The sequence below is a fragment of the Castor canadensis genome, chromosome 4 (genome assembly GCF_047511655.1).
Source record: "Castor canadensis chromosome 4, mCasCan1.hap1v2, whole genome shotgun sequence".
In the NCBI taxonomy this organism is placed as follows: Eukaryota; Metazoa; Chordata; class Mammalia; order Rodentia; family Castoridae; genus Castor; species Castor canadensis.
This window is the reverse complement of record NC_133389.1, coordinates 29574975-29718345: the sequence shown is the minus strand read 5'-3', so window position 1 is coordinate 29718345 and position 143371 is coordinate 29574975. Positions and strand designations below refer to the sequence as shown.

Here is a 143371-nt window from a genome sequence, read left to right as displayed (position 1 = left end):
TCCCAGCCTTGCCATGCTTTTTATTTTTTAAGTAGGAATCACATGGAATAGAATTTATCAGGTTTTGTTTGTTCAAATCTAGCTGGTCTGAATAAGAAAACTTGAAACTCCCTAAAATCTTACATCATATACAAAAGAAACTGATGACAGTTTCCCAAGTTTAACAACTAACCATGATAAAAACCAAATTTGAATCAACCATGTTAGAAGAAAGAGTCAAATACCTACCTTCTCTTTTGAAAAAAAGAGCTACAAAATGTCAAAGCATATGCAGTCAAAAAAAAAAAAGTTGGAAGGGCTGGTGGAGTGGCTCAAATGGTAGAGTGCTTGCCTAGCCAGCATGAGGCCCTGAGTTCAAACCCCAGTACTGCAAAAAAAGAAAAAAAAAATGGAGGGAAAGTATAAAGTTTATGTGTGTACTAATTTTACATTTGATATTTTATTGTTTTCTTACAGAGGTCCCTTTCCACACATGCACCTGCATACACCATATAGGCTTCAGGCCTCTTTGTCCTTGCCCTTGGACTTTCATGCCTTTCCTCCCAATCAGGGATGGAGTCCTGACCTTCCATCAGACCCTCTTGCAGGGAAAATTAAAGAGATTAGTAGGTCATCCCCCACACCCGTAAAGGCAAAGCACAGCACATGGCATTTATGACTTCATTTGATCCTCACTGCAAACCCTTAGGAAAAAACTACTTTTCATTGTGACAGTTTTCTAACGTACAGCCCATGTTGCAATCTGGGCTTGGTGAGGCCTGTGGCCTGGAGCATGGCAGTGGAGAGCCAGAAGTCAAATCCCTGCAGTCCTGATCCTTTGTGCCCACTGCCCTCTCTCTTCTTGGCACTTGGGATGTTTGTGTGGTCGCATCTACACTTTTTTATCTGACTTAGAAATGGACAGAACCCCTGATCCTCCGGGTTGGGGACTGGAAACCAGCAGCAGGCTGGGGGCTGTCCCCATGAGCTGACATAAAGAGAGATAGATAAGCAATTTCTCTCTGGGCCTGAGGGACACAGGTCTGTGCGTGGCAGACCTGGGTGGTGGGAATAGCATCAGAATCAGTTGGTGAGCTCTTATCTATATGGGCTGTACACCTTACCCCTACAAGCAGGGGTGGGGAGAAGACAGGTGCATTCTGGAAAGTTTCCCAAGCAAATCTGATACCCACCCACTATCAAGATGAGAACCACGGCTCAGGGGACTCATGGGGAGAACTGGTAAGCCCTTGGGGACCTTGATGTGCTCAGAGATGAATGGAGCCACATGCTTTAGAGGATCATGGAGCCGGGGCCAGGGGCCAGACTGCCCAGGTAAGTCCCTCACCCACCCCTCACAAGCCATTTGACCATGGTCCAACCACTCAATCCTGCTTATCTATAAAATGAACATAATGGAAAGCCTCACCTTGAATGAGATAATGCACTGAGCACAGAATCAGACATACACCATTCAAGGATGTTAGCCACTGCTGCTGTTTCCTACACTAACATCAGACAAGGGAGAAGAGGAAGGGATACTCCCCCGAAGCTGTGGCCACTCTCCCTAGTCTACTCAATGCCAGAGGCTCCTCTTGAAAGCCAGCCCAGCCAGATCTCCTTTCAGCCGGAGCTGGGACCACCCTCCTTTGTCTGGCGTGGGGAGACCGGTTTGGGGAACCGGAGAGTCTCTGGTGTCACCTATGCCTTTCTCTTCTGGGGGCTGCCCCCAGTGTGGTCTTTCCTTTTCACCATGAACAGGTGGGAAGCCTGGAACCAGAGCAGGCATTTGGGTAGGGGTCAGAGGACTGGCGCCAGTTGGAATGGGGGCAGTTTCTACAGGCTTCTTGGTCTCCCTTTTCCAACTTGAAGCAGCCAGGGGACTTGGGCACTCCCACTATTAGGGGTACAGGTGTTCAACAAACTCATCAGGGTGCTGAGGACCACGTGCATTTGCATTTAGGTTATCAAGTGGCAGCAGAGCCCTTTCTTCCCAAGGGCTCAGGCTGGAGAGAGCCTGGAGGCTTGACACATTTTGTGCCACACGTGCAGCAGCCCCAAGGCACCTCTGTGGGCTTCTGGGGCAGTACAGCATCCAGCCAAGGAGAGGACTGTGTGCATGCATGCTGGGGGTGGTGGTTGTCTTCTTCTGTCTTCTCCAGCCACTCCCGCCTCATCACTATCCCACTCCCTGCACACCACAGCCCTCCCAGTCCTGGAGCCAATGAGGGTGGTTTAAACTCAGAACTCTATTCCCCAGTTTCTTCTGGGCCCTGGGTAGTGGCAGGGGGGACTAAACAGGAGACCCCCCACCCCCTTAGCCACTGGTCTGGAAACAGCCCACCCTCCTCCCAGCTCAGGATGCTTGATGTGGGCCATCCCCTCCCTACCCCAAACCTGGGATCTACATCCTTTTCTGGAATCTTCCTGCTCCCTCATCCTGGTAGCTTGGGGAGAGGGACAAAAATGAAGTTTTTGATATTGTTTTTTGTTTTGAGACATGGTTTCCCATGTAGCCATTCTGGCCTCAAACTTTCAATCCTCCTGCCTGTATCTCCTGAGGGCTGGAATTACAGGTGTGCACCACCACTCCCAGCAAAAGTGAGTATCGAACCCCAACACTGCCTCTTGGGCCAGGCACAGGTATACAGAGAGACACTTTGGAAGCAGTGTCCTCAGAGCCAGCTGAGCTTATGAGAGGAACTGCTACCCCATATTATCCCTCTGTCCCTGCCTTCACTTCTGCCTGTTTCCTGAAATGCCCTCTGGACATCCCTCAATCTCTACTATGCCCCACTACCCCCACCCCGAGGAAGGCCAATGTCTTGGAAGCTGATCCAGCCAGGCTGAGGGCAGCCACAGCTTCCATTCTCAAGGAAGCTGTAGCCTCCATTCTGTTAGTGGGACCAACGAGCTAGCTGGGGAGGGAGAAGAGCCAACGTTTTAGGGCCTGGTCTCTGCCTTTGCAGACAGCTCAGCTTCCATAGCCTCACATGTCCTGTGCTGGACACCAGTGTTAGGATAAACAAAAAGAAGCTACATTAGGATTGGACCCCCACCCTTGCAGGAAGGACCACATCTAGCCTCAAGGAAATGACAAGCCACCGCCTCACCAGGGGGTCCAGAGCTGAGCAATTTATCTACCTAATTCCTACCTATCTCCTCCACCTTCCCAGAGCAACTTATCTACCTAGTTACCACTTATCTCCTCTAGCATCTCCTAGTGATGATTGCCTCCACTTTGGAAAAATTTTCCCACCCAGCCAGGTTTTCCCTCCAGACCGCTCCCCTATAGCTACTCCAAGTCTGTAAGGCTTGTAAGACTCCAGTGTGGAGTCTGTGGGCTCCAGCTCTTACCGGGGACCCCTCCACAGGGCTCCTTCCTGAACAATAAACTCTGTGCTGGCATTTGAGCGGTCTCTCTGCCTCTTTCGTTTCTAACAACCAGCTTCCCTGTTCTGTTCTTCTGTGATGACAAAGCCAGTGTCCTTTTGTAAGAGACATTTAAACTGCTTTTGCTGAAAATCGCTGACCTCTTACTTGGATCCACAAATCAAAAGCAGGAGAAAAGCATGGCATCTGTCCTTCATCTTGTATCCGTCTCTGCTCTAAGCCATTCTCTTTGCAGTCACTTTGCAATCACCTAGGGTTCCAGGAAAGACTGGACTGACAACATCTTCACGATGAGGGACTGGAAACTATCTCCAACAGGATCACCTCCTCAGGATAGACCACCTGCCAAGTGATGATGTCTCTGGATAACAGCCTTTCCAGAACTCCGAAGAATAAGGCCACACCAGAGACTGCGACTGTTGAACTATGCATACCTTTGTCCCTTGTCCCCAGTCCTTTGTCTGTTTAAACTTATAGCTCATGTTTGTACCCTGAAGATGGGCTGAGTACTTATTTTGCCTCCTCCCTCAGCGTGTCCTGAGCCTTGTAATAAATCTTTCTCTCCCTTCACCACATCTCTTTATTTGGTGTACAGGGATGAGTGGCTGGACCTGGCATGTGGGATCCCAGGAGTTTGGGCCTGAGGTTCAAAACTCCAGTTTTACTTCCTCCCCAGACATACACATGTAGCAGTCAGTGTTAAGGTGAACATAAGGCAGCCAGTCACATTGGGACCAGACCCCATCTCCTTCACAGGTGACTTACTAGAACCACCCCCCCCCAAGTCCCAAAGAATAACAGTCCTCTGCCTTTAGCAGATTGGCTTCAAAGAATGATAAAACCTCACCACCACTTACCCTCCTGAACTAGCCACAAGAGAATTTTCCCACCCAGCGACCTTTCTGGGACTTCTCCACCAACTCCCATATCAACCCCAAGTTTGTAAGCAGCTGTGGGCTCTAGCGTCTGCTGGAAACACCCTCCTCAGGTTCCTTCTCCTAATAAAACCTGTGCTGACAGTGAGCTGAGCCATCTCCTCACCCGCTTTCAGCCTAACATCGCCATCTCCTATCTCTCTGTGCTTTTCAGTCTAACAGTCGGAAGTAACGGATTTGATGTACACACAGCCACATGGAAGAGCTTAACAGAGAAAAAGACTGAGGGGGATCCATAACCCAGCCCATTTATGGTAATTAAAATTATGTGTACCCTAAATAAGAATGTACAAATACAAAAATATGAAACTTAGAAAGGCGCTGAAGGAAGGAAAGGAAGGGAGGAAGGAGTGGGTTAGAGAGCAGAGAACAAAAACAGGGGAGGGAAAAAGGAAGCTCTTTACAAACCATCTCAATGTTTTGTTCTAGGAATTACATTTGGATTCATTTAACATGTGAATATATGTATGTGTCTAGATATATACCTAAAATCTATATAGTTTTCAGTTTGTAGTTGGGCTTAGTGATCCATGGCTATAATCCCAGCATGTCGGAAGCTGAGCAGCAGGATCTCGAGATGGAGGCCAGCCTGGGAGAAACTGTCTCAAGAAAAAGGAAACAGACTTTTATTTTCCTTTTGTGTGAAGGCCATTTCATGGCTTGCAACATAAAAGACAGATACAATGTTCTCTCTCTCTCTCTCTCTCTCTCTCTCTCTCTCTCTCTCTCTCTCTCAGATTAGCAAAGGTTTATTTAGTAAAGGATAAAGTAGGGAGAAATGGAAAGGGAAAGGAGCACCCCATGTCACACAGCCTAGCAAAGCACAAAGCCCTGGGTTCAAACCCCAGTACTGAAAAAAAGAAAAAAAATCTAAAATATGATAGACACGGAAAAATAAGTGCCTCCTGGGAGGGAGGGAGGGAGGGAGGGAAGGAGGAAAAGGGCACTGGGAGCCAATCTCACATGAATGACCATGGCCACATGATCCCCAAGTTAATGCCATCCAAATTACTACTAGTGAGATCCTATTGTATTGTCACTCTTCTGCCTGTCTGAACTGTGACCACTCCAGGCTCAGGATACATAGTACCCATGATAAAAAAAGTGATATGTCCCTAAAATATAAAGAATATTTAGGGCCGAAGAAAAAAAAAAGGTTTTGAATTCTATATACAAAAGAGTGCAAAAGAAAGGAGCCGGGCGCCAGTGGCTCATGCCTGTGGTCCTAGCTACTTGGGAAGCTGAAATTGGGAAGGTTGCAGTTCAAGTACAATCTGGGCAAACAGTTCACAAGACCCTATCTCCAAAAAAATCCAGAGCAAAATGGACTGGAGATGTGGCTTAGGCAATAGAGTGCTCTGTAAGCGTGAATCCCAGAGTTCAAACCCTAGTCCAAAAAAATAAATAAATAAAAAAGGAACAGACAATTCACAAACACGAAAATGGTATAAAGGAAAAGATGCTGAAATCTGTTCATATTGAGAGACATGCTACCTAAAAGTACACTGAGAGCCAGGCACCGGTGGTTGACGCCTATAATCCTAGCTACTCAGGAGGCAGAGATTGGAGATCATGGTTCAAAGCTAGCCTGGGGAACTAGTTCATGACACCCTATCTCACTCAAAAAAACCCATCACAAAAAAAGGGCTGGTGGAGTGGCTCAAGGTGAAGGCCATGAGTTCAAACCCCAGTACTGTAAAAAAAAAAAAAAAAAAAAACCCTGAGATACCATTTCTCATCAGATTGGTCAAAATCCAATAGCTGTCAATCCACTCAGTTGCCAAGGTTTTGGGGACCGTTCCTTTCAGACACTGCTGGTGGAAATGCAAAATGACCCAATCCCACAGAGGAGAATTTCTCAAATGTTAAGAAAATCATATTTGCATTTACCACTTGTTACGTGTCGGGGTGGAGAGTCCTTGCCGTCACAGGCCAGGGAACTGGCTCGTGAGGCCGCTGAGTGAGGATCCAAAGCCAGTATATAAAGTAGGATTTATTAGAGAGAAAGGAAAGGCCACAGCTAGAGAAGCGCAGTGGAGCCCGGAAGCCGGCAGCTCGCTGCTCAGGTGAAGGCTGAGGTTTTTATGGACGCTTTAACTCAGGATTAGGGGGGTTTTTCTCATTGGCCATGGATTCGCAGGCTTTCTCAGGTGAACTGGTTTGGTTTGCACCTTTATTGGGGGAGGGGAAACAATCTTGGGAGCATTTTGTGGCAGCTCTATCAGACTCTGTATCTCTCCTTTAGGATGCAGGAATGCAGTTTACAACTCCCTCTCAGGGTGCAGGAATGCAGGCCTCTAACTCGTCAGGATATAAGAATGACATTGCTCTCCAGGGCGGGTGGGCCACTCGCTCACCTGCCTTAGGTCTCCTGACCCAACAAATTCAACCGTTACCCCATTTCTCAGGATTTACCCCGAAGATACACATCAGTGATACAAATACACAAGTCCACACGGTGTGTGGCAGGATTATTTGTAATTGCAAAATATAAGATCTACCTACACACGAAGCCTAAGACAGTAGTTGAATAAGCAGGGGTTATCCACATCGGGGGTGGAGGGCAGGTAGCCGTAAAGACAAATGAACAAGCACTCGCTCAACAGACAGGGAGTGATTTTAGGATATGTTAATTGAGAAAACAAAATGCAAGGAGGAATAAGGGAAATAAGAAAACATGCATGTATTTGAGGCAGGCTCAAATTAGGGAAAGTTTGGGACTCATAGAAAAAACATTACATCTTACATTAACCACGCTTTGGCTCAGGAACCCCCTCACCTGGCGGGAAACCACCCATGCGCCTCCCCACTCATTGACTATTGGATGAGAATCACCTGGTTCCTCCCCATAGGTTAGCATAGGTTTTAAAAGCACCCGAGGCGCTGAAACCTGCTCTCCCGGCTGGCGGCCACCACCTGGGCCTACCATACTCCCGACTTTTAATAAACTGCCTTTACACCCATGTGTCCCGCCATGGATCCTTCAGCACTGGACACAAAGAATTTAGAAGTGTTCCGATCACAGACTGCACCAGCGCCATTAACATATTTGCCTTCTAAAATTGTTTTTTTCTTTTCTTTTTTTTCCCCCAAAAAGCAGCACAAGGAAGGATAAAGTGGAAACCAATGAAACGTGTCATCTTCAAAGGGTGGGGGAGGGGCAAAGATAAGAGAGGATTTATGAAGGTGACACTTCTCTGACAACACCTTTTGATGTAGTTTTCCCTTTGAGAATTATGTTAATATTCTCTATATTAAAATCGACAGCCAGAGTAGTGGTGCTTTTCTGTAATTCCAGCACTCATAAGGCTGAGGCAGGAGAAGCTCAAGTTCATGGCTAGCATAGGCTACATAAGAGACCATCTCTCAAAAAACCCAAATCAAACAAAACGCACCAAGGCTATAGGGAACTCTAAAATTGAGTTCAAAAGGAAATGAACAGAAAGAAACAACTATATTTCTAATGAATAAAATAACCACAATGAAGAAAAAGAAAAAACTAGTAACCCAAATAACTCTTTTTTTTCAATTCGCAATAATCGAGCCTTGGATAAACCTCACTGGCTACGATACTGTCACTGTGCAAAGCTCCAAATAGTTTTTTGAACACAGTACTTTGACCATATACCCTCAGTCTTTCACACGGAAAGAACCAGAAGTAAGTTTTAGTTTCTTCTTGGTTGGCTTTCTTTTTGTAGAGGCAGAAGAGCACTAGTGTAACAACTGAAAAAGTTTTATTGTTTTGTTTTTTGCAGTACCGGAGGACTTGAACTCAGGTCCTACACCTTGAGTCACTCCACCAGCCCTTTTTGTGTTAGGTATGTTCGAGATAGGGGCTCTAGAACTATTTTCTCAGGCTGGCTTCAAACCATGATCCTCCTGATCTCTGCCTCCTGAGTAGCTAGGATCACAGGCTTGAGCCAAGGGTGTCTGATTTGGAATGTGGATTTTAGATGAGAAAAAAAAAAAATTGTAAGAGTTGAGCATGGTGAGCACATGCCTGTAATCCCCACGCTTGGGAGGCTGAGGCAGGAGGATTGTGAGTACAAGGTCAGCCTGGGCAACAAAGCAAGATTCTATCTCAAAAAAATAAAGAAAGAAGGTCGGGGCCCCTGCGCTCTCATGCCTTTAATCCTAGCTACTCAGGAGATAGAGATCTGGAGACAGCCTAGGCAAAAAGTTCACGAAACCCCATCTCAACCAATAGCTGGGCCCAGCTACTGTGGAGAGCAAAAATAGGACAATCGTGGTCCAGGCCAGCCTGGGCAAAAAAGTGAGACCTTCTCAAAAAAAAAAAAAAAAACCACAGCAAAAAGGGCTGGAGGCAAGGCTCCAGGTGATAGATCAAATGCCTAGCAAGCACATGTTCTGAGTTCAAACCCAGTACCGCCCAAAAGAAAACAACAAAGAAAAGTGACAAATGTAAGTAATTTTAATGTTTTAAATCTCTCAAATTTGATAACTACATTGTGGTCGTTTAAAAGAAAAGTCTTGTTTTTAAGAAATACATGCTGATGTATTTGTGCAACTTTTTAAAGTAAGTTTGAAATTACTGCAAAATAAAAAGTTTATAAAAACCCTCACATAGGGCTGGGGGTGTAGCTCATGGTAGAGCATTGCCTAGCATGAATGAGGCCCTGGGTTCAATCCCCAGCAGTGAACAAAAAAAGCTCTGTGTGTTGTGCACTTACTATGCACTGGACATTGCTCCACTTTGCATGTTACATCATCTAATCCCCACAGTGCTCTGAAAAAACAGATTTCCTGTGGCCATTTTACTGATGAGGAAACTGAGTCAGTGAGGTGATGTTATTTGCCTCAAGTCATACTGCTGCTAATTTTTGGAGGTTATTTCAAGCCAGGTGTGCTTGACTCTAGAATCTTTGCTCCTTACCTACCACCTCTCCTCAGTGCTGAATGAATGAAGGACTCGGGGCTCCAGACAACTCTCTGTCATTTGTCGCTGGCTGTATCCTGGGTCCTTCTCTTCTCACTGAGAGACAGGTTAATGAGTTGACAGCAGCCTGCCAACCAGAACTGTTCTCATCATGCTTTGAGTTTAACAACTTGGCCAGGGATACCACAGACAGGGGCCTTCCAAGATGGTGGGGAGCAGAGCAGATGTCGCCTGCTGGCTTTCAGGAAAGCTGGGCTGAGCAGCTTCATTTGCCGGTGTGCATGCGAGGTGGGGAGGCTGGGGCGGGAGAGCACTGGAGAAGAGCCTGGGGTTGCTGTTGAGCTGGAGGAGCCATTCCTCACCATAACTCCTGGCTTCCACTGGCCGCCCCGCAGCGGGCATCAGCCTTGCCCTGTGAGAAATTGTCCTCGTGTGTCTTGATCATTCTGTTTCTTCCTGCAGTGGGAGAGGGCCTGAATTACTCAGCTCCCTCCTTGGCAGAATGAAATTGACAGGCGGAAGGATCCTTGCTGTTGAGTTTCCTTCCTGCCCTCCAAAGGGGTGGAAGGCCAGGAGAACCTGACATCCAGCACAGGGATGGTCACATGTTGCTGCAGAGTCTTGCTGGCAAAACCACAAAGGGGAGGTGCTCTGACTGTAGCAGGATCAGCCTGTGGCCCCAGCCCGGTGCGATGGGCTCTCGAACCCCCTCCACTCAGTCAGGACCTCAGCATGTAAAACCTCTTTGCCTCCCCTGCTGCCTTCCTAGTTTCCCTCCACAGCCTGAAGCTGCCTGGATTGTCAAGTCACTTGGTTTTCCACCATCAGACATTCACTCAGCTTGGTTTCCTCTCACCATTTGCAGGAGTAGAGTGTTTGGGTGTGCAGCCTAGCATTTGCCCTAACTCAGGGCCAAATGAGGCCTCCTCCCGGCAGGTGCCAGGAGACAACAGGGAGGGAAAGAGAGACCATCTGCAATGATCTAGGACCGGGGAAGAATATTTCTGGTCACCCTGAGATGGAGGGGGGACTGCCCCACTAACCAGAAGTGGATCCACACTCCAGACTTTTTGTGGGCCCCTCTGAGCAGCAGGGCCATGTCTTGCCTTCTGTTCTCTGTACAGGTGTACAGAGAAGCCAGGTGGGCAGCAACAGGGGGAGGATGACTCTGGGTGTGGCCTCTGAGTGACTGCCCACCCCTCCCATCCTAGCTTTACCTCTCCAGAGCACCTCCATTAGCTCTTTTAATCTCAATCTCCTCCCCTCCAAAGAAACCAACCTTGACTGAAACTAAGAAGATATTTACAAGGGTTTGCAAAAGGAAGCAGCCTCTGAGAGCGAGCTGGCCAGTCCAATGACAAAGAACACCAACATCAGGTAAGACTACTCTGTGACCACGCCAAACTAAGACAAGTAAGAGCGCTCTGCATGAGCACAGATGAAAATAAGAATTCTAGGGAAGTTGGGAGCAGTGGTGCATTTCTGCAATCCTAGCTACTTGAAAGGTGCAATAGGAACATCATAGTCCAAAGCCGGCCCAGACCTTATCTGAAAAATAGACTAAAAGCAAAAGGACCCAGGGTCAAGTGGCTCAGGCCTGTAATCCTAGCTACTCAGGAGGCAGAGAGCAAGAGGATTGCAGTTCAAAGCCAGCCTGGGCAAATAGTTCACAAGACCCCATCTTGAAAATATCCAGCACAAAACAGGGCTAGTAGAGTGGCTCAAGCGGTACAGCACCTGCCTAGCATGAAGTTCTGAGTTCAAACCCCAGTACCACCACCAAAAAAAAAAAAAAGCAAAAAGACTAGGGCATAGCTCTAGTGGTACAGAATTTGCCTATCAGGCATGAGACTCAATCCCCAGTACTTCAAAAAAGAATTCTAGAGAAACCACAGGAACATACAACACATTCTCCCCAGTCCGCCTTCCCCCTGGTAACAGGAAGTCAAGACAGGAATGACTGCTGCTGCATCACTTCGTTCTTGCATCGGAAGGTCAGGACCATGGAACCACCCAGTCTAGAGTGGCCCGTCTCCACATCTGCCCCTGGTGGAGAAAAAATTTCCACTTCCCCTGAACCCAAAGCCACCAAACTCAAAGCCAAACTCTATACCAGCTCCCTTCTGTCTTGCTCTGACTAGTATGCACTGCGCTCTGGGGTGCGGTCTCTCTTGTTAAAGCTGTGTCTGTAGCTCCAGCTCTGGTCCAGCACAGGGCTGTTCCCAGTGGCTCGTGGCTGTGGGCCTCAGCTGGTTGAAGGTGCCCATAATGAAGACAGAGTCTCTTTCTTTTAAGCGTCCTGTACTTGTCACACTTCTGCTACTCCATCATCAGCTGTTTTTAACACTTTTGAGATTGCAAATAGACTGTACTAATGACACTGAGGCAACAGGTGTAAACAAGGCTTCTCCGTAAAATGAGAGGAAAGGTTACCTGCCTCTCCAGAGACTCCGAGGTGCCCATGGGACTTGGTGGGTATAGCAGGATGAATGAGGGTCCTCAAAAAATAATCCTTGGGGCCTGGGAATATGATTTATTTGAACAAAAGGTCTTTACAGATGTGATCAAGTTAAAGACGAGATCAGTCTGAATTGGGCCCCGAATCTGCTAGTAAGTGTCTTCATGGAGATAGAAGACAGAGCTTCCAGAGACACAAGAAGCCATGCGGCCACTGAGGCAGAGTTTGCAGTGATGTGGCAATGAGGGATGGAATGGCTGGAGCCACCAGAAGCTGTAAGAGACGAGGAAGGACACTCTCCTGGATCTTTTGACAGGAGCACAATCTTATTGACATCTTGATTTTGGATTTCCAGCTTCCAGAACTGTGAGAGGATAAGCTTCTGCTGTTGTACGCAACAGGTGTGTGGTAGTAGTTCGCTATGGCAGTCCTGGGAAAGGAATATGGTGGGTCAGCAAGGCTTTAAGGCCATGCTCTCCATGCCCCGTCCCTCCCAGAGACTTTCTCTGTGACTGCATTGCTCAGTCCCAGCAGAAGTTACAACTCCTCCCTCATGGTCCCCTCCTGGGTTGCAGCCTAGTGCAGCGGGGGAGGTAGGGCTCCAGGACTGCATGTGTCTCCCATGCTTGCTGAGCCCAATCCCTGCCCTCACCCCAGCGGTGAGGAGGGAGCAGCTGTCTAAGTAACTGAGGATCTGGGGGATGGCTCCTGTGTGGTGGAGAAGGCAGCCTAATTCACTCTGGCTGGGAGGCATCTGGCCAGGCCCTGGCCCAGGATAGGGGAGGCTGTGGCAAGTTGGGTCAGCAGGACTGGCTAAGGCCAAAAAGATGGGGAGCGTGAGATGGTGAATTCAGATGGCCTGTAACCTCCCTTTTAAAAATTTTTTTTATTTTTATCTGTTTATTTTTTGATGGGACTGGGATTTGAACTTATGGCTTCAAGCTTGAGCCACATCTCCAGTCCATTTTGCTATGGTTATTTTGTCGACAGAGTCTCACAAACTATTTTCCCAGGCTGGGCTCAAACTATGATCCTCCCTATCTCAGCCTCCCAAGAAGCTAGGATTATAGGCACGAGCCACCAGTGCCCGCCTTATTTTTTATTTATTTATTTTGCAGTACTGGTGATCCAACCCAAGGCCGTACGCAATCTAGAAAAGCACTCTACCATTGAGTTACATCCCCAGCCTGGGATCTGGCTTTTTTAAGTTAACAAAATGCATTTGCAATTCTTCCATGTTGTGACCTAAATGTTAAGCAAATGTTGTGTCCTTTTTTTTTTTTTTTTTTGTAGTACTGGGTTTGAATTCGAGGCTTCACCTTTGCTAGGTAGGGGCCCCACCACTTGAGCCACTCCACCAGCCCAGTTTTGTGTTGGGTATGTTTGAAATTGGGTCTTGAGAACTATTTGCCCAGGGCTGGCTTCGAACCATGGTCCTCCTGATGTCTGCCTCCTGAGTAGCTAGGATTACAGGCGTGAGCCCTGGCATCCAGCTTGTGTCCTTTCTGTTACTGAACAGTATTCCCATGCATGATGGAATACTGTTTATTCATTCCCCAGTTGAAGGATATCTGGGTTACTCCCAGTTTTCAGTGATTATGGATAGAGCTGTTTTAAGCATTTGTGTACAGATTTTGTACGCATATACATTTTCATTTCTCTTGGATAGTACCTAGGAATGGGACTGCTGCCTCAGATGGTAAGTAAGTACTTAATTTCATAGGACACTGCTAGTGCCATTTTTCCTTCCCACTAGTTTGTTCTAGAAATTTGTTGAAAAGACTATTCCTTCTCCATGGCATTACCTTTGTACCCTTGTCAAAAATCAACTAGGAAGGTCAGGTAGCGATGGGATTACAGATGTGTGCTCTCGGGAGGCTGGGGTAGGGGGATTGTGAATCCTAGGCCAGCCCTGGACCACATGTGAGATCATATCTCAAAAAAAAAAATCGATAAATGTATTAGCATGGGTCTGTTTCTGTGTACTCTATGCAGGCTTGTTGATGTGTTTGTCTTCCCTTTTGTCAATTCCACACTGTGCTGATTACCGTAGATTAATAGTAAGTCTTAAGATCCAACTTTGTTCTTCTTTTTTCAAAGTTGTTTTGGCTACCCTAATTCCTTTGCCTTTCTATGGACATTTTACAGTCAATTTGTTTATTTAAAAAATCCTCCTAAGCTGGGCTCTGGTGGCTCATGCCTGTAATCCTAGCTACTAAGGAGGCAGAGAACAGGAGAATAGTGGTTCAAAGCCAGACCAGGCAAATAGTCTGTGAGACCCTATCTCAAAAAAAACCCATCACAAAAAAGGGCTGGTGGAGTGGTGCAAGGTGTAGACCCTGAGTTCAAATCCCAGTACTGTAAAAAAAAATCCTTCTGGGTTATTAATTGAGATTTTATTGAGTTTAGAGATCAATTTGGGGATTACTGACGTTTTAATAATGTTGAGTTTTCCTTCCCATGAACACGCCGTGTCTATCATTTATCTTTGATTTTTTTCAGTAGTATTTTATACTTTTTTGTTTTTAAATGAGCTCTCACTATGCTGCCCAGGCTAGCATAGTGAACTTCCTGCCTCTGTCTCCCAAGTCCTGGGATTACAGGTATGTACTACCATACCTGGTAGTATTTTATACTTTTGAGCAGACAAATCTTCACATATTCTAGTAGGTTTATGCTTAAGGATTTCATTGTTTGGTGCTATTTTAAGTAATACTGTAAATTAAATCACATTTTTCATAGCTGGATATAGAAATAGAATTGAGTTTTATAATTTTATCATGTATCTTGAAACATTGTTAAACTTACTTTTTAGTTCTAGGAGCCTTTTGTAGATTCTTTGGGTTTTTATACAGAGATAATCATGCTATCTGAGACTAGAGAAAGTTTTCTTTCTTTCCAGTCTAAATGCCTTTTATTTGTTTGCCTTGTCTTAAGGCATTGCGTAGAAATTTCACTACAGTGTGGAATAGGAGGGTGAGAGAGAACACCCTTCCCTTATTAACTGATCTTAGGGGGAAAGTATTCAGTATTTCATCATGAAGTATGCTTGGGGCTAGAAATGCAGCTCAAGTGGAGGAGCAGCTGCCTAGAAAGTGTGAGGCCCTGAGTTTCAGCCCCAGTACCACCAAAAAATAAATAAATAAAAAACAAAGCCATTACTAAGTATGCTTTCAGCTGTAGGGCTTTTTTTTTTTTTAATGTTGAATTTTATCAAACGCTTTTTCTTTTTACTCTGTCAATATGCCAAATTACATTGATTTTCAAGTGTTGAATCTGTCTTGCATACCTAGGACCAGCCTCCCTTGATCCTGGTGTATTATCTATTCTATACGTTTCTGGATTCAATCTGCTACTATTTTCTTAAGGATTTCTGCAGCTGCGTTCATGAGGGATAAATTTCCTTTTCTTATACTATCTTTGACTTAGTCGTTAGGCTAATGCTGGCCTTATAAAGTGAATTGGAAAGTGTTCCTTCCTCACATGTTTTTGGCAAACACTATGTAGAATTAATATTATTTCTTCCTTAAGTGTTTGGTAGAATGGGAAACTCTGGTGCTATCTCTATTGGGAGGCACTAAACTATGGATTAGTTTATTTATAGCAGAAATATTATTTATTTACAGGACTATTTGGTTTTTCTTTTTTAGCAAATTTGGTGATTTGTGTAAGAAATCACCTAAGTTTCTCCCCCCTCCCTCCCTTCCTTTTTTCCCTCCCTTCCTTTTTTCCCTCCCTTCCTTTTTCCCCTCCTTCCCTTCTTCCTTCCTTCCTTCCTCCCTCTTTTTTGTTTTCATCCTTTCTTTTTTGCTTTTGTCCTTTCTTTTTCTCTCTATCTGTCTTTCTCTCTTTCTTTTTTTTCTTTTTCCCTTTCTTCCTTTCTCTCTCTCTTGGTACTAGGGGTTGAATTCAGGGCCTTGCATTTGCTAGGTCACCTTCTATCACTTGAGCCATGCTCTCATCCACCTAAATTTCTTTATTATCCTTTTAATCTGCAGTGCTTTCTCGTCTTTTTTTTTTTTTTTTTTTTTGCAGTGCTGGAGTTTGAACTCAGGGCCTATACCTTGAGCCACTCTACTAATCCTTTTTTTGATGAGTTTTCTCGAGATAGGGTCTCACAAACTGTTTGCCTGGACTGGCTTCAAACCATGATCCTCCTGATCTCTGCCTTCTGAGTACTAGGATTACAGGTGAGAACCACTGGTACCTGCCTTTCTGTCTTTTTTTTTTTTCTGGCTAATGGCTTAGCAATTTTATCAGTTTTTCTCAAAGAACGAGCTTTTAATTCCATTGATTTTATCTATTATTTTTCTGTTTTTATTGATTTCTGTTCTTTATATGTGTCTTCTGCTTCTTTGGGTTAATTTGCTTTTCTTTTTCTAGTTTATTAAGGTGGAAGCTTAAATTACTAATTTGAGATTTCTTTTTTCAAAAGAAAAGCATTCAATATAATAAACTTCCCTCAAAGCACTACTTTAGTTGCCTTATACAAACTTTGATATGCTAGGAAAAACCCATTTAAATAGCAATAGAATATTTAAATGGTAGCTAGAGGTGGGAAATAGAAAATAAAAGGCAGAGACACAGTGAGGAGACACCAAGAGGTTGCATGGGAGCTGAGACCATGAGCAGTTGAGATTGGACAGGCAAGGCTTCATGAATGAAGTGAGATTTGAACAGAGATGGCATGGCAGAGACTGCAGGGCAGCTGTTCAACGTGCTTTTCATCTTCTTCCTTAGTAACAGAACCCTGAGCATAGTGCCAGGCTGAGAAAACTGCATGTCTTGTCCTCCCTCACATTTGGGGCCATAAGCCTGGGGTTCTATCAACCAGATATAGCAGAGATGGTGTTTAGAACTGCGAAGTCTCTTTAAAAACTCACAGAGCCATAGCCAGGTGCTGGTGGATCATTTCTGTAATCCTAGCTACTTGGGAGGCTGAGATAAGGAGGATGGCGGTTTGAGACCAGCCTGGGCAAATAGTTCAAGAGATCCCATCTCCAAAATAACCAGAGCAAAATGGACTGGAGGTTGGCTCGAGGGGTACAGTGCCTGCTTTGCAAGTGCGAAGTCCTGAGTTCAAACTCCAGTCCCACCAAGAACAAAAACAAAAATAAAACTTCATAAGCCTTCTTTCTGTTTCTTGATTAACATCTTGGTCTGTGAGACAACCTTGGGTACGGACTGCCTATAGTGAGGATGGCAGAGCAGCAAGGCAGAAGGAGCCTGGGTCCCTGATAGCTTATTTGAGTCATTATACTAGCCCTGGGTTGCTTAACTCCAGATTGACTTTACCCAGGTAGAATCCCCCCTTGGTGTTTGAGTCACTCTTACTGAGAGAAGAGGGGTTCCATTACTTGCAGCTGAGGCCAATCTTGACACCAAAGAGGATTTGGAAAATAGAGAGGAGGAGACAAGACATTTATTAGAAGAATGGGGACCAATGCTGAGAAAAGCCTAGAAAAGTGTGGAGGATTGTTTGTGTGTGTCAGGGAGTGAGTAGTGGGAGGAAGGTTTGGCGGAAGCCAGACTGTCAGAGGTCAATGTCACTAGCCTGGTGGCAACCTGTGGTAAGTTTGCACCTCTTTCCTGGCCTGCTTCCTCATCCATAAAACCAGGAGATTTACTTGGATCAGAAGTTTTTAATCTGAAGTTCATAGACAGATTTCATTGGGACCTAACTCATGTACATTTTGCATCTATGAGCAGTTTGTTTTTATAGACTCCTACAAAGTTCATCAGATTCCCCAGGGTTTATAGCCTACACAGTTAAAAATCTCTCCCCTGCAGCACAACAGATCTTTCCCTGACTTTATTATGTGGGTAGAAGGAGCCTTTGGTATTTTTTATGGACAGGAATGTGAGCACAGTAATATGAAGGTTTTAGATACTGGGGAAAAATGCAATCTGATAACAAATACCTATAGAAAATGTGTTTTAAAAAGTCAAAATGGGAGCTCGGTGCTGGTGGCTCATGCCTGTAATCCTAGCTACGCAGAAGGCAGAGATCAGGAGGATTTCAGTTCAAAGCCAGCCTGGGCAAAATAGTTCTTGAGAGCCTATCTAGGAAAAAACCCATCACAAAAAAGAACTGGCAGAGTGGCTCAAGGTATAGGCCCTGAGTTCAAACCCTAGTTCCACACAATAAATAAATAAACAACAAAAAATTCAAAATGGGACTGATGGAGTGGCTCAAGTTGTAGAGCGCCTGCCTAGCAAGCGCTCAAACCCCAATACCGCAAAAAACAAAAAACAAGCAAAAAAAACCAGCTAAGAAGCCAAAATGCACAACAAAGAAAATTAAAACTTTTCCATAATCACTCCACCCTGTGAACATCATGGTAGTGAGATACAGCTTGCATATATATATGCATACACTCAAAATAAAATTTGGGTCAGGCGCAGGTGCCTCATGCCTGTAATCCTAGCTACTCAGGAGGCAGAGATCAGAACCGAGGTTCAAAGCCAGCCCAGGCAAATAATTGGCAAGACCCCATCTTGAAAAAAACCCATCACAAAAAAAGAACTGGTGGAGTGGCTCAAGGTGTAGGCCCTGAGTTCAAACCCCAGTACCTCAAAAAACAAAACAAAACAAAAAAACTTGGAACATATAAACCTACTGCTCTGTAGCCTGCCATTTTCACTCACTCTATAATGAACACTTGCTCATGCTATGAAGTATTTTTCTGTTTTCACGGCTGCAGAGTCTCATCCTTGGGAATTTCCAGATGCTTTTCCTATGGGAGGCAAAGGATTTGAGAGAAGGTGCAGTGTGGACACCAAGTTGCTGAGAATCTGAGTGCCAGGAGGCTGAAGTCTTTATTCCCAGGTAGCCAGGGAATCTGAGAGAGAAATGAGGACCACTTCCCATCGCCCCACACCTTGATCTAACTCCCCAGAATGAGATTTCAGAGTCCAGAATACAACGAGTAAACTGAAGGATCCGAAATAGGCACAGAAGTAAAAGCCAGAAGTAAACCCTAAAGACAATCACATGAAGAAAATGAAAATGTCTTCTGGAGGTGGCAGTGTTTGAAGGGACAGGTGGACTTCCTGTAGCATTGCGTGTTCCAGAGCTCTGTGAAGGGCTCTGGGCTCCGCTGCTCCCAGCCTCTCCCTATCCAGATCATTATGAGGAAAGCCCCACCACGACTTTACCCTGAGCAGAGATGCTGGAGAACACGTGGTTTTGCAGGCAGCACGTCAGGCACTCAGGTCTGCATCCATCTCCTAGCAGAAAAGTGGGGGCAAGGGGGGAAGGGGACAGCGCAGTCCCAGGAGGTCCTGGGCACTGTGCCTCTCACAGCAGTCTGGATTGGTATTATTCTTTGAATGAGGAAATGCAGGCCCTGAGAGGTTAGGTAACCTGCCAGGAATATCCAGCAAAAGCCTGGTGTGAAGGAACCCAAAGAAAGCAGGTTGCAGAGAGGCTCAAGGGGGAAGCTGGCAGCTGCACAAGCACCCCTGGGGAGGGCCACAAGGCTGGGGATGCGGAGTAGTCTGGCCCTGGGACAGTGAAAGGATGAGCAAGTGATCATCAGACTTTAGGTGGAGTGGTTTGAGCTGGGAGTTACTTATTGCTAAAAAGAGCCTGGGTCCAGAAGTCATTGCAGGGCCTAGAATGGGGGCCCCCCATCTTCTCTCAGCATGGGGCCTGCTTTCAAGTGCCTACGCCAGTGGAAGGTGACACAGTGTGTTTCTAGCGGGAGATTCAGCATGGGTAGGGGGAGGTGTGAGAGAGAGGCCTTATATGCCTCATGTAAGAGAAGAGTTCAAGTCTCCCACCTCACCCTTGCCCTGTTTGTTTGCCTCTGGGTCACAGGTGCAGACTGCTCCCATCCGTGGTGAAATTTCTTCCTTTGTTCTCTGGTAGACAGACAAGGAATCCCTGCAGCTCAACCAGGAGTGCAGAGGTCTCCCCTTCACCCTCCAGGCTCCCATCTCCTACCCCATTCCATCGTCCCCCAACCCAGGCCTAACTTCTTAATAGAGACTTGTCTCACAATACGTCCTCGCCACCCCTCCCACCCGTCTGGCAGTGAGAGGTTCCTGAAGGGCACCCGGAAATTAAGGGAGTAGCAGGCCAAGGGAGGGAGGACCTGGAAGGTCCTAGAAGCCAGAGTGAAGATAGGATGACAATGATGGGATAGCTAGGGACTGCTGCCTTTGCAGTCAGAGACTAGAGGGCTCCTGGAGCCATGCGTCTAAGCAGCAAGAGCCCCCCAACACATAAAAAAGTTGTTTCAAACCTCATACCTCTGATCGCTTACGGTTAGATAAGTCCTGATGGACTCTTGCAACCTGGGCACCTCACTTCTCCCACCTGCTGCCAGGCTGATTTTTCTAATAGGTAACCCATTATGGTGCCCCTGTCAGAGCTCTCCAGGACAGTGACAAACTCTCAGGCCTGGCTGTCAAGTCCTTTCTGCTAACTGGGTCTGCCTGTCCCTGTCCCGGCCTCAGCCCATACCTGCTTCCTCTTCCCCTATCTACCTTCAAGTCTGGTGTTGATTTGCCCCAAACCTGCGCCTTCCCAAGTCAGTGAGTTCCTGGAGGGCAAAGTGCATCATCTCATACTCCCTCTGCTTCTGCCCTGGGAGAAGGGAGCAGGGAGCCGTGCACACAGTGGCACTCAATAAATGGGAAGGAAGTAATGGTAGATAGAGCTTTGCTCCGCTCAGGACGTCTTTCTGACCCATGGAAGAATATCCAGCGGTGGAGCTGATATCACAGGGAAAAGATCCTGTTGGACTCTTTCTTTCTTTCTTTCTTTTTTTTTAAACTCAGGGCCTCACGCTTGCTAGGCACACTACCACTAGAGCCACGGCCCCAGCCCTTCTTGCTTTAGTTTGTGTAAGATAAGGTCTTGCATTTTTGCCCCAGATAAGTTTTGAGTCACAATCATTCCATCTCCACTTCCTGGTAGCTGGGATTATAGACATGCACTATCATGCCTGGTACTTTCTTGACTAAGTGGAGCCTGCATATCCATTGTCCTTCAATTTGGAAGCCCTTTGGAAATCATTTGCAAAGTACATGTACATCAATTGTTTATTCAATGAATACTTGAGCATCTACCCTGTAACAGGCTCTGGAAATCAAAACTGACACATGGTCCCAGTTGTTCTAACACTTACACATTGCTACTTAATCTCTTATAACACCTAATCCAGCCTTACTCTAATAATAGCCTTTGATGTAGATATGACTGAGGACAGAAAGCCCATTTCAGAGATAAGGAAACTGAGGCCCCTCCCGGTGCTGTTTTGTCTAAGCTACTTTACCATCATTGACAGAATAAGTGTCCACAGTAAGAGGTCCAGTACAAGTCTTCTCCAGCACTGTGTGTGTGGGAGGAGTCTTCTCAGAGGTGCTTCTTTGGCGGGGGTAGTCTTTCAAACCCTGGGTTATCTCCCATCCTGGAGACATCAAGGCTCCCACCCGTAGAGTCTCCAACCTCAGCCCTGGGTTCTCAGCCACTCAGTGACTGCAGGTGGGGAAAGAGGCTCCTTTGGGTGGAAGAGCCTGGGGTCTGGAGCTGGACTGGTCCATGGTGTGGTGTGGGACTGGGAAAGATGAGGAAGGGGCTAGAGACACCCCCTCTTCCACCAGGGAGCTTGGTCTTGGGGGATTTCCCTTCCCTTTCCTGGGGCTCTCCCCACTGTTCAGCCTCCCCTCCCCTTTTAGGGGCCTCTTTGCTACAGGAACTGCCCCTTCTTCCCCCTCCAGGCATAGTTGCTGTGCTGTGCTCTGCTAACAGGGACATTCCTGGGTGGGACCGGAGATCCCACAGCCCCCAGACCTGCGGGGTACATGAATGCCATTCTCTTGTCCTGGAAGCAGGGATTGCAGGCCATGCCAGGACATTGTGTAAGTTAGGGTTCCAGCTTCCTCTACCTGGGGGGAGCCTCTTCCTTGTCTCTAGACTCCAGGATCCTGGGTCTTCATGCCCTCTTGGCCCTCCTTCTGTCCTTTAGTGGAAGGGGGCTGGGATGTCTTTATAATAATGATAACGGACTGGATTGTTGTTTCCTGAGTTCATGACCTGATGCCATCATGAAAGAAGGTGCCAGAAAAGCAGATAAGAGTTAAAGCAAGTTCATGCCACAGATCAGGAGTTAAGAGTAAAGCAAGCACAAAGTTTATTGAAAAGAAAGAAAAGCATCCTGATGGGTGGGGCTTAGTGAAAGAACTAAGCCAAATGATGACTGAAGTCTAGGAGATGACACAGGGCATTGACTGGCTTAGGCCCGACTATATTTGGGATTGTCTGTCCCTCTCCTTATTGAACTGAGCATTCCAAGAAGGTCTGGTCCGCTCACCCTGACCTTGGGCCCACTCTTGTGGCTGCATTTTGTTATTTTCATTAGAGGCTTGATATTTTTGTGAGAAACCTGGTATATCTCACAGCCCTTTTATATATCTGTTTATATATCTCTCTCATCCTAAATGGAGTCACCTCTGTCATTGCTCCCCTTACAATAAAGCACCCAAGACTGAAGACCTCTTGCAGGTCCCACTGCAGGGCAGGATGGCTCAGTGGTTAAGTGTCTATCTCTGCAGTCAGCACATTTAGGATAACACCCAGCTCCTCTACATCCTAGTTCGGAGAACTTGCCTCAGTGTCTCCATCTGTGATACATAGTGATAGACTCAACCACAGGGTGAAAAAGGGTTGATGAGTTCATAGTGTTAAGTTCTCTGAACAGTGCCAGGCGTGTAGTGGATGCCCAGTAAACATTAATGACAATTATTCTTCACCCACATGACTATCTCTTGCCAATGACACTGAGTAGAAACAATGGGCCATTTCAAGATAAGAAGTGTTGGTTGTCGAGAAACAGGGTTCCTTCTCTCTGCTTCGCCTTGCTACCTGCCCAGAGGAGGCAGATTGGCAGGAGCTGAGGACCCTAACTTGCCAGGTGAGAAATGCTGCTTGCCTGCCAGCCAGGAACACCCATTATTTGTAAAGGAGAGATGTATTTTGAAAAATCTGTGGCTTATTTGTTACAGCAGCCAAGTCTTTAACTAATGTGGAAGAGGATGGGTGTTCAGGGAAGGCTTCATGGAGATGTTGATACTTGAGCAAGGTTTGAAGGATGAGTAGAAAACACAGCAGTGGCACTGGGGGTTGTGGGCGAAAGAGGAGCACAGAACTGAGCTGAATAGAAGAAAGAAAAGCAGCCGGGTGCCGGTGGCTCATGCCTGTAATCCTAGCTACTCAGCTCAGGCACATAGTTCATGAGACCTTATCTTGAAAGTACCCAACACAAAAAAAGGGCTGATGGAGTGGCTCAAGTGGTAGAGCTCCTGCTTAGCAAGCTTGAGGCCCTGAGTTCAAACCCCAGTACCACCAAAAAATAAATTAAAAAAAAAAAGAAGAAAGAATAGTGACAGTTGTGAAGCGTGAGTGCCTTGGCCTGGGAATTTATAAGCAGAGACTGTCAGAAATGTTACCCTGGGTAGCATGCTGGATTAGATGTCCTTTGAAGTGTCCCCTCAGCTCTAGGTCACTTCCAGCTTCCAGAAGGAAGGTTTCCCAGAGCATTTCACAGCTTTCTTCAGAGCTCTGGAACAAGGGTCCCCCACCCCCACCCTGTTAACTACCTGCAGTGACCATGTTAATTGGGTATACTGAGAAGCCACCTACAGTTCTCAACGTTGCCACCAGGCTGTGTTCCAGAAATCTCTATGTGAGCCAGTTTTTGGAACTCTGAATACATTTCCCCATAGAAACCAAGTTATAAATGGTGGCTGGTTTTTCAGGCCAGTCCACAAATTTCTATTTAACTCATAACGTTCCTGAAGTTTAGAGAGAACAGTGCAATGTTAACTGTACGTGGTCTCCATTTATAAGGGAGTTTATGTGTGAATTGCATTTCAGATTTCAATTTGTCATGTATCTCACTTCTACTGCATCACTTAGAAGTGGCACCTCAGGGAGGGTGGAGTAGGGAAAGTCGTTTTGGGTACTAGAAACTCCTTACCTGCTCCCTACTGTGGACAGAGGGTTCTGTACCCCAGAGGCTCTGAACTGGGAACAATGGACAAAGCCCTGTGATGAGGTGGGGCAGGGCTCCTCTTTGCTGATAAGATCCTCCCACATGTTGGCAGCTCTTGCTCTGGGGCTGTAGCTTATGTCTGTCTGAGGGACAGTATCACTCAATGAGTGGTCAATGCCGGTCATAAGAATCGCATTTCCTATGTCAGGATTGGCCCCAGGATTGGTATGACACCAGGGGATGAGATCGCCACTTGCTTGTGGCCCGTAGGATATGCATCTGGGTTGGGAATGTGTGTGGTGAAACTTCTGGGGAAGAATGTCCTTTCTGATAACAGTGACAGACACACAGAGAAGACTTGGAAATTATTGTGTGAGGGTATGATGCCCGAACTGGGTAGCAATCTTGCAACCATGAGACAAAAACCCAGAAAATTAAAGCCCATATACTGTGGTGACTGGAGTCAAAAGATGGAAAGCACAGGGAAACTCAACTGCTCTGTTGAGCTTCTGAACTCATCCTGCTATCATACCTATCCCCTCTGTGGACATGGCAAGCCAGCAGTACATGAACTTGTGGCTTAAGCCTCCATCACTAAGGTTTTCTGTTGATTACTGTTGAAGCAGCCTGACCATATTTCTGGTCTTAGGTTCTTTTGGTTTCTGGAAAAAAATCTGTGTCTCACTGGAGTTGAAGATAAACTAGCAATTTATTCACTTGATGTTTGCCAAGTGCCTACTCTGTGCTACACACTGAGTTAGGTCCTAGATTTGAAATCCAAAACCAAACTAGGAAGAGGTGGAAGGCAACAACTAGAACAAGACTAAGCAGGATTTGTCCCAGTGCTATCAATCTAGTCAACTGCATGGAGCACTTACCATTCTATCTACACGCCAACTCATTGTGCAGATGAAGAAACTGACACTCAGAGAATTTTTCCAAGGTAATGTAGCTAGTAAGCATTGGATCTCTGACCCCACACCTAACCCCTTCACAGGTAGACAGGTCATAGGTCACACCCCTTTTCCAGCTAAGAGCAAAAACAATAGATAGAACAGGGAGAGGTGCTGTGTTTGTTCGGTCAGTTGGTCAACTAGTTGAGGAGAGAGGGAGGGAGAAACTGATCAGCAACCAGCCAGACAACCAGGGATTCATTTGCTTATTTGTGGAGTCTGCACTCAGGTGGTCAGAGGCCAATGTGACTGGGCTGCTTTGCTCACACGCTCAGGGGGGTTCCAGAGCACAGATGGAGGTGACATTTCCCCAGCATTTAAAAACAAGACTCAAGAAAACAGGAGATTCCTCAAGAAGTTAAATGTGGAATTACCATGTGGCTCAGAAATTCCTCTCCTAGATATATATCCAATAGGCTGAGATTGGGAAGATCACAATTCGAGGCCAGCCCAGGCAAATAGTTCATTAGACTCTACCTCCAAATAACCAAAGCAAAATGGACTGGAGGTACGGCTCAAGTAGTAGAGTGCCTGCTTTGCAAATGCTGAAGCCCTGAGTTCAAATCCTGATCCCACCAAAAACAGACAAAAAAAGATGTAATGCCAAGGGAAATAAGTCAAAAGGAGAAATATTTTATGATTGTACATATACATGAGGAACCCAAAATAAGAAAATTCATAGAGACAGAAAGTAGATTCGAGGTTGGCAGAGGATGAAGAGAAAGGAGAAAGAATACCTACAGAGTTTCTCTCAGGGATGAAAAGTTTGGGGTGATGGTTATGCGACACTCTCAAAGGACTGAAAGTTGCTGGTGGCTCATGCCTGTAATCCTAGCTATTCAGGAAGCAGAGATCAGGAGGATTGTGGTTTGAAGCCAGCCCAGGCAAACAGTTCATGAGACCCTATCTTGAAAAAAACCCACCACAAAAAAGGGCTGGTGGAGTGGCTCAAGGTGAAGACCTTGAATTTAAAGCCCAGTACTGCAAAAACAAAACACAACAAAGGACAAAGGACTGAAAGTGAATGCACTTAATGCAAAATACACTTAAGATGGTTAAAAGAGTGCATATTACATTGTGTATGTTTTACCATTATCAATAAACAAAACAGAACCACGACATAAGGCTCTCAGATATCACCATGTTGAGAACAAGGTGCACCTCCCTCCAAGCATTGCAGGGCAACAGAAGTAGCAGGCACTGTAGTCCAGGCCCCAGGTATCAGGGTGGATGAGGGATTTAAGGACACATGCAAATCAGCAACCCAGATGGTTTAGCCAACTGCTGGGGGCCAGGGGAGGGCAAGGTCAGCGTGGGCAAGGGTCAGTGTGGACCTCAGAAGATCTCTTGGTAGAGGGTTGAACCAGGCAGGAAAGCAGAGTTCAAGGCCTTCAGGAGCAGGCAGGTAATGAAATGGGAGCCTCAGCCAGGAGTAAGACCCAGGGGCGTGGGGTCACTTTGGGGAAGAAGACGGGCTCCTGCTGCTACAGGAATACAGTGCTGTAACCAGCCAGGAAATGATCTCCTTTGACCCCCTGCCTGTGCAGGGAGTAGCACTCACTCTCACAGCTTTGTTAGGAGCATCTGAGATAAATGCACAACCCCCCTCCCCCCAACCCTTGACAAGGCACTTCACTTGCCCTTCAACCCTTACTGCTCTCTCCAGAAGCAGAGTGCTCTGGGTTTAAGAATCTGAGTGTCTCTGGGTGTGGTAGTGCATGCCTGTAATCCCAGCACTTAGGAGATCAAGGCTAGCCTGGGCTACATAGCAAGACCCTGTCTTAATAATAATAATAATAATAATCACCATCACCATCATCATCTGAGGGTCAGGTGTTGGCACCAGCAGGAATTCTGGTGCACGCTGGAATGAATCCCTGAATATACAAGTGGACCCAGAAAGGCAGCCAAGGGAAATAGGAAGCCCCTTGTCACCGAATGCCTTGAAGGCCAAGGGGTGAGGCCACTGTGAGGGATTCTCCTCCGGAGCTGGGGGTGGACTTTAACAGTCTCTTCTGGTTTTGGAGTCCCTGGTCCACGGCCCCCCACAAAGGTGCTCTCTCAGTGGATGGCAACTCATTTTCTCCTTCATTAAATTCAAGCACTCCCCATCTGGCTTTGGTTTGGAGCAGCTCTTGTTGGTAATCAGCCATCAATTCATCCCTAATGAGGCAACCTGAGCACATTGTGGGTGAAGTGAGACCACATCTGCTTGCAGGGTGACATCCCCGGAGGTCTGGCTGGGCTTTGCCCTTTTTCCACCTCCCTCTGCCCCCCCTGCCTAAAGCCTTTCCTTCCCTTCCCCAGTGTGTCCCCAGGACCAAGTCAGCACTGACCTTTCCTGGAACTCTGAGGGCTGCTTAGATCCACCCCCTTTGCTTGGCCCAAACCTGAAATTCTAGAGTCTGAAAGCTTCTGGTTTGACCTCAGGCCGGGTTACTCCCTAAAGAAGTGCAATCTCAGGTTTCACAGGAAGACAGGGGACCCAGGAGAGGCCAAGGGAGACAAAAGGCTCTGAGGTCAATTTAGCTGCCATGGTGACTAAGAGAGGCTGAGCTGACTGACCTCTCTGGTGGGAAGACTCTCTTCTAGAAAGTTGGTAGGTCAAAAGGGGGACCATGCAGAAGGCTTCTGCAATACTCACTGCTTTTTCACAGGGCACCTCCCCTCCCCTCCCCTCCCCTCCCCTCCCCTCCCCCCCCTCCCCTTTGCTCTCCTCCCCTCTTACCTCCCTCCCTCCTTCCCTTCCTTTCTTTCTTTTTTTTGTTTTGTTTTGAGACAGGTTCTTGCTATGTACCCCAGGCTGGCCTCAAACTCTCCATCCTCTTGCTTCTACCTCCCAAGTGCTGGAATTACAGTTGTGCTCCACCACGCCCAGTTTCCAGAGTCACATTTTTAAACCCAGAATGATGCCTGAACCCAATGAGTTAAGGGCTGGTGGCATTTTAAGGCACCATGTCTGATTTGGTGAGAATGTTGAGGAGATGGTGTCAAGTTCCACCTAAAGTGAGTCTGATACTCACAAGTGTGGGATGGCCAGCCTTGCTTCTAGGGTTGGGACAGAGAGCACCTCACACAATCAGCATGTGTCATGTAGTGGTGTGGCCATGGCTGGGAGGCCAGTCTGGGTGTGTAACCCAAGGTGACTCTTGCATCCTTGACTTGAATAAAGCATCCTAACCTCTCAGAGCCTCAGTCTCTTTACCTGTGAGAGGACAAGCAGAGCCATTGTGCAGGGGACACTGTGCAGAGGACAGGCAGAGAGAGGTACTGGGCACCTGGTGAGAGGGTTGAGGACACTGGAAAGAGCCACACTGATGTGAAGCACTGCAAACATCCCAGCTGCAGGTCTCAGGCCCCGACTTTGCTTCTTCCCCCAACACTTCGGGCCCTATTTCCAAAAAGATGACTCAACTCTCTAACACACAGAGTTCACCGTGGGCCACTTAAACGCAGGTGTGAAGTTTGAAAGTAGGCTAAACCACAACAGGATCAAAGGCTGGCCTGCGAGCCTGATTTTGTCAAAAAGAAAACCCTCAATTCCTGTTGGATTAGAACTTTTGTTTGTTCTCCATCTGCAGGTTCCTGGGCAGCAGAGCCAGGAAAAGTGGAGGCATTCTTCAGTTCACTCCAGCTCAGAGATGCACGAGGCTCTTGCCATGGACAGACATTGGAGAGTCCTCAGTGCCAGTGGTGTGCTGAGTGCTGGGTGCTGGGTGTTCAGTGCATAGCAAAGCAGGCACCAGGCAGTCTTGCCTTGGGCTGACAGGCTAGATCTCAGAGCTGTGGTTTTCTGAAAGGGACCCTGAAGCATCTGTGTGAAATTCACCTGGGAGGAGGTGGTGCCTGTTACATGCAGGTTCCTGGGTTCTGCCCTGGGTGTCATGAGTCAGAATCTCAGGGGCTGGGACTTGAGTCTCCATCTGATTCCTATGCACACTGCAGCGTGAGAACCTACCTTCTAAGGATGGTGCATCTGGGGATTGTCCTGTGTCTACTACCTCCATGCATTGCCACCCTCACCCACCAAACAGCCAAGGAGGAGGTGGCTGAAGAACAAAGATAAGGGCTGGTGGAGTGGCTCAAGTGGTAGAACACCTGCCTAGCAAGCGTGAGGCCCTGAGTTCAAGCCCCAGTTCCACTCCCCCCCCCACACACAAAAGAATAAAGATAAAATCACAATGTCCCCATTAACTGCAGGAAAAGTGTAAATCATCACATCCTGTCCCACCTAATCTTTTCAATATGCTCTTCGCATTCACTGAGTACATTTGCTGTCCCCTTCCTGGTGGCCTTTCCTCGTACATTAAAGAACTGTCTCTTTTTAGGAATTTACAACTTAATCATTTCCGTAAACCTGAACAAAGTCTGTGTCACAGTCAAAATATGTCATCTCTGTCTAGTGCCCACATGGGGAGGAATCAGTGGTCACGTGGTGATTTTATACCTTGCTGCAGGTGAGAGAAATCTGCAAAATACCAATGGCTTCCATGATACAGAAATTTCATTATTTCCTCTTTTAAAGAAATCATAGGGGGCTGGCAGTGTGGCTCAAGTGGTAGAGTGCCTGTCTAAGGAAGCATGAAGCCCTGAGTCCAAACCCCAGTACTGCCAAAAAACAAAACAAAACAAAAATCCCAGGAAATCACAGGGAGACTGTCTGGGGTTAGTGTGGCTTCATGAAATCATTCACTACCCAGAATCTTTAAAACCTGCCCCTTCACCATCTTCAGCCTACGCTTTCCATTTTATTGCTTTATATGACTGCTCCAACTCCGGCCCTCACATCCATCTTCCAGTTAGTACAAATGATAAAGAAAAAAGGCATAGCCCCTCACCTTGAAGAACACTTCCAAGGAAATTCAGCTTACATTCTGCTGGTCAGACTTAGTCACACAGCCACACCTGACTGCAGAGGAGTCTGGGAAATGTAGTTTTCATTACAGGTGGCCATGTATACGTTCAGTTAAAAGTCAGAAGTTGTGCTTTCAAAGAAGAAGGGAGGCAGAGATCAGGAGGATCATAGTTCGAAGCTAACCCCAGGCAAATAGTTCATGAGACCCTAGTTCGATAAAACCTATCATAAAAAAAGGGCTGACTGAGTGGCTTAAGTGGTAAGACTGCCTGCCCAGCAAGCATGAGGCCCTGTGTTCAAACCCCAGTGCTTGCTAAAAGTAAATAAATAAACAAAAGACAATAAAAGAAGAAAGTTTGCCTTTCAGAGAGGAATGCGTGAGATTCTTCAGAATGTCAGTTTGCATGTCAGTTTGCATGTAGGAGCAGATGGATTTGGAAACACCTTTAGAATATATACATATTTATTTATCTTTCGTGTGGTACTGGGGAATGAACCCAGGTCTTCACACGTCTTCACACGTGCTAGGCAGGCCCTCTACCACTTGAGTCATGCCTCCGGCCCTGGAATCATTTTGGAATCATTTCTTGTCATTGGAAAAACAGTGCCTGTAGGAATTGGAGTGTGGCTCAAGTGGTAAAGCACTGAGTTCAAAACCCCAGAACTGTCAAAAAAAAGAATTTCAGGTGTGTCTTCTGTCTTCTGTTCCTCCTTTACACCCCTGCACTTAGGATCAAAGCCTGACTTTCAACTGTACCTGATTGATTCCAGCCCAGAAGCAATCCACGGTCTCTCTCTTTCATTTTGTGCATGGATAGCAGATTATTTTTCCTGACAATTCACTCTAAAATGCTCTAACTTCCAGTGCTCCCCAGAGAACATAGCTTTTTGAGTGTCTGCAGAATGCAAGGATGGGTGATAACTGTCCTTTTTGGTTCTTTAATTTTACTTTTGAAAAATTTCAAACATAAATATAAGTATAAATAGAAAATATAATTAGAAAAAAATATCCAGGCACAAGTGGCTCACATCTGTAATCCTTGCTACTTGGGAGACTGAGATCAGGAGGATAGTGGTTTGAGGCCAGCCTGGGCAGATAGTTCATGAGACCCTATCTCCAAAATAACCAGAGCAAAATGGGCTGGAGGCATGGCTCAAGTGGCAGGGTACCTGCTTGGTACATGTGAAACTTTGAGTTCAAACCTCAGTCTCACCAAAAACAAACAAAAAAAGTAGGAAAAAAAAACCAACCCAACATAATGGACTTTCATGTATCTTTTGTCCCGTTCCCACAATTACCAAGTCAACGCTGATCTACAGGAGTATGCTTTCATCTATCCGTCCTCCTCAGAGAATGAAGAACCTTCTAGACATCATCTAATACCACCTAGAAAGCATCTGTAAATATAAGATGACATCATGACAACATTATCATCCCATCTAAAATAAGACGATGTCTTAGTAGCCTGGAGATTAGTAGCCTGGAGATTGAGGGAGTGTTTCCATTTCTTCAATTAACTTTATAGCTTATTTATTTGAATCACATTTCATAAAAGTCTAAGCATTGCACTTGGCTGACAGATATCTTATGACTCTGCAGGCTTCCCCTCCATCTCCTTCTTTCACCTGATAATTTAGTTTTTTGAAGAAAATGTTTGGCTTGTCCTGTTCAATTTGTATTGTACATATTTTCTAACTATATACCCCAAATGTCTTTTAATACATTTCTCTGTTTTCTGTGCTTCCTATGAATTGGTATTACCGAGAGGGTTGATGAGGTCCAGGTGTCACTTTCTGGAAAGACTTACGTCAAGGTAGTGGCAGATTTGATCAGGGAACACATCATGGTTTATTGCCTCTCTTTTGGTGATGGTAGAAACCATTGAAGGTCACTGCCAGGAAACATTACTTCATTAAGATGACATTCTCATTGTGTCGTTTCTTCTCCATTTATTAGCCAATACTTCTGTAAAGAAAAATTTCTCCTCATTAAATATCTTATTAACTTAACATAATGGAGTTTGTACAAGAAAGATAAAATTATGCTTGATTCTTTCTCTTTATTTATCAATTCCTAGCATCCTCGCAGGTGAAGTTTATATTCTAAGAAAGCCACCCTCCAAAACTTCTATTTCTATCCCTTTCCTCAGGATGTCAGCATTAGACCCGTCTCACTGCCAGGGGATCTGGGGTATCCAGCATTTCTCCTGGGAAGCTGGGTGTGCAGATAATTTTCCTATGATATCGGAGAGGGAGATTGTGAACCCTCGATACCTGGTCATGTCCTGTTGTCCCATACTTGTGTCCTGTGTGAGGGCTAAAATGCTTCACCCAGCTTGCATTCTTGGCACTTCCTGGTACACATGGGATGAAGAAGTAAATGGTCTAGCACTTTCTGCTCCTAACCATTCCATGTCTTAGGTCTCCAATTCAACCTGAGGACATTGAGGTACTTCCTACAGCTTACTCCAGCTTCCCCCCTCCTCATCTACCTTTCTTCCCCTCTCCTCCCCTTCCTCCCTCTCCCACTCCTCTTTCTTCTACTTTCACTTCTGGACCTTTTTGTTCATGTTTTGCTTCCTTGACCCAATGCCTCCCTCATTTTCTTAGCCTGTTCCAAATGGATGCAAATGGATGCACAGTTTAGCATCCTCATGTCATCCTGACTGAGCCATAGGATTTCTTGAGGATTCAAGCCCACTCTCACCTCTTCTGATTGCTCTTGTTTTCTTGTGTTTATGGCCTGACCCCCCACTGGACAGCCAGTGCCTGGGGCTGACCTTCTTTCCGTGCAGGCTGCCTCTAGTATCCCAGTCATGTTCAGCACAGGGCCATTGTGACACCAGTCACGGAGGGTTCATTGATTGAAGCACAGCTGGTTTGCACAGATTTTGAAAGCTGTCTCTACTGATGCCAATACAACATGGAGAAGAGCAGGAATTCTGTCATCAGGCTTGGAAAATTTTGATGTCTACATAGTTAATGTGATAGATTCGTTTTCATTTGTTGATTCAAGGGTAATCATCGTAGCCTGGATCTGATGTTGGGTTCTGTGGTAGCTTTTTGTTTCTGTGACAAAATACTTGAGAAAACCAATTTAAAAGAGGAAAGAGTTACTTTGGATCATTGTTTCAGTCCACCATTGGCTGTTCCATTGTTTTTGGGCCCAAGGTGAGCAAGAACCTCATGGTGGTGAGCTATTATGTGGTAGAGTGCAGGAGCCCAGCTGCTCACCTCATGGCAGTCAGGAAGCAGAGAGAGAGAAAGAGAGAGGCACAGAGAGAGAGAGAGAGAGAGAAAGAGAGAGAGAGAGAGATGAAATGGGGAGGGGGCGCGCGGACAAGATTTCCCCACCCAAAGTGATCTAATTCTTCCAACTAGATCCTACCTGCTAAGAGCCCGTTCAGCTATGGATTAATTCATTGATGAGGTTAGTGTCCTCATGATCCAGTCACCGCTCAATAGCACCACCAGATGCGGAACAAGCCTTCGACACATACATGTGCCTTTGGGGAACATTTTATATCCAAACCAAAACAGTCTTTAAAGGAATCACTCTCAAAACAGATACTTCTGATAATGGACCTTTCTGTAGATGACCGTGGTGGAGCCGGAAGAGAGTGAGGAGTCAAGTGTGAGGCAGGGACCAGTGTGCTACCTCTATCATAGGGTCATCTTCTCCTATTTTGGATCAGAAAGTATAGATTGACCTTCACCTTTCTTCAGTCTCACAGCTAAGCTTGCAAACATGTGCTAGGTATGGATTTCAGTGAGGGATGGAAAGAACATACAAAGGAAACCCTCCCCTCAAAGATTTCTACAAATCTTTCTCTTAGAAATCTGCTTTCTTTAATATCTATCGACTTTAATTAATGGGGGGTGGCGAGAGGAGAAAACAGTCATCCTAATGCAATGGAAAAAACCTGGGAGGTAGGTTACACCAGAAGAAATAAGGATTCTAGCTCTAACTCAGGTACATATGATTGTGACCTTGATCACAACGCTGTTTCTGAGCCTCACTTTCCTCATTCATAAAGTGATAATTGGTAAGATCATAATCTCGTCTTATTCTTGTAGACACCACTGTATTTATACTTCCAGAATTCTCCGTATCATTTACACTGTCACTATCTTCTCATTCGGTCCCTAAAATAAACCTATAAAGTAGATATGATGGGGGTATTTTTATTCCCATAAGAGAGATAGGTGTGTTGAGGATGAGGAGTTAGGTGCTTGTTCAAGGTTTCATTAAAAATAAAAGTCTTGGGCTGGTGGAGTGGCTCAAGTGGTAAGAGTGCCTGCCTAGCAAGTATGAGGCCATGTTCAAACTCCAGTGCCACCAAAATAAATAAATAAAAAGTCAAGATTTTCATTTCATCTCCAAGGGGCTGGGGATGTAGTTCAGTGACAGAGCAGTAGCCTAGCATGTTAAGGCCATGGGTTCAATCCCCAGCAGAGAGAGAGAGAGAGAGAGAGAGAGAGAGAGAGAGAATAAATAAACAACTCTTCCTCCTAATCCACAGCAATTCCTTCTTAGCAGAAGGCTTGTGCATGGGTAGATACTGGTATATTGGAGAATGTGGGCATCTGTCTGTTGGGTTTCTCTGATGTGTGAAAATAAAGAGTACAATTATTAGGTAGACTCATGATTTCCCTAGGTTTACATTGTTGGTCTGTTCTTTGATGACTGCTTTTTTCTCCTGGATGTTCTATGCTATGGGATAATTCACACTAACTGAATTAAGTAAGACAACCAGAAATGGTAACTGGAGGGAAAGAGGTGACAGGCCAGGAGAGATGGGCAAGTAAAGGGAAAAGAACTAAGAGCTAAATAGGCAGGCACTAGTCTATGTACTTTACCAGTATTAACCCATCTGGTTCTCCTGTTAATCCTAGGAGAAAGGTTGCTGTCATTATGCTTATTTTATAGATGTTGAAATCAAGAATTGAAGAACTCACCCAAGCTAGTCAATGTCAGAGCCAGGATGAGAAGCCAGGCAATCTGATTTTAGACTTTGCACTTTAACCACTCTCCTGTTGCGGTCAGATTGGGTAGTCATAAACTTTGATGAGCTGCTCAAATATAAAGTAAGATTTTTTAAAAAATGTCCATACAAAGCTACCAAGATTGCATTGGAACTGGCATACCAGAAAATAGTATTGACGATGGGATGCTTTTTTTTTTTTTTTTCAAAAAGCGGTATTTGCCAAGAGATATAAAGTTCTTCATACTTGATTTAGGAATGACAACCCTGGAAGTTTGTTCTAAACTCATAAATTTAACCAAAGCAAGAAGTTATTTGCATGAAGTTTATTGGATGATCTGTAATAATGGAAAATGGGGAGTAAACTAAGTACCCTTAGAATAAGGTATGATTAAGTAATTTCACAATACATTCATTGGTTGGATTATCATGAAAACATTTAAAATGGTAACTACAAAGACTATTTAAAAGGATAGGAAAATAGTCTCTATGTGAAGATTCAAAAGCAGGATAAAAATATGCAGATTATGAGGACAACTCTGATATATATGCATATTGGCAGAGCCTGAAATAGAGCAGGAAAAAAATATCTAGTAGGTGTTTGTTAAGTCTTTTCATTCTTTGATTTTTTTATTAGTGATGGATTATGTTTATTTAATAGACAATGAAAAAAGGAAAGAACTGGTGGCAGAGGAAGCTATTGTCTAAGAAAGGGACTGGGGACTATCAGTGGGTTTTCCCTTGGCTGCTTTCATCACTGAGTCCTCTGGGTTTCCTGTGAGGAAGACTGTGGTTTCGGCTGGGGATTGGGAGACCCAGGAGCTTGAGTGAGACAGGAAGGATCCTGCCCTGTCATTACTGCTACGACTACCATGGCTGACTAGGTCAAGGCAGGATATGAGTTTCCCTATGTCTTCACCTTTCCTCACCTTACTTTTCCCATTCTTGATTGGCCAAGTCTTAGAAGTCTTAGAGGACATTTTCTTGGGATCAACCCTAACTGCTCCTTCAACTCCCACCAACTGGGCTAGGTGCCTTTCTAAGGGAAAGTACCCAATGTTGCTGGCATCTCTGCACCCAGTGGGCTCCATGAAGATGACCTGGTGACATCACTGAGGCTCTCAAGGCAAGGATTGGGATCTCAAGCTTATCAGAATCTTCTCCCCTGCCCTGACTCAGGCACAGTAGGTACTGAACAATGATCCTCTTCTTCGTCTTCTTCTTCTTTTTTTTTTTTTTTTGGCAGTACTGGAGTTTGAACTCATGCTTGTACTTGAGCTAATCTGACAATCCTGTTTTGTGTTTATTTTCGAGATAGGGTCTCTTGAACTATTTGCCCCGGGCTGGCTTTGAACTGCAATCTGCCTGATCTCTGCCTCCTGAGTAGCTAGGATTACATGCATGAGCCACCAGGTTCCTCAACTGTTCCTCCACTTTATCTCTTAGATGGGGCAGGTTGGGTTCCATTCCTTGCACTCCATATACTATGACTTTTACCATCTAGTTTTTTTTTTCTTCCTTCCTTCCTTCTTCCCTCCCTCCCTCCCTCTCTCCCCCTTAAAAAAAAAACCAATTCATTAAATAAAGGGGCCACTGGGTTTTGCAGAGAATCCCCAGTATAGGAAATATCCTCTGTCTTTCTGCCAGTGGAACCGCCCCCCCACCACCCCAAAGCATTCTCAGGCCTTGGTGTGGACAGTGCGCCTGGTCTGAGGGCTGCACTGGGAGTTTCCATAGCAGATGGGCTGAGTGGTCACAAACATGGTGAAGACTCTTTGCTTCTGTCTTCTGAGTACCCCACGGCCACACGCGACATGGTAGCTGTACCTCCACGTGTAAATCTGCAGGAACCCTGATGTCACATATCTGCCTGTGACTGTGGAAGTGGGCGTGTCTGTGCACATGGCTGGGTGTGCCTGAATTTCTGGACAGTGTGCACACATCTCAGTGAACGAGTGGTTTTCAATTCGGCAAATTATTGGGAGCTTTGTGCTCTCCTAGAGCAAGACTGCGATGCGTCAAACAGGGAGACTGCGGTGTGCACGTCTTACCTGTCTCTGCATTGTGTCCTTTCTGTGTGTCTTTTGGAATGCGTTCTTGGCACGTGTCCTGCCTTAACAAGGCGTTTGTTCGGTGTGTGCATGTCTGTGCGGCAGTGCCTGGGTCCTGTCTGCGGCTGCTTGCTCGCTTTCCAGCTTCACTTGCGCCCGCAGTCAGGCTCTGCACGTGCGACAGCCTCCATGCGCACGTCCCTGAGTGACCCGTGCGCGGTGCGCAGGGACCTCCGGGTCGTGTGCACTTCGTGCGCTTATGCCCTGTCTCTCTGCACTAAGGAACGCACCTCCACATGTCTGGAGCACGTCCCTCTCCATATGTGCACGCTGTGTGTGCACGCCGCCCGTGTGAGAGTGTGTGTGTGTGTGTGTGTGTGTGTGTGTGCGCGCACGCGCGTGTTCAGGGGTGCTGCGCGCGCCCTCCGGCCCGCGGGCGGCCAGACACCCGCGTTGAGCTCCACGCGTCCCGCGGGGCTGACCCCTCCCCCCGCGCCCCGCAGCGGGCCGCGGCGATTGGTTGTCCGCTCCCTTCCAGCCGTCACCCCTCCCTCCCCCCCGCCACCCGCGTGCCCGCGGTCCCCGCTGTCCCCCGCGGTTCCGGCGAGGCCGCGCCGCGCTGCGCTCTGCTCCCATTGGCTGCGCGCGCCTTTGTGTGGCGGCAGCTGCGGCCCCAGCGCCTTTGAATGTCGAGAGGGGCCGGGAAGGGAGCTTTTCCATGGGCCATCTGTCTCCCCGCCAGCCGCCGCCCCACCGCCGCCCGCGCCCCGCGCTCCGCCTCCCGCCCCGGCGGCTCCCGCAGCCCCGCCACCGCCCGCGCCCGCGCCCCGGAGCCGCGCCACAAAGGGCCCGCGCGCAGCCGCCGCCGCCGCCGCCGCCGCGCGAGGAGCCAGGATGGTCCTGGTCCACGTCGGCTATCTCGTGCTTCCAGTGTTTGGCTCTGTGCGAAACAGAGGTATCGCTTTTTCCTTTCGGGGTCTGCTTCCGAGCGTGGATCGTCGCAGGCACCAGGGCGGGAGCGGGCGCGGCGGGCGGCCGGGGGCTCAGGGCACAACCGCGAGGTCGCAGGGTGAGAGGTGGCTGCTCCCCATCTCCTTTTGGGGAGATACCCCGAGTGTGGGGATAGCCGCCCTCGTGGGAGCTTTTGTAGTGAAGTTAGGGTTTGGCGAATTTGGGTCCCTCCCTCCACAGCCCCATTTTTTATTCTTTGCGGCGGACGTGGTTTCTTCCAAATCACAGCCCCTTCCCCTTTAACCTAGCCCCGTATGAGTGTGTGTGTGTGTGTGTGTGTGTGTGTGTGTGTGTGTGTGAGAGAGAGAGAGAGAGAGAGAGAGAGAGAGAGAATATGTATATGCATGTTTGGTTTTCTGTGATTTGCTTTTTTTATTAATATATGTGTGTTTTCTGTTAAATGTGCTTTGTATATTTTCATTTTTTGGTCCTTAATACCGATGGTATTAAGATTAGATGGGATTTGGGTATCTGCCCCATCCCGTGCCCCAGCCCCCACTCTCTCGTGGGCACTTGCACATTTTCCTGTACCTTCGTTTTCTCCCCTTTAACCCTTCTTTGTTATTGGCCTTATGCCATGGCCCTACTTACCTCCCCACCCCAATTGTCTTTTGTATGACAGTTGCATTTATGGGTTCAAGAAGCTTGTGTGTGTGTGTGTGTGTGTGCGTGCGTGCGTGTGGGTGCGCGCGCGCGTGTGTATGTGCATGTGTGTGTGCGCGCCTTGGAGATCAGATGCGCGCTGCCGTGCACCCCGGGCCGGCCGGAGCGGGTTGTGTGGCCCATGGGTGTTGCGCTGTGTGTGAGGGTGAGGTGGGAAGCTGCCCCCACGCCAGGCCTTTGCCCCTGGTAGCGTTTGACCAAGCAGCAGGCCAGCGCGGGCTTTGTTTTTAACTGTGATATATGGAGTGTGTTTGCACGGCCCCCTTTCCCCACATTCCCTTTCCCTTATATTCTGCTACAACAATAGCTTGATTTTCCCCCTCTTCTCCCCCCACCCCACATTTCTTCCATTTTCGTTTAATCAAAAATCCCACCTCCCAAAGCAAATCCGAGATGCATTTCAATTCATTTTTTCTTTTTTTTTCTTTTTGTATTCTGCCTTTGGACTCACATTTCTCTTGGAAATGTTTCTTCTCTCCCACTCCACGTCTGCTTAAACCCCTGCTGGCTAAGGCCCTCCTCCCTCAACCCCCTCCCTCTCACACAGAATGATGTCTTCCCTTTGCAGACCCGGCTCCTCCACGGAGTCAGGGTGGGGGGTGGGGTCGCAGGGCCAGCGCTTTAGTGCGCCCCAGGGGCCGGATTGGGCCTGGCAAGGAAAGACCAACCCTCCTTCCAGCCCAGCTGTCCCCAGCCCCGCCTTTCCCCAGAACCCCTCTAGGCCTGTTTGAAGCGCAGTTTTTCGTGTGATGATAGAATGATGACATTCTGCATTTATCAAATCTTTTTTTTTCTTCATTGTGTAGCTCAGTGAATGGTCAACTCGCTGCTGTGTGCGCTGTGACCCTTCTGCCTCCGCATTTAGCTGTATTGTGACACCCCTCTTAACCATTTCCTGTCTCCATCTGAGGAAGGCATTGCTATTTAAGCGGCAGTATCCCCTATCTCAGGCCAGCCTAGCGTGGGGGGGACAGTGAGGGAGAAGGGTGGGGGTGCTGTATCAGAGCTCCTTGAAATGCCACCCCTCCCCCAATACACAATTATCTCTTATTACTTGGCATTTCCTCTTAAAACGGGTGTGAAACATTTCACTAGGCAGAAATTCAAAAATGATTAAGAAGGATGTTGAGCCTGAAAGTATAATTATCCTGATTAAATCATTATCATCCTCATTAATACCACCAATCTCTAAATAGCATTGCAGCATGCCGGTTTCATGTTCTGAAATTCAAATTGTTCAGCTGCCTTTAAATTTTATCTCCAATATCACTCCCCTCCACCGACAAAAATCCAACTAAACCAATTCTGCCCGTCAGTCCAAGTTTACTTTCGTGGCAAAGGTGCCCACAGGAAATTTAAAGGCGGGGGGGGCGAGTTGGGCTATGGGTAAAATTTAGCACAGTGTGCTAAGAATTTATGACCTTCCGATAGAGGATACTAATGCTTAACTCAACAGGGTCCTAAACCACAATCTTCTTGTAAAACTAGTAGATAGTCTGCCAGCTTAAACCTGTTCTTTTTAGTTTCCATTGTAGTAGTGCAGGATGTAGGCCATTTCAAAATAGATGTAGAGAAATAACCATTTTTGTATCTTCATCTTGTTTAGCCAAATACATTGCACTGTAAATCCCTGTTAAGTGGATTCCTTTTGCCTTGACTTGGAGGCAGCAGCGCCCCATTTTCCACTTGTCTGGATGGCTATCATCTGGCCTGGCAGCACCCAGACGTAACTGGAGATGACATTCAGTTGGAGGCAAAAATTACTAGGTATATATATTTAAAAAGAAAATGTGAAAAGACAGTTGCTGCTATTACAGCCTCTGAAAATTTGGTATACCAAGGTCCCTGGCTTAAGGTGGAGCCATGGCCATAGGGTCTTAATTGTTTAATCGCACAATGTCAAGAACATCTTTGGACATCTGCCCTGGCCCTCAGAGCTGCCCCTTTAACAGCCGGCTCCCTTCTGCTGCCTGGCCAGCCAGACCTGCTTGAAAACTGAAACAAAACAGCAGCAATCATGAAAGAATAAGGCCCCTGCTTCGAGGGCCTTTCCAAAATAAAGTCCCAAATAGCCTCCCCAGACTGCCACTTGGCAATCTGAAAAGAAAAAAGAAAAAAGAAAAGAAAAAAAAATCTCAGCAAAATGGTTTTCCATTAAACAGGGGTAGCGTGTTCTGCTGTGCTGAATTACTTCCTGTTCTTATTTTGTGGGTAATTTTTTCTGTATCAAATATCCTTTTGGTTGTGTATCTTTTTCACCTTTTCTTGTACTAAAACTAAAGCATGATCTGTATTTTTTTACATCCCCCAGTTGACAATGTACAGCGCTCGGTTAGAAATGTTGCCCTGCTGAACTGTACTGTGGTCGTGTAGCCCCGACCATCTGCTCATTGTACGCTGCTTTTGTTCTGTTGCCCTTCCGAAGCATGGTGGGCCCAGCCTTTTTTTTTGTATTGTGTGCATGATGACATTGTTACACACAGAATCCACTAATACTAATATACAATCTCTCAATAAAGAACTAGTTTTCCTATATTAACCTAGTGTGCTTTTTCTCTTGCTGTTTTTCCATTTATTGTCGTATCCTGCTGTTAGATTTCCCCCTTGCTTTTCTATCCCCACCCTCACCCACCCACCACCCCCACCTCCCATTTGTAAGATTTGAGTGAATGCCTTTTCTTTTTACTTTCTTTCTTTTTTTCCTTTGTGGTCTAGATATGGTGGCTTTAATTTTATCTAGTCCATATCTTTTAACAATAGAAGTCTGGGGCCATGGGAGGGGTCAGTTGTCCTGTCACTGAAACACTTCAACTGCCTAGAGAACACCTATCTTTGACCACCTGGGTATTCAGTACCTTTCACATCTCATCTTAGTTCCCAAGTTACAAGGCACTGAGTGGGTTTATTTATGATGCTGGTGAAGGAAGGAGAAATAACACTTAGGTTGAGAAAAGGGATACTGTTCTTAACTAGCAATCTTATAGCATTTCAGACTCGCCTGAAAACCCATTTTGAGTTGTGTTTTAACTTTTCCGTTTACTGTCTCATTGATTTACTGTCCTTATAAATCATGCTGAAGGTGACATGTGACATGTAGTTAAAGCCATGATCTGAAACTCTAAAGAACCCTTTTCGATGTGTATATTTAAATTCTTGGGACCCGCAATGTAAGTTTGGCATTAGGATCTTGGATAAGGAAGTGTTTGAAACAGAAACCCACTGAGACCACCCTGACTCCAATCCAGGGCCAGCAGCCTGACCTGGTACTGTAGGAAGAAGAGGGTCTGTGCCCTCTGCTGGCTGTGCACCATTTAAAGCTGATTATAGCCTGCTTGCCTGACAGCTGTTTCATCTGTGGCCCTAGGGCCTCCCTTGGGAGAAAGCAAGCCAGATTTCAGCCATTGTCTAAGTGTGTCTTGTTGGGAAGGGGTGGGGAGGGAAGTCAAGACCTATGTCCAAATTGAATTGCAAGAAGAACCCTTAGAAGTGTTTTTTTTTTTTTCCTGTAATTGCGTTGGAGAAGCTAGTGAAGAGGTATTTCTGCCCCTTGTCCCCAAGCCAGAACCCAAATTCAAGCATTTGTCAATTACACCTATTCAATTTCAGCCCAGAGCAAGCCTTGCTAAATGAGGCGTTTTAGACACCCGAGGAAATCAGTTGATTAAAGAAATTCATGGTTCCTTCAAGGGGTCATCATTTTGAAGCTGTTTCTTTTGGCGGACATGCCTCATCCTTGCTCCTCCGGGCTGTCTCCCGGGTGCAACTCTGATTCTTCCCTGACAGGGAGGCAGGCAGGCAGGCAGCAGGGACAAGGCTCCCTGACCATTGTGCTTCCTTGTCTTTGTGGCCTCATGCAACTCCCCCCACAACCCCCAAGGCTGCCCTCTTTGCTCTGTCCCTTTGTTCTCCAGCTCTTCCCAGCCTGGGTGGGAAAGCTGAGCTGATTTACTGTGACACATGGACACACATGGATGTTCCTGGCTGAGGCTCATGCTGTAGTGTGTGCAAGAGGTCTGTGCACATCTATGAGGCCAGTCTGTTGAGGATTTTGTGTTTTCTTTTTGTTTGTTTGCATGAGACTTAATTTTGTTGCTAGTCTGAGAGAGCAAGTTCCCTCCCCATCCAACCTCAACAATAATAAAACTAAATTGAGCGACTGCTCTCGTTTTTGTCCTAAAGATTAGATCAATATTAGCCAATTCTAAGATTTTATTATTCTAAGTTAGTGTTAAGTATGTCAGAATTGTTTGACAATACACTTTGAGGATAGTTTAGTAACCTAGTAATAATACAGAAAGCTGTTGGGTTAATGAGAAATCAAGTTTTAGCAATTCATCAAGTGCACACTGGATTCGTCCTGGGTTGTCAGAACTAAACACTTGACATATGAAAAAGACTTCTCCCCTGACTGGATGATTCAACAACTCCAAAGCCGGTCAACCTTCTGACACATACCTGCTTTAATAACTTTCGATTTCGGGGATTGGACAATCTACCTGTTAAGTGGCTCCTATACCACAACCTTGGCGATAAATGGAGCACAGCTCTTGTTTTCATCTCTTCTTTCTCAACTTGATGACTTCTCCCTTGACTAGCAGCAGATAAGGGCCATTTAATTAATGAGTTTTCTTAAATAGTAATTTTCTATAAACCAGCAAGTACAATTAAACATTCAAGTTGAGGGAGGGTGCTGCCACTCATCTGCAGATGACCAAGACTGGGCCACCACTCTCTTGTGGTTTTCTCACCTCTGCTCTACCTTTTCCCATGTCCTTTCCATCTTTCAATAAGCATCCTGCAATGTTGCTTTGGAAACTTGGTGATTTCCTAGTCAAATGAAGCCACAGCTCTGTGCTGTATGCAAGTGCACAGTGACAGTGAGCCTTTCCTGGAGTGAAGGCCAGGGGACAACCGGCTCTAAACTCTGACCCAGGGTGTGACCTTGGTTCTCTCAATCCTACCTAACCATAGTTGTACAAATGGGCAGAACACTTTTGCCTGTGTTTCTCTGTGGCTCAAAAAAGCTTTCAAAAATTCATAGCTTCACATAGTGTGAATGCCAGTTAGTATGTGTTAGTTTGTCATATGGTTTAGCCACAGAGGAGCCATACTTTGCCATGAGAATTGAGGGGAGGGCTTACTTTGGAGAGACTCAGATTTTCAGGATAATTAAGGCTGAAAAGCAAACACGAGATCACAGCTGAAGCACTCGCAATGCCTGTACCTCATGTGTTCATCCATTCATTCGTTCATTCACCTGCTCCCTTGTTTGTTCATTTACTTAGTGTTCATTGAATACCTACTTGGGGACCAGGCACTGAGGGATACAGAAGAAAGGGGGCCTTCTGGGCCTTAGGCTGAGACAGAGAGGAGTGCTCCAGGGTGCCCAAATGCATGGGGGAATGCCCTGGCTGATGAAGTAGGCTTGGAGCAGTCCAGGGTTTGAGTCCTGGGCTGGTCTTGACCTGGAACGGTGGGTATGGGCTACTGCTCTGAGCATTATCCAATCAATGACCATAAAACCTACCTGATAGGATGTGTTTAAACTATTGGAGGGCCCCTGGCATGCTAGATGACTGCCCCTTCCCTGAACTACTGTAGATATTCACTGGTCTGAGTTTAAAATAAAGTCAGAGATGACTGTGCTAAGGAGAGGGTTGCTTGTACCTCAGGGTGATAAGCACACAGGAGGAGGAAGGGAGGAGACATGGGGCTGGAGGAGGGGGAACAAGTGAGATTTTACCAAGAACAAAACATGCACATGAGGAAGGAGGGGTGTGTGTGTGTGTGTGTGTGTGTGTGTGTGTGTGTGTGTGTGTGTGTGTGTGTAGCGGCACAGGTGCAGCTCTTTTGCCTTGCACAGTTATAGGGACAGGGTTATTGTCCTGCCTTTGAATGGCTCTTGCTAGAGCACAGTTCCAGGGTCACACAGCACGGGGTCTACAGTGAGACCTGGCTGGAAGATTTCAAAGGCAGTTTCTGAAGACTTCTTGCTCCTCTGGCCACTGGGAGCTCTCTTGAGAAGAGTGGTAGTTAGCTTGTTCTGCTGGCTGATGACAGAGGGCTGGGGCCTGCGAAGAAGAGGCATGGCAGCCTTGTAGGGGTGATGGGCCTGGGGAATGACGGGCCTCACTGAAAGGGAGGAGTGAGTAGGATCGAGTTCACGTGGAATGGGTGAGGGACAGGAGGCCTTGGGACCTTTGGGGTTTTGGAGATTGTAGGACCATGAAGACAAACAGGGAAGAGGGAGGAACAGTCAGTTTTGGGGAGCAGTGAGCCCCATGCACTGATAAACATGCAGAATTTGGCAGAGGGGGCTGATGGAGTGGCTCAAGGTGTAGAGCTCCTGCATAGCAAATGTGAGGCCCTAAGTTCAAACCCCAGTATGACCAAAAGAGAAAAAAAAAAAGAATTTGGCAAAGGGAAGGTGACTGGCAGTGTCTGGGGGTAGAGACTTCTAGTACTTAAAAAAAATTATTTTTTAAAGACAAGGTGTTACTATATAGCCCAGGCTAGCCTTGAACACAGGATCCTCCTGCCTCAGCCTCCTGAGTACTGGGATTACGGGCATGTACCATCAGGCTTGGCAGAGACTTCTAGTACTTTTATTTTTTTTCTTTTCAGTGGGACTGGGATTTGAACTCAGGGCTTTGTGCTTGCAAAGCAGGTGCTCTACCACTTGAGCCACACCTCTGGTCCATTTTGCTCTGGTTATTTTGGAGATAGGGTCTCTCAAACTATTTGCCCAGGCTGGCCCTTGAACTACAGTCCTCCTGATCTCAGCCTCCCGAGTAACTAGGATTACAACGTGAGCCACTAGTGCTGGGCTTTCAGTACTTTTCAATACAGTTGGAGGTCAGAAATGAACTTCAGTATCAACAGTTCTCCCTTATCTACCGACACTACTCCATCTCCGTGCCTGACGTCCTCTTACTGCGTTGTTTACGTGTGTCGTTAGCTGCTTGGCTTGCCCTCAGAGCAGCCTGTTTTAAAATGCTAGCCTCTCCTGTAGCTGTGCACTCTATGCTCCAATATCTCAGTTTGAACAAGTTTTATCAAATTTTGTCCTTCCTGAGAAGAGAGACTCCAGGGCAAGCAAGTGCCAGGATTTTTGTCTCCATGAGTTTGCAAAAAGTTCACCTCTACCCATGAAGAAGGGGGAGCTGGAGGGACCTCATTCCAGGTAGTAGAGAAGGGGACCAAAGGCAGAGTTGTGGTAAAGAGAACCAGACAGGGGTGATGGGTGGGCAATGGGCTCTGATTTTAGGGTTGGTCCTGTGTGCAGAGGGGATTTTCCCCAAATCAATGGTTTCATTTCCTCTCTGGCACAGCCAGTGAGGAGGTAATTGGGGACCAGAGGAAGAAACTGAGGCCCAAAGTGGGGAAAGCTTTTGCCACCTCACCCCTGTTAGTAGTGGGGAAATCAGGTGACTGTGTGTTTGGTGTTGGCCCCCCTGCCACTGCTCTCCATGGCTTGCAGACTGTCAGGTACCCCACAAGCAGGCTCTTTGTCTACATCAGAGATCTCTTTCCATCTTAAGCTACAAAGGGGTTTAGTACCCAACACTGGGACTACATGTGCCACAAGAGGACTCTGAGAGACTGGGATGGGGGCAGTTTGCCTGGAAGACCAGAAAAGTCCCTTTAGGAAATGAACAAGGGGCTAGGACCCTGGGAGGTGTGTCCTTTAACCTTTAGGCACTGCCTCAGAGGTGACCTGACCAACTCACTGGGGACACTTGAGGGAGGTGGGGTCTGTGTGCTGATTTCCTCAGAGATAATAAGTGTCACCTTCCCAAAGCTGTGTAAGCAGTGTATCCTTTCCTTTGATCATCTTGATGCCTTCACAAATTCTACCTGTGTGACATCATGGGACACAGAATCCCATGTTAAAAAGTTTAGAATATAAACCAAAGGAAGGAAGTCTTTTAGGAGTGTACTCCACGCCTCTGTGATCACATGAGTGAAATACCTGCCTTAGTTTTGCTTACACAGTTGGTGTGTATCCATTCTGTAAAGCTATAAACAATTTATGAACAATTTTGCAGTCTCCTTTTTTTTTTTTTTTTTTGCAGTACTGACCTCAGAGCCTCATGCTTTCTAGGCATGTGCTCTACCACCCCTTCCACCCACCCTCCCCACCCCTGGGCTGGCCTCAGACTGTGATTCTCCTACCTGTGGCCTCCCCATAGCTGGGATCACAAGCACACACCACAGGCTTATATTTTCCATATTTATTTTACTTAATGTCATAAGCATTTTCACATTTTGCTACATTGATTTTTACAATGATCACTTTTAATAGTTGCGTAATATTTCATTTGAATGGTGACTTGACAGGGCTGGTAGCTTCTGATGCATTTCAGGTGTCACAGGTCACAGGCCTCTCCATGCTGGTCCATACACTGCACCCCCAGAGGTTAGTGTAATGGGTTTGATAGGTGCCAAAACTCAGCTCTCCACCACCCCCTTCCACCCACAAGCCCAGTGAGGATGCAGGGAATGGGGGCCTGGAGGAGGAATAAGATTGTAATGAATTGTTATGACCTAGGTTCTGATCTTTGTTCTACCACAAACTTGCACTGTGGGGTTTTTTTGAGGGGGGCGGTAACTGGGGTTTGTATTCAGGGCCTCATGCCTGTTAGGCAAGGCGCTCTACCACTTGAGCCATTCTACCAGCCCATTTTTATATTGGGTATTTGTGAGATAGGGTCTCTCAAATATTTGCTTGGGTTGGCCTTGAACTGCCATCCTTCTGATCTCTGCCTCTCGAGTAGCTGGGATTATAGGCATGAGCCACCAGCACTTGGCTTCCACTATGATCTTGAACAAGTCAGTGTTTTCCTATTGGTTCTTAGTCACCCATCTGTCTGTCAAATGGTTAGGTCCATAGTGTGGGCTTCACAGGTCTTGTCACGTGAAATAATGCATATGAAATGAACTGAGATGCCAGCCAAAGTCAAGAGTAATCATGATGACTAGCATGACTTCGAGTCCTGCTCTGTCAGTAACCACCCATGTGATGTTGGCCAAGTCTGATTGCTCTGCGACTTCACTTCCTGTCTGCCAAGGGAGATGATTGGCCCTTTGTGCTTTAAAAAAGTGTGATTTCCTCCTGATGAGAAGAACCTCAGTTCTCACTGCCTTTTTTGCCTTTTCCTAGAGATGGCAGCCACACGGCACTCAATGGGCACGTGCCGTTCCGCTGGCCAGGTTACACTGTACCATGGGTAGGAAGGGAGCAGTCATGGGTCTTGTCTGGCTAGTGGCCCATGCAGGGCCTGACCCCAGTTAGGATTGGAGCTACCTGTGGCTCTAGTTCTTTAAACATGCCCTGAGGTGTGCCACCTCAGGCAGGAGCCCTCCAGGAAGTGTCCCCAGCCAGTGAGGGATGGTGAGGTCATTCACATGGTTGTTGGGCTGCAACAATGCCAACGTGATCTCCTAGCTCTCATGGGTGGCCTCTGTGAGCCAGAGGAAGTGGCAGAGCTGAGCCAGCACTGCCTGTTGTGTGGACGGGGACAGAGGAGCTCTCAGGGTGGAAGAAGTGAGAATTTGGCCAGCACCTGTCTTAAGGAAGGCAGGAGGCGCCAACAGCTGCCATGTTCCTTGGGGTTCAGAGGGGGAGTAATGGGTGACACACTCCATGTCACCACAGCCAGCTTACTTAACTCCAGCTCTCTTTCTTCAGCTGCCAGTGTTTCCCTAAGTCTTGAGACTCAGAGGTCCCTCTGGGCAGCCTGCTCCCAGGACCACCCACCTCTCAGAGCCACTGCGTCTGCTCTCAAGCTTTGTGCCCACTCTCACCCTGGCTGATGACGATGGCTTTCCTTAAGCAAAGGCTGCCTTCCTCTAGGCCTCAGCCTCTGTGGGCTCCTTTCCTGGAGGACAGGAGGCAGTTCTCTCCACCGACTCCCTCCAACAGCGAGGTGGGGCCTGCTGGCCAGAGCTGAAGACTGTTCTGGGGAAGGTGAGCAGTGACACGAGGAGGCCTAGGCCTGCACAGCTACCCCTTCTCAAGGGTCCCCTTGCTGCCAGGCACTTCCAGGGTATTCAGCCTAGAGGGTACCCTACTCCTGCTGAGGGCAACCTCAGGTCAGTGTTCACCACATCCCCTCATCCTGCCGGCAGATCATGGCTTTGGTTTCCCCTTTGGTGGGCAGAGGTGGAAGTCAGGTTGAGTCAGGAAGGAGGCTGGACCTATGAGACACTCCTGCCTGACTTCTCTGGCTGAGGTGATGCTGACACTGTGGGGACACAGGACTGTCACTTGTTCCGGGGGGATGGGCAGCAAGAGGTGAAGGCTGGGTCCACCTGAACCTGATGGACCCAGCCCTCTGTGCCAGGAAGAATGTGGAGAGGCCCAAGGGGAAGACAGGTCACTGGGATGAGGGGTTCACAGTTGGCCTGTCCCCCTCAGCTTGGTCCCCCCTGGACAGGTGATGGAGAGTGGGATCGAGAAGGTGGAAGTGGAACCAGGCACTATGTGGGGTGTTGGTTCATCCTGAGTGGTCCTTGGCAAGCCTACACTCTCCCAGGAGACAAGTGGGGGAGAGGAGGAGGAGTCTGGCTCTGGGATCACTGCCCCCCACAGGGCACACACACCTCCCATACACTCCCTAGGCCTGTGCTCCACACCTGCAGTTCCTGCAGGGAGTGGATGTCAGCCCTCTGGGAGCATCCAGACTGCAGGGAGTTTAGAAATGGGCTCCACAGACCATAGAATCTTGACTGGCAGGGCATAGAAGTTTACCCTTGACTATTTACCCTGGGCTTGCACAGGGTAAACACAGTACAGTTTGCAGTTTTGCCTCTCAACTTGGGGGAAAAGGCAGTTTTCCTTGAACACCCAAGCCCTAATGCCTCCAGTTGCAAGTTTGGAGTGAAAATATAGATCTTGGATGACATAGTCCAGGCCAGACCCTGCTGCCGGGCGTGGACTCCTCCCAAATGCAGGTGCTTCTGGGGGTGGGGGAGGAGACCCCAAGCCTCCTCTTCTCAGCACTGGAGACCCAAGCTGTCCAGTACTGGAATGGAGAGTGGCTCTCAAGAGTCCCAGTCAGGATCGGAACTGGTGGTCTTTTGATTCTGAGGGCCAGCAGGCTCCTTGGGTCTTGACTCAGGCCATTTGGAAGTGACATGAGCCCCAGGGCTGCAGCAGGGCAGTCACAGACTGCTTTGTGGGCTGCTGGCCTGGGTGAAGCTTGAGGGCAGCTTGGGTGTAAGTGGCAGAGAAGAAGGGAGATCAGGGCATGGAAATAAACCCATGCATAGGGCCGGGGGACACCTGAGGGGATGCCCAACTGGGGCTGGCCCAGCACACACACTAAGGATTTTATTTTTAAAATTTGCCATTTTAACCATTTGAAAGTGTACAGTTCATTTGCATTAAATACACTCTCACAGTGTTGTACCACGTCACTACTTTCTATTTCCAAAACTTTTTTTTTTATTACCCCAAACAAACTAAAGTTTCCCTTGGTTTTCCCTACATTTGGATCTGCTCCAAGACAAAGCCAGGGCTGTGCTTACTGGTTGTCCTCCAGGAAGGGCTGGAGGTATTGAAGCAGGGGGCTCAAGTGGCAGTAAAGAATTTGACTTCAGGCAATGTGGCTTTACCACCTATTAGCTGGGTGACTTCGGACTTCTCTGAACCTCAGTCTCTTCTGAAAGGAGATAATTGATATCAATACTGGTGTGATGGGAAGGTGAGGATGAAAAGGAGTTCGGATGCATCTCAAGTATGAGGAACACAGATCCTAGGAAATACTTAGCAAGGGATGGTCCCTTCCCAACTCCCACCCATGTACCCCTCTCCCTCTACAAACACGTACCTGCTTGTGCAGGCCAGAGACAGGCTAAGGGGTCTTTGGGGAGTGTGCCAGGGACCTGAGTGGACAGGAAAGGGCCAGGTGTATTTTAGGCTTAGTTGCCTAAGCCGTTACTGGGAATCTACTTTGGGCTGTGGATGGCTGAGTCACAGACAGCTCCTGGCCACAGCTAGCTGGGGAGACCCCAAACACTTCCACAGCAGGTAGAGATGCACAATCTGGCCATAGTGAGGGCCAAGTCAGTAGTCACGCTGGCCAGCAAGGGTGGCCTCATCAGCTGGAGGATGGGGAGAGGTCAGTAGAGGAGGCAGGACTGGGGCTCCGCAATAGTTAGGTCAGCCCTGCTCCCTGCCCCTCCCACAGAGGCTCAGATACCATCCAAGAGGTGAATGTCAAGAGTCCCACGGCTGTCACCCTCATCTGAATTTCCTTCTTCTTTTTTTTTTTTTCTTTTGGGAGCATCAGGCTTTCTCATTTCATTACCATCGCATCCATTCCAGCATTCCAGTCCCCTTTCTCCCTGCCTTTCCTGCTGGCCTGGCCATTTCTGCTGTGATTCTCTGCCTCCTCTCTTGCCCCTCTGCCTAGATGAACTGAGTGTTCCAGTGTGTCACTGCGCTGTCCTTGAAACAGTGCCATGTGGAGGGGTGAGGCTGCTCGAGGATCGGGGGCTCCAGAACTCCTGAAAGAGCAGCTCTCTGGGGGCACTGGTTCTGCTCTCTGATAGTGGGGTTTCTCATTCTTACCTGCCAGGCTAAGTGATGATTAATGACTGTTAGATATGCTGCCCACTAGGAGTTGCCACGTGCAGTTTCCTCCTGCTGTCTCCTAGGAGGCACCTTGAATGTGGCAAGGGAAAGAACTTCTCTGAGCTTCAGTCTTCTTATCTGTGAAATGGGAACAATCACAGCAATCCCCCTCAACAGGGTTATAAAAGAGGCTCAGATTGATTATGGGTTTGTTCAGCTCATGTAGCAGATGTGCTCTGAGCACAGGTGTCTGCACTTGCCCGGGCCCTGTGCCAGGCCCTGGGGACAGGAGGATGATGCCAAAATGAGAGCAGCAGCAGATGTTCATGTAGCACTCACTCTGTGCCAGGCTCTTCCCCAAGCCCCTTACCTGCCCTAAAGAAACTGAACCTCCTGTGAAACACACGCGTGGACGTCTGAAAGCACAATCCTGAGGAATGCTTTGAGTGCTTTCTCAGCCTGGGGACAGAGATGCTGAGGGAAGCAGTACCCAGAGGTGCTGTGCCTGCATGAGCCGAGCAGGAGAGGTGTAAGCTTCCAGGTCTGGGGGGGTGGGGCTAGCATAGCTGAGAAAGGGGTGAGCTGGGGCTCTGTCAGCCCTCACAGTCACTATAGCAATGTTACCTTCCTGCTCAGCGTTAAGGGAGACGGTGGCTTTTGTCAGGAATATTCCAAGCCCCTGGAATGTTCTTAAGCAAAGGACTGAGGGTAAAAGCTGGGTGCTGCCCTTGAAGATCTAGAAAACAAAGGGGGCCCCCATAGCCTCCCTGAAAGCAATGGTAGGCGATGCCCTTTGCAGTTATGGGGTTAGCAGGCTCTGTAATGGGAGGGTGGGGGTGTTGGAAGGAGAGAAGCAGAATGCTGCATGTATGGGACATGCCTGGAAGACACGGGTGGAAGTGACCTTGAAGTAGGGGCTTGGGGCAGCATTTCCCACACTGTCCAAGCAAACCCCGGCACCTGGCTGCTGCAAAAGTGTTTCTTGTTTCAACAACATGGAAATGCTGCTTACTACAGCTCTGTGTTGGAGAATCTCATTGCTTATTAGCAGATTAAAGGCTCTGCTAAGGTCTGCAGTAGAGAGCCCTTTGGTTTTGTGTCAGTAACATTTCCCCAAGCTGTCTGACCACAGAACTCTGTGTACACATACGTGCATGTACACATGTGTGTGTGACTTGTCAAAACCTCCCTCAAACCTGATTCCTAGAACCCAGTGTGGCAAGTGCTAGCCTGAGAAGTGGGTTGCCTAGCTACAGACTGGCCCAAAGCCGCTCCCTTACACTGGGGAGGGGGGAAGGGACACTGAGGGACAGCCACACAAAAAAAGTGGCTCATTGATGGGTGACTGCCTGTCTCTCAATTTCCCCTACACCCTGGTCTTCCTCCTGAGATTACCATCCTTAGCTAATGTCTTAGTTCAGGTTGTAATAATAAAATGCCAGAGGTCGGGTGACTCATAAACAACAGAAGTTTATTTCTCAATGTTCAGCAGGTATGTCTGGCGAGGGCCACCTTCCTAGATGGAGGTCCTTTTGCTGTGACTTCACATGGCAGAAGACGAGAGGGTCTGTCTTTTAAGGGCACTAATGATCTTTCTTTGGGCCCAGCACCCTCACACCTCTTGCTACTCGTATACATGCAGACATGCCTGTGCACATTATTCCCAGGAATTCAAGCTTAAGTGTCTCCAGATGGGGTCCCCGTCCTTCTTTTCTCTGACCTGTTGCCTGTGCTCTGATGAAGCCCTGCCCTGCCATCACTGAATTCTCACAATAAATATTCCGACAAGGAGTGGAGGCCGTCAGCCAGGACTCACCAGGAGATCTGAGCACACTCATACCACAGGTCAGCTTAGAGCCTGGATCCATGTACCATGAACTACTGTCCTTGGGGCTCGAATGGGCCAGTGGCCTGTGTGGGACAAGGAGGGGGCACAGCTGATTTGTGATGGTTAAAGCAGATATCACAAGGTTCCTCTGTGGTCTGGGACAGCTTCCAGGAGGAGGTGGATCTTTGAGCTGGGACAGCTACTGAGCTCCATGTCAGTGGCCAGTGAGAGGAAGGGGACACAAAGGTGTAGAGGCAATATGCAAGGTGTCAAGTGATAGTATCTGGTGGCCTCCAATCCGAAGATCCCCAGCTGTGATTATGGGGACAGTGAGCAGATGGGGGAATGAGAAGCAGCAGGGCCCAGAAGTGGCCAGCAGCCCTACTCTGCTGGCCTTTTCTCCATCTGCTTACTGTCATGCTGACTCAGACAGTGACCATGACCCCTGCTGAAGGGTCACTAATTGGGACACCCCTCAACTAACTCAGATCTGTCTCCCGGTGCTGGGAGAGACCGAGTGATATGAATATTGCCACTTGGTTTATAAAGTTTCTTAATGAACGGATGACCCGGTGCACTGGGTCTTATTTATGGCCACTGTTATTTCTCCAACATCCAGATTAATTTGATGATAGCTGTTCTTCTATCATCAGATACGCCTATTACCTGGGAGGGCTGGGTTTAATTTGTGAACAGGGTATCGAGTCCCTCTGCCTGTGAGTGTGTGAGACACAGCCATAAATCATGGCAGAGCTCCCTCTCTGTCGAGCCCCAGAACTCACTTGTGGGGAGGGGGAACTGGCAGGTGGACAGCAGAGTGGGGAGTGAGTAGGCAGAGCTGCACAGCCATCTATGCTGGGAGAGAGACCCTGGGAGGTCACAAAGCCTAGGAGCCTCACACTCAAGCACTCTACTACTTGTGCTATGCCTCCAGCACTTTTGTTTTCTTATTTTGTTTTTGGGATAGGGTCTTGGTAACTTCACCAGGGCGGCCTCAAACTCTTGATCTTCCTGCTTCTGCCTCCTGAGTAGCTGGGATTGCAGGTATATGCTACTATATCCAGCTAGCTTCTTACTCTTAAGGCCACACTATTTAAGAATTATCTGGAAGCTTGTTAAAGTACAGACTTCCTTCAGCCATATAGCGTCACCACCTCCAGGGACAGAGTTTGGGTTTCCTCCTCTTCTGTTGTTCCACCCTCCCTAGGGTGCATGATCCAGCATGGCTCATTCCAGATCCACTTTCCAAGTAGCAGGATGGAGGAAGAAAGGAAAGGGCAGGAAGAGTAGATACTGTCCACGGCATTCCCCCATTCCCTTCTCATTGACCAGAATTGGGTCACATGATCATACTTAGCTGAAATGGAGGCTGGGAAGTGTAGTCTTTATTCTGAAAGACCATGTGCCCAGCTAAATAGGGGTTTCCATCACCATAGAAGGAACAGATATTGGGAAGCAACTAGTTGTCTCTGCATCAGTTGGTTTTTAAGACCAACAGGTTCTTAAGATCACAGGCCTGGCTAAAGATTGTCCTGTGTTTGCCTGTCTTAGTTTAGTGGCAGGATAGGTGAGGCTTGCATGCCCTCTGTGGCTTCACCCAAATAGACAAAAACAGAGCCCCAAGGCAGGGTGTGAGAAGTCATCCTCCAAGTTACAAAGTCTCCTTGTCTTTGGTACTAGCTGCATTTTCCATCTTGTCAACAGCATACAGTAGAATATTAGAGCAAAACATGTATAGTTTCTGAAGTGCTCAGCCCAGGGTGTGATGTAAACAGACCCTCAATCAAAGCTGCACATTCTTGGGCAAGGCATTTGCCCTCTTGTGCCTCAGTTTTCTCATCTGAGAAATGGGAATGGAATCAAGACCTCCCCCTTGTTGAGAACATCCACTGAGAGTCCATGGAAAGCATCTGGTACAGTGTCTGGACTCTGGGTCAGGCTGCTGGGTGAGGGTTGAAAATTTGAGAATAAAATGGGATCCATGTGACTTTTAGCATGTCATAGGCACTTAATGAATGCTGGCTTGCTCACTGTCCTCTGCCCCACAGCCATTGATAAAAGATGTTATCTAAAAATCCCTTAGTTGCATCTCCTCTTGATGCAAGTGGAAGCATGGGGGAGGCTCTGACAGTCAGAGAACAGGAGTGATGGGCCAGGACGCAGCTGCTGGCAGGTGGAGGATCAGCACCCTGACTTCTTTAGGCAGGAATGTGCCCACCACCCCATGGCCCCTGCCTCCGCCCTCCCCCATTGAGGGAATGAGATGGCTCTCCAGAAGAGATAAACAGACACAGATAGCCTGTGGCGAGGGCCCAGAGACCTGGTGCTGGAAGCTAGTATAGCAAGGGCTCCAGGTAAGGTGACCTGGCTGGACCCCACGTAATTCTGTCTTAGTTTACCAAGACCCCACTGTCAGGGTTTTTATCCTGGAAGGGACCCCAGAGATACCTGGCCCACTACCTACCCCTCACTTTACAAGAGGGGCTTGGCCAAGGTTGCTCTGTTTCAGTCTCCAGTCTTTCTCCTGAGCCAGGAAGGAAGGTGCCACAGTCACCCTGCTCCCTGTTTCTTCTCTTCCTTCTGCCTGCAATTATGAATTCTTCTAATTGTACTCATGCTGTAGTCACTGAGTCCAGGAAAGGCCCAGAGAGGGTCACATATGTTAGCAGAGGCACCAGCAGTGGGGTGGAAGAACCTGAGGGCAGCTATGATGGGGCAGGATTTTCAGGGTTGAGAATCACAGGCCTGGGCTCAGATGCCACCTCCATGGCTCTCTGGTATGTGCAGAAGGGCAAGCGTGGGAAAAAAATCAAACACAGCTCTGGAGATTAGGGTGGAGATAAACTGATGTAAGTCTGTAAACTGTTAGCATTTAGGCTGTAAAGATGAGGTTCCTCACTGTGAGTGGTAACTTTCTCATCCTGTAAAATTATCTTAGAGAAGCAACTTAAGAAGGAAGGATTTATTTTGGTTCATGGTTTTAGTTCATGGTCAGCTGGTTCCATTGTTTCTGGATGAAGGTTAGGCAGAACATCATGGTGGGAAGTTGTGTAGTAGAGCAAAGTTGCCCAGCTCACGATGGCCAGAAAGCAAAGAGAAGGGGGAAGGGCAAGGTATACCCTTCAAAGACACACTCCCAGTGACCTACTTCCTCCAGCCCTACCCCACCTTCTAACAGACCATTCAGGTACGACCTTATCAATAGACTATTAATCCAGTGAAGTTAGTGTACTCATGATCACATTGCTTCTCAGTGGCACCACCAACTGGGGACCAAGCCGTCAACACATGAGCCTTTTGACACTTCATATCCAAACCATAGCACTCATGTACAAAGCACAGGCTTGGAGGATGGATGACCAGGGTCTGCTGTTGCCCAAACCCTCAGAGTTATTGACAAGATGGAGTGCTCTTCTCTCTTAGAGATCCAACCAGAGAAACCTTTCTAAAGAGAGTTGACAGTTAGAAGTGTCCCAGGGTCTCTACCTGATCCTCTTCAGGGTTTTCAAAGAACTCATCACTCCCATTACCCACGTATGATTCTATGATACACACACTTCAACAATTCATCCCTTGAAAATTGGAATGTGCTTTATCCATGGCAGTGTATCCTAGTTTAATTGTCCCCTAAAGATCTTTTGATGGTTCATAAAATGATGGTGCACCATGCAGTTGATGGCCTTGTGGGGTTGGTGCCATTTGGCATTCATCTTTTATAGGCTCCAATCATAAAGCTTTGGGGACCACAAATCCATGGAATCCTCAAAGGGAAGCATCATTGCCAAACTTGTGACTTATAAGACCCAAGCTTCTTTCTCACCCTCGTCATTCTTCATCATACTTTTGACATTTTTAACGTGACTCAAGGACTCAGGGATGAACACAGTGGAGTGGACCAGAAGTCAGAAAATTTGGAGATCAAAGTCCTGAGGTTTCTTTGATGAAAATGAGTCTGGTTTTCCTGTCTTGGGGTCTACGGCTTCTCACTGTCCAAGGATGAACATCCTCTTTCTGCTTTACTACCTAGTCCCTGGTGAGGGTCACAGGAAATACTTGGTGTCTAAAAAAATCTTGGAGAAGACAGAAGCACTCCAGTTAATATTCTAGAAAAACCACTAATTTTTTTAATCTTCCTTCTCTCCCAAACTAGCTGTCTGAGCTCCTTTCCTGTGCCTTTTTGAGAATCACCAATATCTTGGACTTTAAGGTGACCTTCAGAAATGCTAGTACCTCCTGTTGTTCCTCCAATAACCATGGTCTCCAAGCATCCTGAAATGTCCTTCAGGAATTCTGTTGTCCTCTGTGTTTCACTGCCTGATGGCCTTCTGGCAGGGCTCTGGGTCCCTGGCTTCCCTTCCATCTCTCCACCCTTCATGTGTTCAGCTCAAGACCTTTCCTGAACCCAGCTTTCCACACATGATCAAAGCCTTGCATGGTCTCACTGTGCCTGCAGGACACCTGCACCTAAATATCCAGTAATGGCCCTACCACACTGGGTGCACGAGCACCATGTTGGCAGTGATGACGATGATGATGCAGAAGGGCCCTTTGGTGGTTGGAGACATGGGATGATGGGGACCAGGCACTAGTTTGGTTCTCAGCAGGGTTCCCATGGCCCTAAACCAGGACAAGCCTGGCTCAATGCAGGCCCCTGGTCCAAATGTCCTCCCTTATTCTCTCTTTATTTACTACTTTAATATTTATTAAGGTTCTACTCTGGGCCAAAAACTATTGGAGAAGCTGAAAAATACATTGCCTTATTGTTTATTCATTCATTCCTTCACTTTTTCTGCTCTTATCCCTCACTGTTCTGGGCATGTTGTAGTGCTGAGGACACAGCAGTGAAGAACCTCCCAACTTTATGCTTTAGTGAGGAACCTTGACAGATATGATCTGTGCTACTGTGCAGAATGGCACAGGGGCCAGTGATGCTGGTAGGAAGGTGGAGAGGGGGGTGCTTGTCTGATGTTTGACACCCAGGCAAATCCTGTGCTTAATATGATGTTTATCACATCTTTTACGTTCAAGATAGAGAAGTGGGGGGCCCAGCAGACATCAGGTTTGAAAATGACCTCCCTTGTCGGAAGCCATGGTGTGGCTGCTTCCTGCTGCCTGACCTAGACATTCAGAGTACAGTATACTCTGTCCTCTATATCCACGGGTTCCACATGCATGGATTTCACCATCCACAGATGGAAAAGATTGGAAAACAAAATTGTTTCTGTACTGAACACACATTATTTCCTAAACAATGTAACACAGCATTTGTGCTTTATTAGATGTTATAAATAACCTTGAGATGATGTAAAGTACACAGGAAGATGTATGCAGGTTATATGCAGTTTCGATGCCATGTATACAAGGGACTTAAGCATCCTCAGATTTTGGAATCCACAGGGGATCCTGGAACAAATCCCCTGAGAATAGCAAGGGATGCGAGTGCTCACTTTGAACACACAGAGGGAGAATTAAGTGACCATTAAAGCCTCCATGAGTCCAGCCCAAGACACAGGCTTGGAAGGGCCTCCACTCCCTCTCCCTTGGCTCCGTGCCTCAGGCCCTTCTTGATCACATTGCCTTATGCTTTTCTCACAGTGTTGCTTCTTCTTCCCTGACTTCCTGCCTTTGGTCTAGACCTTGTTTTCATCCAAGTGCAGGTGACAGAGCTTTTACACTTGGGGAAAATAGAGACTCCAGAGAGTACAGAGGAGTCTTCCTGACCCAGAAGAGTCCTAGAGGAAGGGCAGCACTCTGTGCCCTGAGCTGCTATGGTGGGTTCAGGAGGGCACAGCTGATTTTGTCCAGTTTTCATGTCTGCCCAACATCAGGGTAACCTGGAACTTTGCAAAAATCCACTTCTCAGGCCACATCTCTGCTCTACCTCTCTGAGCTAAGAATCCATATTTTTATGATCTTGTGAATCTTTATATGAACTAGTTTTGTCATTAAAAATGAAAGAAATGCATATAGGAAGAATATAAGCAACATGGAAGACTCATCACTAAATAGTAACTTTCTCTTCTGCTATCCCCCTTCTCTATGCTCTGGGACCCTTTCTGAGAGGTGACAGTTGTCAATGCTGCTCACTTATTAAGTGTCCAGTGCTGTACTAGGTATATACTGTCGCAAACAGACCTGCCATAGCCCTTGGGTGGACTTACAGGCTAGTGGAGGCAACAGGATAAACACATGGTTTACAGATAACCGTGTCATTGTGAACTTATTTCAGCAAGGAGACCCAATTTGCGGGGGTTGTGCTGGAGGTGGTGGTGGTGGGCTGGATGAGGATTTCCTGACTGTCTTTCCAGAATACAGGAAATTGGGGGTCTTATGACCCTTGGTTAAACCACTAGTCCCTCTCCACTCACTTCTCACTGAGGGATGCTGGACTGAAGCCTGGGGCATGGGGTGAGGAGAGCAAGACCCCTTCCTGATGCTCAAGGTTCACTATCCATTTAGGAAGATGGGGTACCATCCTTGATAAGCACTCTCCTGGTTTCAGTAGCTTCTGCCACAAAACACCGTAAGTTGTGTGACTTAAGACAACAGAAATGTGCTCTTTCCAGTCCCAGGGGCTAAGAGCATGAACTCAAGGTGTTCTTAGGACAAGCTCCCTTTGAGGACACCAGGGGAGATGGCTTCTCTGCCCTCAAATCTTCTGGTGTTTGTTGATAGTCCTTGGGGTCCCTTGGCACATTGACATGACTCCAGTCTCTGTCTCTGTCATTATATGGTATTTTCTCTTCCAATCTGTGTTTCCACACAGACTTTATAATGACACTCATCAGTAAGGCTTCATCTTAACTTGATAACATCTGCAAAGACCCTATTTCCAAATAAGGTCTCATGCACAAAGTTGGGGCTGGGACTTCAACAGGTCGTTTCTGGGTGACACAACTCAACCCACACCAAGGGTGAATTGTGCAGGCCCTGGAGGTTGAGCAGCCTGTGAGGGCAGCAGGAACTGAGGAAAAGGGCCGTGGGTCCTTGCAGGCTGCTTCTGTGATCTTTCTCAGCTGCTTGAACTCTTTCAGGTATGGTAGCTGCAGAGGAAGAGGAGTGACTGTCACGGGGGCTTTTGGGATAAGCTGAGATGCTTCACCAAGCCCTGTGACTCTGGTCTTTGGCGACGGACAGTTCTTTTCGCTTTCTTGTCTCTATACTGATTAGCTTCTCTTCCCGTCTTTTCTCTTCTCATGTGCTCAGGGAGAAATGGTGGGTGGATAACTTATATCTTGTTTATCATGACATTCCTGGTACTTACAGAAGGGCTTGCTCAGAGCAGGCTCACAAGAAATTTGCCTTTGACTTAAAGGTCACAGTGAGAAGAGAACTCCATCATTCAGCCCTTCCCCCACCCCAAGAATCTTGTTCCTATACAACCCGTCTCCCACCCATGCATCAGTTTGCTTCCCAGAACTTACATGAGAGGAAAAGTGAACAGCTGTGAGAACCAGGATTGTGCAGCTCAGTTCAGGGCTACCATTGGAGCTTGTGCCCAGCAATTCGAGCATGACGTCAGGCCCAGGAGCCCAGGGTGGATGAGGCCAGCTGCTCCCTGCCTGCAGGGTGATGGTCAGTCTACTGTGAAAGATGATCTTATGTAAGGAGTTTACAAAATGACAAACACTACAAAAGGGGTATGTGGGCAGCTCTAGAAGGGCATGACTGGGGTTTCACCTGGTTTATGTGTCAGGAAATTGCTTCTTAAGGAGTTGGTTTGTGAGTGAGACCTGGCCAACGAAGAGGCCTTAATGGGCTAAGGGTGGGAGAAGAGTTCTCAGCAGAGCAAGTAGCATCTTGGAGGCTGGAGCTCCCTGCCTGTCTCAGTCATGGCTGGAAATGAGAGGAGTAGTGCCTGGAGCAAAGCAGATGTGAGAAGTGAGGCCAAAGATACCAGATGGACTCTAAAAGGCCATTGTATTAGCTAGCATTGGTTTACTTTTAGATCTACAGTTTATTTCTCTTATTTACCTAGGAAGACATCTGTAGGCAGCAGTCCAGGCTGTTGTGGTGTCTCACAGTGCACAGTGTCAGGGACCTGGCCTCCTTCTATTTACTGCTTGACTGCCATTCTCAAAGTCACTCATGGCCCGAATAGTTGCTAAAGCTCTAGATCTTGGATCTGTATCCCAGTAAATTCAAAGGAGGAAGGAAAAGGAAGGGCATACCTTTTGAACTTTCTAGAAATTGTGAGCACCATTTCCACTTCAACCTAATAGACAGATTTGAATCACATGGTCACACTTAGCTGCAAGGGAAGCTGGGAAAGGATCTTTATTCCAGATATTCATGTGCCAACTAAGAATGAGGGATTCTGGTACTATGACAAGAGGGGAAGAAGTATAGTGGGGGAAAAGCCAAGGCCTCTATCATAGTCAGTTATTTAGGATTTCAACTGATGAAGAGCAGTCTACATCCAGAATACATTGAGATACATCATGAGTCTATGTGCTGTCTCTATCGAGGGCCTCCAGCTTACTTCCAGACAGCTTTCTTCTCTTCCACTAGTGTGGTTCAGTCAGGGGCTATCCACCTCTTTCCCATGGGACCTGCATTCTCTACCGAGGGTGTTGGGGGTCTTCCCTCCTGCTTCTAGGATGACAGCAGGAGGGCCGATGGTGGGCAGCTATGGAGAAACATAGAGGATGGTCTCCACAGGGGTCTAAGTTGAAGGTTGGAGCCTGCTGGAAAAGTGCTCTTCCTACATCTGTGAGCTAACCTGGGAACATAGGGTTCCTAAGGAAAACAGAATTTGAATTCCAAACCCCCCAATCACAAGTAAGCCCTTGAGACCCAGGTTGTTTGTGCCTTTCCTTAAACATTTCTATGACAATGCCCACTTTTTAGCTTGTCCTCCTTTCCCTTCTTACCTCTCTTGGGGCCAATGCAGCAGGCAGCACCAAGAAAAGACTCCTGGACCCTTGTATTAGGAAAGTTGTTAGAGTGGCCCTGGGGGCAGAGGATAGGGGTTGCCGTGAAAAGCCCCTAGCCTAGGACTGCTTTGCCGCCTGCCTCCCACAGCTCCCCTGCCCTCCGTCTCCCCACACTCTGACACTTCTGGACCCAAGAGATAGGTGTAGAATTCTAACGTAGGGAGTCCAAGGCAGAGTCCAAGACCCACTCAGAGGAGGAGCTTATGGCTGTCCAGCTGTGGGCTGTTCCAGCTGTTCTCAGGACCCCTGGGACCCCAGAGCTATGGAGGAGGAGGGACCTAGCTCCAAAGAAGGTACCTTTCCTGTCACTTTCCAGGCAGGCTCCCATGGAACACTGCATGTGAAGGGAGCTTTTTGTGACTGGAAATGTTTAAGTCTGAGCTGCCCTCTCAGTAAGCAAGAGAAACAAAAGGGACATTTGCTGGGAGGAGGAGCCTGACTTGCCTAAGATTTTACCACTAGCTCGGGTGTGATGTTCAATGTAAGGGTTTTCTACCTGTCCACCCCATCACTTCTGGTTTAGCTTCCTGATGTCCTTAGAGAACTGGGCTGCTCCAAGCTGTGTTTACCCTGGATCAGATGGGAAAACGAAAAGAAAAACAGGGCTCTCAGCCTTGTTGTTCAGAGTGAAGCTTCAACTCAATCCCTGTAGCTTTGCTCTTCTAAAAGTGAAGGACAAATATTAACCACATATATTTATAATGATATAAAATCATTGTCTATGTATGTGTATATGTATTTGCGTATACGTAGGTTATATATATGTATATAAAGATTTTGCTAGGAATCTTTACAATAGCCAAAGATTACGCAGGGTACACTAGCCCAAAAGAAAGTGGGTGCACACATTGATAAGCAAAACTTCCTCCTCCCCGGTCTCAGGCACCCAGTTGCCCTCCGCAGTTTCTTATGGACCCTTCTAAAGATTGTTCTAATTTGGTCCTCTTGATCCCCATCGACATTATTGTCACTAAATACACATGATTATGGAAGAAGGATAAAGAGGGCTGGTGCCAAGGCTGCCCCTCCCCAGATAAGAGCCAGGGAAGAACACCCAGAGACGGCCTTTGCTGTCTGTGTGCTTCTGGGTGACGGAGTTTCTGGCCCTCCCCTGACCTTAGACTTCTGCTTTAGCAAATGAGGGGCTGGGTGATATGTCTCAAAGATTCTTTTTAGCTCAAATTTCCATGATTCTATTATCTACTTCATGCCCCGTTTCCCCACTTAAAGAAATTAAGAAATAGAGCAGCATTGAAGAGAATAGCTCATTTATGTCCCTGAAGTATTTCAAAGGCATTTCCAGATTACAAGCAAAATGGAGCTTGAATTCAGCTATGGCTGCCTGCTAAAGGGACCCCCTTACCTTGCCCTGAGACTTACTTATGAAAGGAGTGTCATGGGGAGGCCTCGGGCTCAGCTTGGAGTCAGGTTCAAGGTGACAAGCAGGCCAGGGGGCAGTAGCTTTCCCATCCAAGGCCAGTCTTCTCTCAAGCAGGCTATGAGCTGGGCCCAGCAGACTCTGGAAATGAGTTCTTGGGGAGGTCAGCTTTTCCTTCACTGTTGTTTGAGAAAGCTGGTTTCTATCTGAAAAATTTTTTTTTTTTTCTCAATTCTGGGGCTTGAACTCAGGGCCTTCACTTTGAGCCACTCCATCAACCCTATTTTTGTGAAGGGTTTTTTGTTTTGTTTTGTTTTTCCCAAGATAGGGTCTTGCAGAACTATTTGCCCAGGCTGGCTTTGAACCGTGATCCTTTTGATCTGTCTCCTGAGTAGCTAGGATTACAGGTGTGAACCACTGGTGCCTGGCTTCTACCTGAATTTTTCAGACCAGAGTTCACTGCCTTAGAGCCATCTAGGTGCTCGCTCAGGGCGCTCCTAAGACAAATAATAGATGTCTCCTAAGAGTGTTTGCCTAAGGGAGTATGTTAGGGGTTAGTGTGTGTGTGGAGGCCCAGTAGGCCACATGGGATTTAGCTGGCTCATTAGCAAAGCCTGAATTCCACCCTGGACGTACTCTCTGTGACCCCCAGGTTTCTGTTCTTAGAAACTGAAGAGCAGTACAGAAGCCTCCCCGCTAGAAGGCTGCTTATCCATGCCCCTCTTTTTGGATTAAGCAAAGCCTCAAAGCTTTGTTATTTGTAGACTTTGTAGACACAGGGTGTCTTGGCCTGTAAAACTGTAGGAGCCTGCATAAGAGAACAGATACCAGGGACTATGATGTCTACACCAAGTTCAATTGCACTTAATGTAGGTGAATTTACAGTGCTCAACAAGGTTTTCTTTCCCATAGTCCCCTCTGATCTTTTTCTTTAAATTATAGAAGCATAGCATCCTATAACCAAGAGGTCCTTACAGATGTGCTCACTCAGCGCTTCTGAAGGGGAAGAACCATAGGACAGGACAGTGGCAAAGGGCAAGTCAGACCCTAGGGCTCCTCTGTGGAGTCCACAGAGATTGTTCCATAGAAAGAGCTTGGAGTCATACAGAGGTGGCTTCATCTGCCACCAGAGCAGAAGCTTATATGGGTTTCGCCTTATTTGTCACTGCTATATGCCCAGCCCAGTCTCTGGCTCAGTGCTGGCACATGATAAACGGTCAACACTTGTAGTCTGAATGAGTGACTGTTACAACGCAGTCTAAATCATCAGCGTCTCAATCACCAGAGTGGCTTACTGTACGGAAGTCCAGAACATTCCCCCTTTTCTGGCTTTGGTTGTGGCCGTGAACATAAGTATTTATAATTCTTCTACCTCCTTTGGCTACAGAGGAAGTTGAGGTCACGTCTTTTGCCCCCCCCCCCCCCACAGAACAGACTGCTCTATTCTAGATGCTAAAAATAGTGAAAGGAACAAACTCCAATGCCCCGCTAACCTTGTGTTCTTTGGGGAGCCACCGTGCCATCAGGAGGATGCCACCTGGCAGCAGGTCTGACCTGGCTTCTCTTAGGGCCTCCACTCTCCTCCATTTGAGGCACCCGTGAGCCTGTGGTCTCTAGGTTCCAGACTGGGGCCTGCACACCTTCCTCCTGTGAGCTGGTTGATGTCTGTTTTTTGTGAAGCCCAGTCCTGGGTTGGGGTGGGGAGCAAGTGGTCACACCACCACACCCTGCACATGGGGGACACGGGGGCTAGTAGAGGAGTGAAGATTCCTTCTCATAGTGAGTGGGCTTTGTTCCCAGCCTAATTACAAACTCCTCCAGGGTAAGAAACATTCCTCTTGGGCTTGGCTCGCCTTGGACTTTCTGAAAGAAATTGTTAAGATCACATGAAATAGTGGGGACCCCTTTGAGAATGACCCTCTCAGAGGGCTCCAGGCTCTGCACTTGAATCTGTTCTCTAAGGACAAGAAGTCTTCCTGGATCTTCTTGCACTTCCCACCCCAACCTGTGCCCTTCTTCCCCCAGTGAAAGTTTGCTTGGGTTAAAATCCACAGTAGTTTATAGCATTAAACAAACATGTTTAGATGTGGTCTAGCACAAGATTAAATGAGAGACAGATCAAGGTACCCGGAGAGGGGCTCATTTCATGGGTTACCCAGGGAACCTTTTGTGATGCCTGTCTTGCACCTAAGTGGTATGATCCCCAGGCATGTGCCACTTCTAATTGCAAGAAGCCCCTCTCCATCTACTTCTTAATGCCTAGACTTTAGGTTTGGTTTGCAATTAATTGTCTTTTGTTTTTTTCAGTGGGGACCAAATGAGAGGCTGGTGGCATGTGGCATCTCTTTTGGTGACCTTATTAGGTTGCTTCGCCTAGCTCTGCCCTCCATCCCTTCTGGCAATGTGTTCTTGCAGGCTGGCTCAGGGGTGGATCCCCAAGAGCACAAAGCCCTTAACATCAGATCCAGTTGGTTCTTCTGAACTCCTCCTCTCTGTGCTGGAGGCTGGGGTCCTCAGCAAGGGGCTGACTAATGGGCAAGCTTTCCTGAAACTTCTGGATGGAAAAGCGTTCTGACCCAGAATTCAGGAGAGCTTGACCCTCTGATTCCAACTGCTCCTCTTCCCTGCTTTCTGGGGCCTGTTTCTCCCTCTGTGACATGAGAAGAGTGGGTGGGTTGGGGGGTCTCTGGGACTCCCTTTGCTTCGTATGTTCTCTGATCTCTGGTTCTCCTGACTTTCCTCTTTATTGCCTTTCCCTGATTCTGCCACATCCTCTCCAGGCAGCTTTCTGCCTTCTGTTGGAGATGGAGGAGTGTAATTGCTCTTTGGAACCAGACCTAGTGAGAAGAGGAGGGTGGGTATAAGTGGCAGAAGGAGGGACAGGTGGCACTGCTCAGGCCTTGAGACTCCCATGTGGGCTCTACAGAAACCCATGTCCCTTGTCAGTGCTACCCATCCACACCCCTGACTCAGGGTCACGCAGGGTCAAAGTCCAGAGGTTCTGTTTGGAGATGACAATGTATTTCTCTAGAAGTTTCTGGAAGAAGCTTTTCTATGCTAAGACAACAGATGCACCTATTTCTTCACAAGAATGTTGGTTCCAGATACATATGAAGGGCTCCACTGCCATTCTGAAACAAACTTAGTTAGGAAGCTGAGTGTTGTGCACAATGTTCCACTCTGGAAAATGACTCTATGTCATAGGATAATTCTCTCTATCATAGTTTTAATTTGAGGAAACATTCATTTATGTTCAGAAGTCTCTGTTATGCTGTATAAGTTTGAGATATGGCTGGAGTCCCTTGCATTTTGTAACCTTGATCACCTCAATTTACTTTGGGTTTCCACATCTTCATTCAGTAACGGGAGCTCCAGCTTTGTTGCTAGATTTGTCTGGGTGCTTGGAGACTGATTGCAAGGGGAGGTATGAATACTGGGGTTGTCCTGAAGGAAGGTCCTACCATTTGTGAAGGAAAGGTCACATCTTGTGAACAAACAATGGCAGACAGCACAAGTTGGGGACTAATTAAGAGAGAACTCCTAAGGAGAGATAAGGTGGGAATAGTGACAGTGACACCTCTCCATGGGCCCAGACCAGCCTCACCAAGAGACTTTCTGTTCTAGCCAGTGCCCATTCAGATGCCATAAAGGACTTGATGAGGGGTCAGGAGAGTTGTTCACTGGCTTCCTTCTCCCGTTGTAAATGAGAGAGTCCAGCAGTGTTCAAGGCTGATGGATTCCAGAACTTCACAGATCAGTGGCTTTTAAATGCAGGAGTCCTGGCTGAGAGGAATAATAGGATTTCTGAGAAGTTTCTAACCTGAGAGAAAGGCATTTCTTTCTGAGATGGCTTAGGTATAGCCCTGACTTGAGACTTTTCTCAACCCTTCTTGGTCTGGAGATTGGGTGAATTAATTTATTCACTCACTCATTCACTTATTCACTGAGCTCAGATTGTCCACTGTAAGTCAGGTGCTGTACTAGGCACTAGGAAAACAATAGCAAATACAGTCATCTCAGAGTGAGATCTAAGTCACTGTGTCCTCCTGAAGAGAAGGGGTCTTTCTAACATTGGCTTAAGGCCCAGTCCTCCTGTTGGGCTTCTGGGATTCACACCAAGAGGAAATTCATCATATTCTCAACTTCCAAGAAAAAGGAAATAAATGGCCAAGCAAAAGAACATTCTGGATCTTATAAAGCAAGGACAACAGGAAGACACTGAGACCAAGTGGATGAAAGGTTCCTGCAGGCTGCCTCTGGGGGATGTGGAATCTCTTCTTACAGTTGCAGAATCTGGGGGATTTGCCAAGAGCCTTGAGGGATATTTAGCTTCTTACGAATATGGTTCAATCCTGCTTCCTGTCTCATTCCTGGCTCTTATACCTGCTTCTCCAGATGTTGGGTAGACCGGATGACCCCTGAAGTTTTAATCTGAAATTCAATTCAGGGATTTTCAGGAGACTATAGGATCTGAGTTCAAGTTTGAGGGTTGCAGTAATGCTCAGCATGGGTGATGGAGGAGCATTTGTCCATTGTAGTGACATGGAAGGGAAGTGGGCTCTTGCTTAGAAGAGAAGCTATTTTGGTTCAGTTTATCTGTGGCCTAACATTCTGAGGCAGGGTGGAATTGGTTGTTGAGTGATAGGTGTGTCTATTGGACCTATGCCCTTGTCATCAGACAGCTTTAATGAAAAAGTGGACCTCCACCTAGGCCTTAAAACCCACATTGCCTAAGACTTCTAGCAGAGAGCCAGTGTGTTTTATGATCTTTGGTAACCTACTGTACCACACTGGGCTGAGTTATCCACCTGTCACCTCTGACCTTGGACTGTCAAGTCAGAGGCTGGTCCCCAAGCCTTCTACTCAATGCTTTTTTTTTTGCTGGGCTCCACTCCTTGACGGTCACTACAGCCAGCCTGGGGCGCGGGTAGCACCTGTGCTCTCTCTGTTACTTTGATGCCTGGTTAGGTTGAGATCTACCACCTGAGGTCAGTGGGTCTCCAAGTGATTCCCTAGGTAGCACCCTCACCTGGGGAGCTTGGGAAATAGATAGATTCTTGGACCTCTCCCTAGGGTTACGGGGCACTACAGTGGTAATTCTGATGCACAGTGGTGGTGGAGAACCTCTGCTCTAGACTTTGTCTGCTTCCTAGAATCTCCATGAACCCTTGTGTTTGAACAAAGAAAATTTTCCCAGTGTATTTATTGGAAATTCACTGTTTGTTCGTCTCTGGAGATATAGGTTTGGCCTGTCTTCCTACATCTATTGGCTGAGACTGGCTTAGGGTTTGGGGGACTAAACAGAGAATAAAATATGTTAAGACTTGATAAAGCATTCAACTCTTTCCCCACCTGCCTTCCTTTCTGTCCCCATTCTCTTCCTACATCACCACTCTTAACACCCAGGGCCACTGAGTGGGAAAGCAATATTTCCAAGACAAGGGCTGGTCATGGGATATGGAAGCAGGAAGAAGACCATGAGAAGCTTCCTGTGAACCATGGGGACCCAGGTCATCTCAGTCAAAGTCTGACCTGGGCTTTGTTCAAGGCTCCATTGGCCTTCTGGGAGAAATCATCTGGACCTGGTCCTGAGGCAACTCGGTTCTGTCCTTTTAGGACAACTCCATGGAGTTGAGTCTTGTTTGGGTTCATGGGGACTCATGAAGGGGTCATTCTACCAAAGCCTGGCCTTGAATAAAGAAGGGAGCTGGCATGTACTGAGAGTCTGGAATAATGGCTGAGATTATAGTGTAGAACTAGAAGGGAGGGTTCAAACCCCACCTCTGCCGTTCACCAGCTGTGTGACCTTGGGCAAATCATTTAACTTCTTTGAATCTCAATGTTCTTATGTTTAAAGTGGGATGACCGGAACAACCTTATAAGGTTGTTGGAAGAATTTGGATGAGTTAATACATGTAGAGTTTAGAACAGTGCGTGACATACGGCAAATGTTTGCTATATGCCAGGCACTGTGGCACTTGTTCAGATTGCTTGATGTCATTTGATCATGTGATTTAATGTTATTATACTGAGATTAAGAACCTATGGTTCAGAGAAATTAAGCTATCTGCCCAAACTCACACAACCGAATGGCAGGCCAGGATGATTTGAATTCAGGCTTCTGTGACCTAAAAGTTCATCTTTTTCTCCTTGTGTGGGTGCTGTATGGAAAATAAGAAAAGACGAAAAGTGAGTGTAAAACCAGTGTGTGATCTGTAGATACTTGTGAGCCAGTTGGGGTGTGATACAAGATGGCAGCATCCCAGGGGTCTGGACTGAGTCAGAGGCCACCTGTGCTGGGATTTGCTGGAGGAGTCAGAGGATGAGGCTGAGAAGAGGGTTTGTAGAAGGCTGGTGTGTGTTTGTGCACACATGCTCTAACGTGAGTGGGAGAGAACAGAACCAGGAGAAAGCTGTGTGTGGAAGGAGGTGTCAGGGGAGGTGACAGATGCCTCAGAAGCCTTTTGTAAACCCGGAGGTGCTGCTTTAGGTGTGCAGGGCAGGTTCCCCTCTGCCATTCCCAGCACACAATTCAGCTGGACACTTGGCCAGCAGACCTCTCCTTTTAGAGGTGGGGATGGTTTTCTAGTTGCCTCACTTTGACCTTTTCTTCTAATGCTCAAATGCTCAGATGCACTTTACAAGTGCATCTTCTCAAGAGACTGGGGATCCTTTGTTTGCTTTTCCTCCTCTTGGTGTTAGGGCGTGTCTCAGCACCCCTTGGGCCCATCTGTTACAGACAGATACCATGAAACCACGATATAAACACACTCAGACTCTGGACTTGGAGATGATTCTGATAGGACCTTGGGACAGAGGGGAGTTGGTACTGGGGTTCGAACTCAGGGCTTTCCACTTGCTAAGTAGGTGGTCTATGCTTGAGCCCTTTTTGCTGTGGTTATTTTGGAAATAACATCTTATTCTTTGCCTAGGGTGGCCTGGATTATGATGCTCTGAGTTTAAGCTTCCCACTGTCACTAGAATGACAGGCAAATGCCACTATGCCCAGTTTTTTTTTTCCATTGAGATTGGGATGGGGGAGTCTCACAAAATTTTTTGCCCAGGCTGCCTAGAAGAACCATCCTCCCAATCTTAGCCTCCAGTGTAGCTTGGGATGACAGGCGGGTTCCTCCTCACTCAGCTATTGGTTGATGGAGTCTCACGCACTTTTTGCCTGGGCTGGCAGAGCTGCTGCTGAGCCCCTCAGTAGGAAAGAGCTGAAAAATCCTGTTGCTTGTGCTCCTTGAGAGCATCTCTTTCCAGCATCATCTACCAAACGTGGGGTCCCACTTCCTCTCCTGCTCTGACAGAAGGAAGACATAAAACAATAAACCAAACCAATAATTACCATTCATGAAGATTTAATGGACCAGACTTGTCTTGTGCTAACGACTTTATAATATCCCTATGGGAAATCCCATTACTTCCATTTTACAGATTAGAAAACTAAGGCCCTGAAGGGCTAATAAGCAACTAATAAGATGCTAAACCAAAATTTGAATCAAGGAAATCAGCATCCAGAGCTCATGCCCCAGGCCAATTCTTCACACAGCCCTAATTTCATGAGCTGAGGTAGATGAAGGAGGGAGGTTGGGGAGCCCCTACTCCCCAGTCAGGTCCCTTGATGCATAGTAATGCCTTTCCTATCCTTGGTTGTAGGGGAAAAAAGTCATGTTCAGACTCACGATCCATCCCTATCTGCTACTCCTTCTCCATCTGTGCCTTTGAAAAATCCAGGGGTAATGAGGGCCTTCCCAGACCCTGCCCCATACTAGATACTAAGAAGACCTATCAGTAGGAGGATAGGATGTCATCTCTGTCCTCATTCTCTTGAGCCATTGTCTATGTGACAAGACCAAAGGGACAATTGTGGTATGACAGGCATGGCAGAAGGACATCCTAGAGAGCAGTGAGGAGCCAAGGTTTCACTGGCTGTTGGAGTTCAGGGAGAAAGAGGTCCATATGGGCTTTGGGGAGCCAATGGGAAACAGGTACAGGAAAGGGATGAGTTCTAGGGATGGGGAGACCAGGGAAGACAGGAACAAACCTAGCATGTTCTAACAAGATGGCCCATTGCAGCAAGGGACAGGGACATAGGATTCAATTAGGGGAAAGAAAGAGTAACACAGGTTGGTCCAGGTTGGTTCATCTGACAATGAAACTCTATCCGAGGGATCCCCTCTGGCCCTTATTGGATCCCCAGCCACCCTCGAAAGACTCAGAAAGCTTCTCTGGTTAAGGGAGAAGATAAAGGAGATGAGACATTTTAGAAAGATTTCCAACCAAATGAGAGTTTTAAATGAACAGGGTCTTTGTGAGGGTTACATGGGATAACAGCCCCCAGCCAGCACTCCATACCCAGCAGATGGCAGCTGTTAGTTTAATGATGACCTTCAATGGAAAATGAGAGCTAAAATTATGGTTTGAAGGGTGTTTATTCAAAAGCTAGTCTAGCTTTGTGTAGGTTTTCCTTTGCAGTGAAATAGATGAGGAAACCCAGAATTGAAGAGAACAATGACTGAGTCAGAGCCAAACAGTGAGAAAGGACAGGCAGGTGAAGTTTGCCTCGGCCCAGGGCCCTTTCTAGTGCTCCTCAGCATCTTCTTTGTACAGATGGACTTTTGGAGATAGACAGCTTCTCGTATCCATTAGTCTAATATCTGTTTATTAAATACTGACTCACAATAAACTGGATGTGGCCATGTGGCATTTCTGAGAACTGAGTATAGAGTCTTGGATGGACAATGTCAGGAGGTGTCCTGAGAAAAAGGCATTGTTCCCTGAGAGCAGAACCAAAGGACTGGTGTCCACACAGAAATACATTGGATGGCAGTGCCGGTGGCTGGGGTTGGCCTGCAGGTCCTCAAAGGGCATATTGTGGCATGCTTCAACATATGCCCAATTCAGAGGGCACTGAGGACAGTGGCAGCATGGTTTCTGGACAAAGCCCATCTGAGATGTGGGTGCTTAGTTATGGACGCTGCTCTGCATTCCTGGGCAAGTCACTCCACTCCTTGCCTCAGCTCCACCACCACTCGACTGGGAGCAATAAACCCACACCACACCCCCAGATGCCCACGTGGAACCTAATGGAATAGTGCGCAGAGAAGCTTGAAGCAGAACTCTGTGACAAAAAGGGCACACTGTCCCATCATCCTTGTGTGGGGCCACCTTATTTGACTCACTCCCAGCTCAGCCCTCATTCTAGCTTGTTGCAAGCCATGTTGTCTTTCAGTGACCCTGTTGAAAGTGATGTGGCACTGAGAGAGAGCACAGTGCCTGGACACTGAGGGCTTAATAAGCCCCTGCTCACTGCAAGGATGAGGGCCGAATGCCCCAACCATGGCTCCCAGGGCCCCAGGGTTGGCACAGAACTGATGACAGGTGTGATCTTGGCCCTTTACAGCTCTTCCCAGGATTTCTGAGGGATGGGGGGAGCTGTTATCTGCAACATACATGAGAAGCTGAGCTCAGAGTGGCTCAGTGCCCGAGGGAACAGAGCTGGGGTTCACTGGGCCCCTGCCCCTGCTGGGTGCCCCTGTGCCCTCCCGGCAGCTGCCTGCTTTCCCAGAAGCAGATGGACGGTGACTCCCACAAAGAGGCTGTGTGGCGCCCGTGCTGCCGTTCCCATGGTAAGCTCAGACCCCTCGTGTTTCTAATTACTCCTGGTGTTCTTTTCTTCATGCCATGTGAGTGCAGCCGGGCTGGGCCATTCTTGTCATTCTGCCCCTCACTCACTTCCCCTCCCCACCAAGGGTCCCCTTAGGGAGCCTTTCTCATATATAAGAATATGGGCTGGGGATGCTTGAGGGGGTCACTAAGAGACTTGGGGACCAGTCAGATGACTTTTATGCCTTTGAAATAGCTTTAATTGACTAATTTCATTGTGATGATATATGCAGTGTATACTTTGCCATTTTGGCCATTTTATGTGTCACAATTCAGTGGTGTTAAGTACAATGTTGTGTAACCTGCCCCACCGTCCATCTCCAGAATGTCTTCCATCACCCCACACTAAAGTTCTGTCCCCATTAAATTCCCCAGCCTCTGGCAACCTTTAAACTCTACTCTATGAGTTTGTCTACTCTAGTTCCCCTGTAGGAGTGAAATCATACAAGATTTGCCCTTCTCTGCCTAGCTGGTTTTACTCAGCATCACGTATTCAAAGTTCATCCATGCTGTAACAGGTGTCAGAACTTCCTTCCCCAGCCAGGTGGTTTGGTCCCTTCTCTTTTGCTCAGAGGCTTAGTAAGTCGGCCACTTAAAAGCCGAGGGGGCTGAAGACCCCATATTCCAACCTTAGAATCCCTGGAGACCCTTCCCGGAGGCTCTTTGGCTTCTGTCCTCAGTAGACGCATGTATCCTGGTGAAAGGCAGTGGATTTGATTGATGTAGGTACTGGGTAAGAAGCCCCTTGAGTTCACCTGCCAGCACTGAGAGGTGGCCTTCGTTCCATCCCCTTCTGTATGTACTGCAGTTCTCAGGCACCAGCTGGATCCTGAAGCCCACCCTAACTAGTGACAGCCCAGAGATAAGTGCAATGGGGACCTGTTTTTTTTTTTTTTTATTTGTCTTAAACTTCTATCTCTGTCTATACCTGTCTGAGTCTCTTCTGGGACCTGGAGAAAGACCCTGCCATCCTTCACAAGGCCCCTCCCTCACCTCTTCCATCCTCTCTGCGCTGCCTGCCTTCTGTACCTCTGGCTCCTTCCAGGCTGCCCTGACTCCATTCCCCTATGTTCTACTGGCTTCATTCACAGGTTGATGCTGACTATCCCCTGCCCCCACTCACTAGAAATGACTTGCCCTGGGTCCCATTTCTGTGGTTCAGTGACACTGTTCTGTGAGTTGCTGCATGGCCTGGGCATCCTGGGAGTTCTGTATTGGTCAGACCACACTTGATTCCCAGCACTTTTCTGTGAAGATCCAGAGTGCACAGAATTTCAGACCCTATGACAGGGCAATATTATAAGATGGGAGTAGCCCAGGGGGCAGAGAACTTACTGGGTGTCCCTTAAATCCATCCTGGCAGCCATAGACTCTGCTTTCATGAAACAACTGAGTAGATGGCAGGTCCCAGGCCTGCGCTAAGGGCTGGGGACACAGCAAAACAGGCTTAGTCCTTGCCTTTGATGAGATTGTCTATTTTGGGCATTACTGTGTCTTCTTTTACTTTCATTTTCCTTTCTGCAAAATGGGCTGATAACATCTTACAGCATGGTCTGCTCAGTGAGCTCAAGGATGCTGTGGTCAGAACATGGAGGGGCCCAGTATTAGCCATGCAGAACATTGGTTGTCCTGAGTGTTTCCTCACCTGGGACTGAACACCAGCCGACTCCTCTGTGCATCTCCTGTTGGCTCCCGGCTTTTAAATATCCTGGCAGCAATGGTCACCTGTCCTTCCTGTCCGATCTTAGTCCTCCTCTAAGTCAGCACATGGCATAGAACTGGCTCAAGCTGGGCTCCTTCTCTGTCTAGAGTCTCTGTGAGGTGAGCATTCTTACGCCCATTTTACAGACAAGAAAACTAAAGGTCAGGGTAGTTAAAGAGCATGCATGAAGCCAGGTCATGGTTGAGGCCCAGCCTGGCCCTGTCCTGCTCAAGGGGAAGCTTTGCCTTGGCCAGTGACAAGAGGGAGCAAGGGCACAAAGTAAAAAAGATGCAAGTGTGGCTCAAGTAGTAGATTGCCTTTCTAGCAAGCATGAGGCCCTGAGTTCAATCCCTACTACCGTCAACAAAGCAAAGCAAACCAAGCCAAAACTTTGCCTCCTCCTGGAAGCCTGGCTGCTTCCCAGGGGCAGAGGCTGGGTTTTGCTTCTTTGAATCTCTCACAATCTCTGTACATAAATAATTCTTAACCAGTACTTGCTAATGAGGACACCAAAGAAATTCCTTTCCAAGACACAGGGGTATGATTTTGCAATGTCCCATGAAATACAGTCTAGTGGCACAGTACACAGGAGGGACCCGAGGTCCCACTGGGGGGCTTCAAATTTCCCCTGACCAAAGTACCCCCACGAGGGGCTGCATCTTGGTTTCTTTCTTTCTTATTTCTTCTGGGTTTTTTTTGGCAGTACTCGATTGAGCTCACGGCCTCCCAATTGCTTGACAGGCGCTCCACCACTTGAACCACTTTGCCAGTTCTTGTGCTTTGGTTGTATTTTTGAGATAGGGTCTTGCTTTACACCTGGGCTGGCCTGGACTGTGATCCTTCTATGTATGCTTCCTGTGTGGCTGGAATGACAGGTGTGCGCCACCACCCACAGCTTTTTGATTGGTTGAAATGGGGTTTCCCTAACTTTGTTTGAGCTGGCTTTGAACTGGGATCCTCTGGCTTTCCACCTCTTGAGTAGCTAGGATTATAGGTGTGAGTCATGGCGCTCAGCTCATTAAGTTTCAATATAGTGACTGTATCTGAACTTCAAATCAGCCCATGAGTTATTTTAAATGGTGAATATACTTATTGTAAAATCTTAAAAAGGTGTATCCCATTTAAACTAGCATCTTCAAAGCAGGGCATAGTGGCACACACTTGTAATCCCAGCTCTTGGGAGGTTGAAACAGGAGGCTCTTGAGTTTGGAGCCAGCCTGGAATAGTGACATCCTGTCTCAAAGAACCAACCAAACCAACCAACCAAACAAACAAACAAATCCTCATAGCCTTTAATGAATAGAGTGTTTCATAAAGCCAACACTGGAAATTTGAGACCTAGAAGTTTATATCCTCCCGCTCCTTCCTTCCTTCTCTTTCTTCAACACATATTTATTGGAGCCCACTATGTGCCAGGCATTGCACTAGACTCACAATAAATGTGTGTTTTTCTGTGAGATCAGGGAGCAAACAAACCAAAGACAGTATCAACATAGTTCCAAAATGGCTGTGCATAGCATGTGCAAGAGCCCGCTGGACCTGCTTCACCCAGATTGGTGGCAGGGAGTCTTGGGGTGAGGGCTTTGGGAAGGAGCCCTGTGGGAGAGGTGACCAGAAGGATAGCAGTATTTGTCAGCTGACAGAGTGGAGGTTGTGGTAAGCAGCTAGGGAGCAGGTGTCAGGCATGTTTGAAGACTGAACCAAATGGCTGGGAAGGTAGGACTAATGTTGCTTGGGGGCAAAGGAATGGAAGAGAGAGAGAGGTTTTGTGGAGGATTTGCTGCCTGGGACATTGTGGCATGAGTAGGAGGTGGATAAACAAAGGCTGAGAGCATTCTGGGCAGAGGGAGTGGAATGAGGCAACAGATGCATGGTCTGTTTAGGATATGATGTGCCGGTCACATGTTGAGGGCAAAGGGCACAGGAGGGTGAGACTTGTCGTGAGCATGCACCCCCGTGATGCAGTTCTGTACAGCAGCTGCAGGGCTGCCCAAGGGTGGAGGTGCAGGAGTGAGGAGGAAGGCATGCCTCGGAGGCATTTGGGTAGATGGCGGGGTGCACTGGCCACTGAGGATTTGCAGTAGTTGAGAGATGAGGTCCGTGGAAGATGGCCCTGGGGTTTTCATTTGAGCTAACTGCTCAACCAGATCCAAACGCAGATTGCACTAATGTTCTAAGGGACCTCCTCCCTCCCCCCAGTTTTTTATCAATTTGTATTGGAGAGCCAGCTTGAGCTTTTGGTGTTCAAAGTGGTCTCTGGGGTGACCTAGCTCTGACCTGCACAGTTCCACCCATACTTCTCTCTTTGCCCATACTACAGAGGAGAACACTGAGGCTCAGTGTCTGGGTATGGCGGCGGTCAGCACCAGAGCTAGCAGCCAGCCTCCTGGATTTTTCAGCCTGGAGCTGGGTGCATCCTCTAGAACTCGCCCCTCTGAACACCACAGGAGGAGCAGGGTGAGAAATGGTGGGCATTTGTGGGGCTTTCTCTAAGTCCCCACCCTGACTGGAAAGGCTTGGGAGCTGGGGTGAAGCACTGAGGAGTTTTCACTGGTGTAGATGAATAGGCTGCTGAAAGCAATGACAGGTGGAGGGGAGGGACTCCAGTGTCCCACACGGGTCTGTAATTAGGAGTGGAGTGGCGGGGGGAGTCCTGCACAAAGGACAGCAGTGACATCTGGCTCCCAGGACGTGTGGGTGGGGAGTAATGAAGGAAGGGGAAGCCTCGGGGTCTCCAGTGTCCCTTCTGGGAGCCCACAGACCCACCCTCTGAGTCTACCCCATGAGAAAAGAGACTTGCTGGAAATGTGCTATTGTCCCAGCTAGTACTCAGTCAACCCTCTTACGCTCTTATCCCTACTTTGACAAACCCGCAAACCTCCTTACACTCAACTTGAAATTTAAAAAACAAATCTATAAGACAAACTTCTGTTTTCTTTTCAGGGCTTATACCATTTTCCTCACACTCTTGAAGTCTCTACTTATCTACATCTGCTGCCCCTCCTCCATCCTTATTTTATAGATAAAGAGATAAGCCCAGACAGGTTAAGTGAGCTCCCTGAGATCACACAGTCATTTGGCCACTGAGCCTGACACCTCTTTCAGATCTTTATATCAACCTCTTCTCTTTCCACCAATCCCACACAGCAAAGAGCCTTCCTTTAAGCCACCTGTAGAATTCTCCCTGCCCAGGTGCCGCCCTGCTTGTGGCCCTCATGTCAGATGGAGAGATGAGGTGAGCTTTCAGCTAAGGCTGTCCCCATCCTGAAGCCTCTCCTGACCCCTGTCCTCAGTCTCCCTCCACACGCCGTGCTGTTGGGTTAGCAAATTGCTCTCTGCAGCTTTTTGAAAACTGCTCATGCGGTGGGGAAGTAGAGAGGGAGCTTGACCTTCTGTTTCCTCTATAATGGTCTCTGAGGAGTCAGGCTCCGTTTGGGGCCCCGGGAAGCAGTGACCCCTACCAATACCATATGTGCTTCCCTGCTCTCTTCCTCCTTCCCGACCCACTGTCTCTACAGCCACAGAGCCTGCCTCTGTCCTAAACTGTCACAGTTTACCCAGCCTAGGGATCCCAGGGCTGTCAGCTGCATCACTGTGTGGTCCCTTGTCAGGGTCCTCCTATTGCAAGAGAAGCCTCCTGGAGGGGAGATCAGTCTGTTAAGACTGTCAGGAACAGCACTCCAACAGTGGGCTTGCAGATGCCACCCGAGAGAAGGTGCTTCTGGAGAGCTGCCCTCTTCCCTTGCTCTCTGGCCCAAGGTTCAGTACCTGCCTTCCATTGGCCTCAGGGTGAGGCACTCCTCAGGCTTGGAGTGGGCAGTGGGCAGTGGGTGGGAGGTACAGATGCAGGGGGTGCTGCTGTCCTCCAGACTGTGCCAGTCTGGGCATCTTGCAGAGAGCCTGGCTTTGACGACTCAGTTTTTAAATGATAGGCGACAAGGATTTCAGCATAAGTTCTGGCAACTTGGTCCCTGGCAGCAGAGGCCCCTGCCGTCTCACTTTCTCCTGAGAAAGACAGGCATGCTGAGGTGGGACTCGTTCAGGTCAGCAGCTGAGAGGAAACAGGGTGCCTGCCACCCTGGGTGGAGGATGCTGTAGGCTCTGTCTGGCTAAGGATTACCGCAGAGCTCAGGGCCCCAGATGGGCCTTCACTGTGGGGCTGCAAACCTGTGACTTTTATACACAAGCCTGTCTCCTTCTCCTCCTCTTTCTTCATCCTCTTCCTTCTCCTCCTCCTTCTTCTCTCCTCCTCTTCTTGTACACATTTAGTGTTTTGAAAATGAACACAAGTATCAATCTCTTATTTTCCCACTGTTTATTTTACCAATTACCAAAGGTCAAATCTCCCCCTCCACAAGTTTCCAGCAGGCTCTGTTGATACTGGCACATCTGAAGTTTCCTACCTTTCCAGATCTGCCATCTACTGTCTATCACCTTTGACTTCTAGCCCATGAGGCTGCACAGGTGTGATTTCTTCTATGTGCAGAGAAAGAAAGAGGCTTCTGTGCTACCACAAGGTTTCCCTCGTGGTGGGCAGGAGGCAGAACCAGGCCGAGCCTGAGATCCTCCTTTCCTCCACCCAGGCCTAGAACCTCATGCACGACTGCAAGCTGGCTGGGCCACCTCCTCTCATGGGGATAGGCCAGGATCAGGCTAAGGGCCCTGCTCGGGGATGATGGATATAGTGGAACCAGGAAAGATGGTGTTACCATCCAGCCAGGGGGAGGCAGTAGGTGTTGGGGCTAAAGACAGAGGTCAGTTGAAAACAGGATATGAGAAAAAATGTATACATGTTTGTATGCAGACACACATTAATGAGGAAAAATGGTGAGATAAGATTGCCATATTAGATATAAAATGGGTTAATGGCTAGGAGGCAACGAAACGATTCTCCATTAAAACCATGTATTCTCCATTGGACACAAATCCTGGCCCCAGGTTAGGTCTCCAGCCAGAAGACCTAACTACACAGTCTGGGCTCTGTAAGTAGTAAGCAAACAAAGTGACGTTCCCCTGGAAGGCAAGGTGACTCTTAGGCAGGTCTGTTAGATCACATGCTAGCATGATTTTGAAAGGACACAGTCCCTTTTCTGCCTTATTTCAAAGTTTTGGATACATATATTTTTTAAACGATAGGAAAAGGAGTCAGGGATTGAAACTGAGGGATTCCAGCTACAGAGAGCTCAGGCCATAGGTAATCAAGACTGAGTTGGCATAGCAGGGCTTTTGTGTCCCAAACCACTGCCCTTCATCTAGAATTCCACTCTGGTCATTAAAAGGTCCTGGGCAGTTCCTGATGGACCTGAGTCTGGAGGGAGGGCCTCAGTTTGGGTTCTGGGGGTGTATGTGTGTGTGTGTGTGTGTGTGTGTGTGTGTGTGTGTGTGTACAATTCCTCTCACCTGTTATCATAGGGCTCCTTCAGGGCTCTACTCAGAGCTGACTGGCTCCTATTTCCTATCCTCCTAAATCCATTGCTTTTTCCTTGAATTTTTTTCCACAGATATACTCCTTTCCTTTCCACCCTGCCACACAGGCAGGCACTCTATCATATAATCAAATCCGCTCTTTGAGATTCCCTGTGAAAGCTGCAGAGCCTTCCAGTAGAAAGGGCTCTCATCCTTACCTTTATCCTTTTCCATTTGGGGCCAGGGCTGGCCCATTTTCCACCTTTGCACAAATTAGAAAATCCCCTCCTCCCCTCAGTAGATGCACCCCAGAGCCCAGACACAGACTCAGCTGTTTCAGCTCCACTAGACCCTTGCTAGATACCTTGGTGCCCTGAGCAGACAGCACATCTACAGTTGGTGGTCATGCTCCTTCACTCAGAGATTTCCAGAGTGGAAAGGAAGTCCAGGGCTCCCTTCCACCTCTCTGTTGGCAAAAAACCTAAGTTCCAATGGGAGATGGCCCAAGCAATGCTCGAATACATTCTCAGAGATCCTGTCTGGTGTCAGTCTGTGTCATGGGCTGGAGAACATGATAGCCTGGATAGTGCAATGTCAGAGTCAGAGGAAGCCTATCCTGCCCCGCAATGACAGAGCTGCTTCTTGGACCCCAAATCCAATGGTCCAGACATGAGAGTCACTCTGTGTATTCTTTCAAGAGATGGATGTGAGGGCTCATCTTCACAAGTGGCTGCAGATGACTGATAACACATTGTCTTGTCTGGAGGACTGTGGTTGCCATGTGTATTCTGCATGTGTGCACTCATGTGTGTGTGTGTGTGTGTGTGTGTGTATGTGTGTGTGTGTGTGTGTGTGTGTTGGGGGTGCGCTGGATAGAAAAGTGCTGTCCAAGGTGTCAAGTTTGACACTGGGAGCTTTTCTGTGGTGGCTCTGCTGACTCTAGTGGGCATAGAACAGTCAGTGGAGCCCCCATGTTCCCCAATTCTGCTCCTTTCTGCTAACAAGCACAGCAGGAACAAGCCCTGCTTTCAAATGCACACAGAGAAAGTCTTAACACACACCCTGAAGCCCCCAATCTAGAAGTGTCTCTCTCATCCCTGGAGTGTGAACCGGTGCCCTTCACCTCCTATCAGAGCTTCTCTGAGCCTTCTCAGCCTCTTGCTCCCTGCCTGCAATTTGGCAAAACCCCCTTGAGGTAATTAATTAATAAATCAGTGTTTGCCTTCCTCTTGGAGAAGTGATTTTTTTCCCTCTGTAAGTGATAAGTGTTTCAGCAGAGCCTGGTGAGGTGTCTGGGGCTGGAGGAGTTGCTTTTATTAATTTGTGCCAAAAGACTGTAATATTGTCTTCATAAAGTGAGGGGATGAGACTAGAGAGGCCTCATGGTGGCATCTGCTAGCCCTGACATGCTGGCTCCGTGAACCCCTTGTCTGCAGGAAGGAGTTGCTTCCAGGCCATCTGGGCCTCTTTCTCAGTTGTTTTGCCAAAAAGGAAGTTTTGGGGTCCACCCACAGCTTCAAGAGGCCTCAATAGCAAATGCCTTGGCTCATCAGTTCTCATGGGTGAGAGGGGAATGAGGCTGGGTACCCACTGTGCTGGGGCTTTTCCTCCTGGCTGCTCATTGCTTGCACTGGTAAGCGTGCTGAATGAAGGCGTCTTCATTCGTGTACTATGGACTCTGACACCCTGGCTACGCTATCATCATCATCACCATCACCATTACCTCTGACCTTTGTACAATCCAGTACACCAAGTTCACCAAGTACTGTTATTTACTTAGTCATTCCACTTGGGACATAGATTCCCTCTATGATGGAGTTGGAGCAGATACAACCATTATTATTTTACAAAAACAGAGTCTCAGGGGTTAATGACAAGTTTTCTTAAAAGGCCAGTAAGTACTAAAGCCAGAACTAGATTTCAGGTCTCTTTCTAGTTACTTGTGTTTTGACTTCGCATCCATCCTTCCACCCATCCGCCCGTCCATCTATCCACCCACTGGATAATTATTATGTGGAGCTCCTCCTTTTGGGGGGTGCTCTGTCTCTAGGTCGGAAGAATGTGCAGTAGGAGCCTGGACATGAAGTTCTCGGAGGAACATTGTATTTTCACTCCCCCCCACCCCACTTCCTCCTTCCTTCTGTGCTGGGACTTCTTCTTCCTGGCTGCTCATTGCTTCCACTGGCAAGAGGGCTGAATGAAAGGCTTCCCCATCCACCTACTGTCTTCTACGTCCAGCTACTGGCTTCCCAAATGACTGATTTGTGTCATTTGGGGAGCCCTCCCCCTTCTGATTTCTAGACCCTTGGGTGTGGTGAACAGGATTTGGGTGAAGGAGTAGCTATGTGCTAGCGAGCGAGGAAGGACACTCTTTTGAGCACTAATGGGTGCTGGTCTGGCACCACACTTCAAACTAATTCATTTGCAAACACACTTCAACTAATTCATTCCTCACAGTGGCTTGAGAGACAGCAAGCAGGGTGGGGAATGAGGTGGCCCCAGGCATATGGGTCAGGTCAGGGAAATAGAATTCTGGCAGTCTCACCTCAGGGACATCCTGACCTGCCTTGTCAACACATAGCCTCAGTCTGGCCGTCTCAGGAGGCAAGTTTCTTGATGTCCTACGCTTCTCAAACTTCAGTGTCCAACTAAGCACATGCGAAAAGACAACCAGGCCCCCACTCAGCAAATAGGTATGGAAGGTGGGGGTCTGCACGAAAACAAGCTCCTCACCCTCATGACTCCTGTGTGTCACTGGGGACCATTTTGAAGTAAGGAATGCATCTCTTCCTTGGGACAGTGGGGGACAGTGAGTACAAAAATGGCACTTAACTCTGGGGACAAGGAGTGTATACAAGTCTTGCAGTATTCCAGGACTTGTTGGAAGTCTTTTGCCAATTTCCCCCGAAGTGGTACAGAACATGGAAACTCCTGTGCCTCTTGGCACCGGCTTAGTGCAGATATGGAGCCTGGGAAGCAAGGATGGCATCCCTAAACTGGAGCGGGCTCAGAGCTGTGCCAGTCAAGCCGACTGAGGCTACGGGGTCAATGAATGAGAACAGACCAGAAGCTCCAGCTGCGGAGGCAAAGGCTGAGAAGGGGGGAGGCTTGAAGCCTCCCTGACTGAGGACTTCTGAGGTTCCAGGGTCAGCTTGGGGGCTTGGGTGCACCCAAAACAGACTCTCAAAGCAGAAGGTAACCTTAGAGGTTATCTAGTTATAGGGACAGCCAGTGTGGGGCACATGGGCTGCCAGCCCGGCTCTTGAGATGGGGCAGAAGCACCTAATCGATGACAGCAGCTTTTCCCCCAAGCCTATAGGCAGCATCAGAATTCTAAACACAGCCTGCAGGCTGTGACTTCCCAAGAGTCAAGCTGGCACATGGGTCCCATGCAAACCTCTTTGCCATTCCTGATCTAGATCTACTCCCTTGTTTGACACTTGAAGGCTATGAAACTGGGAGTTGGCAAGTGGCTGGCTCAAGGTCACGCCATTCTTTAGGATTAGAATTCAGAAGTAAAAGAGGGAGGCCACACAGAAAGGCAGCCTTTTCAGAAGGATCTTCAGTTCCCTAGCTAGGTAAGTTTGAGAAATCCTGTACATAATGAAAGCTCTATCTGAAGCTTCATTGCTCACATGGTATGTTAAGGGATTGGAAAAAACTGGCAGGAAAGAAACTTAAACTCAGAGGGCCTACGTGCATTTGGTTCCGGGATCCACCAGAGACATAGAAGCTGCTCCATCCTGGGATATACAGAATTTGCAGGCTGCACAGGAGAGATCAGGCATCAAGATGCTTGCGCTGTATTTTCAGGGTTTGCCAGCCCATGGTCAAGGGCTCAGGAAACACCACATGGGGTCAGTGCTAAATAAAACTGCCTCAGCTGGGATCTGGGGTGCAATGGCTTTTCTTTTTCTTTTCTTTTCTTGTTTTTGAGACAGATCTAGTTATGTAGCCCAGGCTGGAATCTCCATTCTCCTGCCTTAGCCTTCTGGGTACTTGAATGGTTAACATCTGACTTAGAATAAATCTTTACAGCTTCTTTTCACTGTGGTGATTTAGGCTTCTCAGGTGGGGGAAGTGGTGAGGCAGAACATGGCCTGCTCACCAAATCCTAGTCAATAAGAAACTCTTTGGAGGGTGGTTTTAGGATAATCTAAAGAAATTTCCATTTCCCAAAGTGAGGAGTAAAACCAGAGATGTGTTTGTGTGGAGAGGTGGGTGTGAATGACAGTTTAACACCTCACTTAGAGACCTTCAAAAACAGATCTAAGGACTGTGGTATAGCCCAGTGGCAGAGCACATGCTTAACATACATGAGGCCCTGGGTTCCATTCTTGGCACTACAAAAAAAATGAACAAACAAAACCAGATCTAAGAGTGGTAGAGGTTAGAGAAAAAGCAAAAGCAAATAGGAAACCTTGAAGTAGTTGTCATGTACTTAACTTTGGGACAGTTTATTGGATTTCTTTAATAATTTATTGACTCTTAGTTTACAAGGGGTTCTACCACAGCCAGAGTTGTTTCTTGGCTCAAGGTCCATAATAGATTGGAACAACCAATTGGAAGGGAAAGGACAGACCTAGGCACCCCAGGACTGATAAAGAAGAGGAATGTGCTTATTTATCTTGTATCGTAGTTCACAATTTGGTAATTCAAACTCCAAAGAAACTGGAAAGGGTCTATTTGCATGAGCTCACAGCTTAAGAAACCAGGAAAGTAAGTGTGTGAGCATTTAGAAAAGGTTTCCACACTGAATGATGAAGATTAAATGAGCACGGTTCTGTTAGGGGAAAATTCACTTATATGAATCCTTCCCAACAATATTGATAAATGAAACATCTCTCACTGTAAGTTCAAAGTGTTCTGGATCAATTCCCATGGGACAAACACATAATATGATACAGAAAGCAATGCATGTCAGTCATCTAATTCAACCCTCTGCTTTGTAGGCACAGAAACACTCTGTTGGGGGTGGGAGGGAGCCACCCCATCATAGGTGATGGGAGCAGGGATAGTCTTCCACTTGTGGTCCAGCCTATGCTGTTGTCAAGGGTCACCGTGAGAGGTGAATTATTACACCTGCCCAAGCCCATTCCAGACATAGACTTCCAGGCTGCAGGGACTTGGGCCCACCCAGAGGTTTTCTTGGGCTGTCCTTAGAATTTATTCAAACCAGAGCAGCTCTCTCCAAGAAGGGAAATGGCATTTCTAATCAGCGACCACTTTGCTCCCTGATTCTCCTGGGTCTTCCATGCTCTCTGCCTAGCGGCACTTGTGCTCACCTGACTCCCCACGACACCTGCTGGTGGGATGAGCTGGGCTGATAGAGTCCGGGTGGGACTGGGGTTGATTCCTGCCCATACCCCTCACCTACAGTGTCTGGCCTCTCCTTCCTATCACTTTCTATATAGATCCCATCTTTCCCAATAGCAGTGAAGCCCCCCCGCCCCCAGCCTTCTGTACCATCTCTAGACCCTGTGACAAGTCCTTGGTGGTGCACCACCTTGGTGGTGGCATTGGCTCTCAGTGGGGACATCAAGGAGATTAAGCCAGGTGAGGTCTCATAAGGAACTGCACTGACTCCAGCAGCCACCCCTATCTGACAGCCAGTGACAGCAACTAGAAATGGGTCACTGCTCTTGTGTTCTCAGGTGGTGTGGCTGGTTTCATATCACAGAAGTTCTGGCATAGGTGTTCTGTCTATTTTCAGTGGAAGTTGAATTTCAGTTTATGGAGCCCTGGCTTTCTATGAAAGGGAACACTGGCCCTTCTCGGAGTATGGACATAGGCCAGTTTCTTTTTCCTTTTTTCTGCTAGACAGTTAATCCATCAGCTCCCATTCGTGAGCACTTATATTGTATGGACAATAAGCCTAAGGAGATACAAATGATATGCGGGACAATGATGGCTTAGAATTCCAGACCTGCTTGGGCTCAGTTTCTGGTTGACCACTTCTGAGCTGGGCACCCTTAATCTTGATAACTACTTCCTCTCATCTGTGAAATGGAAATATTAGTGCCTCATAGGGGTGTGAGGACCAAAGGAAACAATGAATATATGTCACCTAGGAAGCTCGCAGTGAAGCGACTGAAAAAAAAAAAATCACTCAGAAGAGATTACTAAAGGGGATATTATTTACAGACCTGCACCTCTGTCATTTATAAGATGGTGGTCACTGAAATTCTTGAAAACAGTAAGTGACATGGAAATTCTTCATAATGTCATCAAAATCCAACCGAGAAGATTTGACTCATGCTCTGATTTGCCAGGAAGGTGGCTGTGGCTGAGAGCTTTGGGCCTTCCAGGACTGAGGGAAAATGGTGCCTGTTATCTCTCGTACTTGCTTGATTGACATGGTCTCCACTTGAGCTATGCTTCTAGCCCTTTTTGCTTGAGTTTGTTTCAGATAGGGTAGCACATGTTGCCTAGGAGCAGCCTGGGACTGGCCTGTGTCCTCGATCCTCATACCAGTGCCTCCTGAGTAGATGGGATTAGAGCCAAGTACCAACACACCAGCAGAGCCCTTCCTCATGGGTTATATTTCACATGAACAATCTGGTTTAGTCTTGAGGCAGGAGGTTGGGGTTCTAGACCCTGCACTGTCCTTGGCAGCATGTGACCTGAAGTCATTCACCCGCTTTGCTCCCAAGGCTCTCTGTCTGCCAAGGAGGGTGGCACTGTGGCTCTTTCATGTCCTGAGAATTGGAGGTAAGGCTCGGGGGCTGAGCATAGTGCCTGGTCCTTTGCTGCTTTCTGTTCAAGGGAAGTGACAATGCCGGTATGATTGCCACTCTTCTGCCTCCAGCATCCTCATTCATCCTATGTGCAAGACCTGCTCTCCTCTGCTCCATGAACTCTGGAGATACCTGGTCTCTGGGGGCCTCTTTGGAGCAGGCTTCTAGGGCAGGACCAGTTGGAACAGCAGATTCTCCCATCTTCTCTTCAGTCTGAGCTGTTCTGCTTGATGATCTATGGATGTTAAAATAAGTTTGCACACCAGCAAACTTGGTCACTCAGCCACTTTCCTATGCTGTGATGTGTGAACAGCTAGGGACACATTAATCCCCCTTTCCAAGGCTGACTTTCCTTCTCACACACCACCTGGCCTCATACAGCATCCGATTCCACCTCCATACTTACCCCAAGCCATTCCCTTCTCACCCATCCTCCCTTCCCTGGCCTTCACCTTCCCCAAAGGTGCATGCATTACTCCAGCTTGTGTTGACCTCTTTGCTTCCTTAATGCTCAGTGGAGCATTTGATGAGATTCAGCTTGGGGCTCCTTGCTGTCTGGAATGATCCTATGAACAAGTTTCTCCAATTAAAGCCCTCAGTGCCCTCATTTGGTCACCTGCTGACCATATTTGCTGGAAGTAGACAGGGACACATAGTATTTTATTGTTTGCCAGCTTTTGAGAACCACTCTGGGAGTCTTTGAAGGCTCTCTATGGCCTGTATCTCATGCCTCTGTCCTGCTGGGCATGGACGTGGCTCAGGAGAAGTTGTTTCAGGGAGCACGTGTCTGGGAAAGACTCATAGGGTGAGGTCACGTTTGATGGACACTGAGCTAGCCTCAGGTTAGAGCATGACCCTGTTCCTTGCACAGACCTCCCAGCCACCCTATGGGAGGCACAGGCATTGCTGTTCCTACGTCTAGGAGGACGACATGCCTTTGTGAAGTTGGTGAACTGGCACAGGCCTGGCCTTTAGGGAGGGATACCTTCCCTCTGCGCCCAGCCTCCAGGAACCCAAAGACTGCGTGCAGGAGCTCAGTGGGAAACCAGAGCTCCTAGGCAGCCTCTGCACTCCCTTGGTGTGCAGAGATCCGGAGGGGTCCAGGCACTTGTTCAGTTCCACTGCCACTGAGTGCCAAGATGAGCTGTGGGGACTCATAGTGTTGGGTTGGCCCCACACTAACTCTAGGTAAGACTGCTTGCATTGCAGGTTTGTATTTAAAAGCAGCACCCAGAAAGGGCACTGTGTTATGAACTCTATTCTCTGGACACATCCACTAGCTTCCTCCTGACCACCTCCAGTTGAGGTAGAGAACTCCCGCGGTGTGAATATTCCCAGCATTTAGTCTGGACTGATGGAGGGCAGTCTCAGGAGAAAGCGACAATTGGTCAGACCCCACCTGATTGGCCAGGAGCTCTCCATAGGAGGCAGACTGCCTACACAGAAACTCCCAGGGGAGGGGGTGAGGCTGGTGGTGGTAAGGGCAGACAGGAAGCTTATATTGCTTCCTCTGCTTCAGGACTTTACAAAGGTGATTTGGAGGCTCCCTTTTCTCCTGCAGCTTCATACCTTGCCTGGGCCATGCTCTCCTAGCCAGTGGCTCACACCTGTAACCCTAGCTACTCAGGAGGCAGAGATCAGGAGGATCGCGTTTTGAAGTCAGCCTGGGGAAAAAGTTCGCAAGACTCTATCTCAAAAAACTCCATCCCAAAAAAGAGCTGGTGGAGTGACTCAAAGTGTAGGTCCTGAGTTCAAGCCCTAGTACTGAAAAAAAAAAAAGCTTGAGGTCTTAGGTTGTTGTCACCCACTCCAAATGCCTCAGACACCTTGATGTATCCTCCGGGTGTCTCACACCCTCTTCTCTGGGAGCCATGTCCCAAGGTTCAGGGGCACTGGTTGCTCCCAGGGGCCAGCTGGGAGATGGCCCTGTAAGTAGAAAAGATGTGGATTCCTGTGTGCAGAGATTGGCGGGTAATGAGAGCTCATGTGACCCAACAGAGCTCTGGAATCTGAGAGGCTGGGATTCAAAGCCTGCCTCTGCACTCTGGTTGTGTGACTCCTTCAGCCTTCTGATCCTCCTTGGCTTAGAGAGCTAAGGTACCTCCTGCCTGGTGGGGATCCAGGAGGCTCTAGGGAGAGGCTCCAGGCGGCTGGCTTCTGGCACCATGGGAAGCAGGTAGAACCTGCCTTAGGTGAACCCAGCTTCCTGCTCCCTTAGAGGGTGTGCATAGTCTGCCATAGACCAGGCTGTCCCTGACTTCCTTCCTCCAGAACCTTCCTCTCACTTAGCCACAAGTGACTACAGATGCTCCCTGTGGGGGGCTGGGGGAAGGAGAGACCTTAAGCAGGGTGAAACCATAGACTTGAAGTCACTGGAGCATTCTCTGGTTTTATCACAGCAGCATGGTGTTTCTGGGGACAAAAGGAAGCAGGGCTCAGGTTGAGAATCTGTATTTGTGTGGCCCTAGAACTGGGCAGTCATGGTCCCTGCCTAAGTCTGAGATGATGCCCTCCTAGCCTGCCAGCTGACTGAAATTCAGTGTGTTGGGCTCACTCACACCATGCCTCCCTTCTTCCCACCTTCCCATACAGTCTGTGGCCTGACCCCAACAGGTCCTTGGAAATGTCTACCGCTGTGTGCCATGAGTCTCCGTCCTTCATTCCTCCCAGCCAAGCAGGCACTGTCTCACTGGGCTCTCAGCTCAGCACTGCTGCTTACAGAAGAAGTTTCTGCAGAGGCCCAGATTGCTCAAATGGAATGTGATTTCAACTGATTTGAAGCATGTTCATACCAAATTAACAACTCTAGTGACATTTCTTCTAAATTGGCTCTAATACACCGACCCCTCCTTATACCACCACAAATCCCAACAAGGAGGAAATCAGAGCTTCCCTCATGTCCTCATCACTGTGCAGTGGATCCTAATAATGGCCCCTAGGGTGTTTCTGCAAGAGCCCATGGCTTTCTGAATGAACAAAGGAAGGTTGCAGTGTATTTTATAACAGGCTTGTTCTTTGCAAACAGATGTCCTGGATGTCGGGCAACTATGCAAGCCTGGAACATTCAGTAAACATGAGCATTTTTATGCATGAGGCTTGGATCCCAATGTGCTGTAAGTTCCATGCAAAGCCTCACTCACTTAGATGTGGACATGGCTGCTTTGAGCCAGAGAATTCTGGCTGTTAGACACTCAGAAGTGTTATACAGTGCACTTTTTTGCTTCAGACTTGCACCTAAAATCCATCCAGACTAGCTGAATTCTCATTTTCCAGAACTTTAGGATCTAAGCTGGAGGTGTGGCTCAAATGGTAGTGCCTGCCTAGCAAATGCAAGGCCTTGAGTTCAAACTCCAGTACTGCAAACAAACAAAATTAAACAACAAAAAAAATCGCAAAAATATAGCCAAAAAATAGCTATAGGGAGGATAGATTAAAAGACAGAGGGTCAGTCAGCTATTTTCAATACTGTGTTTGCTGTTAGTACTTCCCAAAGCTCTCAGGAAGGGCATAGTGGTCCCTGAGCTCCATATCACCAGGGGACTGTATAACCACCTCTGCCACTGCTTGCTGTGTGTCATGGACTGGGTCAGAGACTGACTTTCTTTGCTTTAGCGCTATGGACATTCTGAGCCGGGTAATTCTTTGTTTGGGGGGCTGTCTTGGGCATTGTAGCATCCCTGGTCTTTCCCTACTAGGTGCCAATGGCTGTGAATTTTGACCTCAAAAATGTGTTTGGATATTCCCAAATGTTCCCTGGGGACTAAGTTACCCCCGCTTGAAATACAGCACGCCATCATACATAATGTCTGCAATGCGTGAATCAACTTTTATTATCCCTGCTTTACAGGTGAATTTGCTAGGGCTGAGTGAATTAAATAACTTCTCTACAGTTAGTAAATGGCAGAGCCTGGACTCAAAACCTGAGTCTGCCTGACTCCAAAGTCTGTGATTTTAACCTTGATTCCTGTTTTAGGGAATAAGATCTCATTCACTCTTTGAAGCTCCAAGGAGGTGAGGATTTAGCTGGTGTGCACCTGGGAACACTAAGCTTGGCCTTGGGAGATGCAGCTCATTGATGGTGAGCAGAACAAAAGACCCACATTAAGAATTCTCTTCCTTCAAGGCCTTTTGGGGGCCCACGGGCAATGGGAAGAAGCAGTGAATGGTAAAGCTGCTTTCCTTCTGCAGTAATGGCTTGTGATTGTGTCTATTGCCACAATAATGCTATGCAATAGCCCACCCAGAGCCCAGTGGCTAAGAACCACACTCATTTATTATTGCTTACTATTCTTTGGAGAAGCCTAAGAGTCCTCCAGGCCTCATTGAGGCTCAGCAGGGCCATTCATGCCTTCATGGCTTGCTGCTCTTGGCTGGGCTTTCTTGGGTCTATGGCTTTAGCTGGGACAATCAGACTGACTTGGCTTTGTTTCATTAGGCCTTTCATGGTCCAGCAGGTTAGCTTAGCCTTGCTCACATGGCAGAGGCAGGAATCAGAGAGACAGAGAGGAATATGCAAGGTGCTCTGAAGCCTAGGCTTACAACTAAAAGAATCACTTCTGTCTTTTTCTACTAGCCAAAGCAAGTCATAAAGTCAACCAAGATTCAAGGGTGTGAAATAGACTTGACCAGAGACTCTGCAGAGTCACATTGCAAGGAAGTAGAGATAGAAAAAGGATCACTGAGACCATGTTGGTGTTTATGCTCCTCTGGTCTTTTGGCTTAGTCACTGGAAGCCCCAGGCCAATCAGCAGAAGGAAGAGAGATGTCAGCAGGTTCAGGCTTCTGCAGAGAGATTCTAGCTGCCTGCATACAGAGCAGGTCTCCGTGAGAGTATGAACTTTGTCCCCTGACCCCCATTCCCACCAACTGAATCCTAACCTACCATGTGCCCAGCACATGTAGCATCTCAGCTAATAGTATCTAAATGTGAACTTAATTAAACTTATTCACATCATCTCACTTCAGTGTAACTTGATTTCAAGTCTTTGTTAAGTGCCTCCTATCTGTTGAGCACAGCTTATCTAGCTCAAGAGGGGCAAAAGACTTTGTTCAATCCTTAGCCTGGCTATTAGGACCATATACCAAGTATAGGCACGGTCAGTAGGGGACCGCAGGAAAGGAATTAGAACAGACTTGGTAGTGCTGGCCTAGCACACCACACCTAGACCATGGAGCCTGAACCATCCAAGGAAGGGCATGGCAGAAGCCCAAGTCCCTGAAAACTCTTCCCCAGGTCTTGGCATAATGTGACTTGGGTGGATTTTCTGTTGATTTTCAACTAGCTTAGTTTCAGCCAATTCCAGCAGTGTCTGAAGCAGCCTGCTGGCTCTCTTTCCTTTGAAAGCCTGAGCTCTCTGGAAGGGAAATCTGAGATGCGGTTGAGATTCACCACAATGCTATCTGTGTCAGAGCGGCTGGGGTGTCTGAGCCTTTCAAAGTCCCAGATTCTTAGAAACAGGAAGCTGCCTTCTGCCAGGAGTCAATGAGGTTCGCCTCTCATGGGCCAGGCTAGACCCAGGCTTGGTATTAGCTGGGAGGGACCAGGCTGGAAGTGTCCCTCTTCCTGCCTTCCAGACTGGAGGATGAGGGAAGGGCCTTAACTAGATGTCATTCCCATCTCTCATCCCTAGCTTCAGCCCTTCCTGGGGAAGACAAAGTAGAGGTGGACCCGGTGAAATTCTGGTTAGGACATGTCAGACTAGGGTGTGTGGCTTCTCACTGGGGGACAGAGCAAAGACAGAGGGGAGTGTGTGGTCATGGTGAGGTGGGAGTGTGTGTGTGTTTATAGCAAGGTGGGAAGGGTGTGTGTGTGTGTGTGTGTGTGTGTGTGTATGGTGGTAAGATGGTGGGGAGAGAAAGAAAGCAGGTAAGAAGAGCAAATCCCAGGAGACAAAGTATAAATGTCAAGTGTTGGTCAGGTGCCCTGAGCCTCTGTCTGAAGATTGTGAATGGCCCCGCAAAAGAAACACAGCTCCCATGTGGCTGTTGATCAGGACATTAGCCTGACACAGGGGAAACTGCTGGCCAGTGTCCCATGAAGCATGAGATGGTGTGGCTGGGACTTAGGGCTGGAGGCACACAGAAGGGAGGTTCGGGAGAGCTTGAGGGAGAGGAGGATCCAGCTGGGCTGAAGCTGTGGCTTGGTAGGCCTTGACTTGGGAGGAAGTGTCTGGCATGAATTGCCTGCTGATGAGCAGAGAGCCCACCACTCCATAGAGACCAGTGACCTGAAAGCTACTGCCATCAGGGGATCTGGCACTGATAACAGGCGAGGTCAAACATCTCAAATACTGATGCTCCTCCCTCTTCTGCTTGGTGCTCCTGGAGAGTGGGTAGTTATGATATTCTGTCCCTCTGGCTTCTGTCCTTTGTCCTCTGATCTCCATCTCAAATGAGACTTACCACCAATATCTGGTCACTGTGTAGGACACACATGTAGGGCAGTGGTTTGAAACTTCCAAGAACCCTGAGGGCACCCGGTGGAGGGCAGATTCCCATGTACAACCACCAGAGGTCTTGATGCTGTGAGTTCACACAGGACCAGGGAATCTGCAGGTAACAAGGAGTCAAGAGGTCATGAGGAATTGTGTCATGACTGATGATCCATGAAATACCTTCAACTGTAGGGTGTTTCTCAGAACTCACTGCGACCCTATGGGTTAGCCCAGCTAAGACCATTGTTTGGATGAGTACAGGAGAGTCTCTAGGAGAAGGGTCAGCTGAGGGTCCCATAGGCAACAGGGGTGGCACTAGGTTGAGGGAATAAACTCTTGATACCTGGGCAGTGCTCACAGAAGGAGTCAGGCTATACATGGGTTATGCTACACTGGGGTCTGGGTATGAGAGGCTCTGCTTCTTCCCTCCCTCAGATATCCTCAGTAGACTGTGACTGGTGCCTCCTGGGAGTGCATACCCTCGAGCTGGGCAAAGCCACCTGACTTCCTGAAAAGTGCCCATTTGGTTACTGATGGTGGTGAGCAGAGTACCGGGGCACTGGGACAAGGACAGGTGGGCTTTGACAGGAGGAGAAGGGAAGGAGGCAATGAAAGCAAGGGTCCATTGGCAGTGTGCTGTACTGTTTCAACTAGCCCTGAAGGTCAATACTGGCCTTGCCACTCATCCTGCTGGAAGGACCAGTAAAGCCCTTGGAATCGAACAGGTACAATGGGAGGCATTTCATTTTATAGGTGTGGAAACAGGCGGGCAGAGAGGGAATGACTCACTGCAGGCCATGCCCTTCATTGTAGCACACTCAAGCACACACTCAGATTTTGTTTCCTATTTTGTGACCTCTGATTACGAGGCTTTCACATCCTGTCCTCCTTCCCTGGCCAGGCCTCCCCTTTTTCTCCTTTGTCTCTGACTGTTTCTCTGGCTTTCTTTCTAATTTCACATTCCACAGTCAGGCTGGCTTTTCCAAAGCACTTCTGCATACACCCTCACCTATGGACAAAAGCCTGAGAGACTTTTCCTCAACAGTGTCTGCTTTTAGCTACCCTGTCGCCATGCTCCCAGTGGCTAAATCCTATTGCTACACCAGTTGATGGTCCTCTAGGTCTTCTGTTAAAACTAACTTCTGGTCAGGCACTTGTGGTTAGGTCTGTGGGTGGAGGGATTTATAAACTGTCCCCTTTGGGTTTATTGGGGTTTGACTTGGCAGGTGGAAGAGGTCAGGGATGGGTATGGAACATGGAAGATGCTACAGGCAAAGATCACCCCCCATCTCCTCCCCAAAAGCTGAGCTTTGTACTGGAAATGCAGAGGAGACCAGACATTTCCCCTATGGAATGAAGAGCATTCTGCACCAGGCTGAGACTCCCCAGGACACAGCTTGGAATCCAGAAACACTATGCCCTTGGGGTCTTCTTGGTCCCATTTGGGGGAATGGACAAAGCTGCTTCACTCAGGCTCCATCTGAAAGCAAGGACGTGAGAACTATAGGACCATTGCCCCAGGGAGTTTGTTCCTTCCCCGCCATCCCAGGGATGGCCTGGGGCCTCCCTGTGGCTAGGAGGCTCTGCAGGTCATATTAAACTTGGAGACTCAGCAGACCAAATTCTAGTCCATGTCAGAGGGCTTTATGCACAATTCACCCTTGTTTCCCCCACTCTTGGCTGACAAGAAGATTTTATTTTTCTTTTTGTGGAATTGTTCAAATCTGTCAGTGTCTTGCAGTTAAGAATGGGGATTCCTTGTATTTAAATTCTACCATGGGTCCAGGAGCATAAGGGCATAAAAGGACCTCAGCCAGGGCTACATCTTCTACTGGAGAGGCAGTGACCTGTCCATAGTAGTCCCTGTACTAATGGCCTGGCTGTGCTTGGACTGCACCCAGGCCAGGGACACATGAACCGAGCTGAGTCTCATCCTGTAAGCTCTCCTCTTAGCCCTCTTGAACACACTTCAACCCACTTAAGTTCTGCTTGTTAAGTGACAATGTGCAGTCCTTGAGTGTAAATCCTGAACCAGACCCATGAGCTTCCCACCAAACTTTCTAGAGTCAGGAGACCTGAGAGCTGAGGAAACTTCAGAAGTATCTTTTTTCTGAGGTCCCCAAACAGGACAGGAAGCCTTGTTAAATTTTAATTCCATATAAACAACAAATGGGTATTTGGGTTTTTTGTTTATTTTGTTTGTACAAATATGTCCTGACTATTGCAAGGGTCATACTAGAAATATTGTTCATTTATGTAGAATTCCAACTTAACTGGACATTCTGTGTTTTTATTTACTGAATGGCAATCTTAAACTCACTGTCTCAAGATGGATAGATTTCATGCATTCCTTTGCCAAGGAATACACCAGCCCTGCTGGTGTTAAAGACAGGCTCCATGTCTCTAGTCTTTGGAACTCCCCTGGTGTCTCAGGGTAGAAATAGTACCTCCTCTGGTTTCCACGCCACGAGTTTCATCAGTGTTGTCACGATTGTGCTAGCCTTGTTAAAGGTGTGTCCTGTGGCTCCTGTTGAACTTGTTACTGTCAAACCCATGACTCACTTTCTTTGGGGCTGCTCTCAGACCGGCCTCCCTGAGTCCTTGGGCAGCCTGTGAGTGGAAGGTTTGAACTCAGTCTTGGCTTCTTTTTCTATGCCTGTGATATTTCATCTTGTTGGTTCAGCCAGGCTTCAAGGCCATTAGAATCTCAGGGAAGCTAGAGTCTGCCTCCTAGAAAAAGCTCCATACCTCCCAGGTTTGAATATATTAAAATCTGATCAGCCTGACTTGTAGATCTTTAGTCAAGTAACTGGTGGGTACATGGACCAGACCAAAGCTAAGCACAGCAGCTCTTGGTATGCTCTGAGCAAGAGCCCCCTCCCTTCCTCCCTTCCTGTCCCCCTCCTTTCCTCCCTCCCTCTAGATTGACATCGACCAACATTCACTGGGCAACTGACCTAAGTATAGCATGTATTACCTAGACTACATTCTCAGTTCTGTCCACAAACATTTCATACCAGTCTTCTTCAATTTTCTGACTCATTCATTTCAAAGAATATCTGTTGAAGGCTTCCTTATGTAATGTGCTGATGCCTGGTAAAAGTCAGATCCATTATGGTCTGGTGTTCTTCATCTACCCACCTTTGTGACCCCATCACAAAGGCTTATGCTTCAGGGAGCTCCACTGGCCCCTTGTGGTTGTAATCGGTCCCCTCCTGCCCCTCCTTCCCTTTCTAATGATCACAAACCCTTTTAAAAATCCATTACAAATTTGTCAAGATATTTTATATTCCCATGAAAAGTTCTGAATTTTATCATTTTTCCTTATGGGAAGTTTTCAATATAATTCTTGGTCTGAAGTCCCTCTACCGTTATTCTTGATGTCTCGAAAATGTCTCCGCGGTTCTGGGGTCACAGCTGCAAGTTCTTTACTGGAGCCATGCCAAAGTTTTACATGGTTGCAAGATGTATGGTGCAGCTAATGTGCCAAATGGTTCTCTTACTCCTCTTCACTTAATCTAATGGATTCTTACTAGGTAATTTTGATGGATGTAGCGAAGAACAAGAGGAAAGGTGAAACACTGCAGGTGTAAAGCACTTGTTTAGTGCCAGACATGCAATGCATTCAGAATTTATTGCATTGTTATACTCTCATAGAACTCAATGGAGTAGGGATTACTAGTCCCACTTTAGAGTTGGAGAAAGTGAGGCTGAGGGAGTTCAGACGATGCTCAGTGTTATGAAGCTGGCACGGGTGTGGGACAGATGTAGAGTTCACATTCAGCTCTGTTTAGCTCCAAAACTTTTGTCCTTTCTACTACAACAGAGCTGAGCTTAACTTTAAACAATACGATGTGGCAACCCTGCCCCCTTTTTGGTAAGTTTCATCGTATATTTTCTTTCAGTAAGGACTTAATTCCCAATGACAGCTTATTTATTTATTTATTTTTTAACACATCTATTGTGTACAGTGTGACAGACTAGGGGTGTTACTCTCTGGTGCTCACAGGTGGTCGAGAGATTTGTTGAGTATCCATAGCAAAATTTTTACCTTGGGGTTTGGTCAGCAATCCTTCAGCTATGAGGGGCTCCTCCCCAGAAGTAGCAGGAGGTGGCTGTGGCCAGAGAAGTGGTCCATATAGTTGCCTGGAGCCAGAGAAGCACTGCCACTGCAGGGATGGCCCTTAGAAGGTGGCTTGGCTGAGTGTGCCAGGTGTGTGACAGTGGGGTCAATACATAGTCGAGGGGGAGGGAATGAGTTCTATAAATTGCATCCTATAGCTCAAAGTTATGCCTTCTTTCATGTTTTGAATGCTCACCTTCAAGATCCCTTTGATGCCCTGAGGTCAGTGGCCGGTGCTTCTGCCTCCTTTCCCAGAGTCACTGTGTGTGATGAGAGTCCAGCTTCCCCTTAATCTTTGGGAGGCACCATGTTTTCCTCTTCTAACCCATCTCCTGACATAACCCCAAGCAAGGCTACCAAAGGCTGGCCTGAGACTGACTCATTCTTTCTCCCTCATGTCTCTCTCTCTCTCTGTCTCCAATGGGCATGCACAGACATGTTGCTATTATTATTTTATATGGTTTTATTTTTCTCCATTATAAAATCATGGAATAAGAGAATTTAAAAATATCATTTCTAACACTTGCCCAACGGTGCCAGGTTAGCCCGTTAGTGTTCTTCCTTTTCAATTTTCTCCTTAGGCAAATGAAATCTTATTTAGTTTAGTGTGTTTTGTTTTGTTTTGTTTTGAAGGCTAATCCCTTCTAATGCAGAGGACATTTCCAGACTCGAAGCTCCAACAGTGGCTCACATGGGAAAAAGTGAGTCACAGCTGTTATTCATAGTTAGATTTTTAAATCAAGAGCAGGCAAGCACTTGCTGGGAGCTGGCACGGGTTCCAAGCCTTGAAGCATATCAGGTAACTCCTGCTTGTAATGAGCCTACACCGAGTTGGGGTGACAAGATCCAATCATCTAAAAAGTTGGGTGGCAGCACAGGTATTACATCAGCACTAATGCCACGAGGCTGCCTGGAGGCCTGGCCTATTGACAAGCAGAGATTGATGATGTCCCTAGGAATCCAGGGTGGCGACGATCCAGAGGTCAGGGAAGCCTTCTTGCGGGAAGTGGCCTAGTGGCTAAGCTGTGAAGTCTGAGTCAGTTTAGAAGGTGAGCAGGAAGTGTCACTGCTCTAAGGAACAGTGACAGGGCCACTGAGAAGATCTGCCTAGGAGCAGACCCTGCCTGTCATCTCTTGTCCCTACCTCCCTTGCACCCTGAGCCAGAGAAGAAGCATTTGAGTCACAGGAGGGAAGGCTAAGGGACTAAGCTGACGAGGGAGAACCAGTGCAGTGGAGGCTTTGATTTATTTTTCTCCATTACAAAATCACGGAATAAGAAAAATTTAAAATATCATTTTTAACACTCATCCAACAGTGCCAGGTTAGCCTGTTAGTGTTCTTCCTTTTTGATTTTCTCCTTAGGTAGATGAAATCTTATTTAGTTTAGTGTGCCCCCCAAGGTGGGGCAGGCAACCTTGGGCCAAGTCACCAGGGGGTGACTTTCTGCTTCTCATTCCTCAGTGTAGGGCTGAGCTCCCCTTGTATAAAATGGGGGATTCAGACTAGAAGCTCCTGGAGGGGCCTTCAGACCCCTGGCCTTCCTCACTTCAAGGCATCTTGAAGATCATGGTCATTCTTTCTCTCAACTGTACAGGAGAACTTGAACACACCTTACCAACCATCCAGAAGAATTTGAACGCACCTTCCCTTGTTGAAGGACACCTGTTTGTTTTCAGTTGTTTGTACTTACCAGCTGCAGTGCAGGGTTTTGTACTCGTAGCTTTGTGGAGTTGCCCACATTTGTTTTTAGGACGGGTGGATGCTAAGTGGAGTTGCCAGTAAACTTCAGGTTTGTCCATGGATAAGTTACATGACCTCTCTGTGCCTCACTCTCCTTGTTGATGGAAATCATAACACTGGCTACATCATGGAGTTAAGAGGATTAACTGCGGTAATCTATGTGATAGATTTGGCTGATAGGATCTTCCATGGCCATTGCCAAATCACTCTCTGTGGAGGTTCCACCAGGTTGTCATCTTACTGCCTAGCTGCAACACTGTTCCTTTCCCTCTGTGGTGAGGAGAGGTGGGTGGGCATCCTGGTGATACTCCAGTACATCCACCCCTCATGTGACACGGCTTCAGGCCCCGTTCTGGCCTCTCTCCCATTTCTGGCCCCAAGTGCTTTCTTGGCTTCTTGCTTCTCTCTCTGTACCTCAGCTGCTGTCTCTAACCCATGCTTTTCTGCTCTCTAACTAGAAAGAGAGACAGAGGGAACAGAGCACTCCAGGTGCTCAGTGTCTTACTAGTGCTGTACCTGTGACTGTCATACAGCTCCTGTGCACACATGCCTAGCTGCCTACAATCAGTGGGTAGGAGAAGGAGGCGGGGGAGGAGGCTATCCGGCTGTGTATGTGCTATGGTCAAAGGCCAGAACTCATAGGGTTCTCACTCTTAGGCAGTGAGAATGAGGATAGCCAGGCTTCTCCTGTGATCTTCAGGTCAAGGATCACCACTAGTGAGCTTATATAAGAGTAGTGAAAACTAATGGTGATTTTGCCCCCAAGAAATGCTGGCAGGGCCCAGAGATCTTGATTGTGTCCTGAAGCCTAGGAGCATTTGAATCTATCACCAACGATGTCCCTGGGTTTAAATGGCGGGGAGGGCAAATGACAACAAAAAAATGTAAATCTGGCACAAAAAAATTTGTAAACAGACCTAGGAACATGTGTACAACTTGTCCCTTCTGTTCTTGTCATTGATGTGGTGGTGCACAGTAGACTCACTTAGCATGCCGTTTCCTCAGTCAGCCAGGCTCACGAAAGGCCCACAAGTAATCCCTGGATTCTTTTCTGCGCCTGCGTAGTATCAACAGGACTCCCCTACACCTCTGCACTTACTCGTTACTAAAATCTCTCCTGGGCCTCAGTGTGTGCCAGGCACAGGGCTGCACAGGTGGCAGATGACCAAGACCCTACCTCTAGCCTGGGAAACTTGGTGAGACGAGGCTCCCTGTAACAAGGCAAACAGTGAAAGGTGACAAGGGTCATAACAAGGCAGGTAAACTTTGCCCCATGGACTCAGACGCCCCCCTAACGACAGTTCTCAGGGTTTGTGTAGTTTTCTTGCACATCTGTTGATTTGGGGAGTTTGATGAAGGTGGAAAACTGGAGTAGAAAGCAGAGGACAGCTCCGTGGAAAAGGAGAGTGGACCGTTACAGAAGAGAGCTTCAGCTCTGGTCATTGGTTGCTTTCTTTTAGGGTCACCAGTAAGTGGCTTTGAAAGATAACTACTGTACAGTGGTATTGCAGGAGAACGGAAAGAGACAGATTTCCTAAGGCCTCTGCGCTTGGCCTTTGTTGATGAAATGGTGATTTGTGACCACTACTAACAGGTCATGTGCTTCAGCTTATTTTTTACCCTTGAGGGGCTGCATGCAGTTATTTACATTTTCTTGCCAAGTCTCCTTTCCTAGTGATGGATTCATCTCAATAGGCTTTTGGTAAGTTCCTACCATGTGCCAGCAGTGAGGTGGATGGCTGAGGTCCTGCTTCACAGACTTGACATTTTGCTTGTGTATTAGTTTTGTGTCCCTGCCTGTGACCAGGAACACATCCAAAGGAGGAGCACTTGGATCTTAGAGGGGGACCTTGAGAAGTCGTCACATTCCAGGAGCATGAAGCTGTCTTGCTGTGCGTTCAGGAATGGGTTTCACATTTGAGGCTTTTCACCTAATGTGAACAAAGGCTGGGGGGTGGGATGTGAGAATTTCTGCTATGTGTGAGTCATCTTTATACACTTCCTCAGTCCCTTTCTCCTGAATCCTGTCCAGTGGGAGCAGGAGGGGCCTCCTGTAGCTGAGCACCCTAGAGTGACATCCATGATCCAGGCTCCTGGGGCTAAAAGTCTCCTGTCAGCAGAATAATTGAATCTGACTTGCAGCAGGCAGGGAGCAGAGGCATTCAAGGCAGTTGGGGCTATTTTTAAAACGCCCTCTCTCCCCAAGTGCAGCGCTCCAGCTCAGCGGGGGAGAACGGCTCATTCTGAGTCCTAGGAATCAAACCACAGCCCCTTCCCATAAGCTGCCGCTTCCACCCCATCCTTCAACATCAGATCTCAAATTGGGCAACTGTCTACAAATCTTGCCATGACCACATGACCTGGTTTGGGGAAGGGTGGGCTCTGGAGACCATGGGGTCTGGAACAGATCCTGATTTGGGATTGCTGCCCAGCTGGCTGGAAGCAAGCCCACAGTCCTGGTCTGTTGGCGGCCTGGCTCACCCCAAAGCCTGCAGGCAGACATGTCTCTTCCTGCTTGCCTGTGTCTGTGACTCTTGGTAACGGTTCACAGCTGCCTGTCAGGCACCGAAGACAGAGCAAGGAGTAGCCACCTTCCTGTCACACATCCTGCTGGGAGCAGAGCCCCATCCTCTGTGTAGCCCAGAGAGGTGGCAAGGGCTCTGAAGAGGTCAATGTTCTGTTAGGCTGCCGACAAGGCTGCCCAGGTTGTCTGTTCTCACTTGTCCTTCCTCCTCCTAGCTCCCACCCAGGTAGCTGCCTGTGAGATGTTACCCCCAGGAGATGAGGTCAGACAGGAAGGGCATGTCCCGGTACTCCTGACTATCCCATCCAAACATACTCTTAGAGCAGGACAGGCTGCCTTGGGAAGGGGTCTTCACAGAAATGAAGGTGCTGTTCACAGCCAGCCTGGAGTGGCCTCCATCCATGCTTCCCATCCATGCATGGGAGCCAGGTGCCGCTGTATTATTGTAAGAGAACATAGATGTCCAAAGAGGAACCCTTGGCCAAGATCTGTGGCAGATCTTCCTTCCTCCTGACCAGGACCCTGGAGGCCCATCAGAATTCCTGAGGACTTTGGATGCAAAGAATCATGGGGCACTTTGTCTTAAACAATACAGCTCCTCTCTGAGAGGACTCTTCCTGCCATGGTGGGGGAACTAGATTCTGTTTAAGTTTGTTGCTTTGGGTGACAGATCTTGAACTTGGTTTTCAGAACTGTTTGGTTAAAACATTGCAAGCTTCCTGGGTACCTTGTCAGAACCACGTAGCCCTGCCCTGTCCAAGAGCACCAATTCTCAAATTTTTAAATAGTGTAAGCCCAGCCCTATCAGGGAATGGACCATGTGGTGACATCTCAAGGCCCTAGGAAGACACTCCCCACTCTAAACACATCTGCTCCAACCTGCCACACATACCTGAACCCACACTCCTGTGGGGCCTTCCTTTAGCTTTCTTGGCAGCTATAATGGGGGCAGGTCATTCCCTGGTGCCAGAGTCCTTGAGTCTTTTACAAAGGGTCCCAGAGCTGCCTTGTGCCCTATCTGCCCTATGTTCTGGGATATGTCACAGCATGGTATTGGCTTTCTTTGAGCCTCAGTTTACTTTTCTCTCAACTGGGGATAGAAGACCTGCACTTCTGGGAGAAGAGTGGGAGCAGCAGCTGGAGTCAGGGGCTGAAGGACGAGAAAGGGCAGAAGAGTGTCGTCCCCCGCCCAACTTTGCTGGGATCACTTTAAAAAATTATTATTAAATGCTTTCAAAAATACCCAGAGTATTTAAGAACTACCTAATATATGCACGTGGTACAAAATTCATACAGTGTAAAAGGATGCAAGCATCAGACAAAATCATGTCCCCTTCCCCTGCCCCCAGCCGCTCAGGTTCTCAGGGCAAGCACTGTCATCAGATCCCACAAATCTCTCCAGAAATCATCTGTGTATTTACTTTTGCTGCACACATACCATAAGCTAAACCGCACAACTTAATTTAAGTCACTGCAGTGCTCTTGGGTTCCTCCCTTATAAATGTCTGTGGTAGTATCAGCAAAACCAGGTCTCATTTGTGTAAGTCACTTTACAATTTTCAAAGCACTTTACCACAGATGTCCCATCAGATGCCATGGGAGTCCTGGAAGTAGAGATGTGATACCTTTATGCATATTTTGCAGGGCTGGAAGCAGAGGTTCAGAAAAACTAAGATAGTTGCCTAGGGGCACAAAGCTGGTAAGGCTGAACTTGAATGCAACTTACTTGATTCCCCAGGAATATGAATCCCACTGCTTCCTTAAGGAAGAATACATCCCTCTTCCTATATTAGGTCGGCATAAAGCAGTTGTTTAATAAAAAATCACTGACCCGGCAAACCAGGACTCTGTAGAGACTGCCAACAGGCAGGTCTGACTAATCCCAGCAAATCACAAGGCAGGTGGATACTCAGACCACAGCCACCCTCTGTGTGTGCACACACATGCACACATGCAATGCACTACACAGATTCACACACCTGCACACATATATACCACACACATACCACACATACATGTCACATACACACCCCAAATATACATATACACCTGCACATACTACATGCATTCATCCACCCACCCACACGCACGCATGTACACACACAGCCCTCAGACTCCAGAAGAGCAAACACAGCACGTACAACCATTCTTAGGGCTTCCCTTGTCCCACTGGGTGATAGGACAGAGGTGGTAGCTAGGAAGGGCTGTAAGAAAGGCCATACTGGGCTCTTTGGGGGCTACTTTGTCCCCAGTAAATATCTCCATTTTGTGTCCTCATGACAGTGCACATTGGGAACAAGAACTGACACCCAGGGCTGCAGAAGAATGTGTGTGACCAGGGCCTCATCTAAGCCCCAAGTTCTGCTCGGCCTTTCTTCTTAGCTCATGGGTGCCCCACTAGCTTCAGGTGACAGCTGGAGCCAAAGCCCAGAAGACAGGGCAGGGGAGGGAGCAGAAGCCAAATAAGCCAGTGAGCAATAGCTGTCTCAGGGCTTGAGAGAGTCCCCTCCTGATGCTTGGACGAGCTTGGACAGAGTCTGACACCTACTAAAACTTGAGCGCCAATGTGAGAGAGACCTTAAGGACATGACCTTACAGTGGCTGGCTCCAGGAGGCCCTCTTCAGTGTACTTGGCCTTGTATTGAGGACGTTGCTTAATGGTGCTGACAACGAATGAGAGACAGGCTTGGAATCAGAAAATCAGGCTTCAAATCCCTAACCTGAGCCACACGAGATTGGGCTCGTGTTTTTCTCACTTTCTGAGCCTCAATTTCTTTGTCTCTGAAATGCAGATAGTCTCCTTAGCTTCACTGCATAGGATAGCTGTGGGGTGGACTTTGAGGAAGGCTTTATAAAAGGTGCAGTCATCCAATGACATTTCAGGTGCCATCATAGAGGACTGCAGTAGAGGAAACTGGGGCACCGAGGCAGGAGGACAGAGGAGCAAGGAGGCAGGACCTGTGCCAGAGCCCTGGAACTGCTAGCCAACTCCAGAAGGAGTTAGGACACCTAGCCCTGCACCAGCGGCTGTCTACTCAGTGTTGGGGTTTGTCCTCAGCCTTCCTGACTTTGCTGCTGGCATTTTCAGGGCTAATTAACATGTCATGGGGGTGGAGAGGAAGAAAAATTCAAAACAATTGATTTGTCTATTTGCCAGCACATCTGGGAGAAGGCCGGGAGTGGGAGGTCAAAACTGAGGCTAACAATCAGTGCTTTGCATTCTCAAGGGAACACATGAATCCGTGGGTTTCAATGCTTGTTGCTATCGCTGGAGTGCTGTCGTCAAAGCTCTGGAAAATCAGGGGTCACCTGCAAGCTCTTAAGGGAGCAGTGGGCAGGGAAGGAGGAGGCATTTAAAGGTCTTCTGGCTTTGTCAGGAGAAGGATGACACAGGGACCTGGCTCATGATTAGAGAGCCAATTAATAAGTCACCCAGCAACCCATCCATTCATCCAGCCAGCCATCCAGCCATCCACTCAACCACCCATCTATCCATCCTCCATCCTTCACCCATTCATCTACCCCGTCATCACCCGTCTATCTGCCATCCATCCATCCAGCATTCACTGAGCACCCAAATTGCATCCAGCCCCACCCTGAGGGTGCTGCGGGTGTCACAGGGACAGAAGACAAGGATTTAGTTCTCTAAATACAAATACACATGTTCAAGCCAATTAGAGCATAACAAAAAATGGAGTCTCCACTCAGTAAATGGCCTCATCCTCTGCAAAAACTAATCTTGGCCCTGAAACACCACCAATTACAGCTCTGGGAGTTGGTCGTTTAGGTTAGCCTCAGGTGGAAAGTCCTTTCAATCTCATTTAGGCTCATTTGTATGTCTGCACTCAGCTCTAGGGCAGCTGGGACGACTGGCCTGGTGTGGCCTCATCTAGGACAGTCTCTGTTGATGTGGCCACTCATCCTCTAGCAGTTAGCCTGGTCTTGTGTTTATGGTGACTCCAGTGAACCAAGAGAGAGTGGGAATTGCAAGGTCTTTCAAGGCCTAGGTTCAGAAGTGGCATCATGTCACTTCTGCTACATTCTATAGGCCAAGGTCAGTCACGTGGCCAAGTCTAGATTCATCAAGTGGGGAAATGGACTCTGCCTCTTGATCGAAGGGTGAGCAAATGGGGAGGGGTCTCATTTTCTAAAGCTATCATTGACACCATTCTTCTAGTTGTTCAAAAACATAAAAAAAGATCTGAAGTCCTCTTTGTCTTTTTCTTTTGTGTTCGACACTCAACCCTTGAGTAAATCTGGTTACCTCTAGCCTCAAAGTGGACTATATTTTAGATCTGACCATTCCACCCCCCTCTCCTGGCAATACCATCCCAGCCAAGAAACCATTGTCTCTTGCCAGCTTGCTGCTTCTTCCCTTTGTCCTCTGCAACTAGCTGTAAACACAGCAGTCAGAGAGTCAAATCCAATCACTCCTCAGTCTCACTCATTGTAAAAGTCAACATCTATAATGGTCAGCAAGGTCCTGCACAATCTGATTCCCTTTCTCAAGATCTATCTCACCTAAACTCCTACTACACCAGCCTCCTAGCATTTCTCAAAATGCTAGGCTTACTCTCACCACAGGACCTTTGCATATGCCATGAATCTGCCTTGGAAAGCACTTTGCTTGGATATCTGCCTGCTCAGTCCTCTACCACCTTCAGCTCTTTGCGCAAAAGTTACCTTCCCAGTGAAGGCTGTTCTGGCCATCTGTTTACAGTGGAAAACACTCTGTTATACCATCTCTCTTTCCTCTCCAGTTTTCTGCATGGCTATCATTATCAATAAACAACACCCTTATATATCTACTTATTGTCTAGATCATCACAATCCAATGAAAGTGTTATGCAAGATACACATATGTAATTAAATATTTTTCTAGCAACCAAATAGAAAATGAAAAGAAACAGATAATGTATTATTTAATTCAATATATCCAAAATATTATTTCAATGTCTAATTAACTTTAAGAGTTTTAAAAAATATTATTTTGTACTTTGTCTCTGGAGTCCTGTGTCACTTTGCACTGACAGCATTTATTAACTTGAACTAGCCATGTTTCTCATGGTGACTACCCTGTGCACTGTAGAATAAGACTGCACTCCTATAAGGGTTTTTGACTGTTTTACCCCCAGCTGTGTCCATTCACCTATAACTGTGCCTGGCACGCCGTATGTGTGCAGTCAGTATTTGGTGAGTGAATAAGTCAACTTCTGAATCAGATGCAGTTATGTGGCAAGACAGCGTAAGACCCCAAAAAGAGGTGCTGTCTGCTGTACTCATTCTCCAGGTGGCTGGGGCAGAACTGGGAAGCAGTAAGGCAGTCTTCTTCTCTTCAGTCTTGCCACCTCATTTGGCATCAACGTGGTTTTCCTTCTCTCTGAACAGACAGAAACGTCACAGTTTCACCTGCTCTGAACAGTAGGGACTTAGCAAGTTGTCCTTTTTCACACATCTGCTCTTTGAAAGTGGACATGAGAGGAGCAATGCTTTATACAAAGCAGAGACAGTGGGAAAGCTCTTACTGAACCACGATTGTCTCTGGTGTCTCTGGGTTCACCCTGGCAGTAGGGTGCCAGCCAGGGAACTTCTGTCAGGTACATGTGAGTGACCTGACGCTGGGTGTCCAGCCTACTCCCCCTGCCTGCTGTTTCACCAGGCTGTAATGGGGCTTGGTGGAAATCTGGGAGGAGCAGGTGCTCTGAAAACCCGATGTCTCCAATTCCAGCTAGCCCTGGGCTCCATGTCTAAAGCTAGCCCTGGGCCAGCCCAACTGGGGGGTGAGAGCATTGCTACTGCAAGGCATATTCACAGGTCACCTTCACAGTATTCACCCTGCCATGTGGGATGCTATGTGCTCATTCTTTTTTCTTTTCTTTCTTTCTTTTTTTTTCAGTACTGGGATTTGAACTTAGGACTTCACTCTTGCTAGGCAGATGCTCTACCACTTGAGCCATGCTTCCAGCCCGCTCTGTGTTCATTCTTTGAATCAGAAAGCTGAAGTCCAGAGACAGGAGCCACGTGCCTTATTCACTATTCTTAGAGCATGCCCCGGGTTTGCCTAGCCTGAAATAATTATGCAGAATTCTAAATGAGGGCCAGAGGGAACAGGGACCCAGTTGGACCAGGTCTGGCCAGGGAGCACTACTGAGGTAGAGGAAGGCAAGGCCAGTCACAAGCCAAGTGGGGGGCAGCCAAGGAGCTGACGGAGTCACATGAGGTGACCTGCAATGGGCCTTCGCTGTGTGCCAGGCCTCTGGGATCTGCCAGGTCTAAGAAATCTATAGCGCTGAGGTTCCCAGGCATCTTCTCCCTCCTTCCCTCCCTCCTTTCTCTCTCCCTTTTGTTAGCTCCTCTTCTTCTTTACAACCTTATCTCTCCTGTCTTCCTTTCTCTCTTATATTTCCACCAACAAGTTGTCTCTCTCTCTCTCTCTGTCTCATACACACACACACACACACACACACACACACACACACACACACACACACATCCCACTCTGGAGTGCTAGACAGGTGCTCCAGGTATGCATGGGTTGGTCATCTAATTTAACTTGTTCCCTCCCCAAACAAGCAGATACCTGTTCACTGATTTGAGCTGTTTTCAGGGGTGCAGAGAGGCCGAACTCCCCCAATGCTCCACTCCAGGCTGCTATTTGAAATCCCACCATTAGAACTCTAGAACATGAAGTTCTCTTTAAAGCATAACTGGCCCTGAGAAAAGCCACGGTCCAAACTCTTCTCCTCTCCTGTTCACCTGTCCTCAGAGGTCTCCTGGAGTAATGGAGGCTGGGAGAAGAAGTTCTCCATTCTGTCCACAGTGCTCACAGGACCAGCCTGCATGTACATAACGTGTGCTCTGCAGCTCCCACAGGGAGCAGCCTTCTAAACTTGATTTACCATTTTGGATACCCAGCAATACTCATGTAAGGTCACCCAGGGGACTGTCCAAGCAGTTATCAAAAGGTGTTGGGATTTGCTTCTTCTCCTTTTTTTTTTTTTTGTAGTACTGGGGTTTGAACTTAGGACCTCATGCTTGCTAGACAGGTGCTTTACCACTTGAGCCACTTTACCAGCCCCTTTTTGTGATGGGGTTTTTTCAAGATAGGGTCTCGATTTGCCCAGGCTGGCTTCAAACCGAGATCCTCCTGATCTCTGTCTTCCAAATAGCTAGGTTACAGGTGTGAGTCACTGGCACCTGGTTTTTTTTTTTTTAAATTGACTCGAGTCATTATCAAGAACACAATATTACGAGAATCTCTGAACTGAAGAGTGCATGGTTTATGGAAGCTGTCCAGTTCATCATGATTGAGGCCTCTGTCCTCGGCTACAGGTGGCAGCAGAAGGGCTCAGCTTTGGGGCAGAAATCGCTTGTCCTTTGGGGTTAATTGATTGTGGCTCACCCTGACTGCTCATGATCCAGGCCTCCCCAGTTTGGGTTGAACTTGACACTATCTTCTATATTCGTTTCAGGAAGGCTGCGATTCTTCAAGGCTAGTTTTTCTATCTGTGACTGCCTTAGTTACTTTTGCTCCTCTGTCACCATACAAACCCATGTGGGGCTCAAATGCTGGGGGGCAGCTGTTTGCACTCTGCCAAGGTTTGTAGCACAATGTTGCTTCTTACATGTTCAAGCATCTACCACTACCCATCCCTTCGTTCAGCGAGGCCTTGATATTTCAGCATCCATGCCAAATACTAGAGAGAGATGAATGAGGCAGACCCAGGTCCACAGATGCCTTCCAAAAATTGCCCTGTTGTGTCTGTGGTGGAAACATTTGCAGAGACCTTGTTGGCTTTAGATGGAGAAAGGATATCCTCTTTTCTGTGATTGCATCCTGTCTCTGACCAATATTCTCCTTTACCTCCCTCTTGGTCCATGGAGCAACTGGAGCCACACACATGTGCCCTTGCTACAGGCTGCAGGCTTGCTGTTTAATTGTCTCAAAACTGTAGGCAAGTAGGCTTCCTTAGGCTGCAAAGTCTCCTCCCTCTAGTGTTTTGAGAATTCAGTTCCTTACAAGAAGCTGAGCTTTTCATCAGAGATCAAAGACAGGCCCTGGGGAAGCATCATAAAGCACTCTGGGCTGCAGAGGCTATCACTTCCTGCCTAGGCCTCCATTGAACAAAGAACCAAATATGAAGAGGGAGGAAAGCAGACATCTGGTAGACCAAGGGGCTAACCAAGGAATTGGTCTCTTGAGACTGATTAGACCAAAACAAAAGAGGTTTAACTGAGTTACCTGGAGGAGGTTAGGGAAGCGGGAAGAGGGGCCTAGGCAACTGTGCTCTCAGTGGATGGCCACTCTCAGCTCCGATTTGTCTGGTTTATAGGCAAATAGTTACTCAGGAAGTGTACCCCAGCCTCCCAAGTCTGCTATTCATGACTCCCCACAACATGTTTTTCCTCCCTCTTTCCTGTGGCACCTCCCTAAGCATCCCGCTTCTGAATGAATCACAAAGGATGCATTCCCTGGTCCCACAGAGGCTGAATGTCTCCTGTACTGCAGAAGTCAGTGCAGGCCATGAGAGACAGGATTTTGAGCTGGATCATGTCGGGGGGTAAAAAAAGGAGACTCCTTAGCAGCCTCATGGCTGTCTTTAGAACTGGCCTCAGGGCTTACATCTCCCCCTTGCACCATGGCTCAGGCTCCAGGCTTGGTCTCTGAGGACCCCATACTGGCTCTCCTTGCTGTCAGGCTCTGTCCCCCCTCCCCTCAGCACTATGACCATCATGGATGGCAGTGACCACTTGGCAACTTCGTCTATAATCAGTCTACCACATGCATTCAAAAGGAGGAGAATGGAGGTAGATGTTGCCGAGAATTAGCATCGTCTCATGGACAGCCTAGATGCTTCCCTGCCAGTGTCTGTGCTCCTCTGCTGGGCAGTTAGTGGGCCTCTGTGTGGGCATCTACAATCATTAGGAACTCTGGGGAACAAAGCACCATCTGAGAAATGTCTTCCTCAAATCTGCCTATCAGAAAGAGCTTCAACCTTTGACAGTAGCTCTGACCTGCTGAGTGGCCTCTCCTCTGCTCACACCAAGATTCTCCACCTGTTCCTCACACCAGATGATTCAAGTCCCCTTACAACCCTACTCTCCATCATTAGGGTCCAATTCGTAAATGTCCACCTTAATACGTGGTATTGGTTCTAGTACTCCAGAAGTTTCTGCCATCCCTTCTCTCATTTAACCCCCTGTGAAAGGCTAGGTCTGAAGCCTTCTGTGCAGGGGTTTCCAGAGCTCCTGTAGGAGCTGTCTTGCTGTTCAGGCCTCCACTGTGGCCTTCTCTATAAAGTTGGGGCTTGTTCTTGGGCTTAGGCCAGAGAGAGGGCCTGAAGCTGTTGACAAGGTGGCCTGGGTGGGGTCTAAGCAATCTCACCACATAGCATCCCTCAGCACTTCCACTGAAGGACTCAGCACGCCCATGGATGCCAGCAGCCGGCACCTTGCCAGTTCATTCATGATTACTTCCTTAGGCAAACACAGACTTATTCCTGGGAGAGCTAACAAGATGGACAGGAAGGAGAGAAGGAGGGGAGCTACCAGGGCCAAGGCATGTCTTTCCTGTTCAGCAGCCCACTCCAGGAAGTGGGCTCTCAGAGAGGCTCTTTTGTGGACATGGATGAGTGAATGAGGAAGAAGTGACTTTGTGACAGGTAAGCCACATTGCACTGGGACTCAGGAGGCATAGCCTCTAGTTCCACCACAGCCAGAACTACCTAAGAGTCCTTGAACATGCCACCCAACTTTTTTTCCATTTGTGGAGTGAAGGCCTCCTGATCTCTGACTTCTTTTGGCTGGAATATTTGATGATGCCACGAGATCCGTATTTATTCACCAGTTGGGAATTTATCCTTGCCATTTCTCTGATAGTGAAGGTCTTCCTTCCTCCTTTTGCCTCCTTTCCCTTTCCTTTCCTCTCTTCCTTTTTATGCCTTTCTCTTCTTTTCCATTCTAACTTTTCCTGTCTCCTCTTGGAATATCCCAAGCCCCTTCTAAGAACAAAGGACATTTGTTGCATAGTATTTGCCTTGAAAACACTCATTTCACAGCTTATTATGGAGACAAAATTTTTAAACAAACAAAATGCCAAGCATAATAGGCTGAATGCCACAAGTCAAATGCAGAGGGGAATGTCATCATTTGGAATGACCTTGGAGGGCTCTGAGGGGGCTTGTCACCTGCCCTTGGGAAATCAAGTGTGGACATGATGTGACTGCCTGTGAAGGAGATGGCAGTGCCAGGGAAGAGAACAGCCTCAAGGTAGGCAATGACCCCTGAGGGACTTGGACAGATGAGAGGGAAGGTCACACAGAGCAGTGGGGGAGGGGAGGAATCGGACAGTTTGGGCAGGGAATGGAATGCTCAGAATTGGGCTGTAGGAACATGGCAGCTGTTTAGGACAGGGATGTTGAGGCTTTCCTCATCTCTTGCTGCTTGCAGCTCATTTCAAATGCTGGACATCACATCACAGCATCACACACTCTCCTCAACAAGACGTAGGGGCAGAAGGCAGGGGTTAGGTCTGTCCAGCTGCAAGACCCTTGAGGCAACCACAGCATTCAGTTCAGCATCTTCTCGTGCTTTCTACTTGGCTTCTCTGTGAAGAAGAGGAGTCTGGTCAGAGGTGTTTAAGAGCCCTACCAGCAGAGAGATCTTAGCAGGTGTTGTTATGTGGGCCATAAGTGGAGGACACTGAGGCCTGGAGAGGTCCACAGTGATGATGAGGGGAGGTACTCTGACCTCTCAAACAGAGCACCAACACGTCAGGGCCTCTGTGGCAGACATTTCCTTTGCAAAGGACTAGTTTTCTTGGCTGCTTGTGTGGGCTTTTCAAAAAGGAGCAAATGCTGAGCTCCAGTGGTGAGACCAAGCCCTCCTTTTCCTGCTACTGCCCTGGTGCAGCAGTCTCTTTGGCTGTCCTTTTCATCTGACTCTGTGATGGTCCCTGCCTCCGGTGCCCCCTCCCTGTTCTTCTCCAGCTTTGAGGGGAGTGACACTAGGTCAATGTCTGAAATCAGACACTCTGAGAACTGGCCTGGAGAGGAGGGAGCAGGCCACTGGCTTCCCTAGAGGCCCCAGAGGATCTGGTTCCCATCCTCCTCTCCCAGAGTCCCATGTCTCAGGGAGAGGTAGGGGAGATCTTGCACTGGTTGTCTGGCCAGCCTGCAACAAGACTGTAGGATCCCAAAAGCAGAAGGTGATTGTCACCAAGACTGCCAGGCCCTTGTGGTGCCTTCAATACCACCTGTCCTCTCTTCCTTTGGCCCCATCTTCATCTGAGGGTGCCTCTAAGTCCTGGATTCTTGAGTAGAATGAATAATGCTGATTCTGTTTGTGTGTGTGTATGATTGTGTATAATTGTGTGTGTGCTTCTAGGCAGGAGAGTAAGCATCCTCTACTGGCCTCCCTGGCCCACTGTCTCTGGCATGCTGACATCTTGGTTTGACTCCTTGCTGCTCTTGCCCAGGCCCAGCTCTGACTCCATTGGCCTCATTGGATAGAGCCTAGGGTGTCATTTGGGTGTCATGGCCCTTTCTTAGTCCCTTTGGGGCTGCTATACAAAAATACCATAAACGGGGCAGCTCGTAAGTAAGAAATATTTATTGTGTGCTGTTCTGGAGGCTGGAAGTCCAGGGTCAAGGTGCTGGCAGAATACTGTCTGGTGGAGGCCCTCTTCCTCATAGATAGCACGTTCCAGCTATGTCCCCACATAGTGAAGGGGCCAATTAGCTCTCTGGGATTTTTTATGATAAGAACACTAATCTCTTTCATGAGGGCTAATTACCTCCCAAAAGATCTACCTCCTAATATGACCAGATTGGGGCTGCGATTTCAACATAAGGATTTGTGTGGCAGTGGGGTGTGTGTGTGTGTGTGTGTGTGTGTGTGTGTGTGTGACGACACACAGACATTCGCACCACAGCACTCCTCATCTCTGTTTTGTCAAGGGTCCTAATTTCCTGTTCTGCTCTTGCTTCCTCAACTGGGCTTTCAGGAGACACCTAGGTTCAAATCTACACTCTCTCACTTACCTCATGGTGTTCCTAGAAAATCAATGAATCTTTTAAGAGTCTTGGAATCTTGCCAGTGTTATTTCTATCTATTTCCCCAAGCCTTTGGCCCTGTGTCCTCTGCCTCTCCTTTCCCTCTCCCTCACCACTGGGGCTAGCTATGTGGTTTCTGTCCTCTGATCCACTACTCTCCAGCTACCAGCCTCTTCAGGCTCCCTGCCCTCAAGTATGAACAAGTCAGTTCCCTGGCATTTGTGAAGCACCTGTTTTGTGTCCCATGTGTGCCAGGTGGGCATCAGGTGAACAGCACACCTGTGGTCTTCCCCAGTCACAGCTGTGCAGGGGTAGACCTGGGCCTCCTACCCTCAGTCCTGCACCTGCCTTCTTAGGCCCAGCCCCTTGCTGTAAAGCACTGCTCCTGGCCAAGTCTCAGTAGGTGCTAATTGTCAGCATCACTTTCCAGAATCCTAAGGTGGATCATATTTTTTCTTCTGAAACTAATTTGTATCTTATAACTGGTATGTTTATTTAATATGGCAGTTTTTCATTTTTTTTTTCCTTAGAGATCCTTCTTTTTCCCCATTCCCTGAAAATGTTATTGAGCTCATGATGAACCTTTTTTTTTTCATTTTTCTTTTATTATTCATATGTGCATACAAGGCTTGGTTCATTTCTCCCCCCTGCCCCCACCCCCTCCCTTACCACCCACTCCGCCCCCTCCCTCTCCCCCCCCCAATACCCAGCAGAAACTATTTTCATGATGAACCTTTCAAATTGGTGGCATTGTGGTCCTGAGGAAATATGATAAATGATCAGAGACATCTGGAGATTATTTTTTAACTGGAAGGAGTGACTCTGATGGGAAAAACTGCAGGTTGTCTACTAATGGGGGGTGCTTGGGGGTGTCAGTGTTGTTCAGACATCACTGGTCATTGGCTTGTCAAGGATCTCAGAAGGTCCCCTGAGAGTTTCACTCTTTCAGTCTTTGAGGCCAAACAGAGCAGTTTCTTTTTTTAAATTTCTTTTATTCATATGTGCATACAATGTTTGGGTCATTTCGCCCCCCTTCCCCCCGCCCCCCTAACAGAGCAGTTGTTACATGGTACTTTCACAGACCTTACATGACATAGGACTGAGGAAGGGCCCAGGGCAGACCAAGATGGGGTCTCCTGCCTTCAGTTCCCTTCTGAGCAGGGTGTGAGACAGAGCACCACTCTGGGGTTGGAGATGACAAGGGAGGAGTGCAGACTCCCAGAAAAGAAGTCAAAGGAAATTGACTTTGCAGGTACAAATTGCCTGAAATATAATGAGACAGACACTTTTGTCCACCTTTCTCCTGCTCTCACTTTCCTGCACAGCCTGGAGGGCCCAGGCTGTGGGAAGCACCCCCCCCCCCACCCGCCCTGCAAGGCCTGGGGTTTTAGCCCTCTGCCCTGGAGGCCTCCATGGGCGCCTGCAGGTTCTGCTGTGCAGTGGGTACCCGGGGCAGAAGGGGCCATGGGAAAGGAGGGGCAGCTGCCACCCCTGGCAGCAGGAGACGCTCCACCAGTGCTAGTCAACCCTGCCCAATCTGCCTCTGCTGTGCTTGGACATTAAACCCAGCGCTCACCCAGTGTTTACTCTCTCCTCTCTTTCCCACTCACATTCCCACCAGTTCGTCCTCGGTCAGGCCCAGTACCTGAGCCCTTGTGAGCCAGGTCTTTCCCCTCATTCCATCCAACCGTCAAGAGGACATCCAGGCATCTCCTGATTGTCAGCACCGTGTGGGGTGTGGGGTGTGGGGTGTGGGGTGTGGGGTGTGGGGCTGGCTTGAAGGAGTCCTGGAAGGATGGAGTTCTGATGTCAGGCTCAGGGGCTCGGATTTTACCAGTAAGAGGTGAGGGGTCCCCCATTTGAGGGCAGACCAACTGGGAAACTTGGCTAGGAAGCTTTGCTCTATGTATGGAGTTGGCTGTCTTTCTTCAGAGCTGCCAATTCTGAATTTCCCTCAGGAATGCCATTAACCACAAGTGACTACCGGGCATCTGTCATGTGGCTAGTCCCTGCTGAGAGATGTCGTAAGCACAAAGCATACACCAGAACTTGGAGACAGTACGGAAACAAAGGATGTAGCATAACTCAATAATTTTTACATTGAATACAAGTTAAAATGATATTTTAGATATATCGTTACATAACATTATTAAGACTAATTTTACCTGTTTCTTTTTACTTTTTAAAGGTGGCTACTCCAGTATTTAAAATTGGCTCCCATTATAATTCTGTTGAGCAGGGGTGGCTTGGTCTTTCAATATTCTTTCTTTCTTTTTTTAAAATCCCATTTCTTTCTCTGTAGTCACATCTGTCTTTTGCTCCTTTGTCACAGCTCTTCTTTCCTCTTTCTCTCTGCCTTGTTGTCCCTCTTTTCCTCTTTTTATTGTCTGTTAAGTGTGATGGATGACGTAAGCAGAAGGGACACTCAGGATCTGCTTTCGCATGCTCTAACCCCTGGTCTCACTGAAGCCAGAATTCATATGGCAGAGAGGTCCCATTACCTGAACGCTTGTGGGAAGTGCACTTTCTGGCTCACTTAGAGTCAGAAAGTAATTGTTTTTATTTTTCCTTTTTGAAAGTATTTATTTAAGAAATTCTATCAAAGAAACCCCACTGTACAACTAGTATTTGAATAGACCAGTATGAATCTGCCTCTGTTGTCAGTCTGTCCCCACCAGGGTCAAATTGCCTCCCGTTCAACCCTTCCAACTCTCAGTATGGACTTCCTGAAGTACACAAATTGCTAACTAAATGACTCAACTGCTGTTTTTTTTTGTTTGTTTTTTTTTTGCAGTACTAGGGTTTGAACTCAGGGCCTGCACCTTGAGCCACTCCACCAGTCCTTTTCTGTGGATTTTTTTTTTTTCTAGTTACGGTCTTGTGAACTATTTTCCCAGGCTTGGCTTCAATTACAATCCTCCTGATCTCTGCCTCCTGAGTAGCTAGGATTACAGGCGTGAGCCACCGGCTCCTGGCTGATTTTAAAATTTCTAACATTGTCTATGTTCTTCCTATTATGAAAGAAATGTCTTACTATAGTATATCAATTATTTATTAATACATAAATATTACTTATCACTGAGCCAAGTAGTGCCTAATAATTATACTTCCTTGCACAACCTTTTCTTTTCCTGGAGATAATCATTTTTTTTGGTTGACTTTCTATGATATTTTTACAAATTCTTACCAAATTCTCTATCAATGTGTAAAACTTCTTCAAATAACATTCGTATGCAGCCAGATTTATCAGTTGTTTCCATTCACTGCTCCTGCCCCCTCCCCAGATCTCCTCTCAGAGCCCCTATCCCTACATGGAGGCCCTGCATAACTGTGGGAATGCCTCACCTCTTTGGGGTGCAGCCCCCTATTTCATCGTTCCTCTTTCTTGGTTCATATCAGTACTTCTTTGAGAAAGGGTGTCAAGAAGGTTAACTTTTTTGAGACCCTGCATGTTGGAAATTGTATTTTTTCTTATTTTCACACTTGATTAATGATTAGGCTGGACATAGAATTCTAGACTGAAAATCATTCTCCCCTCTCCCTTAGTACCTGGAGGGCAGTGTCTACAGTTTTGAAGCTTTTAGTGTCACTATGGAAATTATCTGATGCTATTCTGATTTCTGGCCATTTGCATGGGAACTGCATGTTTTCTTTCTGGAAGGTGCTAGAATTGTCTCTTTGCTTCCATAACTGAATATTTCACAATGTGAGGTCCTGGCATGGGGTTCTTACCCCAATCTGCTTTGCTGGCATCCAGGCCACCTTCTCTACCTAGAATCACAGACCTTCAGTTCTGGGAAGTGTTTTTTTGCAATGTTTTTATTAATTTCCTCTATTCTTTCTCTCTTATTAATGAGTCTTCGGATCAACGTCTCATTCTGCTTCCTGGGAAGTGGCCCCAGCTTTATCTCCAACCCCGCTGCTGAGATTTCCCCTTGTATATTTTTAATTTTCAAGAGCTCACTTTCTTATTTTCCCATTGCTCCTTTTAAAAAAGCTTCCTTTGTTTCATGAATCTAACATCTTATTTCTCTGTGGATATTGAAGTTTATCTTGTTTTTGGCCCTTGCACTATTTCTGTTCCTTTGAGTCATTTTCTTTTTCTCTTTTAAAAATTTGGTTTCCTCATCTTCCCCCCTTCACTTTGTAACCTTCCTCAGGAAACTGGTCACCCTTGGGCTGTCTGATCATGTCCAGGAGTAGATTACTAAAAGCTGTCCAGAAGGTCTGTGTGTGTGTGTGTGTGTGTGTGTGTGTGTGTGTGTGGTGTATGTGTGGGGTGAGTAATGGACTTCAGTATATAGTGGTCACTGGAGACCCAGATATTTTATAGGGGTGTTTTCAACCAGAAGCACTTGTAGAGCTCCTTCTGGGACCAATGTTCTTCTTTAGAGAACCATTCCCTAGTTTCCAGCCTAGGGTGTTCATGGAGAGTGCAGGGAAGGGACTATACCTGGGTTTTAGGGACCCAATACAGGGTTTTGGTACCCAAGAAGCACAAGGAGATAGGGGGTTCCAAAGTTCCATAAACAGACTCATTTAATTCTGTTTTGCATGGTGCTGCACACCCCCTGCCCTCCATTGCCTAGTGTCACCCCCTCCCATTGGGGCCTCTCTGAGAAGGTGGTCACTGCCCTGCTTGGGAAAAGGGAGGAGCCTGGGGTATAACTGCCTTACCAGTCTCCTGCTGACTACCCTCTCTCTTGCTTCCAAAGTGGCCACTGCTTCCCATTCCTGACTCTTCCAGCCTCACGTGGCAAGGCATTCACTTCTTATTGACCTCTTCTTCCATAGGCACTTGTTTTCTGATTTCTCAGTCCTGCTAATTCCTCCACCTGTTTCCCATCTTCCAAAAAATCAGTTGACATCTGTTGCCTGCTGATGTTACCCCTCCTGTTCTTTCTGTCCTTGTCTGTTTATCTTGTCCTTATTCCGTTGCTCTCATTTTAGTGGGTTGGAGAGGAAGCAGATTATGTTGAACCTGACAGGTTTAGAAAAAATTTCTTTGCAAATCTGTCTGCAGTGCCATGTCTATTTCCTTGCCTGACTGGAGGACTCCTTCAGTGCCCAGAGCTGTATTTTCTATCATGAAGAATTTGCAAACCTTTCTTGCCATCTAGCGCAATTTTATTTTTAAAAGTACAGGAGCCTAAATTAAACGTTGTCCAAGCCTAGCTTCTACCTGGATATGCTTGCTTTTCAGTAAGTTCTAATGTTATAATAAATTTATTATTATTTAAATAAATTATTTTGTGTGACTTCCCTCCCTTCCTCTTAAAACCACAATGCAAAGCAACTTCTGGCTGCTTTCTCTTTTTCAAAGGACTTCCTCTGGGTTGGGTCTTGGCTAGCCAAGAGCTCAGTGAAGTTTGGAGCTTGGCTAGGCTACCCTAAATTTTCTCTACGGATGAGATTGCGTGGGAGAAGGCTAATTCAAGAAAGCCAAACTGCCTTTGGGGACTTTTAAACCCGTGGACAAGTGTGTTAATTATAAAAATGATGCTTATCTGTTTATTGAAGCAAACATTCTTCTACCTCCAACACACACACGCAGAACCTTTGCACGGCAGTGTTAAAGATGACTGTATGCACACTGAAGTGATGGAATCGCTGTGTTATAATGAAGGTGTAGAGTTGTACCAGCTCCGGGCTTCCCAGGGGTGGGGACAGGGGTCCTGTGGGAGGGCTCTGCGCCGGTCCTCACGGAGACGTCTCTGTCCTTGCTTCTCCAGGTGCCCCCTTTCAAAGGTCTCAGCATCCTCACGCTACCTCCTGCCGCCACTTCCACCTGGGCCCCCCGCAGCCGCAGCAGCTCACGCCCGACTTCCCGCTGGCCCACCCGGTGCAGTCGCAGCCGGGCCTCAGCGCCCACATGGCCCCGGCCCACCAGCACAGCGGCGCGCTGCACCAGTCCCTGACCCCGCTGCCCACCCTGCAGTTCCAGGACGTCACAGGTCCCTCCTTCCTACCTCAGGCCCTGCACCAGCAATACCTCCTGCAGCAGCAGCTCCTGGAAGCTCAGCACCGCAGGCTCGTCTCGCACCCCAGGTAGGCGGCGGGGGCGGGGCCGAGGCAGGGGGCGGGGCCGAGGAAAGGGGGCGGGGCCAGGGCGGGCAGGGACAGGTGAGGGCGCGGCGCCAGGGCCAGGGCAGGAGGAGATTTGACCAGGGGACCTCTCTTGTTCCCTCCCGCTTCATGACCGCCTGATTTTAAAACCCGAGAACCACAAAATATACCAAAGGAAATGGGCGGTTCCAGCTGTGCCCTCAAAGAGGTCAAGGTCCAGCTACATCCCCAGGAAACAAATGGAGAGTACAATTACGCCATGCTAATCAGACGGTTCCAAGTAGCTGTGCTGCCCTGGGCAAGTCACTACGCGTCTCTGAGCCTCAGCTGTCAAGAAAAAGAGCTGGACTAGCGCAGTGGGTCTCAAACGCTTTGGTCTCAGGACTCTTTTTATACTCTCAAAAAGTAATGACTACCAAGAACTTCTGTTCAAGAGGATTAGAACACGTGTGTTTACCATATTCGAAAGTTCAGATGTTAATTTATTTAAAAGTAACACCACTATCCTTAGGTTAAACCTATAAATACTTTTACAAAAAATGACTACATTTAGTGAGAGAGTAATTTTCTTTTAACTTATTTGCAAATCTCTTTGACACACAGTTTAACAGCTATGTCCTGGGTCTGCTTCTGCACTAAATTTTATAGACTCCTGTGTCACAAAGTTTCTGGAAAACTCCATTGTTTGTGAGAGAACAAGGGTGAAAAGACAAATCACATCATGGTTTTATTAGGAAAATAGTTTTGACCTCTTGAACCATCTGAAAGGGTTTCAGGGACTCCCAAGGGTGCTTGGAGAACTTTGAGAACCTCTGGACTAGATGATCTCCAAGGTCCTGTGTCTATAGGGGTTGGGATATGGGAACAGCAGGCCAGTATTGTAGGTCAGAGGGAAAAGGCTAGGGTGTTCAGGGAGGCCTTCTTGGAGGAGGTGGGCTTTGATCTGGGCCATGAAAACTGGGAAGAGTGTGCAGAAGGGTGGAGGAGAGAAGCGAATAATGGGAGCAGAGGGGTGTCTGCTGCTCATCTGGAAAGCTTCTTTGGAGTTTGGGGAAGGGGTGAAGCCCACTGCGCTCTGGGCTCTGAGGAGGACCGTGAGACTGGGGTTTCCTCAGGTTGACAGGAGCTGGTCAGGCCTGGCAGACCCTGATGCTGTGGCCTTCCTTCCTTTCCCACCAGGCGGAGTCAGGAGCGCGTGTCTGTCCACCCCCATCGCCTCCACCCCAGTTTTGACTTCGGCCACCAACTGCAGACGCCTCAGCCCAGGTATTTGGCTGAGGGCACTGACTGGTGAGTCTCCTGGGCCCTGGGGGAGAGGGGGGAAGGAGGTCTTACCAAATCCACAGAGCTTCTGTTTTTCTCCACTTTGAATTGTGCAGGGGGCCTGGTCCGAAGCCTTTGTGCCTGCTCCCAGCCTCAGGGCCACATGGCCCCAGCTGGGCCTTTTTCCAGCAATTAGCTCAGTGTAACTGGGCACCATCATATACCAGTCTGGTGTTCAGTGTTCCTTGTACTGCCGGGGAGGAGGGAGACAGGGATGCAAAACATTTCCAAGTTCAATGGAGCCATGAAACAGTGGACCCTGGGGGAAAGGCAGGAAGGAGAATCCTGAGGAGCTAGGGCAGTAGGGGAAGGCTTCCTGGAGGGGGTGGTACCAAAGGATCCACAGAGAAGTGCCAGGGCATGCCAGCCAGGAGGCTCAAGGTGTGCCAGCAAAGCAATGCAGGGTGGGTGAAGGGGTCCCAGTGAGCTTGGAGGTGAAGATCATGAAGAGAAGCTGGGAGAGAGGTGGAGGGTTTTGTTGCTGTTTCTTTTAGGCATGGCAGTGGTGGTGGGGGGTTCCCTGTGAAGTCCTCCCACCATCTCCTGCATCTCCTCTGTTGTCCTTGGACACAGGGTTGCTCGCTGTTGGATCCTGGGTCCCACTGAACTCTCTGGCTGTAGTTCAGGAGAGGGCTGACCTTAACTAGGGTCAGACCAGAGCCTTCCTTGAAAAAGACGTGCAGTTCACTGAGTATTGAGAGATAAAGGCATTCGTGCTTGCTACATACTTCTAAGTAGTTCAGTAAAGAGTTCTTTCTTCACAGAGGCGTGTGTTATATATATAAATGTATTTGTACATATGCGTATGCATAACCATATCTGTCTGTCCATCCATCCTTCCTTCAGTCCTTCCTTCCTTCCTTTTTCTTTCTATCTTTTCTTCCTTCCTTCTTTTATCTTTCTATCTCTCCTTCCTTCCTTCCTTCCTTCCTTCCTGTCTCTCTATCTATCTATCTACAGAGACAAATAGAGAAAGGAATAGAAATGCAGCAAAAATGGTAATATTTGAAAAATCTGGATGAAGGGTATCCAGGAATTTTTTATGCTGTTGTTGCAACTTTTAGGGCAAAAATGTTTTTTAAAAAATGTAAAAAAAAAAAAAAAATCCAGGGCTGGGTATGGTGGTTCACAACAATCATCCAAACTACTACCTGGGAGGTGGAGGTAGGAGGATTGTGTGTGGTTTCTGGTCAGTCTGGTCAAAGTTAGTGTGAGATCGAATCTGAAAAACAGATTAAAATCAAAAGGACTGGGAGCAGGGCCTCAAATGGCACAGCACTTGCTAGTAAGTGCGAGGTCCTTGGTCCAGGGATCCTTCAAAGGAGGGAGATGCATATGTGTCACTTTCCAGCCATTTGTCGGGGCAAAGTAGCTTAGTCGGGGTGGTTTTGAGAGCCTTCCAGGATCACCTGGAATGCTACATTAGGTCGTTCCACATGGTTAAATGCTACCTGTGCTTCTAGGTGCCAGAAAGTGTGGGGTTTTTTTAGCATGATCTTTGTTCGCAGCCCTCTGCTCATTCTCAGGTACAATTTCTCTGTTGCACTGAACAGTCCCTCAAAAGATAGACTGCACTGCCACCGACTTCAGCCCAGCCTTTTTCTAATTAGCAGATTCAAATTAGGAAGATTTAATTGCAGTTTGGATTAAATTCTGTCCCTCCACAGCCAAGTAAATTCAATTTGATTCAATTCAGCACACATGGAGCACCCAGAGCCCTTGCGTAAGGTGGAATGGTTTAACAGACATACACAGTCCAACAAGGCACGCAGGACTGGACAGGTGGCATAGGTTGGGATCACCTGGAGAGATGACAGGAGGAGCATTGCAGGTGTTAGCCCTGTCCCCGGCTTTCGTGATTGAGCCAAACTTCCTTTAAACCACTCTGCATTCTTAGCCCTTGATGTCCAGAGAAACATAAGAAAGGACCCCTGAAAAGCTAGACCATTTCCCAGAGTCCTATCTGGGTCCGCTCCTGGGCCTCTCTGCCTGACCTGTCCCCACTTCTCAAGTAGGAAGGAGGCACCAGTTTCTCCTCCATTGAAATGAGTGCTGCTCCAGCAAAGGTGACATGGGGTTTTTGTAATTGCCATCATGCTAACCTGTGTCCCAACCCTCTTTCCCACAGAAGTCTCTTCTGCCAAGAAGCAGGAGCCTGGTAATTGGATTGCAGGAAATGCATTGTAGGAGAGACTTTCACCTCTGCAAGGAACACCTGGGTGGGAGGGCGAGTGTATCTGCAGCGGCCCCCTCCACCTTTTCTTTAGATAACCATCCCAAATCACTGAATTCTGCCATTACTCATTCTGGGAACTGGGGCTCAGGCTCTTGTCCAGTCCAAGGCTTGAGGCTGCCTGACTAGCTTTGCCCCGCGCTTTGGGATATTGTCATGGCCCCAAGTAGCTTCTCCAGCTGGACACACTGGCCTGAGAGTGGGTGGAAACAGTAGGCCCTGGGGGGTGAATCACAATGACTTCTCTTCTCTGGCTTGTGTCCAATAACCTGGCCCTGACCTTGACCTTGACCTTGAGCCATAGCCCCAGGGCCTGCATCCTTGTCATATCCCTTCTCTGCCTTAGTCCTTGACTCTCAGTTCCAACTCTGACTCCCAGGGTAGACGGCAGAGGTCTGCAGGCACCTGTGAACCTGTGGGCAGTGGTGGAGGATGATTTCCTTCTCCTGACTTGCCCCGCAGGCAGTCATGGTTCCAGCAAGTCCCAAGAGCTCCTGAGTCCAGAATTGCCCACAGATGGTGCACTTTCAGGATCAGCTCCTTGGGAAGAATTTAAGGGTTTGCAGAACAACCAGAGCACACCATATTTTACGAAAATCCACAGTGGAAAATTAAGTTGAGCTTCAAGTTTAGACACAAATGAAAAAAATTTTCATGGACATAAGGTCCACAAGAAATCTCCAAAACACGGTTCAGGGTTAACCCTGGGAACCCCGGAGCTCAGTTAGACTCACAGACTGGACGGCAGCTGCAGAAAGTGAGAAATTCTGTTGATCCTCTAAATGCTGGTATCTCCAGGGGCAAGACCCATCTGGACTTGTTTTGAACTCAGGCTTGAGAGGCAGACGTTCTACTGGTTGAGCCACACCTCCAGCCCTTTTTGCTCTGGTTATTTTGGAGATAGGGTCTCACTTTTTATCCTCCTATTTATGCTTCTCTAGAATGCTGGGATGACAGGCGCGCACCACCCTGCCCAGCTTTTTTCTGTTGAAATGGAGGTCTCACAAACTTTTTCGTCCAGACTGGTCTTGAACTGAGATCCTGCCCATCTCAGCCTCCCAAGTTGCTAAGATTCCAATCCAGACTTCTTAAGGGTCCATGACCCTGCATCCCTGGCTAAGTGAACCTGGGTCCAGGAAGAGCTTTTCTGATGATTCTATTGTTCTTGTTTTCTTTGTAGCTTCTTAAGGTGGATACTGATTTGGCTCTTCTTTTCTCTCTCTCTCTCTTTTTCTTTGCAGTACTGGGGTTTGAACTCAGGGCCTCATGCTTGTTATGCAGGCACCCTACTATTTGAGCCACTCAGCCAGCCTTCTCTTTATTCTTTTCTAACATAAGCATATAAAGCTATGAACTTTTCTTTAAAAACTGATAATTTTTCTAATTACCATTATAGAAGTATATTGTTTAATTTTTTTAATATCTGGAATTTTCCAGAAATCTTTTGGGTATTAATTTCTTAGAAAACGTGTTCTGTATAACTCTAATCCTTTTGAATTTATCAATACTTATTTCATGGTTCAACATGTGTTCCAAGACAGTGTTGTACATGTGTTAAATGTGTCCTCTGTTACCATGTGTGTCACCATCAAGCTGGTTAGTGGTATTGTTCAGGTCTTCTACAGTACTGAATTTTTTTTGCCTGCTTGTTCTGTGAATTGTGAGAGTTGACGTCTACAACTATAATTGTGTATTTGTTTTTTCTTTGAGTTCTGTCAGTCGTTGCTTCACTTACTTTGACTTCTGAATATTCTACATATATATGTGTATATATATAGATTTTTTTATATATATTATAACATATATATGGCTTCAAGATGAGTTGATAGAGTAATCATTACAAAATATTTCTCTTTATAGGTGGTAATGTCCCTTGGCTCACAGTCACTTTGTCTGATATTAACATAGCCATTTCAGGTTTCTTCCAATTAGTGCTTGCATGGTGTATCTCTTTCCTCCTTTTACCTCTAACCTATATCTTTATACATTAAGTGTTTTTTAAACAGAAAGTATGTAGCTGGCTGTTGTTTTCCAGATGACAAGCTCTGTTTGCTAATGGGAGCAGTTTAGGCCATTTACATTTAGTGTAATGTTTATATGGTTAGGATTCTGTGTACTGTTTTGCTCTTTGTTTTCCATTTATCTCCTTTAAAAAAATTTTTTTTTGTCTATTTCACGCCTTATTTTGGATTGGTTGAGTATGTTTTAGTGTTGAATATTGACTTTATTGTCTGACCATTTTGTTTTATTGTGGAAAGCACTTTGATTAATAGGCACATTGTCACGAATTATTTTAGGATAATGTGTAATGGAAAACTCTTACAACAGTTTACTTCCATTACCTCCTTCCCATTCTTTGCTATTCTTTTTGTACATTTTCCCTACCCATATGTGATAATCACAATACATTTCTATATTTTTTGTTTGTTTTAAACCAGTAGCCTGGCACACTATGGCCTGCAGGTCAAACCTGGCCCATTCCCTGTTTTTGTAAATAAAGCTTTATTGGGACGCATACCTATTTGTTTACACATGGTCTATGTCTGCTTTTGAACTATAATGGGCACTGGAATAGTTGTGGCAGACAATGTAGGGCCCTTGAAGCCTAAAATATATACTATCTGATCCTTTACAGAAAAAATTTTGCCAATTTCTGTTTTAAGCAATGAAATTTTAAAGAATTTTTTAGGGCAGGGTGGGAGGTGGGGAGGGAAGGTGGTACAAATAATGTATACACATGTGAGTAAATGTAAAAATGATAAAATAAAAAAAGAATTTTTTAATGGGGAAAATAATCTTTTATATTCCCCCCTAATTATCATCTGGCACTTTTTATTCCTTTGTATAGATCTAAGTTTCTATCTGGCATTATTTTTCTTCTGTCTGAAGAGCCTCCTTCAATATTTATTGTAGTATTTGTCTGCCACATTCTCTCAACTTCTGTTTGCCTGAAAAAGTTTAGCCTTTATTTTGAAAGCTATTTTTGCTGGGTATAGACTTCTAGGGTGACAGTTGTTTTGTTTTTTTTTTTCCTTTCAGTAGTTTAAAGATGTCATTCTACTGTCTTCTGACTTCCTTTGTTTCTAATAGGAAATCTGATAATTCCTTTTTATTAGTAGTATATTATAGTTGTACAGGGGCTACATTGTGGCATTTACATAAGTGCTTAAAATATATGTTAATTAGATTCACCCCCCCCTCCATCTTTTTCCTTTTTTCCCCCTTCTTAGAACAATTTCAACAGGTTTCATTATTCTATTTTCATATATGAATACAAAATACTTCCACCTTATTCACTCACCTTCACCCTTTTCTTATGCCCTCCCCCTTCCCAATGGTACCCTCCCCAAAACAGGACCTATTTTACCTTCCTGTTCTTCATTTATTAAAAAAGAATGTTTTTGTTAGTTTATAGTAGTTATACAGGGGGTTTCATTGTGACATTTCCATATATACTTGTATTATACCCCAAACTGGTTCCTTACCTCCACTATTCTTAAATATATTCTTTTGTGTCTAATGGGGCTTTTTTCCTTTAGGCTAATTTTAAAATTTTATCTTTAAGAATGTTTTTCAGGAATTAGGAATTTTATTATTATGTGCCTTTAGACGTTTATTGAGCTTTTTGAATCTATGGGTCTGTATTTTTCAATAAATTTAAGGAAATTTCAGCCATTTTTTCCCCTAAAATATATTTTTTTATCCTGTACCCTCTATCCTCTCCCTTTGAGTCTTTACTTGCCCATTTGGCTGACACTTGATATTATCACAGAGACTTAAATTTTTGAGTGTGTGGTACTGGGTTTGAATTTAGGGTTTTATGCTTGCTAGGTAGAGCCGTGCCTCCAGCCTGAGACTATTAGTTTCTAAATCCTTTTTAGATTCAATCCCCTCATTTAGATTATTTTTATTGCTATGTCTTTAAATCACAAATCTTTTCTTCTATAGTGTCTAATCTGCTGCTAATCCAATCCAGTGAAATTTTCATTTTAGTCATTGCATTTTTTTATCTCTGGGAGATCTATTTAGGTCCCTTTTTCTGTCTTCCATTTTTCTCCATGTTTTCATCTATAAACTCCAACATATTGTAATAGCTGTAGTCTGCTGACTCCACCATCTCTGTCATTTCTGGGTCTAGGGGTATTGCTGTTTTCTGATTTTTCACTTGATCATGGAACATGTACTTCACTTTAACATGTCCAGTAACTCTTTATCGAATGATGGACATCATGAATTATACATTGTCAAGTAACTAGATTTGTTTTATCCATTTAATGAGTGTTAGACTTGCAGCTCAGTTTGAATATTTGGAGGCTTGTTAAGGCTTATTATAGCAGGTCTAGAATAGTCCTAAATCAGAGAATACTCTAGACCTGCCCAAATAAACTTATAGTGTTCTTCTGGAGTTTCTACTGAATGTCCCAAGTGATCAATAAGGTCTCACTTCCTTGACTTGCTGGAATGCAAATGCTTCCTAGCACTAACTTCTGGAAACCTTTCACTTTCCTTGGGTACTCTTTGCTCAGCCTGGTGGGATGTTACCAGATGCATACGTATCTTAGTATTCAGCAAAGACTCAAGGAGACCCTTATACAGATTGCTGGAGCTCTTGTTTAACACAGCTTCCCCCCCCTCAAAACATGACACCACATTTTTCAGAGCTCTCTTGAGTCCTCCACAGACCACCATACTCTGCTTAGGGTGCCCTCCCTGTTCATGGCCTAGGTGCACTATTATGCAAAAAGCCAGGGAGTTTGTAGGCTGACCTCCTTTGCTCTCCTTCTCTTCAGGATCACGGCTCTGCACTGCTTGTTATGCAGTGTCTGAAAGAGATATTTCATATATTCTGTCCAATTTTCTAGTGGTTTACAGTAGGAGCATAAATCTGATTCCTGCTACCCCAACTCATGAGTAGAAGCAGAAATTCCTTTAGTGGCCCTCTGTATATGCACGTATACGTATGTGTATGTGTATATGATGTTCCCCAGTCGCCTTTGTCCCTATACATTGGCACTTAGATGAAGGCTCCAACAGATTCTGATTCAGCTCTCATTTCTGAGCAAAAACACTTCAGAGGTGCTCTTGTATCTTCTTAATGTCTGGTTGTCTCTCTCTTTGTGATGTTAGCAGCAATTGATGACCTTTGCTTAGATCTTTTATTTCTTTAGAGGATGCAAAGTGGTGACAAATAATCCAATCATCCCTTATTCATTTATTAGCTGGAAAACTTTTATTAAGAGAAATTTTCCCTCATCAACTATTTGGTTACCCTGAAGTACAGTTAATAAAGGAAAGGCAAGATAAATGTTTGGTTCTTCTTTTTATTTACTAGCTTTTTCCAAATGAAAAGTTGGCTCCTTCCAAGAGGACCAGTTTTCTTCAGCATCCTTTCAGTCTTATGGATTTAAATCACTTTCATGGACTTCAATATCTGTATTGCAGTTATGGTGATGGACATGCACACTGTCCTAGCCTGGCCAGTGGGAGCCCCTTCTGGATGGTTCTGAACCCTTTTGCTGTGACCCTGGTGTGTGTTAGCTTTCTTCCTTTCAGTCACGACAAAAGACTTCAATCTCATCTTGCACATTTTCTTCACAGAGCTATAATAAGCCATTTTCCATATGAGCCATTGGTTCCTCTTTATTCCTTTGTATAGATGGAAGTTTCTGTCTGGTATTATTTGCCTTCTATCTGGAGAACCTCCTTTAATATTTCTTACAGTGCTGCTCTGCTGATAGCACACTCTTTCAATTTTTCTTTGTCTGAAAAAATCTTATTTCACCTTCATTTTTGGAGGGAAAGGCAGGCTGCTTGAGATACACCTCCAGTCCATTTTTGTTTTGTTTTGTTTTGTTTTTGGAGATGAGGGTCTTTTGAACCATTTGCCTGGGCTGGTCTTGAACTGCGATGCTCTGGATCTCAACCTCTCAAATAGCTAGGATTATAGGAGTGAGCCACTGGCATTTGGCTTTCTGCCCTCACTTTGAAAGACATTTTTGCTGGACAGACTTCTAAGTTGACAGATTTTTTTGTTTTTGGGTTTTTTTTTCTGTTCAGTAGTTTAAAGATTAACTTGTTATTCTGCTATCTTCTGGGAAGTCTATGATAATTCTACTCACATTCTCTTGTATCTATCGATTGTTGGATTGTTTTAAAATTTTCATCTTTACTAATGTTTTTCAGGAGTTTGATTTGATTTTCTTTGTGTTAGTCTATATAATGTTGAACTTTTTGAATCTATGGGTTTAGAGTTTTCATCAAATTTGGAAAAAATTTCAGTGTAATTAATTAGTTATGTTTAAATGAAATGAGTTGTCCTAGGCTTTTAGGAGGGGAGGCTGTGGGCTAGGGTGGTTTTCTAGCCTTCTTTTGTGTTTTCTCAAAGTGATAAAGATATGGTGGCTGCCCCTTCCTCCACTGGACCTGGTCCTTCCTTTGCTATGTACCCCTGACCTGCCCCATTTGATTTCAGCATTCCTCTCGGAAAAGGGCTTTGTGTTGGGAGGGAGCTTTGGACACTTTTTTCCAAGAAGGTTTATAGGGCCTGGACTGCTCTAGCTCCTTTAGACCTTGCCAGCCCTTTTTTCTCTGGGTCAGGTTCCTCCCTTTAAGGAGAGGGGCAGGGCTGAGTGATAAGACAGTCCCCAGCAGCCCTGGTAGTGTGTGGTTCTGATTCTGCTCCATGGGCTTGATGTCTGAGGCCCCTCTCCACACGTTGAGGTTCACTGAAGCTGTGTTCCTGCAGGGATCTCAGTGTGGACACCGGCTTGAGTCCCGCTCAGTTCCAGGTGCGGCCTATCCCTCAGCATTATCAGCATTACCTAGCAACTCCTCGAATGCACCACTTTCCCAGAAACTCCTCCTCCACACAGATGGTGAGTAGAAGGGCCCTGGCAGGAAATGTGTCCCTTGTCACCCACTGGGTGCCAATGGTGGGCTGAGGTCAGGCAGGACAGTCTCTGACCTTCATATGGCCTCATTTAATTTCTTGTGGCCATATCTCCCGGGGCTTTGGTTTTAGTTATCTGTGAAATGTGTTTATTGATGACTGCCATCTTGCAGGGCTGGTTTGAGGGAGACTCCAGAGGGAGCCCAAGGGCTGCAGACCCAGGCCTGCCTTCTTGTAACTGCAGAGAACATTACAGAAGGATTGGGCTGGAACTGCGTGGAACACAAGTGAAGCAGTAAAAGACAGACTGAAAATCTTATTTCCAGACAGCTCCATACTGGTGCATTAAAGTATAATTCCAAACTTCTGACCCCAGTGTCTGCCACTTAACCACCTAGCTCCTCAAGTTGTGGGCATGTCACCTCTGAAGTCCTTGTCAGCTCTGAGATTCTATGGCTTGTGTTTGAAGGACCATCTTTTCAGAGTAAAAAAATGAACATTTATTGACCACTGACTGCGCCAGGCACAATCCCGAGCACTTTACATAAGTTCTCGTATTTCATTCTTGCAATAGTGAACTCACATAATTGGATATTTTCCCCATTTTTCAGATTGGCAAACAGAGGCCTAGAGAGGTTACATAACTGATCCTGGAACACACAGTGAGCAGGTGGAGGAGCTCAGTGGAAACTGTCTCCCTGACTCCTAGGGCTGGGGGAGAGGTGGATGAGGGGCTGAGCAAGTTTGGGACCAGAGTGTGTCCTTTAAAAAAAAATTGATATTTTATTCAGTGGGACTTTTTGCACTCATTTTGACTTAAAAATATGGCATTCCAGTATTATTTATACTGGTTATTGATTGCTGACTCTTTTGTGCCTTGCACTGGCCTGAGCTCTTTGCTATCCTACTGTTCTCTGAGGCAGGGGAGGAGATCTGCTCTGCTGCCCAGCTGCCTGGGTTTGAGTCCTGGTTCTGTCACTTGACTGCATAACTCAGGCCAATTATTTAATTTATCTGTGCCTCACTTATTCCATCAGTAAAATGGGGATTGTACTTGCACCCACATACCAGTTGAGTGAATAAATTGGTTAGTCATGTGATATGCTCAGAGCAGTACCTGCTGTGAAATGGGTACTCAGTCAGACTTCATAGTCACTTTATTGATGTTATTATTCCTTCATGAGCTTGTCTGGACACAAGCTTGGTTCTTGATGAGGAGAGAGGGTCACAAGACCAGGAGGGGACAGCTCTGCTGCCTGGAGCATCTCAGGGGTGTGCTGAATCGTGGTTGTGGGAGGAGGAGTTGTCTGCTGGGCTCTAACCAAGCCTTTTTCTACCAAACAGGTTGTCCATGAAATCCGAAACTACCCTTACCCCCAGCTTCACTTCCTTGCTCTCCAAGGACTAAATCCCAGCAGACACACATCAGCTGTGCGGGAGAGCTATGAGGTATGTCACTCTGTCTGGCACCAACTGAGTTACTATCCATCATCACCTCTGCCCCTCTCTGCTGGTGGGCAGGGCATGGGTGGCAGAAAGCCTAGGGATGAAAGTAAGGCAGAGAAAAAGAGAGTTGAGCATTGCGGTCCTTCAGCATCAGGCAAGTTCTTCCCGATGGCTATGTGAACACTTGCTGCTCACATCTTCTGGTGCCCCTCATCCTTATCACGTGTGTATGTGTGTGTTTGCACATGCTGAGCACATGTGTTCATGCTTTCCTCTTGCAGGAGCTGCTGCAGCTCGAGGACAGGTTGGGAAACGTGACTCGGGGAGCTGTTCAGAACACCATTGAGAGGTTCACCTTCCCCCACAAGTACAAGAAGGTGGGGCAGCAGCAGGCCAGCCTGCATAGTTGGGGAGTGGGAGGGGAGATGTTGGCTTGTGTATTTGACCCTGGCCTGATTATCAGTAGAGGGCACAGTCCAAATTCCGAAAGCCTTTGCTCTGATTAGGTGTTTTGAGGCTGGGTTATGTCTCCTGGTCTTTTCACTTGCCTGTGCTGGGTGTGGTCGGGAGGGAAGATGGAGGCTTGTCATCACTAAAAGAGGAGGGCTGTGTATGTGCCTGTGGACTTGAGTGGGCATGTGTGTATGTGTCCACATGTAGGTGTATGGGAACATACATGTTTGGATCTCAATGAGGTGGGTAGAGGGGCTCCTGCTCAGAGGCTAAGATGTGCCTTAGAAAATAATTCCATGTCAAATCTCACACAAGGACCTATGGGCAATGAAGACTTCTGATCAGAGGATTCTAAACCTGATTGAGCGTCAGGGTCCTCCAGGGGAGCTTTTAAAGCCACAGAATCACAAGCTCTAACTTACATCTGTAGAAATAGAGTCTGTAGCGTAGTCCCCAGGAATCTGGGGTGAAACCCAGGAACCTGGGCTTTTACATTTTTAAACTAAAACAAATGAAAACTGGGAAGCAACCAAGATGAGCTTCAATAGGTGAATGGATATATTGTGGTATATCCATACAATGGTATACTATTTCACAGTAGAAAGAAATAAGCCATTAAGCCATGAAAAGATGGGGAAGAAACTAAAATGCATATTACTAAATGAAAGAAGCAAACCCCCAAAAGCTACATACTATATGGCTTTCTACCATATGGCATTTTGGAAAACATAAAACTGCCAGTAAAAAGACCAGTGATTGCTAGTGAGAGGGAGGGGAGGGTGGATTGAATAGGTGGAGCACAGATTTTTGGGACAGCAAAACTCTTTTGTTTGCTATTATGGGCATGTGACATCATGCATTTGTTAGAACCAAGAGACTGATACAACACAAAGAGTGGACCCTGAGTCTGTTAGCTTTTCTATCACTGTGACAGCAAAACAAAACCAAAAATCTTGAGAAAAGCAATTTAAGAATGAAAGATTTACTTTGGCTCACAGTTTCACAGATTTCAATCAGTGGTCACTAAGCTCTAAGTTTCTGTGGTGAAGCAGTACATCATGCCCAAATGGTATGGTGGAAGAAAGCCGCTAACCTCCGGGCAGCCAGGAAACACAGGGAGCACGAAGGGGCTGGGAACAAGATACACCCGTCCAGGGCATGGCAGCCCCACCTCCTAATAATGCCATCAAATTATGAACCCATCCGTGGATTGAGCCACTAATGAGGCTAGAGCCCTCAGAAGCCAACTATTGCCCAAAAGAGCATCAGCCGACTACTGCACCTTCAACACACGAACTTTTGGGGCACATTTCAGATTCAAAGCATAACAAACACCAGTGTATACTAAGGAACCTCAGCTAATAATAACCTATTCACACTGGTTCATGTTTTTTAACAATGCAAGATGTTAAATTTAGGGGGAACTGTGTGTGTTGGGCAGAAAGGGTACATGGCAACACACAATTTTTTGCTCAATTTTTATGTAAATTAGAACTGCTATACCAAATAAAATCTCTTATAAAAATAAACAATTAATTTTAAGAATTCACCTTCTAGAGGAAGGTAAAAGCTTGCAAAGTTTGAGAAACTTAGGGTAAGGACCAGGATCATCATGTACTATGAGAATGAAAAAAATGTAGAAAATACATGCAAAAAAAAAAAAAGAAAATACATGCAATCAAAACAGGAAAATAAGAAAAGATACAGAAAATAATGTGCAAAATTAAAATCAAGAATATCAAAGTTAAAAGAGAATATCAATAAAACAAGAAGGTAAGGGTAAAGGGGATTAAATAAACATTAAAATAAATAAATGATGAAAAAATTAAACTTAAAATCAAAGTTACATAGATGATAAAGAGAAAACAAAAACCAGAAGATCTGAAAGATTAAAAATACAAAATAGGAAGTAGGATAAGATTTGAAAATGGAAAATAGTCTAAAGGACTAAAGATTAGACAGAGTAAAACAAGGTTATATTAAGCTAAAATTATTAAGTATTAAAAAGGAAATCTGGAATGATGATGGAGAAAAGCAATAGAAGGTGGGCAAGCAGTTGAGTCTTACCATGCTATTTGAACATCTCTTCAAGCAGGACCTGGAAGGAGGCCACTTCTCTTGAACACACATCTGACCCTCAAGGACGCAGATCGTCATGACTCTTGATACTCAAATCCATGACAATTATATGGGACAATGGGTGTCATTCCGATTTTCTGGATTCTGGCAAGGGAAACATTGCAGAAGCCTGGTGTGATTAGCAGGGGGTGTGTAGGGCACAGGGAGGCTGAGAGCAGAAGGAACCGATTTTCTTGCTTGTTTCAGAGAAGGCAGAATATTCTCCACCCTAAATCACCCTAAGGAACTCCAGTACTTAGGGCCAGGGACTAGAGTAGGGAGACCTTTATCTAGGTCAGGCCCCCAAGGTCATTCTCTAAGTGGTTTTTATCCTCAGATTTCTCTCTTTACAAAATGACCTTGAAGTTTGCTTATGCCTGGAGGGGGATAGAACAGGTCATTTCCCCCCAGGGTTATCACCGTCTTTTTCACACACGTCATGGAGATGGGGATGTGAGAGGTAGGCTGATTTCATTCACCCATTAGATTCTTCCTTCCCCAGAATACTTATTAGGTGGTAACAACGTGCCTTGTACTTGGCATATAAAAAAGGGTCATCTGAGAACTTGAAACTTTCTACACAGTGGTTAACTGTTTCCAAATAATTAGCATAGAATTAGAAACAGAAATATGGAAGTCAACAAGTAGAAATGTGTGGCTGAATATCTAACCTCATACTGGAGCTAGAGCCTATCTTTTTTTTTTTTTAATTTTTATTTTATTCATATGTGCATACAATGTTTGGGTCATTTCTCCCCCTTTCCCCCTGCCTCCCTTACCCCTCGATACCAGGCAGAAACTATTCTGCCCTTATCTCTAATTCTGTTGAAGAGAGAGTATAAGCAATAATAGGAAGGACCAAGGGTTTTTGCTAGTTGAGATAAGGATAGCTACACAGGGAGTTGACTCACATTGATTTCCTGTGCGTGTGTGTTACCTTCTAGGTTAATTCTTCTTGAACTAACCTTTTTTCTAGTTCCTGGTCCCCTTCTCCTATTGTCCTCAGTTGCTTTAAAGTATCTGTTTTAGTTTCTCTGCGTTGAGGGCAACAAATGCTATCTAGTTTTTTAGGTGTCTTACCTATCCTCACCCCTCCCTTGTGTGCTCTTGCTATTATCATGTGATCAAAGTCCAATCCCATTGTTGTGTTTGCCCTTGATCTAATGTCCACATATGAGGGAGAACATATGATTTTTGGTCTTTTGGGCCAGGCTAACCTCACTCAGAATGATGTTCTCCAGTTCCATCCATTTACCTGTGAATGATAACATTTTGTTCTTCTTCATGGCTGCATAAAATTCCATTGTGTATAGATACCACATTTTCTTAATCCATTCGTCAGTGGTGGGGCATCTTGGCTGTTTCCATAACTTGGCTATTGTGAATAGTGCCGCAATAAACATGGGTGTGCAGGTGCCTCTGGAGTAACCTGAGTCACATTCTTTTGGGTATATCCGCAAGAGTGGTATTGCTGGATCAAATGGGAGAGCAATGTTTAGCTTTTTAAGTAGCCTCCAAACTTTTTTTCAGAGTGGTTGTACTAGTCTACATTCCCACCAGCAGTGTAAGAGGGTTCCTTTTTCCTCCGCATCCTCACCAACACCTGTTGTTAGTGGTGTTGCTAATGATGGCTATTCTGAGCTAGAGCCTATCTTAAGGGAACTTTCTGATAGGAAGAGAAATCCGGCAGTACAGAATAGCTCCCAACAGTGGTACAAATTACAGGAGTTAATATTGCGTGGAGGATTTTTGTCTTCATCTAAAAATGACAATACATAAGTGAATGGCCATTTCCTGAGTGAACGAGTGAATGGATGGATGTATGAATGAGAGAATGATGTAGGTTGGACGTGTGTGAGATGTGGACAGTGTGAGTGAACTGAGAGGGAAGCTATTAGGCAACAGCCACAGCTTTGCCAAGGGAGGATTCATTAGGGTACCACCAAACTCTGGGCCCCTGATCAGTGCTTAGGACAGCAAATGTGAAGTCCCCTTGGCCTCTTCCTTAGTTGACTTTAGTCTTTCTCCTGTCACATGGGAGAGGGGTTTGGGAAAAGAAGGTATAAAGAGCCTGACCCCTAGGGAAAGAGGAGGCTGCAAGGCAGGAGCAGACTGTGGATGAAAGCCAATGGCTACCAGGCGAGTCTGCCCCAGGTAATGAATGAATTCTCTCTCTCTTTCTCATAGCGAAGACCCCAGGATGGCAAGGGCAAGAAAGAAGAGGGAGAAGAGTCAGATACAGATGAGAAATGCACAATTTGTCTGTCTATGCTGGAGGATGGAGAAGATGTGAGGTAGGAGGCCATGTCTTTGAGTCTCTCCCCTTTCTCTCACGGGTATTGGTGACCAGTCACTGCATTGCATGTCCAGGGATGAGCGCACCTGTTTACATGTGCATGTGAGGACGCCAAGAGTGCTATTGTTTGCCTATTGCTTGCACTGAGACGGTGGGGCATGGAATGTTCTAGATGTGGTGCCAAGCGTACGAACTCACGGAAGCAAAGTGCAAGGTGGCAGTGTGATATTTAGCTTGGACAGATCTAAGACAAAGTCATGGCTTTGTTTCAGGCTGATCTGAAAGGGCTTCATGGAGGGAAAGGGCCTTGAGACTCACTTTCTGTTATGGTTTCCCATCTTGACAATAGTCTCATTCCAGGGCAGGGCTCCCAAGATCCTCTTTGACAATTCCCCAGTGATCCTAGTCCCCTCAGTGTCCCTCACCCTGCTTGCTTCATCCCTGCTGCTGGTCACCTGACTCTTCTGTCTTCCAGACGCCTACCCTGTATGCATCTCTTCCACCAACTGTGCGTGGACCAGTGGCTCGCCATGAGCAAGAAATGCCCCATCTGCCGAGTGGACATTGAGACACAACTGGGAGCCGACAGCTGAGGGAGGAGTTAGCCAGTGGACACCCCATTTCCTTCACCAGGTCCCCCCACGGCCATAGCCCTTGCAGCCAAACTTTGCCTTCTGAGCCATTTGACGTAGAGGAGAAGCCTGCAAGCACATTTCGTGGAAAGAGGAGTTGGTGGTATCAGTGTCTGAGGGAGAGGAGGGGTGGGGGAGAACCCACCCTTCCAGAATGGCGACTGCCCCATCCGCCTTGCTGCACAGGAGGGAGGGAGCTGGCCGTGCCCAGAGCAGGGGCGGGAAGGGGGGGCCCAGCTGCTGAGAACTACATGTGATCCCGAGGGTACTAGCTGGTAGACCGGCCCCTCAATCCTGTCCTTTGAAGGATTGTGTATATACCTCTCGACCATGTAGAAATCATGTAGGGGTCTCTAACTATTTCTGTGGATGGCAGCCGGAGCATGTTAGCTTAAGAAAAATGTCGTGTGTGGTGCTCTAGTCATCTGTGGTGGACATGTCGCTATTACTGAACTTGCACCAAATATTTTTCATTGAGTTTCTTGTTTTGGTGCCTGACCGAACCAACCAACGACAGCCCCAATCTTCCCGTCTTTATGAGAGAAAAGGAAAAAGGAATCAAAGGTGAAAAAAAAAAGCCAAAATCCTGTTTATGGTGAAAAAAAGATGAGATTTTTTTTTCACCCAGGTTGGAAGGCGGGAGGGAGGGCTTTCGTTTTGTTGTTGTTTTGTTTTTTCCTTGGCTTTTGTTTTTCTCATGTTTACAGTGCACGGAGTGTAGAAGAGGCACCTGGGAAGGTGAGGGCTGAGAAAAAATGCAAATGGGGGTCTTACTGGGGTTTTTGAGGGATTCAGAGCAGGCAAGGAAGTGAAGGGGTTTGTCTTGAGGGCAGGCTCCCCAGTTCCAGGGCTCATCGCTTAGCCCCAGCTGTTCCTCCTGGTTCCACACCGAATCAAGGGCACACAGTCTTCAGCTGCAGCTGCCCCTGTGTTCCTGGGAGCCAGCAGGCCCTTGCTCACTCCAGCTCCTTTCTTTAGGCTGGGCTCTTGTCCTGTCGCAAAGAGGCAATGTAGCCACTGCCTCCCTATGCAAAAAAAAAGTAACCAGATGATACAGATAAAACAGCATAGGCGATGGACACTTGGCCTTGGCCAAAGTGCTCTCAGCTAGCACTCAGGGCTGAGGTCAAGCACTGTGGACCTTGAGATGAACTTGAGCCTCCTTCAGGATGTCTCAAGTTCTGATCAGTCTCTCAGACATGGCCCTGGCTCTGAGACCACATTGGCTGGGTTGGGAGACCTGTGTCCTTAGCCTCCAGCTCCTTCTCTGACTCTTTAATAACCTTGGGAAAGTCCCTTTCTTTCTCTGTGCCTCAGATTCCTTCTCCTTGCAGTGGGGGAGAAACAATAGTGCATCCCCATTTCCACTCCCTCTACCTCACCTAGATGCTGTGAGGATTAGAACTTTGTCCGTCACACTCTGTACTCTCTGCTCTCTCCTGGAAACTGTTGGAGTTTAGGGATAGGGGTGCTAGGAGAGACAGACCTGTTCCAAGCAACTCTATCTAGTGTCTCTTTCTGCACAACCGATAATTTTTCTCACCCCAAAGGGAGAAGAGAGACAGGAGAACAGAAGATCGGAGGTGGGAAACCCACCAAATTCCAACCCATTCTCAATTGTCTGTATCCATATGTGGAAAACACAAGGTCAGCTGGGATTCTGCAGCTTTCCTTTGCCCCTCTCTCTCCTCCTCTTCCCTCATTTGCACTGCTCTCAACATCTCCCCTGACCTAGACCCCTAGCCAGTTTCATTGTCCTCCTATTAGTAAATCGAGGACACAGGATACTCATCACATAAATGAAGAAATGCCCCGTGGTTAAGGATACTTGAGTCTGTATTGCTGTTGCCAGGGATAAAACCAGAACTAATGTGTGAAAATGACAGGGAGGCTGATTTTGACTTGAGATGGATCCTTCTAGAACAACTGGTGCCATCTTGAGGAATGGCTGCTCTGGGCACAAGTGGTCAAAGAGAGGGGAAGCAGCTCTCTACCTGAGGGAGGTTACTCCAGTCCGTTATCCAGATGAAGGCTTCTTCCAGTGCCAATTTTCTGGTGAGTGCCTACTGGTGCAGGTGCTGGAAAAGAGGACAATGGTCCTGCCTGGAGGAGCTTACAGTCAAGCTGAGGAGACAACTTACATTCAATAGTGTAAAAATGGTGACTAGTCTGAGATTCAGGGTTAGCAGTGATGGGCATTGCACCATCCAATTCAGTGACTGCAGTATGTGAACGATGTCTACAGGACAAAGGCTGGACATTTCCTCCCGTCCTCCCCAACACACACACTAGCGGGGATGTCAGGGAAGCTGCTTTACCAATAACCACAGAAAGTTAGGCATTCTCCAAATGCACTCCCAATGAGTGGATCAAAACCCAGATTTCATCAGAAGATGACTTTTGCCTGGATGGAGGTATTGGGGTGGTCCAGGCAGGTTACTCCACTTCTCTCTTAGGACACTTTTCTATTCTTTCCTCTGGAGCTGGCCTGGGGGAAGGGAGTTGGTGGGGGACCAGGATGGAACTGAAGCTGAAGCTGATGTCCTGGTTCTAGTCCTGGCTCTTCACTGACAAACTGGGTGATGCTAGAGCCTCCACCTCCAGCCCTCACCTCTCTGGGCCTCAGTTTCCTCAGCTACGACACAAAGAGGTTGGATGGGATGCTTGCTAAATTTCTCCCAACACACATTCTGTGATCCTCCCTACCATCAACACATTTTTCAAGTTGTAGAGCTGTGTGCCAACCAGGCTGTTAAAAAGGACTTTTGTGGGCAAGAACATGTGTTTCAGAGGCTGAGGGCATACATGCTGAGTGAGAGTGGGACCTGATTCCCTCGTCCTTCCCATTCTCTGCAGGCTGTCTGAGTGCCCCCAGCTAATATTAGGGACTGGGTTGGGGAGGGGGTAGATCCTGAAGCCCCCTCCCTTTCCCATCTCTCTGGGGTCCTTGTGTCCTGCAGATAGGAACAGGAGGGGGCAGCCACTCAGAGCCCTCCTGGCTCCCATTTTCTTACTGGTCAGGGAGCCTGGGAGAACTGGAAAGAGGCAGAATCAGGCCTCAGCATCTCACACCACCACCTCCAGGAGGGAGACACCTGTAGTCCTCCTGCTCAACTCAAGGGACTCAGACCCTTTCCTGACTGAGACGCATGAGTGCCTTCTGGGGCGAGAGTGGCCCCAGGTTCAAGTTGGGCCTCCTAACCGCAGCCATGACTGCAGTGGGTCCACCGAGGACGCCAATCAACCCGACGCCACGAGCCCAGCTGGGCACAGGCAGAGGGCGGCAGGGGCTGCAGGCTCCTACAACTGGCCAGGCCTCCTGGCCCCCTGTCACCCTTGCCCACCATCTGTGGCAGGACTTGAGCTCCTCTCCGCAAAGGTCCCCAGCCTCCGTGCAAGCATTCTTAACTCTTTACGCCTAATGAACAAGCACAGTTTTTTCAATGGTGAAGAAAAAAGCACCAGACTTTTTTTCTTTTTTCCTGAAGAAATCCCCCAAGCCCCCCGCCTGCTGGTGGGACAAACACTCCCCATGTGGGGCTGTAGCAACGTCTGTCAGGTTCCTTCGTGTTTCATCTCCTGCGCGCGTAGAGCAAATGCTAGAGCGAATTCAGCTGATAGAAAAACAAAAATGAAAAAAAAAAAAACAAAAAAAAAATGGCACGTTGCTAGTTTACAGGGTTTTGTGAGTTTAAATGCCTTATATTTAACAATCATAATTTATGACTAACTTGTAGATATCGTGGGTTCTTATTTAATTATTTTTATAGTTGTTTTGCATTTTTAATTATAATTTATTTATTTAGAAAGGATACTAATTTTTTTTATTACTCCTATTACCTCATTTTGGCGTTGTTTCTGGGAGTGGAATGCTTTGCATGCATTGGTACGATGACAACTACGAATACAAAAAAAAATTTTAAATAAAATTCCGCGAACTTTATTTCGTCCAAACTATCAGGGTGTGTGATTGCAAGCTGTCCTACTGTGGTGCTGGCCTCTTTGGATACATTCCATACAAAATGCAAACCTTTGATTCTGTATGCTGTGATCTAGTGAAAAACTCCAATATAGTGACTGTATTTAGCACATATATAAATATAATTTGCACTCGTCAGCAGACTGGGGTAATCCTTTCACTTGCTACCCTTGGCACCCTCTGCCTATCTCTGTCCTCCCTGAGCCTGCCCTCATGAGCCTGCTTTTTCTTTTTTCCTCCCCCTTCCCACCACTTCAGCCCACCTGGCTTCTATCCCCTAGGAGGTAACCAGAGGTCAATGAAGCCAACTGGGCTCCAACTCTCTAAGGTTCCAGAATTGGAGCCCTTTGGGCACAGCCAGCAGGAGCAAATGAAAGCCAAAAGGCCTGATTTATTAGTATGAACCTCGAATGGGGGCCAGGAGGCTTGGATTTTTAGACCAGTTACATTGTATACTCCCCGTGACCAAGAACAAGACCTTGGCCTCTCCAAATGAGTTTTCTGTGCTGGGAGAGGGAGGTGAGAGGGGCCATCTCTAGGGTGCCTCTGACTCAGAATATGACACAGATCTGGGGGAGACCACCATGTTTAACCTATCTTGCCCTCTCAGAAGAAAAGAAAGCAAGGAGAAAGGATGGAAGAAAGGAGAGGAAAGAAAAGGAGAATTGAGGTTTTATCCAGTGGGTTTGCTCAGAGAAGACATACTCAAGGCTTTTTTTCTTTTAAATGCAGCATCCTGCAGGTGACAAGGGGGTAGGTTAAGTAGACACAATCATGGATATGAGACATAGCTACCCAAGGTTCAGGTGGCCAGAAAGCAAACTGAAATCTATGCTTAGTTAGGGATGGGATTAGTAGAACAGAAACCCCAGACTATGGTGGGGATTGATCCTTGTCCTGTCACCTCCTGGAATCTTTGTGGTTGGGGCACTGCCCACTGATAACAGCTAGGGATATGCAGTTTGGATCACGGTCTTTGCTCCCCAGCATTTCCTCCTTTCTTCTATGCTGCTGTGGTAGGAGGGACTGCTATGGAGAACCAGGGAGAGGGATCTAGTCCACCGCCCCATAGAGGAGGGATGGTGGAGAGGCCTTGGGAAAGTAGCCGCATCAAAGGCTGGCGTGATGATGAACCCAGATGCCTTTGAGCCAAAAGGAGACAGGAGGCTCCTGGGAGGAGCCTGGGGTGTGTTGCTTTCCCCCTCCTCTCCTCCTTTCCTTCCTTTCAGCTTTTCCCTCCCTCCCTCTTGACTCTTTGACATCACTGCCTTTGCCTGGTGGGGAGCTCCTCCTCTACAGGAGTCCCCATGGGGTTGCATGGTGCTGGCGTGGGGGGCAGAAGCAGAGACCAGAGTTACCACACTGCCTAGCTATGGTCTTGCCTGAGTGACTGGGCTGGGTATGGTCCCTCAGCCCCATCTCTGCTCCGGCCTGGCAATGGGGTCTTTCCTGGGACTTCTTGCTTGCTGCTGCCCAGTTTCCCCTTCTATCACCACCCTGGAGCCTTGCTTTTCTTGGAGATAGCCTGTGGAGTCACCCACCATGCTGGTGGGGGCATGGCCAACACGCTGCTGAGCCTGGCAGACGCGGCACCTGGCAGGTTCCTAGATAGGCCTGCCTTTTGCTACTCTGTAGGGTCGGAACAGGATGGGACCCTGAGCCCTGGCTGGCCTTGGAGCCTCCTCCCTACCCATCCCCTCTCCCAGTCCCACCCCTGACTGCAGATGTGGCTCATTTCTTAGCTAGGAAGTAGGCCATACCAGGCCCTTGAGGGGTAATTTGGTTGCCCCTGGTAAGTGAAAGGATTATCCTCGGTGTTGATTGTCCTTTTTTGTAATCCTCCTGCTGTTCTGTTCTGTTGTGCTGTGCAACATTTTGCTACATAGACTATTTTATAGCAGAAAGCTAGAAGAATATTTATTATGAATATTAAAGCAATAGTGCATCAATGAAAAGGCGGCGACATTAGGAACTGTGTAAATGCTTACATTCACTTTTGGTGGATTTTTTGTACTTTATTTATAACTAATAAAAATGAACTGCACTGCTAACTACATCTTCCTCGTGCACGGTGTTTATTTCTAGGTCTAGCCGGGCATGTCCGGGGGGGAGCCTCTGACAGACCTCTGACTCTGTCCAGGATACGTGGTGACATCATTTGCCTATTCCCGCTGACTCGCCCAGGCCTTTTACTTTTTCACTGGTTTCCTTTCTTCTCCTGCCTCTGCCTCAACCTCTCTTCTCCCTCCCCGTCCCCTCTCCTTCCCTCCTCCCCTCCTCCCCTCTCTTCTCTTCCTCCTCTTTCTTATCCTTTATTTCTGCTGTAGTTTGGATCTGGAATGTCCCCCAAAGGCCCATGTGTTAAAGGGCTTGATCCCCAGCTTGTCATTATTTAGAGGTGGTAGAACTTTAGAGGTAGGATTTTGAGGGAGGAAGTGAGGTCACTGTAACTGTGCCTTCAAAGGCACAGTTTGCTTCCCACCCACCATAAGGTGAGCAACTTCTTCTACCACACACTCCCACTATAGTGTGCTGCCTCACTACAGGCCCCAAAGCAAAAGGCCAACCAATATGGACTGAAACCTCCAAAACTGTGATCCAAAGTAAGCCTTTCCTCTTTACATGTTGATTATCTCAGGCAGT

The 143371-nt window shown here is 47.2% G+C and overlaps 1 protein-coding gene and 1 pseudogene across 1 annotated transcript; one reads left to right on the top strand and one right to left on the bottom strand.

Moving 5' to 3' along the window:
• Positions 1-7824: 7824 nt before the first annotated feature.
• On the bottom strand, positions 7825-7897 carry LOC141422782 (U4 spliceosomal RNA; annotated as a pseudogene).
• Positions 7898-37358: 29461 nt separating this feature from the next.
• Positions 37359-142784, top strand: Ark2c (arkadia (RNF111) C-terminal like ring finger ubiquitin ligase 2C). Its single transcript, XM_020183209.2, has 8 exons — positions 37359-37463; positions 119026-119341; positions 120539-120649; positions 129661-129790; positions 131149-131253; positions 131532-131627; positions 136009-136115; positions 136593-142784. Exons 1-8 carry the CDS (start codon positions 37403-37405, stop codon positions 136708-136710), a joined length of 1044 nt encoding a protein of 347 aa, XP_020038798.1. The 5' UTR covers positions 37359-37402; the 3' UTR covers positions 136711-142784.
• Positions 142785-143371: the final 587 nt, after the last annotated feature.

Excerpts from the sequence above, each read along its gene's own strand:
- Ark2c (XM_020183209.2), top strand. The coding sequence starts at position 37,403 with ATGGTCCTGGTCCACGTCGGCTATCTCGTGCTTCCAGTGTTTGGCTCT. Across the intron at positions 37,464-119,025 it reads TGGCTCTGTGCGAAACAGAG|GTGCCCCCTTTCAAAGGTCT; the intron begins GTATCGCTTTTT and ends TTGCTTCTCCAG. Across the intron at positions 136,116-136,592 it reads GAGGATGGAGAAGATGTGAG|ACGCCTACCCTGTATGCATC; the intron begins GTAGGAGGCCAT and ends TCTGTCTTCCAG.